At 33.1% G+C, this 130,536-nt stretch overlaps 1 protein-coding gene across 2 annotated transcripts; it reads left to right on the top strand.

Moving 5' to 3' along the window:
• The first annotated feature begins 24,805 nt into the window (after positions 1–24,805).
• On the top strand, positions 24,806–124,311 carry LOC126743627 (uncharacterized). Of its 2 annotated transcripts, XM_050450811.1 has the most exons (13): positions 24,806–25,050; positions 67,983–68,147; positions 107,543–107,659; positions 119,698–119,785; positions 119,845–119,997; positions 120,048–120,176; positions 120,246–120,286; positions 120,343–120,448; positions 120,545–120,631; positions 120,691–120,790; positions 120,850–121,011; positions 121,062–123,217; positions 123,278–124,311. In XM_050450811.1, exons 1-13 carry the CDS (start codon positions 24,911–24,913, stop codon positions 124,229–124,231), a joined length of 4,398 nt encoding a protein of 1,465 aa, XP_050306768.1. In that variant the 5' UTR covers positions 24,806–24,910; the 3' UTR covers positions 124,232–124,311. The 2 variants fall into 2 exon arrangements, with proteins under 2 accessions (XP_050306768.1, XP_050306769.1); XM_050450812.1 differs by lacking the exon at positions 67,983–68,147.
• The last annotated feature ends 6,225 nt before the right edge of the window (positions 124,312–130,536 follow it).

Raw genomic sequence — 130,536 nt, 5'->3', positions numbered from 1 at the left:
ACAATTGTCTGCCCAAAAGATTATATCTGTAGCATCTCTAAATAAATCTAAAAACCTAACAAAGACACTGGCTACATCTTCACCTCTTCTTCCAGCAATCGCCTCGTGCCACAAAATGGCAAAATGTTTGTCATAATTTTTCTTTAATGAAGCAAAAGTCTCGGTAAAAATAATAAGTCTTGATGTAAAAAACGAGTCTTTTAGTTTGGGCATTCTTGACAGTAAAAACACTTTCTGCATATCCACGGCATAAACCTTGACGGCTGAATTTTCTAGGAACTGCTTGGCATCTTTCTGTTATAAGGAGCGACGTAGGTGATACTAAAGAAAAATAACCATAACAGTTGTTGCTCGTTAATATTATGTTATTAAAATAATTATTTTATAGTTAAAATCTGACGCATTAAATTTTATTGAAATAAGTCAAAAGGCGGAAATATTATAGGTAGAAATTTCTACGGCTCTCTCGAACCTGTCGTTTAGCCTTTTTTCTACATAGTTTGGCAATTTCTTCTCAAGTAATCAGAAGTGGTCGTGAATATTTTTCCTTTTATGTTCATTAAACAAATTTGTACACCGTTTAAATTCGCAAACTGGATTTCTAAGAGGATGGATATTTTTGTTTCTACATATCCTTTGATCTAAAGTTTATGCACGCTTCATTTTTTTTAACTCATTTTTTTCCTCCATTATGACTTTATTTTCTTCATCAACTGTATCATCCTGTTCAAGTTCAATTTCTTCAATGTTATTTTCTTTATCAACTATATCATTCTCTTCAATGTTTCTTTTGGTCGCATTAATGTTGGGTATGTAATCTGGATCCTGTAGATCGTCGTCTTGATCGTCCGGATCGAAAAGGATCGTATCTTGATCCACTACTTTTTGCAAAGCATATTTTTCACTTGTCTGCATTTCCAAACATTGATCAACACTGCTTCTTGAATTGACATTTTCAGAAAAAATCAATTGTTTAGGTAAGTCCATTTATCTTATTTCTTAACAATTCTACCATTCTCCGTGTCCTATTTGAATACATTTTGATGTTACTAACGTCACACAGCACGAATTACGACAACGAAGACTGAGTCGACCGTACTTGGCAGAGGATTACGAAATACTAAATTAAAACAATGGCAAAGCAGGGTATATGAAACGCATGCCTTATTCTGCCTTAATTCCGTTGATAAATATTGTAAAGTGTTGCCAAGGCAAAGTAATGTATGAGCACATACATTATTTTGCCTTGGTACGACAAAAAAAAATTAATTTACAATATTTTGTAACGTAAGAGCATATACATTATTTTGCATTGGTACAAATCCCAAAAAATGTCGAGTACATTCTTTTGCCTTGGGACACTACCAAAAAAGTGCATATACATTAATTTGACAGGGCCATTATCTCCCTTATTTTTTAAGCCATAAAAATTCTAAAAATATTCACTTATGCAGGAAAAAAAACCGATTCCAAATATCCAAAAAACTCATTTTTGCATTTTTTGCGAGTACATCCTTTTGCCTTGGCACATAATAAAAATCTCAATGTCACCATGCCATGTCGGTGCGAATAAAGAAATTGTCAATCACTCACCTAGCTAAGTTTCCTAATAAATCTCGAGCATCCTTTTATGGAATTACCAAATTAATGCTTTATAAGTGAAAAAAGGTTCCAAGAAAGAAATGGCAAGCCATATTTTAGTGACCTGCACCATTTTCTGGCTATTCTGTAAACGCGTGAAACAACATTCACACGAGAAGTGGGCGGAGCTCACTCGAAAATTACTAAAAGTTTATTCTGTAAACAAGAGAGCGCTCTCATCGTGCGAAAAATGCATGATCACACTTCTACTGCTAAATTTTGAGGGAGAAGGGTATCCTAACCTAACTTCCGAGACAGGTGACAGAAAGACGCGTGGGCGATGAAAATCCAAAAAAAATAGCGTTGTTTTGTTTAGTTTGTTGGTTCTGATTATAAAAAAATCCCTCCGATTATTATTATTGTGTATAATAATAACCATAATATGGATTTTGCTGAGCTGCTAATCGCTAATGAGGTAGGTATTAATAATAGGTAACATTATTGTTTATTAATTTGCAGAAAATCACTATTCTGACTATTCTTATGGAACTTTTCTGTAACTAAATTTAAGGTATTGGGGAACCTCCGTGATGCTGAAGAAGATTTGTAAGGAGAAAGGCAAGTTTTCCAAAGGATTGATCCCTTTGCATCATTACCTGACCAAGCTTTTATGAAAAGATTCAGGGTAAACAAAGAACTTGCCCGTGATATAATTGAAGTGGTAACTCCATATATGCAAGCTTTTTACCCTAATGTTTTACCTACTTTTCGCCATTGCTTCCAAGTTTTACAGGATGCCCCAGGGAATGCATTTAGCGTTACAGTGATGTTTTCCCACAAGTTTTGGGCGTCTTTCTTCATAAAACTATTTGAAAATAGTCCACTTTGTAGCTGGGGGTGTTTTTTCATCCACTCAGTTAGAATTTTTTTTTCTCCATTGGTCATGGGGGTCGATCGATTACACTCTGCCATTTTAATACCACAGACTACTTCTATCTAATTTCTAATTTATTAAAGTGGTAACACTAACACAGACAATTATTAATGTCTTTTAATCCGTTGTACAAAAAAATAAATAATAAATACCCGGCATCCGGTACGTCAAATGTCAAAATCCTTGTCAGGTCAGCGGCGCGCCCAACGTAAGAGCGCGCGTATTCTATTGGTCGAGAATCTGGCAACGCTGTAAGAATTACATGATCGTGATGATCGTTCACCACACGGTCACTGCTATTACAAAATACTAATTTTTATACCTAGGTAGAGGAACGTGATGTGAGATCCCTTCTCTCAGGAGGAAGTGTCACTTCCTCCAAAATTACAGAATAGCCGCCCAGAAGTCGGCACTAGGGCCTCTCTTGGTTTTGATTTACATTACTGGTTCTAGATATACGCTGGTAAAACAGGGTTCTTATCCTAAGGAATTAATGGTATCAGTGCAGAGGGAGGCTGGTCGGCTGGCGGAGTGGTTCAAGAATAATAGAAAGATAACAAATAGGGGAAGTCTTTATCTCCAAGAAAAATGCATGTGGGACACTTAGGTAAATGTATTATGCATTTCGGCTGTGTAAACAGCCATCATCAGATACAGAACATTACAAAAAAAAATATACGTTCACCAAATAAACCAAAAAATTACAACGGGTAATTTTTTGGTTTATTTGGTTCTGTATCTGATGATGGCTGTTTACACAGCCGAAATGCATAATACATTTACCTAAGTGTCCCACATGCATTTTTCTTGGAGATAAAGACTTCCCCTATTTGTTATCTTTATATACGCATTCTCCTACAAAATATGGACTTCTATTCAACCAAGAATAATAGGTTGGCATTAAACTAAAATAAAACAGTCGGTATGACTTTTAGATTAAGAGCTATTCCAGAGGGTAATCAGGATTCAACAAAGTTACGAGGAATGTGCCTGAATCCCGTGCTGTGTTTGATAAACATGTTTACTATATGTTACCCTAACGCAATATTTTTTATGTAGCCTAGTTAAAGCTCTTCCTACTTCTGCTTTGCTCCAGAGCTTTTATACTCGCTACCAGTCAGTTACCATGTATGATACTCTTGCATGGAGACATTCCAGCCAATCGATTCGTGTTTTTGCTTTCAAAAAATGCACTCGTTGGATTGTTGCAAGGTTGGGATACCGTGGATGCTAAGAGGAGTTTTTCTGAGCTTGGGGTACTCACAGTCCAGTCGAGGTATATCTTTGAGTGCCTGTTGCTCTTTGCCAACAGGAATGTTGCTCGGTTTACTACAAACATTTATTACCATATAATTTAATCATCTCCTATTTTTTAATTCATAATTAGATAATATATAATTTAGTTTTTGCTCCCTAGGATGATAACCTGAAAAGCTGGCGCACTTTCTAGCAAATTAGGTTACTCTTATAAATAAATCTCTTTTGCAAAAAATAAAAAAGATCCCTTATATATTGTAGCCAACGGCTTAAATATCAAATTTTCACCTAAATTAAAAGATTTTTCCCATGGCCTGGCAACTTGAGTATTAAATATAAAATCATCCTATTTAAAACCAAAACTAATCTTTTCTTGGCTACCTCAAATTCAGAAATAATGGTGAATTATCCCCGAGGATCTCTTTAGCGAAAACCGCATCCTAAGTCTTCCAATTACGGAATCCGTCTTTGAAGTTTCTGGATTTTAAAGTGTACGGCGCTTTTTACAAGACGAGAACGAAATTAAAATAGAAGCAAACAAGACAACTAAAAAGGAAAATAATTTTGTCGGCGACAGACAGATATTACACTTTTTTTGGGAAAATAGGGGCACTAAAAAAGGTAATTTTCGTTTTGTCTTTAAAAAAGTTTTATCTTTAATTACATGTTGACTTCAAGGATATTAAAAGGCTACAAAACAAGTCTGAAAGCGCTTAACTGAAATAAAGTTATTTGCTCTCAATAAACAGACGCCCTCGATTTCAATTCCCCAAACGTTATCCGTTCTTCAAAGTAAATATGAACTTCTGGTTTCTATTAAATTTCCTGCGGATAAGACAAACATTAGATCTGGCTTCGCTATAACAAGGTATATGCCTGCGGAGCTATAGAAAAAACCATCTGAATTTTGCAGTGTCTTGAGTTAGGATAGACACATTCCAGAAATGTTTGTTTTCTCGGGATCGACAAACAAGAAATATTTTCTTTTTAGTTCATTATCTTTGGGCATATTTTATTTCAATATAAAAATACAAGGGACTTTCCAAAATACAGCAGAGATGTAATAGGGATATACACAGGGATATAGAAATATCCTATAAAGTCATAAGTCATTCGTGGATTTCTAGAAAAATATTTACCATTAAATAGAAGCTACCAACTGTTGTGTAGTCTACCTAAAAATTTCCAAAATATCTTTAAAGATTCTTTTGTACAAGGGGTCACAAAGATACCATTAAAAAAACTTTCCTAGCTAACTTTGTTCTTGATATACGAGGCGGTTTCAAAATTTAATTGATGCTGGACGTCGTAGCTTGAAAATGGATAGTGATATTACAGAGGTTTTCTGTTTCAACCAAAAGTTGGCTATTGCTTTTATTTGTATTAAAGTCACAAAAAAAGGTAAAATGATTAAAAATAGAACATCGCGTTTTTTAACAACTACTCATTTTTGCTTATTTTTGAACTATCTTAATTTAAAAAAAACAATTTAAGGTCATAGCATAGAAAAGAATGCAGTAGATTAAATCTGATTTCCTCGGCAAAATAGGTGGTATACTATGCAAAAATTCTGTCAAAAGATTGAGAGAATTTCAAGATATTGGCAATGAAAAATCTGATTTCCTACTGCAAAGGAACTGAAATAATGAACTAGAAGAAATCAAAAATCATACCAATGGTATGAAAAATAGGAAGATTTTAGAACCGGGGTATATCCCCATAGCACTGCTTAGAAATGACCCTGACAAACTATTTCAGCTATTGGCATTCCTTTAATTTATTGTTGAGAGGCAAACTACATATATAGGGTGGGCCATCTATTGGTCCTATTTTAATTGGATTATTAAATAGACAAAAGTTGATTTTTTTTCTACGAGTTTCGCTTTATTTGATACAGTGTTTCTTCCGATTAACTATGGAAAATAATTTCATTTAAATGTTGGCTACGGCTGGTACGGTAGTAGGTCATCCTGGAACACTAATTTTCAAGCACTTTGTCCACTGTTTTCCGGTCAATTTGGGCAATTGCGGCACGAATGTTCTGTTTCAAGTGATCAATTGTTTGGGGATTGTTGGCATAAACTGCACTCCTCAATACACCCCACAGAAAAAAGTCTAGCGGCGTCAAATCGCAGCTGCGAGTAGGCCAATGGTTGTTGAGTCTTGTGCGCAGAAGGTTGATGCTACGCCTGGCGGTATGACAAGTTGCGCCATCTTGTTGAAACCATAATGCGTCGAGGTCGATATCTTCCAATTCTTGCCACAAGAAGTCAGTTATGATGTTGCGATAACGTTCACCATCGACTGTCACGGCGCGACCTTCCGCATTTTCGAAAAAGAAAGGACCAATCACGCCACCACTCCAAAATACACACCACACAGTGACTCGGGCTGGATGCATTGGCTTCTGTAGGACGACGTATGCATTTTCCGTTCCCCAAATTCTACAATTTTGTTTGTTAACGTATCCGCCGAGGTGAAAATGCGCTTCGTCAGAAAAGATGATTTTTCGTGCGAAATTTGGGTCATCGTTCAACTTATTTAAATTAACTTATTTATTCGCTTTCAATTCCTGAATGTGTTGGATTTTGTACGCAAATATACCGAAGTCTTTGTAAAATCCTCCTCAGAGTGGTTCGTGAAATGGCCAATTGTTGACTTCTGCGCCGGGTCGATGTTCTGGGGTTTTGACGAACACTTTCGGTCACTGCAACTGTATGCGGCATCGACCAGCATCCCAGTTTCACGAACTTTACGCACCAATTTTCCAATAGCACGCGCGGTGGGAGCTACATTTCTTCCAAATTTTGTAGATACGCAATTTTCGCACTGTTTCACTCATGAGAGACCGACATTCAAAATAAGTTTTCAGTATTTCAAAGCGTTGTTCTAAAAAAAAAACGATTCATGATTGTTCAGCGGAAGGTTAGAACTAACCTATAATCAACAACATATGATGCTAAAGTTAACAGCGCCACTATCGACAGGCTGTCAAAATCGGACCAATAGATGGCCCACCACTATTGGTTAGTGTAACCAACTTGTGATTTGTGGATTGTACGGAAAGATTATTAAAAGCCGAATTGAAGATTGTTGGGAAGACGCTGAAGATCAGAGTGGCTTTCGTACTAATCGTACTTGTATATTTGAATTTTTGGTGTTTAATATTTTAGGAATAATAAACACATTATATATAAAAAGCTGTTATATAGCATTTACAGTAAGGACGCGCACGTTGGAACAAATTCATGCGATTTTTTGATATTGAGTTATGTACAGGGTGGACCAAAAATGAGCTACGACTATCTTAATTACGACTTAATTTTCTTGAATAGAAACCCCAATTTATTATTCGATTTTCGATTATTGTTTAAGGCCGGATTTATTGTATTTCGGCTCTAATTCTATTTTTTAATTCTTCTAAACTTTCAGGTTTATCAAAATAAAGTTTAGATTTTAGATAACCATATAGATAAAAATCCAATGGGGTTAAATCTGGCGACCTTGCTGGCCATTCAATAAAACCCGCCCTCCAATTCATCTATTTGGGAAAATGTTGGTACGGTAATCTCGTACTGTTCGCAATTAGTGTGGAGGGGTGCCATCCTGTTGAAACCATATGGAATCTGCCGGTCTATGCCGGTTTTCACCATTTAGATAAAGTGCAATTAAACTAGGTACTATCTGATTAAAATAGGGACTCGCAATTGACGTGCCCACAATTCCTGCCCATACGTTTAACTTCTTGGTAAATTGTGTGTGACGTTCCGTACTCCAGTGTGGATTTTCTGGTGCCCAATAACGAAAATGTTGCCTATTTACAGAACCATTAAAAAAAAAAACTTGCCTCGTCAAAAAAAACAATCTTACTTAAAACTTTGGGTTTGCATTACATTTATTCATCATTAAAAATTCATTATCAAAAAATTGATATCAGTATTTATTGTTTATTATTGTTTGTATAGCTTCCTTTTGACTTTTACATTTGAGTTATATTTATAGCGGTCTCGGGAGACCGCGAACAACGGTGACGTTATGACTTGATCGTTCGAATGAGAATGAGAATCTTAAAGACGCTTATAGCCGCTTACTAGCTAAAATATGGCTTAAATTTGTTTTATTTTCAAATATCTATTGACAGCTGTCAGATTTTAGCAATACCATATTGGCTTGGAATCGTATTTACAAAACCGCATATCTCAAAGAAACTCTTATTTTATCTCTATTTTTATTAGAAGGCGCTGCCGCCTTAAATGATTTCTTCGTTTTGGAGAAATTCATGATATTCCTGTTAAGCCGGGCTCAAACGACTCGTATACTTGACGAATATGCAAATAATTGAATATTTGGCAAGTATACGAGTAAGCAGGTAATTATAATTCACACGACTTGGTAATTGAAGAAATATCAGAGCCAAGGTTACTTGTCAATTTTCAGTTAAAAGTACAAAACGAGCGGGTTTAATTCGTCTGCAGTCATCATGGAAAGTGATACTGACAAAGTTGTTGCTTGTGCTGCGTATGTGGTAATAGGTGGTGCTTATTTAAAATTACAACCAAAAATAAGACAAAAATTTTAAATTTTTTAGGATGTCCGCAGATGACTTCAACTTTTTTTTGAATAAAATTGGTCCACTGATAGTAAAAAAAAGATACGAATATGAGGAAAGCAATCCCCGTCCAAGAAAGATTTGCTGTTGCTCTTAGGTTTCTAGCTTCTGGAGAAAGTTTCAAAAGCCTTTCCTATCTCTTCAAGTTCTCAGCACAAACAGTTTCAACGTGCGTATTTGACGTATGTAATGCTTTGATAACTGTTCTACAGGATGAGATAAAGGTAAAGGATGAGAATAAAAGGATGAGATAAGTAATTTTTTTTCGTAATAATTATAAACTATTTTTTTACAAAAAAAAACTATATGAATATTTAAATCTTTAATGTCAAACGACAGAGAAAATCTTTAATTTAAATTAAATAAGTAAGATTATTAGGGTTATCGTTATCATACTGAGCCTCATAAGATTGTGTCGGAGCTGGTAACAACCCTGTTGATTGTGTGGTACACTGTTTGGTTTCTGTATGTATTCCTCCTAGTGGAGATGGCTGAGGATCATAAGACATTGCCGGTGAAGTTGAAGGTTGTGAGAATGAAGTTGACTGTAAACCAGAATTCAGTCTGGTCACTGACATAAGCATTTGATTCTGAAGTGGCTGAGAATAGGTGGTTGGTGAAGGTGATTGTGAAGTATAACTTAAAGGGGATGATTGTGGAGGGGATATCATGTAATTTTCTTGAGTCTCTGAATGAACTTGACTTTGTTTATTAGAAGATTCAGCTTCTTCATAATCATTCGTTGAGTTTTCTCCATCTTCAGTAGTAATAACAATCGCCTCTATTTCCTGAAAAAAAAAATATATATTTAAAATTGATATGTTTTTTTTTTAAGTTTTACTATTAATGTAATTTTTTTAGATGCCTAAAACATCGCAAGAATGGAAAGCAATAGCTCTCGAGTTTAATAAAAAATGGAACTTTCCCCAATGCTTGGGCGCCTTGGATGGGAAACATATAGTTATCCAGTGTCCTATGAATAGTGCATATGAATTTTATAATTATAAACACAATTTTAGTATAGTTTCAATGGCCTTAGTAGATGCTAATTACTGCTTTACATTTGCTGACATCGGGTGCCAAGGACGAATTAGTGACAGCAGTGTTTTCAGAAATACTATTTTATTTAAGAAATTAGACGCAGGAAACCTAATGATTCCCGAAGATGAGCCACTGCCTATGACAGATATACCTATTCCATATGTATTTGTGGCAGATGATGCGTTTGCGTTAGGACCTCATTTAATGAAACCATTTGCAGGAATTTATGAAAAAGGCACCAAAGAAAGAATTTTCAATTATCGTTTGTCACGAGCTAGGCGAATAGTTGAAAACATTTTTGAATAATGTAAATAATGGCAGCGATATTTAGAGTTTTTAGAGAACCAATGCAACTCGAACCCGAAAAAGCTTCAAAAATAGTTTTGACTTGTGTTTTGTTACATAATTTTTTAAGAAGAAGCAGATCCTCCACACACGTATATACTCCACCAGGAACTTTTGATACGGAAAAGGATGGATATACTGTTCCAGGATCATGGAGGCAAGACCAAAGGCTGGATTCATCTTTTTTGTCACTTAAAAAAATAACAAGAAAAGCTGGCCGCTAAGCGCAAGACATACGAAATTCATTTTCTGATTACTTTATAAGTGTTGGAAAAATACCATGACAAGACAATCAGTTATAAATATGAATAAAAAAATCTACTTCCCTCTGTATTTTCTGTAGTCCTAGGCTTATAAATTCCATGTAAAAAACTTTCCATTTTTTCATAGGCAAACCATACTGGCTTAAAAACTTGAGAAGCTCCACTACCCGTTCCTTAAGTAGCTCTTACTTTACTGAATAAGGGCCGAAACGTGGCCATTAGTGAATCTTTTTTTTTTAAATCTTTTACTGAACACTCAATACTAATTTTTTCCTCAATTCTTTTCCATGCGTCCTGTACTTCGTTGCGATTTTTATAATGTGGGTGTTTGGAAGACCATATAACTGGTTCTTGCTCATAAAGATCAAGAAATTCCATTATTACTTTGTTTGGCCACTCTATTACTGAATTCGTATCTATTCGTATCCGCAAAGAGACTAAATAGTAAATAATACCAAAACTAACGTAACCACTTGTCGAAGCGTGCAAAATTATACGGCTTAACTCCTAAGTCCGGATTCGTCAAAAGCCGAAAAAATACTAAATAGTAAATAATACCAAAACTAACGTAGCCACTTGTCGAAGCCTCTGAGTGCTTAACTAGTCCGGACTCGTCAAATAAGCAATTAATCGCGTTTCTTTTGACTCGTAGTATTTTTACCGATAGGCAGTGGGAAAAACACGAGTGCCGAATAATTGTCCACGTAAACTACTCACACGACTTGGCAAGTATTCGCAAGTGACAAATAATTGCCAAATACGCGAGTCGTTTGAGCCCGGCTTTAAGATCTAAGCTCCAACTAATTTGGTGTTTTCCAATTAAACTTATTTGGTGTTTTTTAGTATTAATAAAGGGATGTAAGAAAGTTTAAGCCGGTAAGAGGTTGAGGTATCATTTGCTCAAACTATTTGACAAATCCAGGTTGCATTTTTTTAAATGTTTAAAGAGAAAAAATATTGACTTTATAACAACATTAGATATTTAAGTACAACCACAACAACAAAAAATGGAAAACACCAAATTTATTAGACTTTAAAGAATTTTCTATGAAATATCAAAAAGTTTAAAATAATACTAATGTATACATGTATGTACATAGCACTAAGCCAACAAGTATTGATCTAATGCTCGTAATTTAAACATAACCTCCGAAGCGTGGAAATTGTGACCGCACAATTGTCCCTTATTCATAAATTTCAAACGTCAAGCCATTCATCAAGTCGAGTTTTATGGGAAGTGGCTGGGGACTCGTTGTTAACCCCTTTCTATATTTTATGGATTCTATAGCTGAGAGCCAGATATAAGAGCCGTTTTGGCCAAACTGATCCCAAAACCGCTGGGTAATAAAATCGTGACGATACCGTTCGTAAAAATACATATATATGGGCTGAAATCGGTGTGATTTTGGTTATTTTTCGTAAAATATACATAGTAATAAATTATATTTTGTAGTTTATTGGTTAAATACAACATTGGGGATTCCTGCTTATTACAATTTTTTTATAAGTAGAGTTGTTTTATTATATAATAATATAATATAATATAATAACTTATATAATAAATGAAATATGCAAATGTAGTATGTTAAAATCAAAATAAAATTTTCTTAAACCTTTTTTATATATATATTTCTTCCAAAAGATCCTGTCCGTGTGAAAGATAAAAAAATAAAACATCTGGGTAAGTGGAGATTAGCGGAGCTAAGAAATATTTAACCTTAAATTGTGTTAACGGCGTCTTTAATTTTAAACCTAATCTCTTTTTCAATAATCTCTAATAATTGTTTTTTAAAGATCTCATGTCATTAATTTTGGATGTTGGCAATCATTTGCAAGTTAAATTTAAGGGAAAGTGTGCTAACAGCCTGCTAGTATTAGTGACCATATGCTGAAAATTTACTTTGGTTCACTCAAAACTCCCGGTCTCTGAGTGATATAATTTCATATAGTGATACGAATTCATAGCAATGGTCACATTTGCCGACAGCTCAGAATTTTACACACGTGTTACATATAAGATTTTTTCTACTACCTACCAAAGAAAACATTTAAAAATTAAAAAAGACCAAATAACTTTACGCAGTAGTGCGTAAAGAAATTATTGTAAATGTCAACAAATACGGTAAAATGTCAAAACATTTTAAGCGCTCCAATAAGGCCTTTTAATATGTCGGTTAACGGCACATTTAGGTATGTTTCAAATATGGTTCCTATAATAAAAATATATTAGGTGCACTAATTATTAAAAAAGGATTATTTTTATTAATTACATTAATAATATTGAAATAACTATATTTAGTGAATTATAATAAAGTAATAAAATCATCCGTAATTAATGAATAACAATTTGTCATTAGTATTTCTATGCAGTTACATTTTGACAAATATATTTATTAATTTATGGGAAATATTAAAATTAAAAGAACTATTGTTTAATGTACAATTATTTAATAGTTGATCATGACTATAGGAAAGGAGAATTATGTACAAAACAGTTTTAGCTTTTTTACCAATAAACGGGATATTTCTGGTTTAGGCACTTTGTATTGACTATAAAGTTGATAGATGTTCTGAAGCTGATAGGTGTGAAATTGCAAATAGTCTAGAAAAAATAAAAATTCCAATAAAATCTTCAAAATTTATAAAACGTTTGTTCTGTTTCTATCTATTTCTTTTCGTCTTAGTACAATGGTGTAAATACGTATGTCTTAGATTACATGGCTAAATGATACTAAATACTTTGCTAAAAAACGCGATTGCCATGTCTGTTTTGGAACTTTTAAGAATATTTTCTCTGGGTATGCAAATAGAGTGGAGCTGACTGTGATCACATTAGACAAAAAGACAATTTAAAAAAAACTCAAAATAGCAAAAAAACTATCTTAAGGTGTATGTATTTACTAAATATGCAAAATATTTCCTTTACCAAGTTTCTGAATACCTTTTTCGAATAACTGGAATTAAATCACTAATGTGTACTTTGGAAAGAATCAGATTTGTCTTAATTGCTTCCTTGGCCACTTTATCTACCAATTCTTTTTCTAGCAAGCCTGTGTTATTTTAACCAAATGAATGCTACCTAAGTATTATGTTTATCAAGATTACTGATAGCCTCTCGAATTTTAAAAATAACTGGATGTTTAAAATTTTGTACGTTTTTCAGTGATTTCAAAACGAAGATTTGATTGTAAATCAGAAAGTGTTAAAAAGTTTGAAATTATAAAATATAAAGTAATTTTTACATTTTATATGCAAGACTGTTAAATGTAGTAAAATCCATTATAGTGATGATCTCTGCAAGATAAAATGACGTTTCATCAATTTTGAGTTACTATCAGGGACATTAAAAGGGGTCATACGAAATTGTGCTTCCTTTTTTGCTGTGTAGCTTTGAATATCATCAAGAAAAAATTAAAAAGATTTGTTGAATTAAAAATAATATGCGTGGTATTCAGTTATAAAAAATGGGCGACGTCCAATTTTTTACTTAAACAACCTACATACATAATTTTTATGTTCGAATCTGCCCGAGGTATAATATTTATTTAAAATTAAAAATCTACATTTTTAAATGAACAAATATGATATAACTAGTAATATACCATTAAAAATATACATCTATAAAGAGGAGACAAACAATCTACGTCACTATATAAAGAAAAAATTCATTGATAGAAGCTCTTTTTCTCTTCAACTTTGAAAATTTTAACAAACGTTAGGGGCTTAATTAAAAACCTTTAATCTAATCGAACATAAAAACTAAATTAAAGTCAACGTAACAGTGTCGAAATGAATTATCAAATACCAGTCAATTTTCCGTGTTGAACCAAAACAAATTAAATACAGCCAATTAAGCGCATTTGCAACAACTTCAATATCAAAAGCCGTCCGGAGAGCGTAGTTTTCATGTAGTTGTTTCACATCTATCACTCATGTTAATTAAACTATTATTCCGGAATAATTGAATGTTGCATTTTGGAACAGCCTTTGACGTCAGTTTCATAAAACGGCAAATATTTGGAACGCGGAATTCTTCAGGAGCAATGAAAAGAAATATTAATGGCCGCTGTGCGAGATTGTCCTCATGCATTTTTTTTAGTGTCAGGTTTTGTTGTTTTTAATGCGAGATAATAAAGGAAGAGCTTGTTAAAAGATAATGAACGTTATATTTTATTTTCTGTTTGAGATATTACATTTGTTGTCCAAAAAATGTACTTAAATAAGTCATGTAAAGTTTTTTTTTGTTAATTTATGTTAAAATATAATTTGGAAATCCAAAATATGAACCCTATAGCTTATATTGGCTATTAGCTGAATTGTGTCTAATAGAATAATATACAATTAAATTATAATTATTTGTATCCCTCAATTCGTATTAACAGAGGGTATAATACCATCTGTAAGAGAGCACTTTTCTCAGAAAATTATATTGCATTAATAAATTGGAAATTGCATCTCGAAAACAGAAACTATTAGCGACTTTTATAAATTAAGGGTATTTGAAATAAAAAAGTTCATACAAAAAAGTTATAACTTTTTGAAGTAGGGTAAACACATACCGGGTGACGCATCGAAAACGAAACAGAGCCAATTACGGGCAGTCCATTACATACCAGGACCCGTCGATTTTATTTTCGAAGGGGACACTTAATAATCACAAAATCACTTTCCCACCTACAACCCCCTAAGCGGGGGTGGCACTACCCTTAAAATCTTAAATGAGAAGGGAGGTCGAGTGATACCTCATTGGAAAGGTCTTTTAATTCTCTTTACAAAGGTACTTGGTTTGACGCAATTTAAGTAAGTACTTTTTAAAATTTTCGCAAATAAAACCCTAAAAGGTAATTTTCAATATTTTTACTTTATCATAGATCCTTTAGTAGTAATACTTCATCATTACTACTAAAGGTACTTTTAAGAAAAACATGCCAGGCAGGACAAAACCATCAAGTATTATTAAATTATGAGACAAAAAATAAGATAGCTCTATCATATTACAGAATATTTTGACTTTAAGTCTAGTCATTCAAAAAATTATCGCAAAAATAGATTTAAAAAGAATTTGCTTAAGTGTTAGCTTATGATGAACTTATAATAAATGTTCAAAATGGCCACCTCCATTCTCCATACAATAAAAAAAGATTTTGCTTAAAGCGTTGTCGCACGTTCTGCAATACTTCAAGCGTGATTTGAAGAAAGTTTTAGAAAGTTTTAAACTTTAAGTGACCCCAAAGAAAAAAGTCTAGAGGTGATAAATCCGGCGATCGTGGAGGCCATTCAATAGTACCTCTTCTTCCAATCCATCGTCCTGGAAACGTCCGATCCAAATATTCTCGCACGAATAATGTATAATGTGGTGGGGCACCATCCTGTTGAAACATCAATCTATCCTCATCGTATCTGTCATTTTGAGTTTCAATTATAGCTGTCAATGCTGGATTAATGGCCTGTTGAAATAGCTCTAAGTACATTTCACCTGTCAGATTTCCAGGTAAAAAAAATGGACCAACTAAATTATCACCAAAGATAGCAGCCCAGACATTTACCTTTTGTGGGTATTGGGTGTGTACCTCACGATACACTCGTTATGACGATTGACCAGGCCATTCAGGAAAAAAGAGCTTTCATCAGAGAAACACGTATTAAACAAAAAATTTGGGTCATTAATAATTCTTTCACTCATAATTTCACTAAATTGTGATCGCCGATCGAAATCATCTTCATTCAGCTCTTGCACAAGATGTATTTTGTACGGATTAAACTTATGAGCCCGTTCTCCGTATTATTCTAATGATATTTATTACCTATCGTAAATAAATTAATATTAATACCAATGTGGTCTGTGATTGAGATAGTGAACTAAAGCAAATTCTTTTTAAATGTATTTTTGCGATAATTTTTTAAATGTCTAGACTTAAGGTCAAAATATTCTGTAATATGATAGAGCTATCTCATTTTTGTCTCATAATTTCATAATACTTGATGGTTTTGTCCTACTGCCTGGCATTGTTTTTCTTAAAAGTACCTTTTAGTAGTCTATGATAAAGTAAAAATATTGAAAATTACCTTTTAAGGTTTAAATGCGAAAATTTTAAAAAGTACTTACTTAAATTGCATCAAACCAAGTACCCTTGTAGAGAGAATTAAAAGACCTTTCCAATGAGGTATCACTCGACCCCCCTTCCCATTTAAGATTTTAGGGGTAGTGCCACCCCCGCTTAGGGGGTTGTAGGTGGGAAAGTGATTTTGTGATTATTAAGTGCCCCCCTCGAAAATAAAATCGACGGGTCCGAGCGTTTTTTTTAAAAGTTAATGGACTGCCCGTAATTGGCTCTGTTTCATTTTCGATGCGCCACCCGGTATACATATGTAGTGGTCTCTATAAGTTATAATGGAACTTATAGAGAAATATTGTACTAAATTTTATTATTAATTTTAAAAGTACTTCAAGAACGTGAAAATTAATTTTTGACACCCCCTGTATCTCAATTATTAGGAGTTTTATAAAAACATAAATTGAGATCTATGGCAATATTTGAATTGTATTTTGCAAAAATACTAAAGAGAAACTGTAGAATGGTAAAAATTAAATACATCCTCCATAATAACTCATCATGGTGAAAATTTTTAGATAATATTGTTTATTCTATACAAATTATAGCATGGACTTACATAAGTGGTTTTAGAGTTTATTTAGACAAAATGATGATATACACAATTACTTATACGAATAGTAGGGAATATATTTTAGTAGAGATTATACGATTTACGTATTATTGAAACCCTCACCAAATTATATGTTACAAATTCCTAGTAATAGCCATATTCGTAATATTCACTCATATTTCTTTAGATATATGAGATATGACTGTCTCAACGGTGATGTACCAGCTGTCCAAATAAGAAAGGATGCCGGCTATATCTCGGAAACTATTCATCGCACAGCGCTGATAAAAAAAATTTATTGAGAAAAGTGGCCAAAAAAAAATGGCTGGAAAATATTTACAAGTTCCTAAGACTACCACAAGAGGGCGGAACTGCACAGTAATTTCAAAAAATTCAAATTTTGTCTAATATAGCCAGTATTAGATACCATTTTGAAAACATCAGAATAATCTTTATTAATTTTGCCTTAATTTGGCAAAAAAATTTTCTTCTCTAAAAATTTATCTCCAATGAGAAGGGTGGGGGAATATCATAAATAATGCAACTTTTTAATCCCCCTGTACTCAGATTCTTTATTAAAAGTAATTCAAGTGGGTACTCGTTTAAAAGGAAATTCAAAGGGCTTTCAAAATATGCACCTGTCAATGTTACTTTGTTTTCAGTGAAGTCGTCAGAGGGCGTTGTTTAACAAAGACTGGGTTTTTAGAGATTTTCTCTAAAAAGTTAAATACAATGATATGATTTTTTTACTGCGGTTTCAAAGACTTAAAACATACTAACAAACCAGTGAAAACCGCGTTTCGATATCTCCATTTGTTTTCGAGTAATTTTAAAATAACCTATTTTTCAAATTTTAAATATAAGTACCTATAATTAATTTAACAAATGATTCAGAATTAGCAGGAATTGACAGATTAGATAAGTCGGAATAAGTTTGTCTCAGCGTTTTTACATATATTGAGTCGCATTAATATACAGGGTGATTCACGGTAGATGGCCTATTAGACGTTTTAGGAAAATGGCAACGCCGATCAATCTGAAAAAAAAAACGTTACAAAAATTAAACTCCCCCGACTTGATAACAATTTATTTCAAATGCAATCAGAACTCAACGGATGCCTCTAGAATAATATATATGCTATGCGGTATCCAGAACAGAGACATTATACGAAAAGGACATTTGCAAGATTAGCTACTCGGTTAGCAGAAAATGCCAGTATCCGTTTACCTCTTATTCAATCTTCAAAATCGTTCTGACTAAACAATTATAACAAATAGCGCAAATTAATACTAAATATAAAACAAATAAAAATAAAACATATAACTAAATCAATTTCTTTCAAGATGTTCGAAGTGTCCGCCATCGTTACTAATACAGTCGCGTACTTTTCGATAAGTAACGTGAACTGCAGCCTCCACTTCGGCAACTGATATGCTTGTTACCGCATTTCTGATCCTGGCTATCATATCATCTCGTGTTGTAGGTCTGGTTTGGTAAACGATATCCTTTAGTCTGCCCCACAAATAAAAATCTAGGCAAGTCAGATCAGGAGATCGCGGGGGCCAAGAAAATATACTTCCTCGACCAATCCACCTATGAGGAAACCTTAAATTTAAAAAATTTCTCACACTTATCGCAAAATGCGCGGGACATCCATCGTGCTGTAAAAACATCCTTGCACGGGTTTGAATTGGGATGTCTTCAAGCAGTACAGGCAAGTAACTCAAAAGTTCTCATAAGTTCTTCAAAAATGTATGGACCAATAATTCTTCTATATCCCACACCAGACATTAACAGACTACCGACCCTGATACTGCACTTCTCTCATCCAGTGGTGATTTGTGGGAGCCCAATGGTGCATATTGTGTAAATTTACACTACCAACACTGGTGAAAGTTGCCTCGTCTGTCCATAGAATGTTTGAGACAAACTGGGGATCTTCATCCATCATATTGCTAAATCAGTTACAATAATCAAGTCGTCTATCAAAATCGGTTCCTGTTAATTCCTGATGCAGCACCATATGATATGGATGCAACCTAAAATAACATTCAAATTAGGTAAAAAATAAAAATAATATATATTTTTTAGTATTCGATTCTAGTAATAGTCAAATTTAATTATCAACTTTTTAACAAACCTGTGGTCTCTTAAAATGTTATGCACAGTTGATTACGTAATGCCCAAATCCAATGAAATTTGCCTGATTCCTATGTGAGGGTATAATCCAATATAAGCAAGCACATTAACAATATTTTCTTCAGATCGTCCAGAGCGACGTCTGTTAAGAGGTAAATGGCTACTGCCATTTTCTCGCAACCGAGTAGCTAATCTTGCAAATATCCTTTTCGTATAATGTCTCTGTTCTGGATACAGCATAGCATATATTCGAGAGGCAACCGTTGAGTTATGATTGCATTCGAAATAAACTGCTAGCATATTATAGGCTACTTAATTTGGAATTTTCATTTTTAAAACTATTAATTTGTAGTAAAAAAATACTTACACATAAGAAATAACTTAAAACTGACAACTGTCAATTTAAGTAACTTTAAATGACATTTTCCAATCCTTAGTTTCTATTTATATTTCTATAGGCCTTTTGATATAATAGTAATATTCAAATAGAATTAATAAATAATGCTCTAATAAATCATATTCGGAGATTCTCGATTGCCAATTAAATTTTCAAGTGGAAATATGATTATGAGCTTTCAAATAATTTTCAGCAATTTTTGATAATATTCTGTCACAAAGACCGCCCTAATATTGCTAATAATATTTAAAATTTGAAAAATAGGTTATTTTAAAATTACTCGAAAACAAATGGTGATATCGAAACACGGTTTTTAATGGTTTGTTAGTATGTTTTAAGTCTTCGAAACCCAAGTGAAAAAATCATATCATTGCATTTAACTTTTAAGAGAAAATCTCTAAAAACCCAGTCTCTGTTAAATAACCCCCTCTGACGACTTCACTGAAAACAAAGTGACATTGACAGGTGCATATTTTGAAAGCCCTTTGAATTTGCTTTTAAACGAGTACCCACTTGAATTACTTTTAATAAAGAATCTGAGTACAGGGCGATTAAAAAGTTGCATTATTTATGATCTTCCTCCACCCTTCTCATTCGAGATATGAAGAAAATTCTTTAGCCAAATTAAGGCAAAATTAATAAAGATTATGCTGATGTTTTCAAAATGGTTATATCAATACTGGCTACTGACGAAATTTTAATTTTTTGAAATTACTGTGCAGTTACGCCCTCTTGTGGTAGTCTTAGGAACTTGTAAATATTTTCCAGCCATTTTTTTTGGCCACTTTTCTTAAGAAATTTTTTTTTCAGCGCTGTGCGATGTATAGTTTCCGAGATACAGCCGGCGTCCTTTCTTATTTGGACACCCGGTACAAATATGAACCTAAACAGGTTGAGAAATCAATCGTTACGCATAAAGAAGTGCTTGCACATAGAATCGTAACCTCATAAGCTTTTTTATGTTATGTTATGTATATTAAAAATTAAAGCGGTCTTCAAATAAAAATAAAATTTAAATTCTGATAAAACTAGAAAAATTTAAACAATATTATATAATTGAATTATCTTTACCGATGCTTTTTCCAAATACCGGTAACAGTTTTATGGTCCATACTGGATCATGTTGAATCCACTTCTAGGGCAAAAAAAACCATTTCCTCTAGTCGTTCTTGGTTCTGAAATCTTTCGATAAAAGGTTCTTGCATGTTTAGTGTGGCAGACATAAAAGGTCGAGAAAAATGTTATAGCATTAATAATTGGTTACAAACTTTTTATTCACTCTAAGTGCATTAGAAACTTTTTGATAAAAATTAATAAATATAGAGCAAAATATATCCAACGATCCAACGATATTTTCTGTTTTTGGTAAATACATAATATACGCTTCGACATTTCTTGTTTATACTAGTATTATATGCTGTTGTTCAGCTGCTATGTCAAACTTAAAACTTTTACATTTCTATTTTTCGTCCCTTTAATTTAGAAAATGATAATATAATTGCTATTAAATCTCTTTTTCGTGCAATTTCTTGTTCAATGAAAAGAATTTATAAACTTACAAGACGATCTTGAGTCTTAGTTAAGGGCAGGTAGGTTTTAGGAACAGCTGATTCGTAACTGACGGAAGTTCGTTCTTTCTAACGGCTGATAAGTGAACCAGCTCTAGTACAATAGATTATGTCGTATCTTACTTTGAGCTAGATTTCGTCGATTGTACTGTCTTAAGCTCAGGTTTCTCAGACCATGAAGCAGTGTTAACAAAGTTTTCCATAACTAAATCTAAAAGTAAAAATGTTCCACGCAAATTAGGCCGTATTTTCTCGGATAAAATTTTTTTACATTTTAGGCACCTTTGTCAATCAAGTGACTGGAATATTCTCTCTGACGACGTTGATTCAGAATTCTCTAGATTTGTAAAAACGCTATCTAGTCTTTCTCACAAATCCTTTCCTTTGAGACCTCTTAAACAGAAGCAACATAACCCCTGGTCTACCCAAGGCTTGCGTACATCTGCTAAGAACATGCGCTTATTATATCATCTTAAGAAATTTTCAGACAGCGCTTTTTTCATGAATACGTAAGACTTTACAAAAAGATTTTATCAGAGAACTTTAAAAGCCGCCAAGGATATTTACTATAATAGGAGACTGGCTAAATCTAAAAATGTGGCTAAGGAAACATTGTCGATTGTTAATGCTTTGAGAAATAAGCCTTCTTTGTCGAATACTATCTTCACTTCATCTGAGAACCTTAATGATTATTTTGTAAATGTAGAAACGTATCATCCATTTTTTCTCTAAGAGACCAAACGAAAACAAAAACAAAGGTAAGGACACAAAGTCACGGTCTCATCCAATCCGTATAATTTTAAAGCTACACGTGTTTCGCTCCTATCGGATCTGATGATGCTCCGAAAGCAGCGAAACACGTGTAGCTTTTAAAAAATTATATGGATTTGATGAGACCGTGACTTTGTGTTTTTACCTTTGTTTTGATTTTGTAAATGTGGCAAATAATTTAATGAGTACCATAACTCCTTCCCATGATCCACTTTTATATCTTCCCATTGCAAATGAGAATTTCCACAGTTTTTTCTTTACGCCCGTAGTGTTACCAAAGCTTTGCAGTTTAATTAGGGAAATCAAAAACAAAGGCTCTTCTGGAATTGATGGACTTACTCTCAAAATGTTTTCAAATCTGCCCGAATGTACATTATGTCATCTTATTACTCTAATTAATTAGTCTTTTCAAAAAGGTCTTTTTCCTAACTGCCTTAAGGTGGCGATAATAATTCCACTACATAAAGGAGGAGACAAAGATCAGTCTTCCAACTATCGCCCTATCGCTCTTCTGCCCACACTTTCAAAAATTATTGAAAGATTGGTTAAAAAAAGACCTATCATTTTTGCTAAAATATAAAATACTTACTTCCCATCAATTTGGATTTTTAAATAACAAATGCACAAATGATGCTATGTTTTCTCTTTTTAATAATGTATACTCTAGCTTAAACAACCAACACCCTACAGCAACAATTTTCTGTGATTTTTCTAAAGCCTTTGATTGTGTTAATCATGACATCTTATTAAAAAAGTTGCCATATTACGGGTTCAGAGCGCCTTTTGAATGGTTTAAGTCGTATCTCAATAACAGAAGTCAAGCTGTGAGAATTGATTCGACTATGTCTTCTTGCAAGCCAATACAAAGTGAAGTGCCTCAAGGTTCCGTACTTGGCCCTATTTTGTTTCTTATCTTCATCAATGACATTGCTAATCTAAATATTAATGGTAAAGTCTGTCTATTTGCTGATGATACTAGTTTTACCTGGCGTAATCCGGATATTTCTACACTTCATAGAACCGTATCAAGTGATTTAACTACTATCAAATCATGGTACGACTCATTTCTCCTTTGTCTCAACATTTCCAAAACTAAAATGTTGTCCTATAAAAATACCTTGCAATCTTTTGTACTTAATAACGCAACAATTGACGAAGTTGATTCTGTAAAGTTCTTAGGGCTAACTGTTGACAACTCCTTAAAATGGGACACACATATTGATTCTATCAAGAAAATTAAGTTCCGCTTGTTTTGCGTTAAGATCAATTTCTAAGGAGATTAGCCTGTCTACTTCTAGAACAGTTTATTTTGCCCTTTTTGAATCGCACCTTCGATACGCCCTTCCATTCTGGGGTACATGTAGTGTAACTCAATTTGACCGTATTTTTAAACTACAAAAGAGAGCTTTACGTTATACACTGAGACTTAAATACAGAAGTCATTGCCAGCATTTCTTCAACGAATTTCAAATATTAACTCTTCCATCTTTATTCATATTTAAGTCCGTTTGTCTAATACGCAAACACGGTTCAGCATCTGATAGGCCTTCTCATAGTTATTCACATTAGTCATTCGCACTAGCTGATTATATATTTTTACTATCTGTACATGTTTAGGTATACTGCTTTGTGTAGCTATTTTAGGATTTTTTTATAATTTTTTACTTTGTTAAACATTTTTTACATTTTTTTTTAACATAGAGAGATTTTTTTATGATTTTTTTTGACATTGTATACATTAAATTGTATATTTTATAATAATATTTTTGACTACTTACAATTTTTAAATTGTATTAATCTGTATATATTGTAGATATTCTATTCTATTTATTTATTTATTTACTTTTAATTTTGTTTTGTTTTTCTTTTCTTTAATTGTGTTTTGATTGTATTTTTTTTTTGTTTTACCGCTTTGTCTACAAATTGTAACAATTTCTTGACAATAAAGCATTGATTGATTGATTGATTGAACTCTCATCATTATTCCAAATTACCCATGGACTTTCATCTAATATATTTAAATGCATTTTACTATGTGACTGTCATTGATATTCCCGTTTATTTAGTTACCAAAAGATGCAGCACTTTAAAATGAAAAATTTGTATAAAAATCAATTTGTGAAAAATAAACTTTTATCGCTTTTCTCGTGTACTACTCATTTACAAAAACTGTATTTCCACTTCCTACTGCAGATTTACCACGATGAATGTAATTCTCAAATTGGGTTTTGAAAATATATATGAAAATAATGCAAACTTCATTCGGTCAATACTTTTTACTGATGAAGCTGAATTTTCAAAAAACGACATTATTAACTCTCACATGGGTCTATTGTAGGAACGACCCGAACTTTGACTTCCTCAATCACCTGATCTAAATCCCTTAGACTTTTTTTATGGGAATGGCTTAAATACTCAGTATATGTTAATGCAGTTGACAGTAGAAAAAAATTATTAGAATGAATTAGTTCTCATTGCAAATAAATGAGAACCAAAATTCAACAATTGTGGAAGATTTTTCCATATTTATTGTTCAAAGAATAAAAGAATTCATACGTTCTGAAGGCAGATATCTTAAACATAAATACAAAAATAATTTTTATTAAATAGTCACATTTAAAAATGTTTCTATTTAACGTTTAAGTTTTTTATTTTTTTTTGTTAACATTAAACGTTACGATTAAAAGTTGAATAAAGATCGTTCATTTTATTGATATTGGCTAACAGTATCTTTTCATTCAGTAAGTAAAATTCGTAGTTTTAAAAAAATGTTTCATCATACTTAGATTTAATGATGTTATAGAAAGTTACTTAAAACATATATTTTTTAGAGGCATCTTTCTATATAACTTTCCTATTTTTCTTACAAGCTATCTAAATCTGGGAGATTACCTACATATTCTAAGAGACCCTTTATACAATGAAGGTCAAATGATATTTGAATTTAATGTTAATAATCATAGTTCCAAGGATTTGATGGAGAAATATTTATTAAGCAACTTTAAGCAGTAACATTTTATTTACATAAAATAAATCCATCAACCTTGTCCCTAAATAAATAAATTCAAAAGCCACTTTTATACGAGTCAAAATGCAATTAATTACCAGTGAAATTCAAAACAAACCGTTTGGTTTTTTGCAAACTAACCACCATCAGTTTTACAAACACGCATCGTAATTTCCAAACATTCCTCGCCCTAATTCGACGATTTAAATCAAAAATAAAAAAATCGCTGACCATTCGTAAACCAAAATCGTCATTGCGAATTTTACCTGTTACACATTTCGCGCTACGAAACCCGGTTGAACATAAAATGTGCTGATTTTTTTCCGTAAAAATGCGTTACGGAAATTCGGTCGGTTTTCCTTTTTTGGTATTTTTGTTGTTAATTGCCGTATGCCGCTGTGGCCTTTTAAATTTGTTTGATGAGTGGGCCAACGCCATTCAACCAAAGAGATTTGAGGGCGTTAATCCAGTGTAAGTACTATTAAAAATTGTTTTTAAAAAAAATTCCATTTATATAATTTTTATTATATTTTTATACTTAATAACCTAATATTAGGTAATATTCTAAATAACGTTTCGATTTTTACTCATCTATAGATGTTGCGTGGGTCTACAGTGACTCACTTAAAATAAATTTAAGGCATCATCATCATCTGGCGTTTATTGCAATATGGTAAAAACACAAAAAATTTTCTTAACATAATTTTTAACTTTACAATAAACACAAAGTATACCAACTAGAAAAAACTCTCGCGTGGAAGAATAAACAAATTGCCCTTATTGGAAACTTGTTAGTGATGTTTTTTTTTTTGTTTTTGCATACTGTACTGTACTATACTAAAGTTAAATAACTATAAATAACATTTGGACATTGAGCATGATATATTTACGGCCAGGTTTAAATCTACAAATAAAAAAAAACTAAATTACAAATTTGGGAAAAGGTCGCAATTCAACAAGGTTCATAGACGTCGAGTTTAATGTATTTTAATCTAATTTTGATTTTTATAATAGAATCCATTTTTTTTTAAATTAATTTCAGTATATTTTTTTAATGTTTTTATTATTTTTTATTGTTAACTAAATTGTGTAAAATTTGATGATTTGTTTTCTGATTCCATTCTTGTAGTTTTGATTTAAAGCATTTTTCTCCAATTACATTTTGGACATCATATGGAATTGTGTTAAACGCCTTACGACCAATAAATGTCATCTTTGTCCAATATGTTTTTACTTTTTTGGAACTTTAACTTTTTTTACGGGATTTCTTGTAGCATGGGGATGAATTAATGACTCAAAACATAGTTTATTTTTAGAAATGCTTAAAATTAGTAAATTTTGTATATTTTATTGTCTTACGTCGAATAATTTGGCTACTAAATAATAAATCAGTTAGAAACAATTGTCATTCAAATATTATTTTAACTAGCCGTTTTTGTACGATGTTTGGCAGCTTAGTATGAGAATCTCCAGCTGATTTTTCCGTAAGGAAGTTGAGATTGTACTAGCAAATAATAGATTACCATCAGGAGTATAGATAGAGAGATAGGAGATAAGACTTTAGGTACTTTAATTTGTATACCAGGCCTCCTAGTGTTTAATGTAAATTATGTGTTTAATGTAAAAAATTCCATTTATGATCTACAATATGTCCTAGATATTTAATGGTTCCTGTTTCAGAAACTGAGATTTTCAGATTAACCACTAACGGTCCCAATCTTATCATTATAAGATGTAAAACTCTTATATTTTGTTTTTTTACATTAAGTGAAAGCCAGCTATTTTGGAACCAATTTGAAATATTTCAAAAATCTCTTTCATCAATGCATTTTAATTCTTGCCACGTATTTGCCGTATACAAAATTTCAATATCATCACAATAACTTAAAATATTCCCATTAGATTTATTTTTATCAAACTGTACAGTGGTGGCCAAAAGTATGAAAACTTTTTTAATTTGTATTTTTTTAAAGAAACCAGGAACTATAATAAAGTTACTCATATTGTGATAAAGTATATATAATATATTACCTAACTTAACATATTAATTTGAAATTAAACGTATTATAAAAAGAAAATGAAATAAAATTAATATTTTCTTGGCCAAAAGTTTGGAAACTGAAGAAAGTTATTTATATAAATTAATATTTTATGGCATGTCCCTCCCAATTTATTACTTCTCTACATCTTCGTGGCATAGAATCCACAAGCCTTGCACAGTCTTCCCTGGAAATGGCGGCCCACTCAGTTTGCAGTATTTCCCACAGTTGAGCCTTGTTTGAAATCCAATGGTTTCGAATCTTCCTGTCCAAATGATCCCATAAATTCTCTATGAGATTCAGATCTGGGGACTGTGAAGGCCAATCCATTACAGCAATGCTCTGTTCATTTAACCAGTTTTTCACAAATTGGGACTTGTGTTTAGGGTCGTTGTCTTGCTGAAACAACCATCTCAATGGCATTTCCTCCTCAGCATAAAGCAATATGTTGTTCTCCAATATGTCTTTGTATAGAAAACGGTCCATTATTCCATCAATTTTAACCAGGGGGCCAACACCTGATCGGGAGAAACAACCCCACACCATTACGCTTCCACCACCATGTTTTACCATAGGCATTTGGTATTTGTAGCTGTAACTTGTACCTTTTGGTCGGCGGACATATCGTCTCCCGTCACTCCCAAATAATTGAAACTTACTTTCGTCACTAAACAATACAGTATTCCAATTTTGATGAGACCAGGTAAAATGATCTCGTGCAAATTTCAAGCGATCTTTTCTATTTTTCTTTCATATTAGTGGTTTCTTTCCAGTAACTTTTCCCAAAAGTCCCCACTTCATTTAGCCTTCTTCTTACCGTGCGAGCAGACCCTCAGAAATCCTCATTTCACTCATTTCTCCAGGAATATCTATAGAAGTTTTCTTTGGGTCGTTCATCGATATTCTTTTCATTACCTTCATAGCCCTTTTGGACAACTTTCTTGGTCTTCCTTGCTTGTGGGCTACCGAAACATTTCCTCTCTCTTCAGATTTTTTAATTATTTTTGAAACAGTGCTTTTTAAAATGTTTAAATTTTTACTTATTTCAATTTATTTATCACACTTCTGGTATAGTTCAACTATTTTACTTTTTAAATTGATTAACTTAATTGCTGATAAGCTGTTTATTTATATTTTTGAGAGTTTTCGCATTGCGATATTTTCTGCATTCTTTGAAAAAGTTTAAAGTTTCCATACTTTTGGCCACCACTGTATATTATGACTAGTTCATGACTATTGCCTTGAATTACCAATTGTGGTGGTGAGGTAATTTTCTATTAATCTTTTACAAGTTCCCCTTATACATAAGCCTCAAGCTTATTTAATAGGATATTATGGCTTACAGTTTCAAATGCTGTCCATAGGTCTATAAAGATGCAGTGGGCAAGTTTATTTTTATTTAGAGTATTATTATAACCTAAATTGTTATTCTTTTTGGTCGAAAACCAAACTGGTTCAATCAGAAATTATATTAATTTTTTTCAAAAATTTAATAAAAACCAATCGAGATTTTAAAATCTTTTCTATGATTTTGGACAGATTAGAAATCAAAAAAACAGGTCGAAAATTAGCATCAGTTATATTGTTTTCGTAAATATTTCACAATTTCTTCAGGTTTTTGCTTTTGAACCTGCTTGTTAACATCTACAATTATCATCCTTTGAGGCTTTTCATTAATATTCTCGATAGAACATTAACTTGATAGTTTGTTTAAATTAGCCTTTTGTAGCTTTTCACTGTCCTCCTTAGAAGGACATTTGACTATATCATCTCCTGCCTTTGTTTTTCTGATTTTCTTTACGCTAATGTTGAGCTCGCATGGGTTAAGATTTTTCTGCAGTGGCTTCTCTGTCTTGTTGGTATCTTCCTTATGTTTGGCTATAATTATGATAGTATTGGCTTGGCGTCTTTATTGACCAGACGGAGCAAGGACATCTGCATAATTCTTTCCTGGAACATTTAATCCAGAATGTGTTGTTTCACAACTGTGTAGAGATTTAAGATCTAATACATCTTTTCTGATCTGGTCATGCATTTGTATCATATATGGCATTTAGGCAATAAGGGATTTACATGGGTTACAAATGAATAACAAACATCTTTTTTGCAGTGGCATACATCTAATTGCAGATGCTGTCAGTTCAGTGCAATTCTTGCAAAATTTTCTGAAACACGAATCGCATGAATAATAATGACTATTGTCATTCACTTTTTCCTTGCACTTAATGCAATATTTATCTTTTAATTCCATATTAGTTCAAAAGTCCCGAATCAACTTTAACGTCTGTATATGCAACATATAACGTGTATCGTGCGAAAACTCTCAATGTGCGACAACTATTTATTGCTATTGAGATCTAATTATTATCATTTCATTGTCATTACATTTTCATTTGAAAATCAGATATTGAACGATTTTATCGGAAACGATTAATTATATCGAAAAAATACAAGAGATAAAAATTTTGGATTTTTTTAAGACTAACTAGATGGTGTTGCTAGATTTTTAATTTTTTTAATTAAAAACATTAGATAGGTGCCATCAGGAGGGTAAGACGCCCTGAATATACCCCTAAAATTGGGATTACACTATTCTTGGTACGGAAAATGTTAAAAGCACCCAAAAAAATGGAAAATGGTAATTTTCAGAAGATTTGACGCATAACTGTAGCCACTGTTACAAAGTAATCCATTTCCTTTAAGCAATTTGCGCAGGCTGTATAGGAAAATAGAGTCTTATTTTGACTTCAACAATATGCTCTTAAAATATTTGCACCAAATTTTGTATAGTTAGCTACGGTGCAACTATCACCCGCCTCAAACAATATTTTACTACTGCGTCCTTTAAATTATTAGGGTAAATACCTTCCTGCATAGAGTTATTTGTAAGATATGTCAAAGGTCTTACAACTTATTGACTTATAGCTATCAATATCTCTAATGAAAAGTAAAAAGATGATTTCCAGGCGATTTATTTGTTTTAAGTGATTTAATTGCCTTAAGGACTTTTTCTTCTATACATTTTTTAAAAACAACTTTAGTTTCTTTAGAAGTTATTATTCTATCATTATGTATGTTTTTTATTAAATGAGCAGCAGCGCTACCAAAATAATTATTAAAGCCATTAGTAATTGTTTTCTTATTATTTGTTAAGTTTTCGATACATGATTACGTTTCTAACGGATCACCTTCTATCCAGTCTGGTAGAGGTTTTGTATTTTTATATACAACGTATGGCGGTAAACAAGTCTATACGCTGTATTGTGTCAATTTTGAAAAATAAAGATTTGAATTGGAACAAGTACCATCTCTAGCCGCAGCAAACATAACAGACGTTGACATTTTGGAAAAATCCATTATCCTTTGCGCATACTTCTCTCTGCGAGGAATAAAAACTAGTTTTTTAACGGGATCAGCTAATATTTTTGTTTGGTAACCGAACAATAACCGATATAACCCCGGCTGGCGGTACCATCTAATTAGCGTTATAAACACATTTCCAAAATTTTCGATCGAACAATTTTTGATTACGAAAATTTTCATAATCAAAATCGAAATTCCCCAGGATATTGTTCTTGGGCCATTTCTCTTCATATCATTTGTCACTGTATTGATTGTACTTGCTTATCAGGCAAGAATAAATGTAAATAGAAACATTGGTTACACCTGCGGCTTCTACTACAAAATAATGAATATAATTTTCTTTCTTGCGCTGGATATCCAGGAACTCTACCGACAAACTTTACAGGGTAATATTTCAACAAAAAATTTAAAAAATATTTATTTTTTCACAAAACAAGCAAATAAAGGGTATTAAATATTTAAAAAAAAATAATAACTTCACTACCAATTTATACATTTCATGAAACATTTGCAGATGTAAATTTTAAATATTTACACTTGTATATATTTTTTAGTTCTGAGCATATTTGTATTCTTGAGTTTATTTTTGTTTGAGGCACTGTTTTTGCATAGATAAATAAAAACGATTTTTGGTAAGTCAATAGTCAAATTGATATTATTTAGGCAACAATTATTAAAATTATTTTTCTTAAGTTTATTATTTTAACCCTTAACCCACCATGTGAGAATTTTTTGCATAAATAGCCATGTGTCGTCTGACAGACTACTTATCAAAAATAAACAAAATGACGCTCGTTTTTTTTTTTTACTTTATTTTTGGAATTTTGACAAATGAGCTTACTTCTACTAAAAATAATGATATTTAATGCAATTATAGTAATAGTAATAAATTTAAACACAATATTTACTCTAAAGAAAATTTAAATTCGGCTTATACAAAAAAAGTGAAAATATTGTAATATTTTTGGACAACTTTGTTGAAAAAGTAGTATATTATATAATCGAACTTAAAAATCAATTAAACCTAACCAAGTTGCCTTGTAGTAAGAGCTAAATATTTCGTTTGTTTATACACATATCACATAATGGTTTCGAGCATTGTAAACAAATTGCACGTTTACACTGCACACATAAATATTTTGTCATACGGTGTTTTGCTCGTGGACATAAGTAACATCCCTTGCGTTTTTGAAGCACTAGATCCTCTTCTGCTTGTAGTTCATCTACTTCCGGTATTCCCAAGATCCTAATAATAGTGCTGCGTATATCGCGAGGTACTCGAGGATTTTTCTGGCGCCTCTCCATGTTTTCACGAACTAAGTCAGCTGCTAGTTTTTTTGCAAACACTGATTTTTCCCGAACTGCTACGTTGTTCTTAAAACATTGATGTAAAATATACGAATTTATTACAAAAATGTCAAGTATACGGAAGAATATCGCAAGCGGCCATCTACGGGTGCGTCGACTTGAAGAACTTTTAGAACACTTTTCGTCAATTGTATCTACACCTCCCTTGTTCCGATTATAATAGGCAATGATTTCTGGCTTTTGTGTTTCCGGATCAGTAAATTCCTTATCATGCATAGAAGAAACTAAGACTACCGATTTTCCAGGCTTACTCACATGGGAAACCATGGTGACCTCTTCTCGAAATCCGTATAATGATGATCCTAATTTTCTCTTTTAATTTGGCAAGAACTCCGTTGGAATTTCTCTTTTATTTTTCCTAACTATTCCGACGTAGGTAAGTTTATTTTTGAGCAAAACATCTACAAGTTCCATGGAGGTAAACCAATTATCAGCTGTTATATTCCGATTGCTCCCAAAAAAAGGTTTAGCGAGACGTATAACAGCCTGGGTCGGGTTAGAAAACTTCTGTTCTTCTGCACTTAATCCAAATCCATCGGATCCTTTCCCACAGTAAATATAAGCATTACAAAGATAACTCGTCCTAGCATCAGTGAGACACATAAGCTTTATGCCATATTTATAGGGTTTGGCAGGCATGTACATTTTGAAATGAGTTCTCCCCCTAAAACTAACGAGCATCTCATCAATTCTCATTGATCCTCCCATACCATAAAAGTCTTGACAGTTTTTAAAATTAATTAACTTTATCCTTTTGGAAAATCAATGCAATTTTTCAGTGTTTTATATAACTAGTGAGAAAAAGCAAATCGCACGTGATTCCTTAGTGATAATTCCTAATAAATTAAAAATGTTTGGAAATTTTCTGCTTTCTACTGGAAAATTATTAAAAAAAATTAGAACCTTTGGTGTGACACTCAAATTACGAGACAGGTTTACCACTAATTAAGACTCTGATCGACACGTGTTTCACTAACGACTTCGGGAGAAGATTAAAACTAAACTAAAACTAATTACAAATGGCCTTATATACTAATTATGTAACTAATAGAGCAGAAAATGCAATAAAGCATAGCCGAACAATCTTAAACAATTATATAATTAACTAAAAGGGATTGGACCTTTACCCCTGTTAAGAATGTTTTTTTGCTACCTTACACTTACTATCCCTACAAAGTGCCAGTATTTAAAAGATGTTCAGCCAAACTTGACTTCTGGTTTGTCTTATGTACTTTTTATCGCAATCATTGCAATTAATCTATAGATCCCAGACTTTTCAATTGCCTTTATTTTATCTTTTGGGTTTCCTTTAAAAATTTCATAACTTGGCCGAACTTTGATAGACCATTCTTCGATCTAAGTTTATGAAAACCCTATCAACGCCTCTCGTCATGATAGGATCATATGGTATTGCACCGAAAGTTTGCTTATTTTCATCTTTTTGAAATATGGTAGAGTTTCTAAGATTAACTTCAAACCTATGTTTTCTAATCAGCTAATCAAGAATCTTTTCTTTATTCTTAAATGAAATGAGACCAAACGACGTACAAAGAAGTCACTAGTCATGTATCGAAAAGTATTTGTTTCTTTTCTGTAAATATCAAATTCTAACTTATTATTATTTTTGATGACAAGAGTATCTAAGAATAGAAGTTGGTTATTTGTTCCTTATTCGAAGGTAAATTTAATAGATGGAAAACAGTCCTCTCAGTCTTTTAATGGGAAAGAACTTGATATCCTTAGTAAGAATTTTAATTTTGCACCAGTTTCAAATGGTAATTCTCCAAATCACCCTGTGAAGTTTGTCAATAGAGTTTCTGGACACCCTTTAAAATCTGCTACCACCTCGCATACGACAAATAAATAAATTAGATAAGTTTAGTACTGAATGCAGAAATTATATATATGAAAATTTAAATTAATTTTTAAATATTTGAGTGGGTTAAGTTTTCCTTGAATTGTAAAATTCGTCTAAGTTTTGGGTTATTATTATTTGAAAAATATGTCAAAGGACTAAATTGTAAGGAAAAAAAAATTTAATTGAGCTACTCCACTTTTAGAGTACAAAATGAAAACTGAATTGAAAAACGGTGCTTTAATTATAATCCACTTAAAACTTTTATTATTCTGTGTAACTCAATATATTAAGAGTCAAAGCTTTGAAAGTACTAAATACACACTGCTGACCTACATTATTTATTGTCTGATAAATATTTTTAGGGCCAGGCGGTAAATAGCATACTTTTACAAATATTTTTAATTTACCTACAGGAAGGTGCAGCTTAAACTTTCCATTTTCCACATTTCTACAGTATTTCGTGATAAAATAAAAAAAACCCTCACATCCGTGGATTTTTGATTTTAGGAGGACAAAATAGTCATTTATAAATCTATAAATTAAACTTCTATGCAGAAATAATACTACTCTTACAAATTTATATTAGAGTAGAGGTCATGGGATGTGTCTCTAAAGGTTCTTTCATCCTGATTATAATGCCTGACGTTACATTTAAATCTTTTAATGTGATTGCTTGTCAGAAGTATTAAAAGGTTTTGTTTTTATTAATTAATTTATAATCCCTTTTTAAACTTGTGCGATAATACTGCTAAGACCTTCTAAATAAATGAACGTTTTATTTTTGTTTTAAAATACCAGTTTACCCCGGTATATGAATAAATAAGGACCTACAGTGGATATTTTTTTCGTACTTGACTAAATAAAAATAGTTTTAAAGATTTAACACTATTTATTTTAACAGAAAAATCTCCATGCTACTGTCCACTGTTCCATATTCTATATGTAATATATAGCATTTCAGGTGTAATTTTCTGGAGCTCATGCACCATTCGCAGCCGTAAATCTTTGATATCATAATTTGGATTGTGTAATATAAATTTTGAAAAATTTATAATCCCGGAAAATTTTACTGCAAAAATTAGTTTACTAATGTCAATTAGCAATACAAAGAAAAAAAAGAATACGCTCTGCCAATGGAAAAATTAAAACACAAAATCGTCTAGTGGAAATATATATTGAAAGACAATTGAAGAAAAATTTGTAGACTTGTTTGGAAAATATTTAAATTAAACATTTAGTCATTTGGAAACACTACTAAACATTAATTTATCTTATGCACAAAAATATATGCTTGCTTGCCGGGGGAATAATATTGTATGAAAATTTAAACATGTAAAATAACAAAAGTTCGAAATTCAAACTCAAAATAAATTAATTTATCATTAAAATAAAACACATAATTAACAATTTTCAATAAGTAAGCCATTATGATAAATAGGACTATGCCTCGATTACAATACCATTAGCACAGGTGCAAACCTGTGTGGCAAGGCCCTTTTAAAAACGAATAATAATGAAAAACAATATAGAATAGTACTAACTATTAACCTGACCAATATAAACTACTTTTTACAACACGAATTTATATTATTACAGTTTTTTTAACAGAGAAAGAAAATTTAGAGAGAGGTGGTTTGATAGACGTGCAAGGGTGCAAAGAAAAAATTTGGTATGGAAACAAATGCTACTTTTAAACAACAAGTTTTAGATGGAGGCCAGAGGATACCTCTGATGTTAATTGTATATATTTAAAATTGAATTAAGGATTCCATTGCTATTTTTCAAGTAGATAATTTTGAATATATTTTTCAAATTGTCCTATTGAAAATTGTTTAACATCCGTAGGTAAAATATTTCAAAGTTCAGAGGCGACAAGAACATCAATTGTGTTTCTCAGCTGTGGGGTTCCAAATAAGTTTATAAATCTAGTCATCCATATGAAGATGATTTTAAAATTATTCACTAAATATAAAGGCTAAAATATAACATGCACTAAATATACAGGGTGATTCAAAAGTAAGCGGCATCCTTTCAGAGGCGTAATCCTTGTATGAAAATAAGGCAAAAAGTTCATATTAATATGGGTCCGAAATTGCTTCCTAAGGGAGCTACGCCCCTTTGAATAGGACCCCTTGAAGACAATTTTTTCTCTATAACTTTAAAACCCTTTAGAATTAAATTTTGAAAATTGGTGTACTGCATAAACATTTCGTTGTGAATAAGATTCTAAATTCAAATTTTTTAAATTTTATTCAGATGCGTCACATGCGGGGGTTGGTAAGGGTAAAAACATCCCTTTTTTTTACTCTTTAGGTTATTGTGATTTTGTTTGAAAATTATAAAATTTTAGAGTCTTATACGTAAAAAAGGTACCTTAGTTCAATTCGATAGAGCGTACCATTTACGAGAAAAGCGACTTTGAAAATGTTCTGATTGCGTATGTTTAATACATAATAAAATTACTGGATACGCATTTAAAACGAAGTTGGCGGTTGTTTTTTGGTTTTTGGTATTTAAATGACTGATAAATGTCATTGTAAAATACAATTTACTTTGTCAAAGTAAAATTTGTTTCATAGAGTGTTTTACAAATTACTATTTATTATTAATAAGAAGGGCATTGCCTTTGTTGAGTTTGGTACTTCTCAACACTCGATCTAAAGAGTGGATACTGGCAGGTAAAGATGCACCCAGAAGATAACGAAAAGACCGCATTCTCGACTGGAACAGGACTTTGGCAGTTTACAGTCATGCCCTTTGGACTCTGCAATGTTCCAGCTACCTTTGAGAGACTTATGGAAACAGTTTTACGTGGAATGACTTGGTAATCATGTTTAGTTTATTTGGATGACGTCATCATACTGGGAAAAACATTTGAAGATCATTTAAAGAATATTCAAAAGGTATTTGTTAAACTGCGAGAGGCCAACCTGAAGCTAAGTCCTAAAAAATGTTGCGTATTTCAAAAAGAAGTTCGATACCTTGGCCATGTAATATCAGAAAAAGGTATCAAGACTTATCCAGATAAAGTAGAGGCAATCGAAAATTGGCCACGACCCACTGACAAACACCAGTTAAGAAGCTTTCTGGGCCTTTGTACCTATTACAGAAGATTTGTAAGAAATTTCGCTAATCTTGCAAAGCCTCTACATAACCTCACGGAGGACAAAATGGTATTTAGTTGGTCAACAGACTGTGAAGAAGCATTTCAACGGTTAAAAAGAGCACTATGCACATCTCCAATTTTAACATATCCGATTCCTGGACAAACTTTTATTTTGGATACCGATGCAAGTAATGTTGGAATTGGGGCCGTTCTATCACAAAAATATGAAGATGGCGAGCAAGTGATATGTAGTTTCAGTAAAACGTTATCAAAACCAGAAAGAAACTATTGTGTCACCAGACAAGAGCTATTGGCAGCAGTAAAAGCTATTGAATATTTCTATTAATATTTGTATGGTCAACGATTTATCCTTGAAGAACTGACCATGCTTCGTTGAAATGGCTGTTTCAGTTTAAAAACCCCGAAGGACAAATAGCAAGGTGGCTTCAACGATTACAAGAGTATGACTTTACAATAGAACATAGGAAAGGCGAATATCACCAAAATGCCGATGCTTTATCGAGAAGACCCTGTATTGAAACATGTCAACATTGTTTTAAAAAGGAATCAAAACAGCATCCAGAGATATTTACTTGTAATCGTATTGGGCTTCACAGTTCTAAAGAGTGAGATGTAGCTAGTTTAATCCAAGATCAGTATGATGACCCAGTATTTGGTCTTATTTACGAACTGAAATGTCGAGAAATTTCAAAAACCAGAATGGAAAGATATTTCTGACAAATCTCCAGATCTAAAAGCTTATTGGTCTCAATGGAATTCATTCGTTATAAAAGATGGGTTATTAAAAAGGATCTGGGAGAGCGTAGATGGAAAAGAAAAGACATATCTGACAGTCCTTCCTTGAAAACGGATTTCGAAAGGTCTTGAAGCTATTCATGGTGGTGTCGGCGGAGGACATTTTGGAGTTAGTAAGACCTTGGCAAAAGTTAGAGAACGGTTTTACTGGCTGAACAGTCATCAAGATGTTGAACGCTGGTACCGACAGTGTGAGCAGTGTTCGTCGAGCAATGGCCCAAGAACCCGGACAAGAGAAAAGATGATGCAGTATCTTGTTGGTGCACCCTTTGAACGAATTGCCATAGACGTAGCAGGACCCTTTTCTACTAGTAGCTCCGGAAACCGATATGCTCTTTTTGCTATGGATTACTTTAGTAAATGGCCCGAGGTCTATCCGATTCCAAACCAAGAAGCAACGACAGTAGCTGAAGTGCTGTTCCAGAACTGGATTTGTCGATTTGGTGTACCCAGAGAGATACATTCAGACCAAGGAAGAAACTTTGAGTCACAAATATTCCAACAAGTATGCCAATTGCTGGGAATCAATAAGACCCGTACAACCCCACTACACCCTCAGTCTGATGGAATGGTTGAAAGATTTAACCGCATATTTAAAACCTATTTGAGGATGGTGGTAAACTCTAAGCAAACCGACTGGGATACCTGTATACAACCATTTCTATTGGCATATCGCTGTTCTATCCACAAGTCAACTGGAAAAAGCCCGGCAAAAGCTGTATGGTGATGAACTTCGTTTACCTTTGGACATTATTACTGGAAGACCCCATAAGTCTGAAACCCTTGAGGAGTACGTCGACCATTTACAAGAGCGTTTACAAATTGTTCACGAACAAGCACGGGATAAACTTCATCTAGAAAGTAACAGAATGAAATCACGTTATGACATAAAGGCAAATTCTACCGGTTTTAATCCTAGGGATAAAGTCTGGTTATACAATCCACGGAGAACGAAGGGCAAGTCACCAAAGCTCCAGAAGGTTTAGGAAGGTGCATTCAATGTGGTCACCAGAATCAACGACGTGGTGTACCGTATCCAGCGACATCCGACAACGAAGATGAAAATTGTAAACATCGTCCGATTAGCGCCCTATCATGACTCAGGTGGTTCCATATTTGATCGGGACGATCAAACTTGAGACGAGAGCAGTATTATGAAAATGTAAAAACGTTAATTATTCTCCTAGGTTTTGTACAATTTTATTAGTATTCTGTAGTTAAAGTTGATTCGTAGGGTTTCTTTAGGGTTCTACTTACGTTTGGTTTATTATTTTTATCTGTAGTGTTTAGTTTTTAAGTAGCTCATCTTGTTCGAGAGCCCCATTTAGGCCCCAATTTAGGTTATTTAGGTTATTTTATTGTAAATCCCTGTAGTTCTAATTTTTTTTCTCTAGGTCATCTTTCATGGTTCTTATCAGGTCTTCATTTTCCTTCTTCAGGTCAAATTTAATTCTCATTAGTAAATCTTACTGTCTTTTGTCAGTTTTTACCTTGGAAACAATTAAACGACAGTCAAGGCGAGTTAGGTTAGTGTTTTTGACGTTGACAATAAAAGTGTGTTCCTGAATTTCGTTACAATATGTTGCAGATTTACGAGATACAGGCCATTTAAAGTTGGACTTTTAATTTGAAATTTCTTAATAATTTAGCATTATATACACAGGCCGTTCCTGTGTATATAATGCTAAATTCACCATAAAATTCGTAATTTTCATGTCAAAACACATAAAGTCGCCAATTTTTAAGACGATACTGCTTAAAATGACATAATTATTAAGAAATTTCAAATTAAAAGTTAAACTTTAAATGGCCTGTATCTCGTAAATCTGCAACATATGTATAAGACATGTTAAGCTCAATCTCCATATTTTGGTATATAGTATATCCGGTTTAGAGATTGCCCATTCTTAATGAATCACCCTGTAGAAGCTATACGTAAAATGAGCAGCTTAAAAAAATTAAAATAAACAAATATAAAATAATATTGCGAAAGTTTATATGCCCCCGGCAAAAATGTTATGAATGCGCATAATGATATTTGAAAAGCAATTTTCCCTTATAATATAAACTGGTCCGGGATTAGGCCTGGAGTAATTTATTCTGCAAATATATCGGTTTCCCGAAAAGAGCCCTGTAATATGAAAAAGGGATCAAATTAAAATTCCAATGCTTTATTCATATTTTAAAGCAAACAGTGTTTTTTAAACATTATGCGGAATTATATTTCTTTCGTTACACAGAAGGTAAAAAAAGTGTTTTTATATTAGTTATGGCCGCAATATTGGCCGCAATATATGACTCTGTATATATATTTGCTTACTGTAATGTTAACGTTGCTTTATATTATCTTTCGCTGTATTTGTTAATTTAATCTCTATATTATTATGTAACAGCCTTATGCCTTAATCTTCGTTGTACCTTCGCTGCTTGTACTAATTGTCAAATAAAAATTGTTTTTTTAAAACTTGCTTCGCACGATAAGAAACATAACTTATTAAGTATAACTATTTTCATAACATTTATCTAAAAAAATTAAATATTTGATTAAATTTAAAATTTACAAGAAAAACAAATTTGGCATAATAACATTTTAAGGAAGAATGTTTAGAGCCAAGAACTTAATTAATAAAGTATTCACTATTCACAATTATTATTAATATCAAAAAGGGCATAATCCAAAAAAGTTGGTAAAATTTCGAAAAACAAAACACCGGGTATTCAAATTCAAATATACATATATTCAAAAATTCTTTACCATAAAAATTCCTATACAAGTGAAGCACTTTAGTAACTTAACACACATGTGTTCTTGTAATACGTTTTTTTTTTCAATAAAATAATTTTTATGCTACTTGTTCTCGATTTTTTTTAACAATCCGCATTTACAAACAACAAATCTTTAATAAGACGATACTTCGTAATACAACTTAAGATTAAGACCTTTATTACTTGCTATCCTCAAAACTACATGCATATACCCCAAGAATCAATACATTAATCTCTTAAACCTGTCGATTTTTCTTAAAATATAAATGTTTTTGGATGTCCCCAATTTCTAAAAGAGATTGTAAAATTTCACTTAAATTAAAGGTACGACCCTAATTGTTTAAACATTTTTAGATATTTAGGAAAAGTGTATATTAAACTTTCTTATAGTGAAAATATTATACTGAATATCAATTTTATTAAATAACATTCAAAAATAATTGTCTTATAATTTAGTTAAAACAAGATTTATTAATCATAAGTATAAATGATAAAACTGTTGTTATAAAATGTTGTTAAGCAATGGATCAACAAAAAGAAGTTTTAAAAACCCTTAAATCCGATAACATTATTAAAATTCTTTAAGCAGATAAAGGTAATGCTGCTATTTTATTAAATAATAACAGTACTTAAACTACGTTAAATTTAATAATTCATCATAATAATTATTCTAAATTACCTAAAGATTTTACTGAAAAAATCGAAACGCAAATTTATAACTTCGTCATCATGTCTGACTCCAAAATCAGTTAACAGGATGCCAAACTCCAGCCACATTGTTTATCAGGTTCGTAAAGACCATTTTGTTGGGGCGCTATTTTGGTTTATTTTTTCGTAATAAAAAACCAAGATTTGTTCCCACTGCACATTTAATATTTTGTGTATTTACACTTAAAATTAATATAATTTAATAGCTAAACCAACATAGCTACTTCTTAAGGCGCGTTTCCACCGGAATCGGGGCCGATCGCCAAAGCTGATCTGCAAAGCCTACCACCCTCTTTACTGTTTCCATCAAATTGACATTATTCAGCCATTCGACATCAAAATGTTCGATGACGACGACGCGATTCTTGCCTCATTCATAATTATTGCAGCTCAAAAAAAGCGTCGTCGACGACCAAGATATTGGGTTAGACCAAGTCTTCAAAGCAGAAAAAAATACAGTGCAAGTGATTTAATAAAGGACTTAATACTTAACGATACAAATGTGTTAAATTTAGAATACAGAAGTAACGGTGGTTTCAAAAACTTTTTCCAAACGTCTAGCAGTGCCTTTGAACACCTACTTCAAATGATAGGACCTATGATTAGTAAGCAGGACACAAATAATCGAACAGCCATCTCTGCTCAAGATCGTCTAGCTATAACTTTGCAAATAGCGATTTTTTTTCTCAATTTCGGTCTTATCTGCATTCAACTCCTGAGCAATTTTCATGAAGGCGTCATGTCTCTTATTTTTATCTTTGTAAAATGGGCTTTTGGAATCCCACAGTACATTTTGAGAACGATAAAGCTCTATCAAGGCCAAAACTTGTTCGTTACTCAAGTTCATTATTCAAAAATTACCTATTTTCGCAGCGCAGTACATACATCCGTGACTTCCGCCAGAGAACTGGAAAATAATAATTTGACAACGCACCAAAATATCTGTGCCGATGAGCTTCGCGTTTCCACAAATTCGGCTTTGCGGATCGGCCCTGCCGATCAGCTATGCCGATTCCGGTGGAAACGCGCCTTTAAGCCGCGTCCACACCGAAGCCGGTTTCAGAAGTTTCTGCCGCTCGGGTTTTGGATGGCTCTTGCCGAATACCACGACACGTCTACATTAAAATGACAAACAGTGGCATCAACATGAATAGTCTCGTAAATTCAGTCGTGTAAAAAATGTTTACCGAAGAAGACGCTTTGATAGTTGCGCCTGCTTAAAATGGCTTTGCAAGTTTTTATTTTTCGTAATATTTCATCCTTTGGTACATCCATGGCAAAACTTATTTCTGTCAGAGCATCATTGCGTCTGTTTCCAGCATCCCATAAAACAGCACGCTCACGGTACAACTCAATTAACGTCAAAACTTTTTTCTGGGACCATTCCATACTGACGCCAATAATCGCTTCAAGATTCAACTACTACCCCGACACGACTGAACAAAAAATACCAACAAATTTAACTGAACTAAAAACTATGCCAGGCGGCACAGCTACACTGCACAAATCGGCTTCGGCCTCTTTGATTTTACCGACTAGCGTCGGTAAATGAATCGGCTTCGGCTTCGGCAAATTTTGTTGCGCCGTATAAGTTATCTGGCACGTCCACACCTACCGAAAGAAGCCATTCGGCTTTGCCGACCGACTTTGGTGTGGACGCGGCTTTACTAACTACATAGTCATTTTTCGACTGCACAGTGTAGCCGCCACTAAATAAGTATGACAAGCAAGAAACGCGCTATTGCCGATGTGACATATTTATACTTAGAACTTAACATGATCATTGAAGGTATTTAAAAAATTTAACACATCAGAATTTATAGAATTTACAAATAGCTCAGCCTCTTTTAAAGGTGAGATTTGTAATTTTTATTACATGATGAAAGAAAGGTATAAATGATATAAAGCCTACTTGCGGTTCACCATAAGTAATCAGACTGGATTCAGAATAATGATTATTATACATTATTTTCTGTATCCTATTTGTTAAAAACGATTTAATGAAACAACAAGCATTTATATAACCCTATAATGTAAGATTCAGATTAAAAGTTTATGATTTACAGATCAAACGTCTTAAAACTAGAGCAGTTATTTTACTCTTATCAATGGCCTTAAGGATATCACCTGTTATGTGCGCTAAAGCCGTTACAGCTATAACCAGCTCTAAGTCTGATTGATGTTTCGGTAAAATATCATACTGTTATAAAAATTATCTAATTGTCCACCATAAAGTGTCCCCACCCCTATAAAATGAATAATTATAGGTCTTCAAAGAGGGTAAAATTTCAAAAAAACATATAGGGGCATTTTTTAGAAAGAACAGTGGCAAAGGAACTTAATCAACATCATTGAAAACCCCCTGTATAGATTTATACTCCGCTAATATACAGGGTGCTCGAATAAAATGGTATAAATTTTAATAAAAATCGTTGATTATATCTATTTGTCGGGCCTTACATCGTTGATTTTTTTTGTTGAAGTCATACGATTGGTAGGAGACGGCAATTTAATCGTCGACATCCTGAAGCACAAATCAACAATAAAACAGCTGCTAAAATTAAAAGACATTTTGATCAACATAGAAGCATTACGACTACAAACCAATCCACTCGTTAATGTCGTCGACTAAGAAGTAAGTATAATAGTATATAAGAAGTAAGACCAGTAAGTAAGTAGACCTCAAACCCGAGAAGAACATCGCGATACCATGACTGCAGCTTGCAGAAGCATAACGCAAGAAGAGTTGCGAAAAGTTGTAGGCAATAATCGTCGTAGCATTGAAAAGTGCATTCGAGAATTCGGAATATCGAAATGAGCCTTATTGAAGTTTAAGACTAAATAACGCTTAAAACTAATTAATTTGGTATTACTGAGCTGTTATTGAGCTTTCATGTACGTTTAAATTTACAATAAAGATGTTAATAAATTTCTAAATAGGTGTTTTAAACAAAATAATCAACTAGTCAACTACGTCCTAATACTGGATGGCCTGACACATGGGTCTAATTAACGATTTTTATTAAAATTAATACCAGTTTCTTCAGGCACCCTATACCCTCTACCCTCTGTATGTCGAGCCCTATCAAACAATTTTTTTTTGAAAATCGGTTAAAAAACCAAAATTTTATAGCTACGATATATTTGACAATATATCGTAGAGATAATTTAAAAATCGATTATAGTTTGACTTTGGGGGTCAACACCTAGTACAATATTTTTATAAATAATTGAAAATGTTAGCCAGATGCATTCAATATAGTCCCGAAATTCATTAAATAAAGGAAAGCATTAATAAGTAAATTCCTATACCCCCTCCTCGAGCGTATTGGCGACTTTGAACTTATTGAATTTTCTCTATATATCACCATAACGAAATACATCTTAATGATTTCTTAAATTACATTTACTTCAAAGAGTAGACTATAAAATTTACTCTTGAAAAAGAAATCAATAATATACTTACTTCTTGTCTTGATATAACCATAAAAAAAAATAATTTTAATACTTGAATTTACTGCATGCCAACTCAGACCAATAGATATCTTAATTTTACTTCTACTTATCCAATAATAATAAAAAAGAAGTGGTAAATCAGGGTGGTAAAAAAAGGAGTGGTAAAAACGAAAAGAAAGTTCAAATTTAACAACTAAAGAGTTTGATATCTGAATATAAAATGAAGTCAACCGCTTTTTTCCACAAATGTTGTTTTACCAAATATACCTGGTTTTCTAATAAAATTAAAAGAATTGGTACAAAATTTCATATAAGAACTACTTTTAAATTGCAAAATACGTTACGATATCTATTAACAAAAACTAAATGTTTGTATTAATTAAAAAAATCATCTATTTTTTATGAAGACACTGACTTACTGACACTGGAAATTATTGCAATATAAAACAATTATTACAGTATAATAAAGGCAAGATCTACAGTAACATAGGTATAGTAATGTAAAACAAAAAGCTTATATGTTTCGCCCGGCTAGGGCAGCTTCAGATGACGTCTTGTAGTATTCAATCTACATTTCAATTAATTATATTTACCTCGACGATAGTAGATTTAACTAGCCAAATCAAAGATTTGTTGTTGAACATTGGTTTTTCTTTGTTCTTATATTTAAAAAAAATAAATATTTTAATTTTAATAATTGAGCATATGAGTATTTTTTAAATGAATATTTAGTTAAATAGTGACATAATACTGAGCAAAATAGGTAACTAATGATGAATTCGTCACAAATATAAAGGGTGATTGACGGCCGATGGTACGTTAGCCGTATATGGAAAACGGAACGTAGCATTTTTCTAAAAATTTGGCAGCCATAGTAACAGACAATGCGCTATCGGCCTAAAATATTTTTAGCACTGCAGTGTTGCCGCTTATATAGAACAATAGCAACATCTTTGATTTTTCAAATAGAATACCCTATATATTTTTAGATCTTCTGATTCTCTTTTTTCTGGCTTTAACGAAAATAAAAACGAAAAAATAATTTATTTTCGTCTTTTTATTCTAAAATCAAAAGAAATAATTCGAAATTAGTAGCCAATCTAAGCCTAAGATAAGAAAACAATTTTAAGTTCATGTTAAGGATGAGAGTACCTACCATATCTTAAAAAAAATACTTGGAATTGTTAAAATGGGAAATATTAGATATTGCCTTGATCATCGCAAAACTTATAAGTATATTATACCAAAACGATTATTTTGTTTGACTGTTTTGTCTTAACACCCTGTATAAGTATTATATAGGCTGTTTACTAAACATGCGGCAAAAATATAAACGATCATTCCTTATATTCTAAGGATATTTTGTCCTTTTATGATTACATGTATCTTTTCCTCAATAACTCCCGAGCTCTTTCAAAAACACCAGGATCGTTTGTGATTGCGTTACATCCAGTAACTATCCGATTTCTCAAATCTTCTACATCTTCCACTGGAGTAGTATAAACTAATGCCTTTATGTGTCCCCACAGGAAATAATCCAGGTAGTTTAAGTCCAAGGATCTCCGTGAGGTCCACCTCGACCAATTCATCGATCTCCATATGTTACTGTTAAAAACTGTGGAGCCAAAATGCTAAAATATGCTGGTGCACCCTCAGACATAAACATCCTCCAGAAACTAAGGTAGCGTTTGTTCCAAGAGGTTGCGATATACTTCGCCGGTAAGTCTTCCTGGCACAAATACCGGTCCAATTAGGAAGTCACCCATAATTCTCACCCAAACGTTTAACGAGAACTGACGTTAAAAGCGATCTTCAAGCACCATGTGGATTTTCTTCTACCAAACAAGGTTATTATGAAAATTTCTTATTGCATTTCTTGGGAAACTGGCTTCATCGATAAAAAGAATAGGGGTCAGTAGTTGAGGGATTTAACCAATGTGTGCAAAATCCATTAACAGAATGCAATACGTGGAAGAAAATCTGCAGGAAAAAGTGCCTAAATGCGTTGTATGTGGTATAGGGACAACATATATTCTCTAAAAATCTTCCAGATTGTCCTGTTACTTACATTTAAAGTGTTTGCAATATTTCGAGTAGAGGTATCTGGATCTTCTTCTACCATGGCCAGCACATTCTCTTCTAGTTCTACCGTTCTTAGCATCATTGGCCTTCTTGGTCCTCCACTTCGTTTCAATGCTCCTGTTTCACGAAATCGTTGATGTATACTTTGGAAGGTTTTTCTATTAGGCACATTACGATTAGAAAATCATTCACAGTACAACCGACTAGCTTCTGATAAATTGCCATTAGCAAGTCCTAAAGTGTAATGCATGTCAGCCATCTGGGCGTTCGCCTAGCCATTCATAATAGACAATTTCACTAACAAGACTTTGATTATTAAACACAGAAAATACACATCTAATTTTTTCTAAAATTTTGATACTGACAATTTCACATTTTTTCGGGTATGGTGATCGGAATGTTTTTAAAAGATACCAACGGAATTGTTAGATTTTTTATTATTTGGTACATCCAGTGTAGTACGCTATACTTTTATTTCGGCTACGTTAATAATTTCAAAACTACCAAAATGGGATGGTTGAAATTTTTTTTCGCCTTGTATCTTCGAAACAAGGCGTCCTATCAAAATTCATAAAAGGAGCAAATATCCTTAGAATAGTCAAAGAAATCATTCCTTAAATTTTTACCGCATGTTGAGTAAACATCCTGTAAAATGTATAAAGGCGACCCTTTATTCCGTCAGGTTTAATTACAATACGAAGCAGAAGGAACAATATATTTTTACTCTTTTTGGTATGTACCTCATTGATTTTTCGCCAAAATTAATTTACCATGAAACATATACATATCTCCTAAATGTACAAATAATATGCCTTTTTGAATACAAATTTAAAAAATTAATAAGCGAGCTGCACATTCGTAGGCGTACTGCTAATAAAACTGGCTCATTTTATTTTCATTTTATTCTTCTTTCTTATTCTCGAATTCTTTTTCCTAAAAATTTAATAACGTTAATAAGTCGGATGCTTCATATAGAAAAAAATAAGAGAAATACAGTCAAGACGCCTAAGTGCTTTTTGTGTTATAAATTGATAATAAGATCGCTGTCAGTTGCAACGCTTCCTTGAATATTTTTTAAAGAAAGAGAGTTTTCGCTGAGAGATAGCATTAGATATTATAGCATGTCCTTCGGGAATAATTATGCTAATAACTGAACGAGGAGCGCACTTTGAGACTAATTTTTATGATTTTTTTTAGTAAGAAGGCATAATATAGTGACTTTTCTGTCCTAATGAACATTTTACATTCTTTTTAAATATTTTATTATTATTTTAGGGCTATAAAAATTTATTTATTTTATAAAACTGTATTATTAATAATAAAAGGTTTATTTCTTATGTCATTAAAGAAAAATTATTTCAAATATTAAAATAAACAAAACTAATGTAGCCTTTTTACCGTTAAGGTGTGAATTAAAATACTTTGTGCAAATGTCCGATTAAATATCCACTGGCTTCGCACCAGCGCGGCGACGTGTCTCCTTCTATACCCTCCTGACCATGGTTACAGAAGATTCGCTAACCTTCAACGCATGTAAAAAAATAACAAGAAAAAGAGCATCAGAAATGAAGAAACGAAGGAAGGAAGAGAGGCATAAGTATATAATATAAATGGTCATGCTCAGTATTGGTCATGCAGATGCTCAGAGTAACAGTTTAGGAACAATATTTCTTTAATTTTCTTATTGAAACAAGGTAGTGATAAAAAGAAGTTTATGACTATATTTGTTTAAATGATAGTCTACTTGATAACGTGGCTGTCCATTAATGGATAGTATAAATGATTAATAAAATTAATATGAGGAAGTTCTAAAGCGTCACCAAAGCATGGCCTTAGTTTCCTGTGACAATGGTGTCTATGCGAGTAAATGAGCTTAATTATTGAATACGCTTTCTTGAAAGAATGAGTAATATAATTCTTAAAGTTTAACTTATAATCCAGAACAAGACCTAGATTAGTCATAACTAGATTTTCGGACTTGCCATGCATTTATTTAACACGACGTTTCGGTTGGTCGTTCGGTGCTATTGTGATACGAATGTTCCAGTAAAAATAAATGTTTAAACATTATTAAAACCATTCAAAAACTTAACTAATAATCTGAACGGTACGTGAAAAATTAATTAGTGCAATTGGCAGTCATGCATTAAATAAATCATGCTCCTCTAACTATTCGAAAATTTAATTTCAGAAACAAATCAAAATATGTATAGTGAGGTGCCATATGAATATATTTTAAATATCAGTGCAAAGGACACAAAGCAGCAAACTGAAGCAGAAATTATATAGTATTTCCTTTATGTAAAAAGCAGCATAAAAATAATTACTTTAAATCTGATATATTGGATATATCGTCAAATTACAGGTTTGCAACGGGATATTTAAAGGATTTCTGACATTGGTATCAATCGTTCTGTTTTTCATAAGGGTTATATAATATGTTATAAGAGAAGGTTATAAAAGGCTAAAATCCTAGTTCATCAGATATAGCAAATACTTTGAGGGAAGAGAATCGTTTGCTGCATATACTGCATTACTGCATTGCTACTGAATTCAGGGTTTATTAGGACACATGAAAAAATTGCAACATAATAAATAAAAACGATGCATTAGTTATATGTATGAGTGAAACTCATATTACAAATGATATTGAAAATAGTGAATGTGTACAAATTTGCATACACAAGTAATAAGAAAAAAATTAATAATGTGTTTGGCGATCGATGTCTGGTTCTGGCACCTCATTCCAAGCAACTCGAACTTCGTGGATTAGCGGTACCAGAGTCTGTGGTGGATGGTGCAAAGTAGTTAGCCTTCTCCTTCTCATATTCCACACATATTTAATGGAATTTAAATCCGGTGAATGGAGGACCACGGCAAAATAGTAACGTCTGCTTCTTGAAGAACATCCGTAGTATAACGAGCAATATGGAAACGTGCGTACATCATCAACAAAGCGCGCAGAAGTCATATTGCCTCGAGCAAGGGGTGATCGTCTATCATAGGCAATATCCCTCCAAATAATTACTTCAACAGTCCTCTGTGCATGCCTCTCAATCGTATATAGAGAAAGGGTAGAATGGGCCAAGATCTATGATGATTATCTAACGACCATAGCGACCATTTGTATGGTCTTCTTCTTTTATGATAATATCCCATGTGTTTTTCGTTTCTGCATATTTGTTTCTAAGGGGTTTACTTTCGTAAAATCGTACAGAATTTATTAAAGCTTTTCCAGAAAATTGGATAAAATAAAAGTAATAAGAGCATATTATAGGACATTATCAATAATATGTAAAGCCTATACCTCATGACTATCTTAGACAATCATAAATAAAGTGAATTTTAAAATTACATACACATTAATTTTAGAGTTGCCCTGCATTTTTTGAAAATTTTTAATGTCAGAGCTTAATAAACTGAAAAAATTCTTTTAGCAAAAAAGTTTCCACTCGTATAAAGTTTTTATTTTTTAAAAATTTAATTTTAGCAACATTTTTTATTTGTTAACTTAAATTTGACAAAAGTTCAACCTTATTACTTGGTTTTGACAAAAAATACACATTGTTGTTTTTTTTTATTTTTTGATCTTAATGTTTTTATAAAAATGTGTTCCATAAAAATCAAAATCGAAACTACTTCTTGAGGATGCAACAAAAATGGAATAAAAATATTTAGTATTCTTGATGCATATCATATGCTTAAATTATTAAAAAATAACCTGGCACATTTGGGAATAATCAAAAATGCAAATAGAAATTATATTAAATGGTGTTGTATCACTAAACTCCACAAAATTCTTAAAAACCAAACCAAACCTTAAAATTTGGTAGCAAATTATCCAAAAGACATGTTGATTTTTTCGACCAAACTTTAAAGGTAAGTTTATCTGCCCATGTTTCTATAATGCGGCGTTTGTTTGTTTTAAGAAGTACTGATATTTCAGTCAGACCCCTTTATATGACTTCACAAAAATACCTTGTATAGGCTTTGTCCTCACAATAAGATTTGTGTGTGGGTTTTTTCAAGAATTTATTAAATCAGGCAAACTTAAGTACCTTCTCACTTACAAGTTATTACAAGACCATCTTGAAACTTTTTTTGAACCTTTTATATTTTAGGCAATCTGAATTATGATTATCTTGTATCAACCTTATATTAATTTTCTTAACATCAGATTCATATTATTAGATGTAGAAATATATAAAATAATAATCCCTTGCAATTTAGCTCAAATATGCCAATTTGATCCTGGCAAGCAATTTTATATCACTATAATAAGTACTGATACCTTAACTACTATATCATCAGTTAGTAAAAAATTAATTTAGTTAAACATTACCTCTGAATTTAATGAAGTGTTACCCTTAAAATAGATTTTGAATGTTGATGATAAACACTTGTACAGCACAGCAGAAGTTTTGTTTAATGACAAATTAATGTATGTTTCGAGCATTTACGTTAGTGTAATCTGTAAAAATGAGTAGAGGTAACGTTATTGATGGGAAGGTTCCATTAATCATAATTAACCTATTCAAAAATTATAAAAAGTGCACAAAACCACATAATTTGCCTTTTTTTGGTAATTACAGCAATTAATAAGAATTTTTTCTATTGGGCTAACTAAAAAAGGACGGGGCTCATCGATCAAATAAATATATCTGCCACTATCTTCTAGTTTTTCCAAATTTAGACACGACAGTTTTTCCTAAAAAAAAAACATTTTAAAACTTAACACGTTGACAGCCAGGGTTGATTTTTCGATCGACATCCCGCGCCCAGTCGCCTAACGTGGAATACTCACTTTGACGATACAATATAATATACAATACAATACAATATATTACTGAAATTTTCACAAATACACAATTCATTTTATAGACACAATTTAAAAGTTATAATATAATTCGTAGTACCAACTATAGATATTTTAACAAAAATTAATGTGATCCTTATTTTTCATATTATGTCAATTAAATAATGAATCCAGTAGAATAAAACCAAAAATTTTACTAGACCACAAATTAGGGCTGTGTTCAAAATTTTTCATTTCCTACATTGATACAAAGACAAAAATTTTTTGTTTCCTTTGTAAATAAATAAATATGTTATTCTAAGGTACGTGCGCCAAATATTGCCATTGTTCCTAATATCGCCACCCCTCCTTACTCAGCCAGTATCGAGACTAAAATTTAGATGGCAGCACCAAAAGTTAGTTTGATTTGTCGGCCTTTTGTTTTACCATCGAAAGGTTTAGTATATGTCTTTCGTCAGACGTAGGAGCACGCTATTTGTTTTTCTTTTCCGCGTTATAAACAAGTTCACATTTTACGTTGATTGTAATACAATCTAACCTAATATTTTCTGGATTTTTTTCAATAAGCACATGTAAGTACATCCAATGGTTCTTGAATTATAAATTGCTTCAATTATTTTATATGTGTTTCTAGATTATGTATTTTTTTTCTTTACGTCATTTGTTCCTAATATTGCCATCACTAAGTATTCCTAATATTGTCAGTGGTAATATTAGGAAGCTATGGCAATATTAGGAACAAAATATAATTTTTTTTGTAGAATGCTAAGAAAAAGAGCTCAGTGGTCAGAAGAAGACCTACGCTCAGCGTTGCAAGCCATAGGGAATGGAATGTCCATCAAAGCTGCTGCCAAGTAATACAGTATACCTCGTACAACACTAGGCCTTCATCATAGAACCCAAAATTCTAAAAAAAAGCTCGGAAGGTCACCAGTATTATCTACAGAACAAGAAAATGAGTTAGTGCAAAGAATCCACAGACTAGCTGAGGTAGGAATGCCTATAACAAGCAAGATTTTAATGAAAATTGTATTTTCTTATGCAACAGCAAAAAACATTTCAAATCCGTTTTCTAAAATCTCGAATAGGGCTGGTAGAAAATGGCTCAAGTTATTCTTAACTAGGCATCCGGACGTATCGAAACGAAGACCTCAACAAATGAATATGGCGCGAGCCCAAAAAATGAATAGGCCAATCGTTGATGACTACTTTCATAAGCTAAGAGAAACCATCGAAAAGCTAAAGTTATTTGACAAACCAGGTAACATTTATAATATGGGCAAAAAAGGGTGCAGATTGACAATTCATAAGCAACCAATTGTTTTAGCTAGAAAAGGGGCAAAGCGACAACATTTAACCGCACCCGAGCATGGGGAAAATGTGTCAATTGTAGGTTGTAGAAATGCACTGGGTCAATCAGTACCACCTTTTGTGCTTTTTAAAGGACAAAGTTTAAAACCGGAATGGTCTGATCCCTTGCCACCTGGCTCAAAAGCAATTGTCACAAATAAAGGAAGCATGACATGTGAAGTCTTTATTGTATGGCTTACTCATTTTTCCTCATTCAAAAATTCTGGCCCAACACTACTAATATTCGATGGGGCTAAAAGTCACCTTGATATTTCTATAGTTGATGCAGCAGACCGCATGGGCATGACTTTATTTTGTCTTCCAAGCAACACTTCACATGAGTTGCAACCCATGGACAAGTCTGTATTTAAAAGTTTTGAGACGTTTTGGGATCAAGAAGTTTTGGAGTTTTTAATGATAAACCCTGGAAAAGCAATTACGAAAATGAGGTTTGGAGAAATGTTTACTCCCGTTTGGTTCAAAGTGATAATTCCATCAAACATTATTTCTGGTTTTAAAGCCACCGGTATATATCCATTTAGATCAGAGACTATACCTGAAGAGGCTTATGCACCAAGTTTGATCACCCACAGAGAAGAAAACGACGTAGTAAATAATTCTCAAGGTGTATCAGATGTCGTGGAAAGTTCTTGCAGGTGAATTGAGTCTGCAGACAAAAACAAAGCAAGTACAAGCGGGTATCAAGTGCCAAAGAAACCTGTTGCGGTTCAGTTCGCAAACGCGAGTACAAGCGAATATCAACTACTAAAAAAACCGCTTCAAAAAAGAAAGAAGAGTCCCGTTTCTAGCACAGATACCGAATCACTATCGGATTTTAGTCTTGACGATGATTCACTTGACGATATATCCGATAAAAATGAACCTTTGGTAAATTTGAAAAAAAAAAGTTTAGAAGATAAGTTTAGTCGAAACAAAAAACAGACTACACAGACTAAGAAACTTAACACCAGGGCTATTGGGAACTATGAAAGCAGCGATGACGATGAAATACCATTAAATAAACTAATACAAAAACAAAAAGTTGTAAAGAGACTAACTAAACTGCCACAAAATAAAAAAGATGATAGCATCACAGAGGAAACCATAAACTCTAATCAAAATATGGACTCAACACCCGACTCTAAATGCTTAGATACTTCGTTTAAAGATATTGGATTGCCCATTACCCCCGAAATCAAAGTACCTACAGTAAAAAGGAAGCCGGCTTTAAACAGTAAAGCCCAGCAAGTTACCAAAAATCTTTTCGCGCCAAAACCAAAATTGGATTCAACCAAAGTTGTCAGAGAAGCAAAGAGTGGTACCAAAAAGAAATCGAAGGAAAAATCGGAAGAACCGAAAAAATCGTGGTTTTGTTTTCTTTGTAACACCTGCCGGGAAGAAGATATGCGCTTGTGCATAGTTTGTTATAAATATGTTCATGAAGCCTGTGTAGGCCTAACTAAAAATGACAAAGAAAGGTTTATTTGTCCTTACTGTTCTTAATTTTTTTTAACTGTTTGTTCTATCTTTAATCTGTAGTTCCATAATGACTGAAGATCGCAATAAGAAAGTTTACTTATCTTTTAAGTTATCAATTTTTGTTGTCTTAGAATAATTTGTTACTTTTTCTGTAGTTCCTAATATTGACATATAATATTGGGTGGCAATAATAGGAGGTCTGGTGATCCCAATATTGCCATTGTCGACCCCAATAAAAACTTACATTAATTAAGTTTCTATTTAGTTTTTGGATTTAAATAAAAAATAATGTTAAAAACAATGCATTTTTATAACCGTGCGTAAAATTGTACTCACCTATTAATAACAGTTTAAGAATTACTTATAACTAAGCGTTAAGGTGGCAATATTTGGCACACTTACCTTACTATAAGAAGCAGAGGAGCGGAAAAGGCACAGGTAGTAACTAGGAGGAAATTAAAAATTGAAACGAAATTGAAAAACAAGTAAATCGACTTTCAGGGGATTATAATTTTATGACAAATGGCAACTACGTAAACTGATAATCAAAAATAATTAACAAATGCACTTTAAATAACTTTATCAGTAACTTTTTAAAACTATTATAATTTCGTGTAATAAACTGTGTTAGTTCAATATTTAAATTTTTTTGGTCATGAGTCTCCTCAATTTTTGTTTTTAAATTTTGCGGTAAAATCTTAAGAATTTTCGGAAGCAAAAATAATACATGTCTTTGCAAATGAGATTTGTTAAAAATATATGATTGTATTTCATTATTTCTTTTAGAACAGGTGCTATAATGACGATCAAGCTCAGTGAAAATATGTTTAATTTTTTTGTAGAAATACAGACTTGTACTTAAAACATTATAAACAATAATTATTGTAGGATACTGGCTATTTTTATATAGAATAGAAACCCCTTTTTCGAGTTCACTCGGTAATATGACACAATCTTCATTTAAGTCTACATTGCAGTATTTAATAATTTCGCACCTGGCGAGAATTTTTGTATAATTATATTTTTTGGATTCAATAGGTACAATAACTTTGTTGTCACCTATCCACAGAGAAAACAAAAACTTTCCATAATTTATAGTTCCTGCAAATTTTTCAAAAAAATCAGACCTCAATAATTCGTGAATACCTTTTTGAAATTCGTCAACTACTAAAAATTCATGGCACAGCTCATTATTATTTACATGTAAGGTTATATTTGCAGAGCCATGTGCGACTATTGACTTTGAAATACCATTTATTTTTGTTTTCTTTGTTAGGTCAACACTTGGGTCACTGGAATAAAATTATGAAAAATTACGCTAATGCACCTGTATCTAGTAAAAATAAGAATGTTTTTTCGCTGTATAATAGTTGAACGAACGAATTGTGCCATTTGATCCTAAAATAAACCGTTTTTTAGGAACGAAAAAAACGATTTTCGGATGTATTTACATCTAAAAAATTTTCTGTTTCTTGATGTACTTCTGAATCTTGCATTATATATGCCCTATTAGCACCGCGACGAAAATTACGCCTATTATTAAAATTTCCTCGGTGTGAGTTATGTCCTGATCTATTTGTAGAATGTTGTCCTCTAAAGGTATTATTATAGCGTCCTCTAAGGGATTATATCGAAAATTTGGTCGACTAAAATTTTGAGTGGTAGAGCGAGAAGTGGAAAAATCTCTACCCCGACTACTATTTTGAAAATAATTTCCTCGACTTTAAAGAAGAAAGACCTGATGAGAATCAGTTTTGGACGTGAGTTCCTCATTTTTAGCACTTCTAATGGTCTCACCAAGCTTGGAATAGTTGTGCGCTTTTATAATCGTTCTTAAATCACGATTTTGCAACCCATTAGCAAAAGCAGCTATTGCCAACTTTTCATTTACTCTAGTCAAAACAGATAAACTATCTTCATCACCATCCGCCTGAGTAATAGTAAGATTTAAAAACAGTTTCTCTATGTTTTTTCCAAAATCTTCAATAGATTTTCCACCTTGCCTACTATTATTCAGTTGGGATGATAATGCTGATGCTGACCTTTTTGTGAGAAAGTGGTCTTTTAAATCCCTAATAACATGTGGTATAGCTCTTTTTTAACCTAAGTTTTGCATTTTTGGGAAAGAAGGGTCTTCAACACGTAATTAATAAGCAACTTTTTACCGTCGTAGTCTAATAAATCGCGATATAATTCAATGGTATCAATAAGCTGTTTTGTTGTGGATTCAGTTCCATCCATAACAGGCAGCAGGCTTGCTGCTGTTTTTAGATCAAATTTTTCCGTCATTTTTTTCTCTTCCGAATAATCAGAATCAACAATAATTATTGTAATTGGGTCAGAGTTACTTTGTTTACTACAAGATGCTGTTTGTTCAGTTCGAGATGAACATAGCCTATCTTCTAAAACACTACCTATCTGCTTAAAATACTGATCTATATTTTTTACATACTCTTTAGTTTCACGAATAACTTTTTCCTCAAAAGAGCCACTATTAAATTTTAATTTTAAAGCCTCTAATTCATTTTTAATTCTATCTAACTTACTTATATAACGTGTAGTAGTCTTATTATGTTTTGCTTTCTATCTTCTAGATCCTTTCTTAAATTTCTGTGGAAAACTCTGAGCTCCTCCCAAATATACCTAAACTCCTTCGGGACTTGCATAGAACACACATATCACTGGTCACGGGAGATGAAATAAGAGGAAACAGAAACTGTGTACATTTTGATTCTTCATTTACTTCTTATACTATTTGTTCTCTACTTCTTATTACCTCCTGACGTATTTGTCGTTTTAATCTTTTTTCATATCGCGACCAACGACACAATATAATATACAGGCACACTATTATCACGAGCACAACTGTTAGAATATCAGCAATACGCCACTCGGCGTTACTAGCCGTAGCTGTTGTGCCACCACTATTGCCACTTTGTACAATTACAGTTTCTTCTTTCGATTGATTTTTCCCCATTTTCACGAACTATGTATGTAACAATTTTTTTTCCGATAAAACTATTATATACAACTTTTTATTGGTTCCTATTTTCCCAAGAACATGTTGGCATGCTTATGCCACTGGCAGGGTCGCCATGTAATATGTCAAGTGGATCATCCTAAAAGGACCAATAAAACAACCATGTCTTTGTGAAATGTGAAAAGCTGAACTGATTTATTAAAAGTAATTATTATATCGATTTCACCATATTTTAATAGTACCTACGTTAGCAAAATTTGCCTAAAAACCAATGAACTACTAGTTATTACTGACTACAGCTAAAATACTAATTTCCACATTAACCAATACATTAATTACCAAATATCCTTATTTATATATTACATATCTTTAAGATTTTGTTTTGGCACACCTTTAAAATCTGCAATGCAGTTTCGCGAAGACCACCCCAAATCGGTAAACAGTATCTTAAAATAAACTCTACAAGAGAACTATAAACTATTTTTATTGTTTTCCATATAGAATGTTTGGAAGCTTGTAAAATTTGTAGTACCGTTTTCGAAGTTTTTTCGCCGAAGTTTTTTTTGACGTAAATAAACGTTATGGGCTACAAGTAAAATATAACGCTACTTCAATAACCAAACGAATATTAGAATTGTTCAAGATCCTTGTGAGACACCCAGAGACTAACTTCAATACCAATGAGTAAAATGCATATTTAAGTTTCATGCGTAATTGACTTATATGTACGTCATGGGCGTACAGTGACAAACTAGCATGCGCGCTCAACGTGTTACATAAAAAAACTGTTATTTTTAGATCCATGCTAGTTTTAAGAATTAAATCCATAATAATTTACATGACAATATATATAAAACCTCACCTGAAGTATAAATTCTGTCTCATATAAATATAAAAAAACTAACATGCACTAAATAGAGAACAAATATTGAAAACAAAATAAATAACCTGCTTTAATTCAAAACAAAATTAATTGCCAAAAACAGCTGATCAGCTGTAATAGAAAGACACCATACAAGTGGCGACGCCCTATGTATTCGCCTAAAATTGGATGCGCAGTGGTCTATGCACATTCTACTTTAATCATATTTTTATTATGGTGGTTCAGTATCCGGTAGGCCACCATAAGTAAGTAAACCCAATGGGGGAAAAAAATAAGGAAAATCCGCAACAAGTCTTGCACGAAATTCTACCAAAAAACCTTGTGATTGTTAACTATAGTGTAACCCGGGAAATATGGCGACAAATGTCAATCGCTCTACGCTACTATCGGACCTACTCGCAATACGAACACTTTCTTTAAGCAAATTCGGATAATGGCGTACATTCTTCGCAAAATCTGTCAGATCTCGTACATATCTCATGGATCCATTTCATACATGTCACGCACTGAAGCCAGTCGCATTTGGGACCTTTTTTGTCGTAAAATGATCCATGACATATTGCGCAAAATTCTGATTCATTAATATCGACTTCGGATTCGTCGCTTTCCTGCGTTAGTACTTCTGTTTCGGTATCTGACGAAGAAGGGCTTGGTAGTTCTTTGGTTTTCTTCTTTGGTATACCGGTTTTCTTCGTTTTCTTAATATTTTGTATTTTTTTTCGTTCTTCTTTTTGTTTTAATTTTCTGTTCTCTTCTTCTTTCTTTGCCCGTTTTGCAAAAATTGTTTCTGGTGAAGTTAGTATCTCGGCATGTTGTTTCCGTTTATAGCCACTTGGTCCTGGTTCGACGCGTGAAACCGGTAAAATTGCTTCAAAGGGATTCGTATCTTCAGGTACTCGCAATACGAACACTTTCTTTAAGCAAATTCGGATAATGGCGTACATTCTTCGCAAAATCTGTCAGATCTCGTACATATCTCATGGATCCATTTCATACATGTCACGCACTGAAGCCAGTCGCATTTGGGACCTTTTTTGTCGTAAAATGATATATGACATATTGCGCAAAATTCTGATTCATTAATATCGACTTCGGATTCGTCGCTTTCCTGCGTTAGTACTTCTGTTTCGGTATCTGACGAAGAAGGGCTTGGTAGTTCTTTGGTTTTCTTCTTTGGTATACCGGTTTTCTTCGTTTTCTTAATATTTTGTATTTTTTTTCGTTCTTCTTTTTGTTTTAATTTTCTGTTCTTTTCTTCTTTCTTTGCCCGTTTTGCAAAAATTGTTTCTGGTGAAGTTAGTATCTCGGCATGTTGTTTCCGTTTATAGCCACTTGGTCCTGGTTCGACGCGTGAAACCGGTAAAATTGCTTCAAAGGGATTCGTATCTTCAGGTTCCTCAACTTTAGTGACATTACCTGGTCTGGGATCATTCTCCTCCTCACTGGAAATCTCTTCTGGGTTAAGACTATCTTCAACCGATGGTTCGTCGTTGACCATAAAAGGATAATCAGGAATTTTTTCGGGATTAAAAGGGTAAATCCCACAGGCTCTAAAACCGGAAGTCCCGTTTTGAATTGTTGCAGCCTTACATTAGGCAATATTTAATAGTTGGGCAAATTGCAATCGGCTTAGTTTTCGACCAGGATTGTTATGTACCCAGTTTTGATAAGTTTGAGCCCAATAAGCTTTCAAGGGCTTAAATAATGAGCGATTAAGCGGTTGGAGCCAATGAGTGGTGTGGCTGGGCAAACAAAACAGGATCACGTCATTCGCTACAGTAAAATCTAAGAGTTCGACATTGGAACAGTGCGAGGAATGTCCATCCATAATTAATAGAACCTTACCGGTACCTTTCCGTGGACTAAAAAAGTCTTTAAACCATTTCAGATGTGACATAAGCTGACTTTTCGCCCATAACAACCTTGCCGCCAGGTGGTAGAAGCGCTTATGATACAATTTACCATTTTAGCGCCTTTTGTTACCACAACTTTGCCTGGATTGTTATTCAATTTCAATCCTGTTTCATCGAGATTAAAAATCTCTTGTGGGGTATTCAATAAATGATTTTCTCTAAGAACGTTTCCCAGTAATTCAAAATATTGTGTAAATTCTTGTTTTGTCATGCCCTTGGCCCTGGCAGTAGACATACCTTGAGCCTTACGAGGTGTCTTCTCAAAAAGGCTAGAAACCAGTCTTGTCCTGTCATTTTCCGTTCAGTATTGAATTTATGTGGAATATTTTGTTGGACCACAAAAGAATAAGCAAGCTTTCTTATATCATGAGCAGTTAAAGCAAAGCCGTGAAATGCCATGTTTTGTATATATTTGGCTAAACTTGCTTCTTGTTCTATAGTAAGTGAGCCTTTGCGACCTAATGCCATCTTATCCAAATTTCCGGAACGCATTCTTCTCATTAAGGTTCTAACTGGAACATTATAAGTACGACTTATTTCCCGAACCGACCCTTTGCCTGCACGAATATCACTTACTGCATTTCGAAGATCTACTTCTGACCATTGGGCTCTTCTATTTTTCCGAATATAAGAACGTGGCATTGTGTTTATCTGGAATGTTAAAAAAATACGAATCACCATGAGCTATACCTATCAAAAAAGTACTTGGGGTAATATGCCGCACTTGCATTTTCATGCGGCATATTACCCCACGGTGCAACACCAACGTTTCAACTGAAAAGCAAAAACCCGGTGTAAATACAGTCAGCGGCGAAAGTGTTAATGATCACAAAAACTTTTAAAAACTCCTGCCATATATCGTATAAAAATAATTTTGGGTGAGTACTTACCAGTTTTTGGGGTTTATCGTTCACTAAATGATGAAAATTATAGGAAATCAGTAAACAGGTGGTTGACTACGTTAATGTCGACAGGTTACTATGGTAGTGCGATGGCGTAACCAGAGTGAGCTATGAGCGAACTGAGGCATATTACCCGATGCGGCATATTCCCCCGCTTTACTCTAAATTAAACTAACCTTAAGTTACTAAGAAAAATACGATAACTTTCTCTTTGAAATATCTGCACTACTTATTTGATATTTATATACTATAATACTGAACGTCGAAACGTTTTTCAATTACACCGCATCAAAGGCTATTTATTTATTGGATGAATCTATATGCATGGCTCGGTTTCCCTTAGAAATTTCGTTTTATAATTTGCATAGATATTGGGTGTGCCTGGAATTCTATACCCGTTCAAGGGTGCTTAAATTACTTAAAATACATTTTCCTTTATATTAAAAGCTGACATTGATGCCCAAGAATGCGAGTTGAATAAATGTGATCCGAACTATATTTGGATGGATGGGAAAATGGATCGTTTATAAACGGATATTAATTTTACGGATTTTGTGATTCTCGTATCTTAAGCTGGTATTATTCCTTAAACTATTGTAGTCACTATGGTACCATATATTTTTCATAGTAAGGGCCGGAGGAATGTTCTGTTTTTCTGTTTTGGTATCAAGTTGCATATTTATACCAATTACACCAATATACAATCAAGACCTATCATGGTGTTTCAATATAAATTGGATTCAATAAATTGGACACATAAAAGTATAAATGACAAATGGAGGAAGCTTAAAAAATCTACTTCTTCTCTGGATGAGAAAACGACCAATAAACTAAATTAAAATGCTAATGGGCGTCGAGATGGTGCGCAAAACTGAGAGTTGATAACTCGTTAGATGATGGAGTCGGACTCCAAGACCGGATAGTCATTCTAGCTAAGAAATATACCACTGTTTTAAAGCAGAAGTGTTTGCTCTATTAGAAGTTTCACATAATAATAAAGAATGAGAACAAGAATTATTCTGATAGCCCGATCTTATGAGAATCTTAATACCTAGATCTAAAATAAAGATCTAGATAGAAAATAAAGATTATCTCTAATCATAATGTTCATTAATGTTAAATGAGCGGACAAAACTCGGGAAAGGCTCTGCAAATCGCATCGTAGGTCCAGAACCATATTTGATCTCAATAAACTCTGAGCAACGAATTAGTTGGGTTAGGTTGATTGTGTCTTAGTCAAAACTAGAAAACTCGGACTTTTAGCTTATGAAAAGCTAATTACCTACCTGACGCCTGCCAGGTACCCTTGCTCTTAATACTATGACTACTAGTTATTTTATAATTACAATAGAAAACATATAAAGTATAAAACAGCAAAATGGTTTTTCATGTTACCTAAAAAGCAATTAAAAAAATATAAAAAATACATAATAATAAAACTACAACAAACAATATAATAAAACTATAGTGAGGACAATATATTTTGTTGTAGAATCCCTGAGTAAAGGCTTTTACACTGAGATTGATTATGTTTAATAATCAATAAATAATTGGTATTAAGAAAAACAACTACTCTATATACAAAACAAACATCTTGGTAAGAAGGAATGCGGAATGCAGATTTACGTATCACCACATTAAAATAAAAATTCTGGACGATTCTTCAGTGTGAGTCCACATAGGATCGAATACATATAAGCGCGTGAAGCCACAGTGGTCTCCTATCTGCATTAAAATTACATTGTGTTGATTAGCAGAAATGATTCCGTAAAAACTGTTGGTCTGTATTTATTTGTGGTGCCTAACAACAACTAGTAAATATATATCAAGCCTAACAAATAACTAATAGCAAGTTTTCGGTACCATTTTAAACTTTTTAACGCAGGGACGTGTTATAGTTTTTCAATTCGTCACTTGTATCTATGTATGATTTATTCTCTGGCTTTTTGAATTAATTAGTGTTTCGTCTTTTACACAACCATTTCATGCTTGTGTTGAGTGCTAAGGACTAGTACATCTCTGCGATCTTTTCATTTTACTTTATATATCCCATGTTTACATTCTTCTGCTGCATATTTACCCACATTTTTTTCTATTACAATTCTAAGAATAAATTTTCGATTTGATCTCAAAGTATCCATGAAATGGTTTTTTTGTTGCAAAAGAGCGATTGCAAAAAAAATAGACGTATAATTGTTTTTCGTACACAAAGTACGTCCATCATCCAGTAGGTGTTCCATCAAGTCCATAACAATTTTCGTGTGAACGGAAGTCTCTTTTGTTCTTTCCTTTCAAGAATAAACATTGAATTCATGTGTGGAGCGTCCATATATAGTTTGAACATCTTGATTTTAAACTTATGACGCTTGGTGAAAATATATTGTTTAAATTTAAACCTTCCACGAAAAGGCACCAGAGTCTCATCAATACAAATGAACCCTGCCGCAATATACACCTTGAAAAGACTTTTGAAGCATATCAGTGCGAGGTGTAGTTTTTTGCAGTCTGTCTTTCGAATCTAAATCATTATTAGAAAAGTACCACATTTTAAGCAATAACTGAAGGCGTTTTTCAGAGATTATACGTTTTGTGTAATTTTTATGTATTTTTATTATACCAGTAATTTTCTAATACTGTGAAATTAAATGACATAAACCCATCCACATTATAATCGCAATGAATGTTTGCATTTCATCTACGCCAGTATTACGTCAAGAATTGAAAAGAAAGAAAGGAAATTTAGATATACATTTTTTCAAAGTTTTATCATAGTATGCTTCATAACATTCACCAGAGAATCCCAATGTCATCAATGTACATATTATGTTCCCGTTGATGGTCCCCATTTTGGCTCAGTAGTGGATAATTTTCGATTCAGCTGAGTTTGGTCATTGGTATCATACCATCATCATTACGTAGCATTTTTCTTATATCTTCAATTGTTGGTTGTATACTGGCACTACTGGTAGCACCAACGATTTGCACAACAGCTCCCGATGCTGAAGGTTGATTTTCATCAACAAACTCAGATGTTTTTGAAGTAGATGGTTAGTTTTTATCGTAACCGAATATTGGATTTCCTGATTTTTTGCTTATTCACCTTTTTTTTAGGTTCACAACTCCTGAATCCGAATCGGAGTCAGATGTATCGTTGGATGGTTAGATCCCCAAATAAATATTATTCTTCCAATCCATCTTCATCCGATAAAGCCTCTTGAAGTAGGTTTAGGAGACGACATTGTTCGGCTTCGTATGACATATTATAGGTATAACTACACGTCTGTGCATTACATATATAAAACTACGAAATTGACACTAATAAAATTTCGATTACAACTTAAAACTATGAAAATCACGCTAATAAACACAAAATGCAACCTATAAATGTAACAAACTATTGACACTATTACCAAAAAACAACTGATGGGATTGAATGATTTGCTACATAGCGGACCGAGGATATACTTGTCAGAATATTCAAAATACGACGTTGACACATTGTTATCACATGGCAAATCGGGATAGCGTGGTTATAAGCAGCCGCGTGATATAAATACGTCACCACAAAAAAGTGTCAAAATTGCGTTTTTTATGCTTATTTTACTTTTATTTTTATATTGTTTGTATTTGGGATTATTTTTAATATTATGGTATATAGGTACTTTTTTTCCAGTCTACGGTGGCAGTAAACGTGCTAAGAATGGCTCTTCCCCCTATTTGATAAACCGCCTCGTATCAAGAAGTAAACTTCCTTAAACTAAAATGTGCCAAAAATCACCTACAGACATGAGCAGAGAACTCAAAATAATGCAGCTTATCCAACAGCATCTCATGATTCATAAGAATAATAGACTTGTTGTAGTCCAGCAATACAAGTCAGGAGATAAGTAAGGAATTCATGTTCTTACAGATGTCACTGGTAACCTTGCTAAGTACTGTTGATGTACTATGACAAGCCCTGAACCCCGACTGAATTATAGACAAACTTTCTAGGTGCAACAACGTTATTGATCATGTCCGACATCGACAACTTTACCACTCTACTGCCTAAGCAAGTTTGCGCTTGTATTTATTAAACGATTTATTTTAAATTTTATAGTATCAGTTATATAGAGTTTGCACAGTATACGAGATCTAATTATTTTTAAAGGCGTAAATTGGTCAAATAGCTGAGTCAGTTCAAAATTAAGCTTATCAATGGGCTCTTTAATAAATTCCTGTTCTAATACTCAGTTGAAGTCTCATAACTTATAGAAGAAACAAAGAGCACACTATTGAAGTTCTATGAAATCTCTATAAGTAAAAAGAGTGAGTTTAGTTTGTTCAAATATAATATTTAAATTTAAATAAGAGTAAATAACATCCGTGAGACCCCATTGAATCAACTCCAAACTATGATCCACATGACGTCAATCAAGCTTAATTTCCGAGTCACTTGAGTTGATTCATTAATTACCTGGCATAGATTGTGCATCTGTAAAATCGAAGCAAAAACCGCATCTCTCCACTACGATCCACTACTCCACTACGATCTGCCAATAAATTCACATTTATATCTACCTATCAAAAAAAAACAATGTCATCATACATAGGAGACAGTGCTATAAGAAATGTATCAGTGATAACCAGCTGCTTAACACTACAAGAATGGGCCTATACCCAATTCTTAGAAAACAACGGACTGACTTAATTTCAGCATATAACTAATAATGTTATAGGTATGCTGAAATTAAGTCATGGTCCCACTTAGTAAGTGGAACTATTAAAAAATATTATATCTACAGCACTTTTAAGAGAAATCACTAGCTACATAAGTACACAATCCGCCACCTCTTGTCAAGCGATCACTACGAAATAGTTAATAACTAGGGATACTAACCATATGATTAGGATAATGGTCACTTAAACATGTCTTAGTTAAAGCAAACGAGTGGTATTTTTCCCTAATTACTAGTTCTTTTATATTATTAAAAGAAGCAATTGAAGATCTTATGTTAACATGTGAACTGTACAAATTTTGTAAATTATGTCTATCTGATTAATATTATTCTATTTTAAGTGGTTCATGTATCTTGCTTTAGAGATACCGAAAAGCCAAAAGGAAAATTTTGTACGTGAAGTTTGTATATACAGGGTTGCTCGAAAATAAATTACGACCATCAACTTAATTTTTTCAAAGAAAAGCACCTTTTTTTTATTTCATCTTTCAATTTCGCGTGGAATTCTACGTATGTTTCATGCATTCATGTCCTATACCTAAAGTCAACAGTTATCGAAAAAAAGACGATTCATGTAACAAATAAAAAAAGAACAAAAATTAAGTTAAATGTTCAAAATGGTTGCCATTCACGGCTTGACAATATCCAAGGCGATCAATAAAGTCTCGTTGCATATTTTCAATCATTTCCGGAGTTATGGCGTGCACTTCTCTGCGAATTCTCTCTTTCAAGTCGTCTAGATTATTTGGCCTATTAACAAATACCTTCGACTTGAGGTATCCTTACAAAAAAAAGTCCATTGGTGTTAGGTCAGGCGACATAGCAGGCCATCGATTGGACCATCGTCAGGACCAGGACGATCGTCAGGATAGTCTGGGTCCAACCGATTTGGAAATAAAGCTAGTAATGCTGGAACTAATTAAAATTGAAGAAAATCGAGATACACTTGTCCCGTTAAAGTCTGTTTAAAGAAAAAGGGACCTATTACTCTTCCGCGCACTATTCCACAACACACATTTAGTTTTTTAATGGTACTGGGTGTTTATCTCCATCATTCAATGCAGATTTTCTGTTGCCCAATATCGACAATTTTGTCTGTTCACACTACCATTCAAACAGAACGTGGCTTCATCGGAAAAAATAATATTTATTACTAAATTATTATTTAGATTGCACATGTTTTGTAAGCGTTCACAAAACTCATCTCGCTTATCGAAATCGTCATCAAATAACTCTTGCACAATAATAATTTTGTAGGGGTGATATTTGTGCTTTTTAACTATTCGGTGAACTATAGATTTCGCCATGTGTAAATTTGCCCCAATCTGCGACAGAGGAGTGCATGGATTTTCTTCCAAAGAAAGCAAGACGTCAAGTTGTTCATTTTCATCTTGAGCAGGACGACCAGATTTCGGCAGATCTCTAACATGACCGAATTCTCTAAATTTAGCCTCTATTCTACTCACTACCTTTTGACATATCGGAGGACGATCAGGATGGATTTCATTGAATAATTGAGCAGCTTCTCTTTGAGTACGTGTTCTATCACCAAACTCAACCATGCAAAGAATTTCTATTTTTTCTCGTTCCGTTAACTTTACCATTGTGAAAACCGCAACTTTGCTCGTACACTTCATACTTGACCATATCTGTTTGGCGTGCAACTGTCATACAGTTTCTATGAAAATACACGGTCACCAGCCAACAATAAAAAAACACGAATGAATGGAATTTTGATCTGTATAAAAATTTTCAGAGATAAGGTGACTCGTAAGGTGAACTTATAACGTGAATAATAATGTTTGGTCGTCTTTTTTTCGATAACTGTTGACTTTAGATATAAGACATGATGCATGAAACATACGTAGAATTCCACGCGAAATTCAAAAATGAAATAAAAAAGGTGCTTTCATTTGAAAAAATTAAGTTGATGGTCGTAATTTATTTTTGAGCAACCCTGTATATACAAACTTCACGTACAAAAATGCGCAACTTGAAATAAAAATCGACGGGTCCGAGGGTTTTTTGTTCGAAGACACCCCTGAATTTTAAATGAATTTAGACATAACTTTTGGGATGCACTGTATATCAAATTTTTATTACTAAAACTGTCATCTACGTACTCCCTTTTACATTTATTAATACCTCTATTATGTTTTAAAAAAGGCACATACACTAACATGATGGTTGTATGTAGGGATTAAGTCCTAAGTCCTAAGATTCAGCCAACACATAAAATTAAAATATCATTTAGGGTTAGTTTTTCTGTCAAACAGCAGAAGCCTTTTGTGATATGTTTGATTAATAAAGCTTTAATTTTATCTTAGTTATTCTACCTCTTTTGGCCTTTCAAGATACTCACTAGAATAAAATAAATTGGAACACACAGAATTTTCTAGTAGATTAAGCTTTGTCATGTGATTATTAAAGAATCAGTATTGTGAATTAACTTTGTAAAAAGTGTTTGATAAGTTTTTCTCTACTTGTAACATATGCTTATTTATTATTAGATCTGTTTCTTTAGAGCTAATTATTTATCAAATCAAAGACTATTTAAAAGTATTTGAAATGATATAAATCTTATCGAGCAAATTTCTGATTATAATAATGAATAAAAAATTATCTTAATATTTATTTTATTTTTCTTTATTTAATTAGATATCTGAGTAATAAGCATTTGGGATAAATACTAGCCGCATTAATAAATGTTAAATTATTTAGTAAGTATCCCAATAATCTGTTTTTATCACCTTAAGATTTCCCCCATGTAGTATCAATTTCCACCTGCCAATATTTTCAGGAAATGTAGAGAAAAGCGAGAAGTGACGGTAGAAAATGAGATTACGCCGGAAATAAGGAGTCCCGACCAGACACTGTCCCTTATTGACATAGAGGAAGGAAAACTCATTCCAAACGACCAGGAAAAACATGTCGAGGGAAAAGCGAAAAGCAAAAGGTGCCCCAAGTAAGTAGATATACCACAAATATTAAAGTGATAGCGCCAGTTTCTGCTAAGCGAAAGAGTGCCGTAAATCCTTATTTGGTATAATGGATAAAGTTTGTTAAAAGATTTCCGCATAAAAGGGGAGTAGGATGATCTGTTTTCTTAAAACTTATATATAGCGATATAATTTTAATATATTAAATGTTAAATAATAAAAATAATAGTAATTAACTTATTTATGTTGGATTATGACTGTTTTTTTTTTGCTGCGTATGGTTTATAAAGTATGGTTCTGTTTTTTGTTGTGTGTATGGAGTCATTTATTTTCGTGCGCGCGCACTTAACTTACACATAATTATACACGTTAATAATTTTCCGTAAAGCTGAAATTCAGGACTGTAGTAGAATTATTGGTTAATTCCATTTTTTTGTTTGAATTTTGTAGATTTTGATTTAATAAAGTTTACACATATAAAAGGTTTTGGTTATTACTGGTTTCTTACGGTGGGCTTGAACCAATTTTAATGCATAATCCTTAAAATAGTTGAAGTTATAATCAAGAAGGGATATCACCAATAGTTTTTCTAAATCTTCATTAAATATTCTAACAATACTGGCAACGCCGCGAACATTCAGCTGTACTTCATCGTTCCGGAATTATCGCGGTGACACAAGCGAGCACACCGCACGATATTTCTAGAGATGCGTGGAAGGTTAGCGAATCTTCCGGAACCATGATCTGCCGAGTATATAGGAAGCCCACGCTGACGGGAGGCCAGTTCAAGTCGGAATATTGGCGCGACTTTTAAATCGGACATAAAGAATAGTACATAAATACGGTGTAAATGAATATTTCTTGTAGTTTTAAGTGATCGTGTTTAGTATAGTGAGTACGTATATACTAAAAACTAGTTGACTATTTTTATGCCTCGAGTGTTTAAATTCTCATCCAACGAATGGGTAAAAACGCTACTTTCATATGCTCGAATATACGAGCATATGAAATTGTATTTATATTAAAAAATTTTCCAGTGTATATGCTACTTTATTAATTAGGAGAGACCGGGGCTGGATATTACACGGGGCAGATTATTATTTTTAATTAAAGGCAGCAGTCTTAGATGGTAACACCTGTTAGCAGTCCTATTATATACACCGTGAGCACATCAACTCTCAGTCTTTGTTTAAACGATTTCGAGAGAACATTATGTCGTTAATGTAATATTTTTCAATTTTCGTACTAAAAGTAATTTCTTTAGTGCTCCATTAAACGTTAGTAACTCAGTGATTATAAAATTTAGTGACGTGATAATTGGTTTATGACTCTTCAGAGATATGTAAATAAAGTATAAGAAAGCCGATCCGGTATATTTGTCTAAAATAATTTTGTACAAAAATAGCTGATTTTAAATATCCCCTGTTTAGGATACCAAAAACATAAACAGATACTCATAGCATTTTAGGAGAATGAGTTAGCTGCCAATGTATTGGAATATTCCAGAATATGTCATGGCCTCTAACCTAAAGACCTAAAGCAACTTGCATTTGAGTTTAAAAAAAATAATAATGTAGCCGTACCAGATAATTGGAATAAATTTGAATTTGCATACTCTGATTGGTTTACGGGATTTCTAAAGCGACATAGGAAATTATCAATATGCACACCCCAGGCCACTAGTTTGGGACGTGCTACGAGTTTTAACAAGCACAATGTAAGATTGTTTTTCACAAACTTTCTAATGATTTAGATATAGATACAATTTTGGTGTCAACAACATTTTTTATTTGGACGAGACAGGTGTAACAACCGTTCAACAACCAAGAAAAATTTTAGCTTCTAAATGAACAAAGCAAGTGGAAACAGTTACATCGGGGAAAAGAGGGACTTTGGTGACAATGTGCATAGCGATAAACGCAGGTGGTAACACAGTTCCACCCATATTTATATTCCCATGAAAAAATTATAGAAATTATCTTATTTTCGATGGATCCCCAGGATGCATAGGAACAAATAATCGATTAGGATGGATGACCAAAAATGAGTTTTTGGTGTATATGAAGTACGTGAGATGTTCAAAAGAAAAACCAGTGTTGCTCATATTAGATAATAATGAGTCACACATATCTCTTAATGTTGTTGACTTTTATAAAGACAATGGAGTTGTTTTTTTAACGTTACCTCCTTTGCTCCCATCGTTTTCAACCTTTAGATAGGAGCGTATTTGGGTCCCTCCGAAAATTCGTAAGTAGTCAGATGGATTCCTGGATGAAATCACACCCTGAAGTGACTATGGCGATTTACAATATTCCATCAGTAGTCAGGAAAGTACTTCCGTTAGCTATAACGCCAAAAAATATAATATCTGGATTTAGGGCTGCAGGAATTTCCTTTTAACCAGAACATTTTTGCAGATGAGAATTTCCTACCATTATCAGTGACTGGCAGACCAGATCCGTACATAGAATAAGAATCTTTACTAGATAGAGCTTTAACAAACCAACTACAAGTGAAAATACTACTAACTCTCAAAAGGTACCTCTTCTACAATCACCTAGCTTGCGAATTAATTAGAGCGTGGATGATCAGCAACTATCTACATCAGGCGGCATCTCTAATTCGATCATCTCTAAGTAGCCCAAATTGTGAGCCCAAAAGAATACCTTGAACTGAACCACAAAAAAAGATTCAACAAAATAGAAAAAGATATACTGCGATCTTGGCAGATACACCAGAAAAACGGGAGTTAAAAAAGCGAAAAAAACTACGACAACAAAAAGGGAAAAAAGAAAGCAAAATGGCAAGTATTTAAAGAAAGTGATGAGGAAAACAAAGACTGTTTTCGTCTTATTTGCTGCGTGGCATGCAGTGTAAAGGGTGGGCACATGAGCTCTGCAGCGATGGATCTTCGTTGCTTACGTGTGTTCACTGCGTTCTAATTAATACGGTTTTAAAATATACATATAATAATCAGAACTGCACTAAACTGATAATTAATTGAGTATTTACTTCAGCATTATTAAATATATGTTTTAGTTTATAAGGATTTTTTTTATTACTAAACTTAATAAACAATTTCTAAAGTGTCTTTTGTTTGATGGTTTAAAAAGATAAAATATATAAATAAATTACAAGTTTATGGATAAAGTAACAACCTGCCCCAATCATGTAACATTTTGCCCTGGAGTGGGGTAAGTTATCAAGTAAATTGTAATGTCAGATGTTCTATCACTGTTGCCTCTCCTACGTCAAGATCCAAGACCTGAATTGATTGATGATGGTAAAAGGATTGATTGAAAAAATTTGTCAAATTACCATGTCAGAAAAAACATAAAATTTGATTTAAAATTAAGGTGCTTTTCAGTGCACCACTTACTCAATATACCCAACATACTACATAACTAAAAAACGTATTACAATTAATTTCGTAATTTATAGTGTAAATGTATATTATCAATTCCATGAAATAAAAAATTGTTAGATTTCTCCAAAAACCTAATTTCTGTGTGAACCAAATATATATTTTTCTTTTTATACTTCTTATACTTACATCTAAAATATAAATAATCACATTACTGATAATCACACTCCGTTATCAAACAAAAAACAAAATAAACGAAAAGAAAACTGAAAGGAAACAGATAAAAGCCAAGGAAAACAATTAAAAATAAAAATGAAAAGCTATTACATATCTGTACAAAAAGTCTCTTACTTACTATTATTCTCGTTGCTAGTGGCAAAATGTTGTAAGTTTTAACACCAAGACATTTAATTGATCTGAGATTAAAAGTTGTGGTACTACTAGGAATCTGCAAGTTTCTTTCAACATTAAACCCTACTAGGTTTATGTTGAAAAAAACACACATTTGTTTTCAATGCATACTGGTCGCGAGTTATATGTTAACATTTGGATTAGTATCACTTCACCAATGGCAATTTTGGAAAGAGATTCTTTTATTTTATGAAAATGTTGTTTCATCCAAAAAAGTATATGTCTTCTCATAAATGGGTTATCTTCTAATACTCCTTGAATATCACAGCAGAATTCAAAGCGTCTATCACGATTTCCTGGTGTTAACGTATAAATAAATTGCGGCTTGATTTTTAATGATATTATTTAAATAATTTCAATAATTTATATAATTAACATTTTGCCGGGTTTTTTAATCGCTGTGATAAGACCCATTGCAAATTATGATTTAAGTTTTCTGTGGCCTATACAGTAAACTGTTTAAGGATCTGCAGCTTTTTCTACGAACATGCTAACCTTTTTAGTGAGAATCTGTGAAACACTTTTCAAAACACTTACTTCCATTCTATAACCTCCCTTTGTTTTTTGCCCTAATTAGGCTTTTAAATAATGGATCATTAAAAGTTGAGAATATCTTAGAGACTTGGCTAATTTTGGCTATTTTTCTGGCTCGTTTTCATGTGAGAAAATAAACATATCCTAAAATTATTTCCTAGAAAAATATGATCCACACATGAACCATTGGTTGATGTCCCTCGAGTTGAGCCATTGATGGTGCTGCCAAATCCATAAAATGTAAGAGGGAAGCATATTGTTTAACCTCCATATCTTTCACATCATTAGTAGGAGGTGTTCTATAGCCACATATATTAAAATTAAATTTTTTGGTACATGGTAACCCTTGATATTATAAAATTTGTGTGTGACATCATTCTTATTGAAGTTTGCATGGTTATAGTAAATAATAGAGTTATTTATAAAGATTATTACTTTCAATGGCCCAACTCTTGGTCAGTATAATATCACGGTTTTTAGAATTATATGCTTTAAGAAATACAGGCAAGTTATTGAAGTTTTTGTGTATACTACGTATTTTAGGTAAAGAATACTAAATATCTTCATGATTAACTTCCAGTTTTTGGTTGTGTTTCGTATTTGCTTGAATGCAATTAATACATTTCTTATCTCTATTCTTCGAGCAGCTGAGGATCCTATGGTTCTCTGCACTACATCCTCATATTTCTGTTTGCTTCTTACATTAAGTATGTTTGTGATATAGATCCTGCCTTTTAAAGCATCCTTGTAAATATGTATCTTTAAAGATAAGGGAACTATTCCATTCAATAAACAAACTTTTGTTGCTAATCATCCTGTGGAACAGATTTAGTAAAGTTTCTTTATATAAAGTATACGTATAATTAGGTATACTTATCTTCTTTTATATATGTGATATTAAATCTCATTGTCACTAACACAATAATTTTGTTCCCAAATGCAGGTTTCCAAATCGCTAGTACTTAACCCACCAATATATCTACTAATTTCAAATTTCAGCTGGGTCATTTTGGTATTTTGGATACTATTATGAAGATGTAAATACGTTGATTATTCTTCTAGTTTTTGTACAATTTTATTCGTATTTTGTAGTTAAAGTTGAGTCGTAGGGTTTATTTAGGGTTCTACTCACGAGTGGTTTAATATTTTCATCTATAGTATCTAGTTTTCAAGTAGTTCATCTTGTTTGAGGGCCCCATTTTGGTCCCAAAAGTCACCAAAAGTGTGTTCCTGAATTTCGTTACAATATTATAGTCAGGTAAGCTTTTCTCAGCTTCTAAACTTTTTAATCCTGAGCAAATATAAACTTGTTGATATGGTAATAGCGTTTTAGAATTAAACTTTTAAAGACCACCGGGTAGCAAAAAAAATCTCATAAATTCAATATCTTCCTTTTTTTCGTTATGCTTTTCCAGTAATTTTAAGATAATGTCCAATTTTCTTAATTTATATTCTGAATCTTAAACTATGTATTAATTAACTAAAATATTCCTAATCTATTCAAACTATATCACATTTTCTAAATATTCAGTACAATGGTAGAGCTTTTCCAATACTTAACTTTGAGAGTGTTGCCATTTATTTTTCATCTTTTACGTATATCACTTATCCACCATGCGTATCCACTCTAACCTGAAAAATATAAATTCTGATTTTCTGGTACATTTGATATTCACCTTTTACAAAAAAATTTAATAATATTAAGCTGATTTAATATTACATAACATATCCAAGTTTATCTAATTATATCACAATCTAAATATAACCGTGGCATACGAAGTTAGGGCAGGGGCTTAAACTTGTAGGACAGGAACCAGAACATAATGGAAATGAACGTTAATAACTTAGAAGCTTTCATTCTATTAATTTCTCTGCTGGCATATATTATAGCCCTGTTCGGTTCCCACTTGGGAACTGCGAAACATATATTGTAACTTTTAATAGTACGAAGCGAACAGGAAGTCAGTTTTATCTTATTGTTTTAGTATATTATGAGAAACCTTTTTAGAGAAAATGCCTAATTGGATGTGCTTGTAAAATATGAAAGCTAGTATAAAAAATCGAACAAATTTTGAAGTTATAAATATAAAGTATACATGTTATTGGGACATAACTGCCCTAAATGACAATTTGAAGATACGGGCTGTTAATTTTTTTTTTACAAACTGAGGATTTATTTATTGCTCTAAAACAGTTTGAGATATACAAATGAAATTTGGTGGGTTTTAAGAGGTAGTAATATTTTTACAAGAATTTTATATTCATCCATTTCCAATGACAATTTTCATATCTTATTATAAAACAATTTAATGATTTTCCTATAGTTGTACTTGCTAGTTAATTTTAAAAAACCTAACGTTTTTTGCCTCCAAGAATAGAAATAATGAAATGGAATTTTGTTGATTTTTTTTCAATATTTTTGGTCTTCCACGTTATGTATTCGGTTTTCATTTGAGTAACTATTTATTTATATTGTCCACAATTTTAAAATAAAAGTAATTTTTCATTGTGATCCTAACATTAAAAAAAAAATGTTTCACATTTTCTAAGCTTTCAAGCAATTTCAATTTTTTAAGCAATTTATTTCAGATATATAACCTTGATTTCTGGTGTCTTTCAAGAACATGAAATATTTGTTGCTTTCTAGGCATTTAAAATATTTTTTCGAATTATTTCAGGCATTTGCGCCGTTTTTAATGTCGTTTATTTTTAACTTTAAATATTTTTTCATCATTTCTAGGTTTTCGAAGAAGTTTTATATTTTACCTCCAAGATCTGCATTAGTAGAAAAGCTGAAAACACTAAATTCCTTAACCCTCCGTTAGTAAGGTGGGGTATATCATACCCCAACCTACTTAATATCTCTATAATTTTGTCCGTTGCAAAATACGTAGCGCCATCTCGTAAGTACTTTTAAAGATAATGTCAAGTGATCGAAAGCACGTGTTTTGGAGCGCGTCAGTCGCGTGTGAGCTTTGATCGACGCAAGTAAAGTGATTTAGGGTATATCATACCTCAGCTTACTATTCTCGTAATTTTTTTTCTTTAATTCTTTGATTCTTTTAGAGGTAAGTACGACATATTATATATAAATTATTATTATTATTTTTATATAATATTATAATAATATTTACGTATAATATTAATATGTTATAAACCTATAATAATTATTATTATTACTCTATTGATATTTTTTGTTTACCTTGAATTTCATTTGTAGATATTATGTCTGCTCGATGGTCATATGAAAAAGAGCAAGAAAAGTTTTTGAGGCTTTGGGAAATTTCGGATAATTCATCAGAGGTACCGGAAATACTTGATGAGGAGCCCATTGAATCCGGCTCTGAGGGCGAGTTTGACGACCACCACGTTAGCCAGCGTTCTGAGGAGTCTGATTCTGAACAAGAAATATTAGAAGATGACATTGTCGAGGAGTTTCCGCCTGAAGTAAAGTCAAGGTATTGATGGGGAGTTGACAAAAAAACTAAATGGGTAGCTAATCCAGGAAATAAGGCTGTGCGTACACGTCAGGAAAATATTATTATCCATCTTCCGGGACCAAAAGGTGTTGCTAAAGAGGCCAAAACCCCTTTTGATTGTTGCAATATTTTTATAGACGAACTTATTATTGACTCTATAGTTGAATGTACTAATCGGTTAATTCAAACGAAATCTGAAAACTATAATGACAAATCGATCGTACAACAAACAACAGCTTTAGAAATGGAAGCTCTTATTGGACTACTATATATGTGTGGTCGTCTTAGGGCTAGTAGGTTAAATTTAGATGAGCTTTGGGCTAGCGATGGATCCGGTATAGACATGTTTAGAGCAACGATGCCCCTAAAGCGTTTTAGATTCCTACTAAGCTGCCTGAGGTTCGATAATAAAGATTCTCGGGAGGAAAGACTTAAAATTGATAATCAAGCTCCATTTCGGGCAATATTTGATCGGTTTGTGAAAAACTTTCAAGCAGCTTATGTACCTTCGGAATATTTAATAATAGACGAAAAACTTGAGTCTTTTCGCGGTAGGTGCGGATTTCAGCAGTACATACCAAACAAGCCAGCTAAATATGGTCTCAAGGTATTTGCACTTGTAGACTCAAAAACATTTTATGTACTAAACTTAGAAACATATGTAGGCCAGCAGCCCGAAGGTCCGTACGCCCTTAGCAACAAACCTGCTGACATAGTTCTGCGATTGGTAGAACCAATTAGGGGAACAAGGCGAAACATAACGTTTGATAATTGGTTTACAAGTTATGACTTGGTAATAAAGTTACTAAAAGTATATAAACTTACTTCAGTAGGGATGCTGAGAAAAAATAAAAGAGAAATTCCTGGCGACTTACTCAAAACAAAGCGAGAAGAAAGAAGTTCCAAATTTGCATTTCAATCAGACGTAACATTGGTCTCTTATATTCCAAAAAAAAATAGAAATGTTCTCCTTTTATCAATTCTGCATCATGACAACACAATTGATCCCGATTCTAGGGACCAAAATAAACCAGAAATAATAATGTTTTACAACATGACAAAAGGAGGAGTAGATACGGTCGATCAATTGTCTGCCACTTATAGTGTATCAAGGAATAGCCGCAGGTGGCCACTAACTCTATTCTTTTTTTTACTAAACTCAGCTGCTATAAACGCTTTTGTAATTTTTAATTGCAATACGAATGAAAATCTAAAACGGCGCTTTTTTCTAAAAGATTTATCTTTGAGTTTAGTAAAACCGTTCCAGATGAGTAGACTGCAAAATCCGCGAATAAGTCTAGCAGTGCGACGTACGATTTCCGATATACAGGGGGAAATTGTCCCAACAGTTGGAGAAGACACAAAAAGGCAAAGATTTTCCAGAAGGTGTTATATATGTCCAAGAAATAAAGATCTGTAGCTCTGTAGCTCTGACAACTGTAGCTCTATAGATAATATATAAAACATAAAGCAATGTATAAGTTTATATTTTTCTTTAGTTATTTGTAGTTTATGCTTAATCAAAAATTAATTTTTAAGTAAATATTTTCAAAATAATAATATATTTTTAATACCTGGTTGCGTCTTGTTCAAATTTTTGTAAAAATTTAGGTCTTTTGAAAATAAACGTTTAATTTTTTTTTGATTGGTTATTTGTCATGTGTTTTATTTTTATTTACTTTCAGACCAATACAAAAACTTTATTTATTGATAATATTTCAAAAATATTTAGTTTATATTCGAAACATGTTTGTTTTTTTATTGGGGTATGCTATACCCCAGCTTACCAATCTTGTGACAATTACCAACCTTCCCAACGGAGGGTTAATGAATTTTCGGCTCTTACTTGATTTTACTATATTAGAAAAGGCTTATTATAGTATAAAAGGATTCTACCAGGATGCACTTTAAAATTTGACTATATTTTGCTTTTATTGTGATATTTATATGCTACTGTAAGCTTATGTATCTATATCAATCTTTCAAGCCTTATATCAATGTTTGTATTTTTTAATTTTTTATATATAATTGTTTTATTTAATTTTTGCACTAATAAATCAATTGTGAATTTGAAATCGAATTTCAAGCATTTTAAATCATTTTACATGTTTTCCAGGCTTTTTGAGGTAATTTTTCTTTTTGATCCTTGAAAATATATTTTTAATATTTTCCAAACTTCTCGAATTGACTGGATAATTTTTTTATGTAAAAGTTTTTAGAGGTTTAAAATAATTTTTGATGCCTTCCAAGTTTTCAATTTTATTCCAGGCTTTTACAAATTTTTGTTGTTGGTTTTTTCCAAAAATTTGTAATTTTTTTTTGTATAATGTTTTTTCATGTCTTAACGTAATTTTTAGTTTATTCCAGATGTAGAACGTAATTTTCGGTGTCTGTTTTCACGTTTTTATTTCTATTAATTTAAAATATGTTTTTCATGTTTTCCAGGCAAACATTTATGGTGATTTTTTATTATATTCCAAGCATTTGAGGTGGTTTTTTTTATATTTTCCAGAAATTTTAAATATTATTCCAATTCTTCTAGGCTTTTGGGTCATTTTCATTGCAAGATTGTTTTTTTTTCCGGACAATAATCAAAAACCCGGAATAAATATTTGAAATACCAGGATTCCAATAATAATTTATTTCAAATGTCCCATTTTGATAACCAGCATTCTGATGGAGTAAGATAAAAAATTGTCCGCAATAAAATGGAATATTATTTCGAAGACTTCATTTTTTAGGCTCAAGTGCCTAAAATAAGGCCTGGAATAAAATAAAAAATATTTCAGTTGTTTCTTTCTTATTCCCAGATGCCTGGAATTCATTTTTAATGCATCTGAGAATTGATTTTGTTTTGTCATTTCCAGAAATCATATAAATAAAAATAATTTTCCAGGTTTTTCAGGCAAATCTTCGAGGTAATTTGTCATTATTAGAGAAATTTTTAAAAATGGTTCGATTCTTCCAAACTCTTGGGTGATTTTTCATCACAGATTTGTAATATTCTTTGTTTCCTGGACAATAACTTTTTGATTTTATTCCATTGACATATATCCTATTGGCAATAATTTTAATATTTTCCAAGGATCTGAATGCCGAGGAAAAATATGTAATTAACCATTGACCGGAAGTTGTATCGATAACTTTCCTGAAAGATTACTATAATTAAAATTTATAAATACCAATCTTAAGTCCTAAAACTTTGAAATGTTAAATTGACAAACTAAATCTTGTCTTTTTAAATACTCACTTGTTTTTTTTTTATAATTCGGTTAAAAATCTGTTAGCTGAAATGCGAGTTATTATTATTATCGTCTTAGGCTACCCTTGGCCATTCTCACTCCATTTTATTCACTCATCCCAGACATTCTAGATGTCAGAAGAATTGAGCTCGGTGGCTGACCTTCTATATTCTTTCCTCTGCTGCTGGTTGTTGTAAGAGTTACCCAGGAACTTTCTAATGGTACTCGATATTACTAAAATAATAAACTTTTGTATTGTTTTGTATAAATTTTTGATTAAAACGATTTCTCTCAATTTTTTCAACAGATTCCTTCTTTTAATTCCCGTTGTTGAATTTATAGTTAGTATCGTACAAATTGCATGCATTTGCAGTTGTCTTATAACTCGGCCTTCAAGGTCTCAACATGCCTTTTCACCACATTATTACTGTTGGGAATGTTTACATCTATAAGCGTCGTTTTCTTGTTCTCCTTGTCTGCGAGAAAAATGTCTGGTCGATTATGCTTTACTATTTGATCTGTAAGCAGTATGTGGTACCAAAAGAGCTTACACTAGTCATTTTCTAAGGTGAAGCTAGGAGTGAATGTATATGCCACTTTCTTCATTTCCATTAAATGTAGTTGAATTGATAGTTCTATGGGCAAATTTTGCTACTGCCTGTAACTTTCTTTGTAGTCAGTGACGACAAAGATTTGACACCGACGTACGTATGTACGACATATTTTGTACGTACTCCACGACATAATGTAGGATACAGTACGTATCCCAAAAGACTTATAACGTACTATGGACGTATATAGGACGTCCACTTTCCGCAGGATTCTACGTCATGTATTGGACATAATATGACGTATCTACGAGTTTTACACGACTTCTATTTTTGTGTGATAAAATCTATTTGAGCGAAAAAATAACTCATTTATAAAAACGGAAAATATATTGATTATAAAAATATATAAAACAAAACATGTATATGTCTAAAAAACAAAACAAAAAATGCACGTTTAAGCAAGTACATAAAACAAATGTCATTTGTTCTTCGCAACTATTGTGGAATAGTCTTTAATTTTCTTTGTACTTTCAATCCCTGCTTGTGGTGCTGAACCTTAAAATTATATTTTAAAATAAGCAAATTATCAAATAAGTAATATAAATTCGTTACCACTAAAATGAGTAGATATGCTCTTACCATGAATTGGGCTACATCGTAGTGGATAGATCCTTCCTGCCACTGAGTGAACAGTAAAACTAAACTCAAATGTAATAAGAAAGTATTAATATAAGCCGAATTTTGATAAATCCTAAATTCACAGGAGTTTAAACGTTTATTACAAAGGACAACTCACGCAATGACGCCAATATTGCCAAGCGACGAACTTATAAATATACCTGGACTGCTAATGCATATGGCCACAATACCCAAAAATGACCACTGCATGGTGGCCGCCATTTTTATAGTGATTGTGTCCTTTTGATGTTGGTCACTCTGAAAATTTTTAGTGTTGCCAACAAAAAATATATTAAATAACGGCAATGAAGTTGACGATGCTGACGTGTGAGTGAGTATAGCAGATTGCCTAGTTTTTGGCGATTTGTAAACGACGCTTGGGTATACCGCCTGGAACAGGCGATGTCTCTTTCTCCTTATTTAATACGTGAATAATGTATCACAATCTTTATTTAAAGCTATTTGGTTCAGTTTCTCAAAACCGAATTATTGTGAATTGTCCGTCTGTGTTGTTTATAATAGAATAATATATTGAGTTGTTGACAGAATAATATATTTTTACTATATAAACCCTCTATAATTACAAACCCTCATAAAATCAACTATATTTTGATTTTTATAGATGGTTGTACCTATTAATGTGGAAACACTGTACATTGAAGGAAAGTAAAACTCGTAATAGTAAAAATAGAAAGAAAATAAGTGTTTTTAACTGAATTTAAATTTATAGAATAAGTAAATACAAGCAAAAATTTAAATGAATATCATGATTTTCATGGTATTAGGATTTATAAGATTCAAGATTATCAGAATAATAAAACAAATATTTTAAAGTGCATGCATCTATTCCAAGTTGATTGAAACTTTGTCTCATTTTAGGTGAGGATCACTTTCTTTCATAAATTTTAACGAAATTCTTAAAGAAGTACTAGAAAAATCACAGATCTAACGCAACTATCTTAAATTCTTACCTATATGTAACTTTCTATTTTGTATTTTTGTAAACATAACCTCTCAAAAACTTTAATTGTTTTGTTTCCCTACAGTTGGCACAACTAAAATTTGTCAGAGTGACCAACATCGAAAGGACACAATCACGCAAAATGGCGGCCCCCCAGTAGTGGTCATCTACTTTTCATTGAATTAGCAGTCCAGGTATACTTATAAGTTCGTGTGCCAAGCCGACTGAAAGAAGGGCGTTCGTTCTCGCATCTGTCACTTGTCTTAAACACTGTCAATAGCGTCAACTCTCTAATGTTGCCAATTACTTATTTGACAGTCAGTGGGGGCAACAAATATACTGGGTTGCTTTTGCAACCGATCTTGATAATTTTGATATTATTATGACAAATACTCCAAAATCTATAATTTTTAGATGTTTTGAAAATCCTATACCAAATTACTTTTCGACCAGATCAAAGTGTAAATTAACTAAATTAGGGTATGTTAGTCCTTTGGAAAAAAGGAATCTCGATTTGACAGTTGTTGTCTAATTTATACCGAATTCGCTGACTTTTTCTATCAAAGCAAAGAAGCATGCAAATGCTGCTTTTTCTGTTTACCTTACCGAAATTATAAATATTGAAAATAAGACTGAGAAGTCTTAAAAAAACGTATAGTTGAAAAAAATATTTCCTGGCATATAGTTTTCTGTATTAACAAAAATTTATGTTTTTTTTTTATTCTTGTGTAATCCATTGGAACTAAAATATTTTTAAAGTATTTATATGTACATGTATGAACGTCCGAAAAGAGGACGTATGGATATAAATATGACCAAAATTACGTACCCAGGACGTATGATGCTTTTTGGATGGTATGCTAGATAGCTTCTGATGTTCGACAGCCATTTCTGCATTTATCGTGGTTTATGGTTTCATCATTTGCTATATATTTAAGGTACTTTCTTGTTGCAATTGTTTGGTCTTGAATTTTTAAGAAGAAATCTTCCGTTCCCGGAAATAAGTTGTAATATTCGCGAAGGACGTGCTTTAAGAGTTGATTCCACAGACTTGCACATCTACTAGTTGCCCGATATGGCGACGTTTTAGATGTCTGCAGCTGCACTCAATGTTCATGAGTTGCATCCGCCTGTCAAGTAAATCTTGCGTGTATAACTCTCGGTGGCATGATATGGGCCAGTTTGGAAGAGCATTCACCGTGATGGTATCGATAAAACAGACAGCCCACCACATAAAACTTCAAAATATTCAAGCTTAAAAGATTTATGGAAACGGTATCTCCAATCATATAAATCAGATATGGGGGAAGCTTAGGTAAAATAAAATAAACTTGGTAAGCTTTAAATTAAATTCTAAAAGGAAATTTAAAAAATCTTTACCTATTTGCTTTTACAAGATTTCGTTACGGTCGTCGCGTTTTACATAGTTTTTTTTATCATAACATTTTTGAAGATTTTATCTAAGCCTCTTCTAAATATTTATCTGATAATCAATAGAGTGAGAAGATAAAAAACATGCTCCTCGGACAGTTCTGGAGTTTTTTCTCTAATTTGTTACATACATTTTGCTTTGCAAACTGTTCCCCACCCATTCATGTTATTTTCAGGAGTTTCCGTCTCTAATCGCATCATGTATAGTCAAGCGTTCTTAGTTACTTCATGTGACAAGTAAGGCTAGTTCCGAATACAGTAAGCTTAAGAGTAACATATTGGAACGAATTTGTGAATAGGAGTTCAAATGAATCAATCGTCTTTTTATTTCAATGTCGACTTTTCGACTTTAGAAAAGTTATCCTCAGGACACTACAAGAGAATTATATATTTCGTTTGAACTTTTTGTTCATCTATAGAATATGAAATATTTTTAAATGTTAAAGAATCGTAATTTTGAATAAGTTATAGTATCTCTGCTAAATTAATTTTCTTTGTTTAAAACTAATTAGTACTACTAATTTGCAACTGATTTAAAATACAGTGCTTTCATTTCAAAACGATCCACCCTTAATAACTTTAGATATACAGGGGGACGTTTAGTTATGTATTTACTGAAGTTCTGCCAATCACCTCCTCACCTCCAGCTAACCTCACTTTAATATGTCAAATGGGAACCCTCATCATGTGATACATCATAGTAAGGAGCGTAAAATTCTCTATTTAACGGTCCGAAAAAAAATGAAATCGGTAAATGTGTAAGCAAATAGTTAGCGAAAATGTCTAGAAATAATGAATATTCAATTTACGCCAAACTTTGGTATGTCAAATGGCTACCCCATGGTATGATACATTATTTTATAGGGCATTCATTATGCTATCAATGGTTGTAAAAAAAAATAAAATTGATTGACCAAGAAGCAATTAAAGTGTAAATCGGTAGGGTAGAAAAACAAATTTAATTAGTTTAACAAATTTATTTTATTAAATGTTCAAAATGCGCGCCGTTATTAGCAAGGCAATAAAAAAGCCTATTTTCAAACTCCTTACGAACATTGGCAATGGTCTGCCCGCTAATTTCTCTGCATTCTTGAAATATTCTATTTTTTAAATTCTCAATACTCTCAGGTGAGGTTTTATAAACTTTACTTTTTAAGTAGCCCCAAAGAAAAAAGTCTAGTGGGGTTAGGTTCAGAGACCGCGCAGGCCATTCGATTGCACCACGTCTGCCAATCCACTTTTCTCGAAAATTTTCATCAAGCCACTCTCGAACTACCAAAGTGTAGTGCGCGAGAGCTCCGTCCTGCTGAAAATGTATATTATTTTTATTTAATAATATAGCTGATCTACTTGATTTTCCATAGATTGGATGATGGAAGGGTATATTGCATTTTCTAAAAGGTTTAAATAAATTTCGCCAGTCAAATTTTCTTCCAAAAAAAATGACCCGATTATTTCATTCCCATAAATTCCTGCCCAAACATTAATTTTTTGGGGATATTGGGTATGGCCTTCCCGAAAACATGCGGATTTTTATTATCCCAGTATCTATAGTTTCTGTGATGTCTGTGATGTTTTTCTATAATGTCTGTTCACCAGGCCATTTAAAAAAAAGGTCGATTCGTCACTGAAGCAAATATTTTTCAATAAATGGGGATCGTCGTCAATTCGCTGGCACATCACTTCACAAAATTGAATTCTCCTATCAAAATCATCTTCTCCGAGTTCATGAAGAATATGAAATTTATAAGGAAAGAACTTTCTTTTTTTTAAACTTTATGTACGGAACCAGTTGAAATATTTGTTAGTTTTGCGGCCTTTGGTATAGACAAAGTTGGATCCATAGCAAATTGTCCTAGTACTTCAACTTGGCATGCTTCATCGACAACTCTATTTTCATATTTTTTCTTATTGCAAATCGATCCCGTCTCTTCAAATTTTCGTATTAATTCTAATACGTATTTATGGCTCACGTTTTTATCTTGATACCTTTCATTAAATGCTCTCGCGGTTCTGCGAGCACACCGATCTTGAGCTCCATAAAGGAAAATTATTTCTATTCTTTCGGTTAGCGTATTATACACCATTTTATTAACTCACTGTTTTAACTAAAATTGAAAAATTGCACGCGTCAAACTGACAGTTTTAATAATAATAAATCGCCTGCTTTTTAAACTCCTTAAAAATGTAAGGTATTGCAGTGTTTTTTTTGTACCTATTAGGTAGGTTTCGCAAAAAATATAAGTGAAATAAATACACATACAAAGTTATAAGACTGCAAAGATTTTTGCAAAAAATTTGAAGACACTCTTTTTTCTCGCAGATGACGGTACACATTCTTTACTTAAAAAATAAATAATTTGCTTGAACTAAATGTACTGTTTGTTACCACACATTTTAACTTCTAAATTGCTTGTATTTTTTTTTGATGATCTATCATAAAAAATGTAAGAATTTTAAAATGATGTAGGTACCACACTAAAAGTATTCATTTAAAATACCAAAGTTTGGCGTAAATAAAATATTCATCATTTCTAGACATGTTCGCTAACTATTTGCTTACACATTTACCGATTTCATTTTTTTTTGAGACCGTTGAATAAAGAATTTTACGCTCCTTACTATGATGTATCACATGATGGGGGTTCCCATTTGACATATTAAAGTGAGGTTAGCTGGAGGTGAGGAGGTGATTGACAGAACTTCAGTAAATGCATAATTAAACGTCCCCCTGTATATCTAATTTGACGTGTTTTTTTTTTTTTTTTTTTTTTTTTTTTAAGAAAGTTATTAAGGGTGGATTGTTTTGAAATGCATTAAGCACTGTATATTGTAAACTATATGAAGTTTTAGCTAAAAAAGCCACTATTTGGGTTAGGGAGTCTTATTTATTAATATTCATTTATTACTTACGTACTGTTTATTTAAATTAATTCTAAATGTTTTGCAGACCGAATGCTAACATATTTTATTTTGCATATATATTGTCTATGCCCAATTTTATAGGTATGATTAAAAATGCAATAAGTTTAGTTGTTTTTTTTTTGTTATTATTTATATAAGTATTTAAAATTCCATATACAAAATTTAAAAAAAAATTATTTTAATATTTTGTGAAATCTTGAAGTTGACTTTATAAAGGTCGAAACATAATAAAATAAAATAAAATAAAAATCGACAACAGTTTTTCCTATTCAAAAATTCTTTTCATAAATCTAATATTAAGTCGCAAAAAATATACCAAAAAAAAAAAAACACAACGTGGAAAACTTTTGCCCTATATCATTATACCACTCTTCTTGACGATGTCAAAGTTTTTTGATTTGATAATATTACACAACATTTTGACAGATCATCATCAATATAGACTTCAATCCAAAAAATTTACTGAATTAGCATTTTTTGCTGCAATTTGATAAAATTCCGGGTGTCTCATTATTATTGCAAAAAATCCAGAACTGGTTTTCTCATTTAAATCTTAAGAAAAGAATAAGGTTTTAAAGTTTTATTTTTATTTTTGTTGTTTCTGAATAATTTGCTTAAACCTGTCGATATTTGAATCAAAATTGGTATTGAAAGGTTTTGTGACGTACGAAATTTGAATTTAATGTTACTAGAGCTCCCACTTATAGATTACCTCCAAAATTATTGGTCGTAAAACTCTATATTGTTGCTTTGAGTAAAAAATTTTTTGAATGAATGTTAAATTTATTTTGTAATAATGAAGAGCATTGAAAAGTAAAATAAACAATTCAAGTCTATATTTAAATTTAGAAAGCTGATTTCGAAACGTTAAAAGCTAATTTACTGATTGATTTAAATCTAAATTTCTCAAAACTGGAGGCTGGTAGCGACTTGTACCTAGACATTTTTGATTTTTTTAACCTGAATATGATGAAGAACTCTTATTTTGCTTAAAGATGTAATTCAATCTAGCATAAAAAAGTTATAGCACATATAGCAGCCTACCAGTATTTGATGAGTTGATAACAATAATTGCAAACCTCTAGACAGGATGTTCTTGATAGATCTGCATTTCAATGGATTCTGCCTGCTCGTTGTTTATTATCAAAGTCAAACTGCTGTATTCTTGCCCTCTATTTTGCTAATAGACCTAGATTTTTGTTTGATTTTGTGAGAAAGTGCAGGACTTGTAGAAGTGCTCCATGCTTTTATAACAACTAGCAAGTCTCAGAGAGTGACACAATAGTCACGCTCTGGTTTGGACAAAGTCTTTCTAAAATATAGGTGAATAATAAAATATAAATGACTATAAATAATAAATAAATAAATTATTAATGATTTCTTCTACTTGGCTATTTTGGCTTTGAGCTAGCAAGGGTTCTGTGCCCACATTGCTAGTGTCGGTGTATAGTATTTTAATTAGTCTGGAGGTAAGGGATAATTTAGGATAAGTGCGCTTGTCACAACCTTATTTAGATGATCGAAAGCTTCTTGCCCATCTTGAGACTATTGGAATTTTCTTTCTCGGTAGTAAGTGCATAATTCCACGAAGTTACGTACGCTTTAAGTTACTTAAGTTACCTCTTTCCAGTAAGGGTCTTTCCGACTGCAATTCCTCGACCCACGATCTCTTTTTGTTCTGGTAGTTTTCTCAAATTTTCCTCCGGAGGTAGGACTCGAACACTGTAATTACTCTCACGGTGTAAAAGAATTACTCTATCAACTTATCGACTATCTTTAGGATATCAGCCACTATTACAGGATATACAAATGTGGTTTTTCCTGTAGTAAATCTGACATTTGTTTTACCATGGATGTTTGCTTGATGACCCCTCGATGTTCGTCGACGCCATTTTGATATCCGAACCTTAACTGCAGGTTTTACTATCTATGTCGGGTCTTTGTCACACCTGTCTCCAGCAGCATATTGCGAAAGCTTCCAACCACACACGCGTCGACAAAGACACTTGAATGTGGTGTTGCATACAGCGAGGAGATCTGAACGGTATTTACTTAAAGGCTTAAATTTATAATGTAGACACCAATAAATGTATTTCCTTTCTTAATGTTATGGTAAAACGTAATATCGATGGGATATTTTCAACAAATTGATATACCAAGCCAACATCTTCAGAGAGAGTGGAAAATTACCTTTCTTCACACGCGATATCCCAACAATAGCCACCATTAAAAGCTTATTTTTCTAAAATTGTAAATAAGGTAGCCTCAAGTATCAATGGTCAAATCTTAATAAGATTAGAGAAACGTTAAGGAAGAATAAGTGTCCAACAACTTTGGTTAACAGAATAATCAATAACTTTAAAATTAATGCAGAGTCAATATACGTCGAAACATTGTCTAATTTCTAAACTGAGGTTTTATCTCTATTCCCAACCCGCTAGTTCACTTGATCGATAACTCGATCTTTAATATTTTCGAGATATTTGCCATTTAAGCAAATCAGGTAGGAATCTGACTATCAATTCCTGCATGTTATCTTTAATTAGCTACATAAAATACCTTCTAGATGGCAGTTAAAGTAATAATAAAGATTCTATTTAAGATTCTATTTAATCAGGATTAATTAAATCATTGAAAATCATTAACTACCTAAAATACTACTAAATCATTAACAACTTTTAAAAAAATCTAGTTTTTAGATTTACATTTGAAAGATTTGGAACCTTCAATGAACCTTACATCATCTGTGAGCATGTTATAAAGGGTGGTTCAATAAAACATGGTCTTCTGTAGCAAAGTATTGAAATATTAATTTAGAAAATATACATTTGGAAATTATGTATGTAACAAAATATCTTGTAAATGGCCGCCACGGCTTTGCAGGCATATGCGTGATTTGACAACATTTTTAATAACGTTATTGTATACATGTAGTGGTATTTCATTGATACGGCGTCTAGTTTCGGCGTTCAAGGCTTCGATGGTTGCAGGCTTATTGGCATCAACCTGTGACTTCGGGTAAGCCCACAGCCAGAAGTCTAAAGACGTTAAGTCGCGATGTTTGATGAAAATGAAACTCGTCAATGTTTCATGGGCGGTAGAAGATGTGGCATCATTCTGCTAAAACCACATGTCATCAAGATCAATAGCTTCCAAATGAGGGACAAAAAACTGTATTATCATAGCATGATAACGTTTGGCATTCTTTGTTTTCGAAGAAAAACGGTCCAGTTATTCCTCCAGATCATAATGCCTAACATACAGAGACACTTTGTGGATGTATTGCGTTCTGATGAATCATTGTATATTTTCTAAGCCCCAAGTGTGACAGTTTTACCTATTAATGAAGCCATCGAAGTAAAAATGGGATTCATCACTGAACTGATTTTGTTTGCAAAATCAGCAGGTTGCTCAAGGATTCAATTGCTGAATTTTCTTTGCTGTTCATGATCTGCTGGCAGAAGTTTTTAAGTCAGTTTAATTTTGTAGGCTTGCAGCTGTAAATCTTTAGTGAGTATTCGCTGAAAAGTGCTTATTAAAATATTCAATTCTTGTACCTGATGACGAAATGACCTTTCTGGCCGTTCTGTCACACTCTCGCCAACTTCCGTGATGTTTTATTCTGATCGACCTCTACGAGCTCATATCGAGTGTTCCACATCACTAACCGAACCAGTACTTTCGATTTTTTTTATTTTTCTATTCACAGTAGATATATTAGGAATATTATTTCTTATTATTTATAAATTAAATTTTTAGTTGTTCGGTAGTTAGAAATCCTCGGTAGCTTAAAAGTTTGAGAGAAGTCCCTTTAACTTTTGAACTACTTCATCAACATATACGAACTTCATACCCATCTAAATAATTTATCAGTTTTTATACCAAGACATTTAAAAGATATCTTGGTATAAAAATTGATGATTTTTAGTGTTTCATTATCCGAAATCTTAATATTTCCATGCTTCGGAAGCAAATTTCTGTATGTTGAAAAAGACGTGTAATTGGTTGTTTGTATATTTAAGGTTATTTTATTGTGTTTTTTAAAAGTCCACAAAATCCTTTTCAATTTGGGTTGTTAAAGTTTGCCAAAACTTTGCTCTACAGAGTACAACAGTTTCTTCATGAAAAACTAACAAGCACTTCTTTTAGCTTAAGATTTAACACCTAACATCTCTATCTTACTGTTAAAAGTACTATTGACGTCATCACGTGCTATTGACGCAACAAAAAAACGTTCTATTTATCAATAGCTTTTAACCAAATCTAAGTTGAGCAAGCTGCACTATTATCTAGTGCACCAGATATTTGTGATGTTAAAAATGTCATCGCATCCTGCGTAAATCTTCCCTCCCTGAAGCTAAATTGCAAGTAAGATATTTAAATTGAGTTTAGAAATGTATCACTCTTTTTTTAATTAATTATTCGAAATTTTTTGAAAATGTTAACAAAAGTGATGCAGGTGTATAATTTGATTTTTCTCCTTTATAACCACTCTTATTAAATGGTTTTATAAATCCGATCTTAAGACAGTCTGAAAAACAGCGTGTGTTCAATTAATTTTTTTCTATTTTGAGAGGTAACTTAATGTTGAAAATATTCAAAACAACTTCTACCAAGGATCTAACTGCAGATTCTACAGTTCCAAATATCAAAAAATTTCTTCTTTTGGATAATTCTTCTTCAGTATTGAAAAATTTGTCCCTAAGCACTCAATTTTCTGATTCCAAGATTTCCACGGCATTTTTTAGGGTATACATTTTTTCCCTATAGCTTGCGAAATATTATTTTAGAATCATTCACAACCTGTTTCGTTTATTGCGACAGCTTAAAAATGGTATTTGATTTGTTGCCCATTTAATTGAAATATACGTTTAAGTCAAAGATACGTACCTACAAAATCCGACCGCGCCGCAATATATAACCCAGCTCTGTAAGCACCTTATCTGTTTAATAGTTTCTCTGTGGTTTGAGTTTCGTTGGGTTTTCGATGAAAACAAACATTCACTTGTTTTATGGGACTTGGGTGATATTTTCGATAGGCAGTAGTGTTATGTTTTCTAAGGAATAACACTATGCCACTTATTATGATTTTACCTGGCATATTATCGAATTTTCGCCATTAAACATTTTTTCATTTTGCTAATTTAAATTTGACAAAAAATATATCCAATTTAATTCACCACAATAACATGATTACCAAAGGAAGTTCCTATGATTACCAACGGAAGTTGTTAAGGAAGTGGTTGGATGTTGCAGTTACATTTCAAAATATATTTTTTAAATATTGATATTTTTAATCGGGTTTTTATTTCTCTTTTAGCTTTTAACGACCCAAATGAACAAAAACTGTTTATATTACCTTTTTTAGAGTAGGACTTCTAAAAGTAGTACACTATCTAAAAAACATATATTTTTACTTTTATTATGCAGGGTGTAAAAAAATAAGATATGTCTTTATGTTTTATTTAAAAAAGGTTCATTTTAAGTTTACGGTGTTTAGTCAGTACAACTTCTAATGCAGATCAGATAGTTAAGATACAAAAATGAGGAAAACAAGAGGCGCTTTTTAGGCGTTTAACTTCGTGGCAAGTTTTATTACCATTTTCCTTTAATTCTTTTACAAGCTTCCGGAAAATTGCCCACACGTTCTGAGACAACCTGTAAGTATTATTTAGCACGTTTACGTTTGTTTAATAATAGTAATAATAATTGCATGACGACACAGTATAGTGTCCCTCGATTATATGATTAAAATATAAAAAGTGTGATTAAGGACAACAAATCAAACCTCCAGTTTTTAATTCGCCGACGTTTCGACTTTGTTTATTTTTCGTCTAAAAGTGTAATTTTTTTTTACTTTTTTGGTTTCATTAACAATAAATTATTTTACAGATATGGAGTTAGTAAAACATTTCGTACTTTATGAACATTATTTATCAGAAAAAGAGAACAAATACATAATAACTAAATAGATGGGAGGCTCAGAGTAATTTTTAATCATGTTTTAGTTTAATTTAATTGAAATAAATAGAATACATATATATACCCATATAAAAAAGCAGATACAAAATAATACAATATTTAACACATAAGAACCTATGAGCATACGAGAAAAACACAAATCAGCATAAATAGCCACACATGACCACAATATAGGGCAAAATGCGATCTTTTTTTTTTTCGAATACAATTATAAAATTCTACACGCAGACCGGAATACATGGTGACGACTAATTTGGGTCTTATCAATAAAAAAACTAGTTCAAATTCCAAATAACCTGGTATCATTGTCTTTGTATATCTTTGTATGTAAATATAGTTATATTGTATACTCAGTGCTTATCTATCCTGTCTATGATTAATTGTGTCATTTAAATAAACGTGAATCATCTCACTGATATTACATTTAAAAAAATGCTGTTCATTGTTCAAAAGGGCGGCTTCAAAATTAAAACTGTTGCCAGTGAAAAAATTGTGTTCTGCTAATGCCGTTTTTTCCTTCTTGTTAATTTTGATTATCCTATAATCATACTCATATTGATAAAGTCTGCTTTTTAAATACTGCTTGGTAATTCCCATATAACATTCTGGGCAACTACAATAAAATAATAATAATAATAATAATAATAATAATAATAATAATAATAATAATAATAATAATAATAATAATAATAATAATAATAATAATAATAATAATAATAATAATAATAAAAGCGCAGTAAGTACAAACAACATTCCAATTCAAACAGGAATCTTCCAAGGGGACTTACTGAGCCCATTATGGTTCTGCCTTGCCATGAACTCTCTTTCGAACCGTCTTAACTCTACCAAGTATGGGTTTAGCATCCGAGATAATAACACCGAGATTGCAAAGTTTAAATCACTTACTGTATATGGATGATTTAAAAATAATGGCTGCAACTAGGAACCAGCTAAACCAAATGCTGCATATAGTAGAAGAGTTCTCCAATGACATCGGCATGCAATTTGGACTAGATAAATGCCGTACTCTCAATATAATCCGAGGAAAAATTCAGCCAGGAGAATATCAGATGCAGAATTTCCAGACCATCGAGGCCATGGGCGAACACGAACTTTACAAATACTTGGGGATGAAACAATCACAAACGATTGAACAACAAACAATGAAATGCGAACTGACTAACGAGTTTGTGAAAAGGGTAAGACAAGTTTTGAGAACCAATCTTAACAGCAAAAATATGTTTAAGGCACTTAACTCCTACGCATGTTCAGCTCTTAATTATTCTTTTGGGGTAATTAATTGGAGTAGGACAGACATAGAAAGGCTACAAAGAAAAGTGAGGACCCTACTTACTAAAACGCACAACCACCACCCTCGAAGTGCCACTGAAAGAACAATGCTTCCCCGCCACCTTGGAGGAAGAGGATTAATAGATCTGGATAAACAACTTGAAAAACAAATCACTAACTTAAGATCCTATTTTTACAGGCAAGGAGAAAATTCCACGCTGCTTCGCGCAATAAATCAAATAGACGATTCCACTCCTCTACAACGTAAGAGCGAGGAAGCGCGCAGCTACTATCATACGGACCAGGAAAAACTCCGCATCTGGATGGAGAAGCCCCTTCATGGGCGGCATCCTAATGAGATCAGCCAAAGTCATGTCGACACTGCTTCGTCGAACTATTGGTTGGTATCAGGCAGGATGTTTCCAGAAACCGAGGGCTTTCTACTCGCCATCCAAGATCAGGTTAGTTCATCCAACACATAACAGGAGGATGTCAGGCCTTTGCAGCGACAGAATACAACGAACGGCACGACTCAGCTGGGCAAATTTTACATCAAGAGCTGGCAATGAAGTTGGAACTTATTACAACAGAGAAGGTTCCGTATTATAAATATACTCCAGAACCCGTAGTGGAAAATAACCGATATAAGTTATATTGGGACCGCAGTGTACTTACCGATCAACATGTAAAGAATATATACATAATAGACCAGATCTTATTTTAATAGATAAAATTTCCATGAACACAACTCTGATTGACGTAGCCATACCGAACAACAATAATCTGCAAGAGAAACACACTGAGAAAATCGCCAAATACAGAGATCTAGAAATTCAAATCGGAAGGCAATGGAGAATGGATAATGTTTAGACCATCCCAATTGTTATATCGACAACGGGTGTAATACCAAAGAATCTACTGGAATACATTAAACAACTAGGAACTGGCGAACATCTATATAAGCACATGCAAAAGGCAGTACTACTGGCAACTGCTCGCAGCACCCGAAAATTCCTAGGAGATAACTCTACATTTCAGGCCACTTAAGGGCACCAAAAAGGCCCCCCACAGACCACAGAGCTTAATCCTTTTGATATCGGAGGTATCTGGGATAAGTAAATGATCCCCCCTCCCCCTTAGAGGGAGTGCGAGCCTTAACTGGCTGTAAATATAATAATAATAATAATAATAATAATAATATTAATAATAATAATAATAATAATAATAATAAGTCTGTTATATGTATGTATATCATAATATATAGTCTATTACATTAATTGTTTTTGTTATAATCATGGGAATAGAGAAAATAAAGTAAAAAGAAACGAAACAACCACTAAATTATGATTTATTGTTCCTGTAGTAATTTCTTAAAAATGTATTTCCTTAAAGAATATAAGCTAAAAATGTTCGGTATTAGTTTGGCAGCTATTTATAATTTTGGAGATTTAATAAGAAAATTATATTTTATAAGTTTCGGACAGAAGCGGAGGTGTTAGCCTTCCTTTATACCGAGTATTAATATTGTGAACATCTGTGCGAAATTTTCTTATATAAGTAAGGTGGAGATCTTAAATTAATTATCTTAAAAAACATTGAAGATGCTTAAAAAGTGAAAAATCCTTCTATTGTGTCATAGTCAACCACCTGGTTTCCTTAAGCTTGTGTTTTATGGGGTGGCGCTTTCTTATGCCATATATTAACCTAAGGCACGCATTTTGGAATTTCTAAATTCTACTCTCTTCATCAGTTCTCAAGCATGGACCATACACTGCATCGCAATGATTAAGCTGTGATAGGACCAGCGAATCACACATTTTTGTTTGTCTGTTTAAAACGTAACGATGTGGATAAATATTTTTAAGGTTTAAAAATCCTTTTTGAATACATGAATTTACGTGCTGCGTAAATCGCAGGTCACTATCCAGAATCAAACCCAAGCTCTTGCAGTGCTCGACTTGTTTTATAGGCTCGTTATTGATATGAATTAAGTCCCTGCTGTAAAAAAAATCTACGGCTACCCTTGCGCCCAAACAGCATAAATGCTGATTTCATAGAATTTAATTGTAAGCAATGATTTTTAGAAAACTCGTAAACGTTAGCAAGGTCATAATTAATGGAAACCACTGCCTGGGAACTTTCGCCTAGTTCAAATGAGAGATATATTTGAGTATCATCAGCATAATAGTGCTGCTTAGATGATACGAATATTTTTGCCATGTTTGATATATAAATTGAGAAAAGGATTGGCCCAAGGATAGAGCCCTGGGGCGCGCCAGAAGAAATCTCTAAAAAACCAGAATCTACCCCGTTATAAGAAACAGCTTGATACATAACTCTAAGATAATTAGCAATCAACGCGCATGCCCCCTCCCATAAACCAACAAATGACAAAATATTTATTAAGAGTTCATGGCTGAGAGTATCAAAGGCCTTGCTATAGTCAAGCATTATCAGCAATGTTAGTTTATTGGAATCAAATGCTGATAAAATATCATCAGTTATAGAGGCCAATGCCGTACAACAGCTGTGGTTCGATCTAAACCCTGATTGTGTCACTGGTAAAATTGAGTTATCTTTAATATATTTCTGAAGCTGCATTTTCTTTACTTTTTCTAATATTTTTGATAGCATATGGTAGCATATGAAATCTTATATACCAAATTTGACCTTAATTCCAATGGGGTTGGATTCTGAAGTCGGGGAAACACACAATTGGAAGTTTTTGAATTGTAAAACGCTAGTTTGCATTGTTGATCTTTTGCCCGTACATTCCTTTGAATTTGTTCTCAAAATAATTTTATCTAAGGAAACTTGAAATATCTATAAATGGTCTCATTATTCTCCCTAACCTGCACATTCCCATAAGTTATTAATAATTACTCTATTTACCAAGGCTGTTGGGTAATTATTATTCTTTAAGATGCTTTTAATCTTTATTACGTTCGCCGTATGATACTGGGAACTACTTAAGTTATAGCACCTATATAATAAGTTTTTAATAAAAATTCAGAAATTAGAGGGACACAAAGTCAATGGTCTCAGAAAAGACCTCTTTTGAGACCACTGACTTTGTGTCCTTCTAATCTCTGAATTTTTATTATCAAGAGGTCTCTTTGAGAAAAATGGACTATTTTTTTAAAGTGTTTAATGATTGCTATTTTGTAAGTCATAGTATGCCATGATAAATAGTTAATCACTCTACCCGAAGAAGTTGGATTTACATACCAATCAGTTAGTAATGTCCCATCCAAATTACGTTTAACTAGCACATCAAGAAATGGTAAACATTGATTAGATTTCACTTCCATGGTAAATTTCCGTTTAGTATAATAATTATTAAAGTGGTTTAAAAAAATATATCTTTTACTTGGAAAGCATGCTAGAAAAGTATCATCTGCATACAATTTTAAAATTTGCAAGCTAAAGGGGAGATTATATGCTACATTTTTCATAAGTGCATTCATTCACGAAGTTCACTAATATTGGACTAACGGGGTTGCCCATTGCATATTAAGAAACACACTTTGTGGAATATCAGTGTATCCAGAAATATAGCCCCATGTTCCCTTTAAAATATTTAAAACCATATCTTTCGGTATATTTGTAAACAGCGATGTAACATCTAACGAAATTAAAATGTAATCGGGTGGTAAAGTTTTTATGAATGCTAAATCTAATATGCTAATTCTAAAATAGAAATATAGAGTCCCAATGGTATAGTCTAGCTTAAATAGCTACTCCACTGAACCATTAAAGCCCTCCATTTCATTACTAAAAAATAATTTGTAAACAACATCATAAATCAGACACAGTGTCCAATATGTGAAATAAAAAATTAAAGCGTGTATCTGCTATTATAATAGTAATACTAACATTACAAACTACACTGTCTTTGAATTAATAATCGTTTAAGGTAAGTTGGTGTATGATCGGACAAGGGGCAAGTCCGAACGCAGCCTCTAAAAGTCATATTGTTGTGGCAACAGCGCGGGAATCATTCTCCGCGTGAAACAAACAGTAGCACGCAGCTCGACAAGACAACGTTTTGTTTAAAGGTGTTTCGTGTAAACTACATACAGTTTTGTGTTTTTTTGGTTTATTTTGTGTATTCGAACTTACCCCTTTTGCCAAACTTTGCTTCAAAAGGTAAGTTATTAACATTATATAGGTAATCTCTGTTGTAAATGGTCTATCTTTATAAACTGTTTGGATTAGTAAATCATAACCTCAATTAGGAGTGTTATTATGAGTTAATTCGATCTTTCCCTATATGTAGAAGTAAAGGGGCAAGTTCGAATAACTTTTTCCGATCTTGCCCCAATACATCTACAGCATTGATTTTTTGTTACAGGTCTGACGATGGTTCAAAAATATGTGAGAAAATCTGACAGGGGGAAAAAGTACATCAAGTAGGACCTGCGACAGCCATTAATGAATTAGAAGGGGGATTAATAACCCTCCACGGTACATCAAAAAAATATCACATCCCAAAATCAACACTGCATGATCATTCTAAAGGAACCCATGGGTTAAAAAGCCAAACGCTGGGAAGGGACTTGGCAATTTCCTTAGAACATGAAAGGATTTTGACAAATGGTCTTAAAACACTTGAGAAATGGGGGTTTGGTCTCTTAAAAAAGGAACTTTTGTTTATTGTAGCTGAGTACGTAACAAAAAATAACATTAAGACTCCTTTTAAAAATAATATGCCAGGTGCCGACTGGTTTATTAATTTTAAACAACGACATAAACTTTCAATTAAAAAGCCCCCGGCGGTGGAATATTTGAGAAAGAAAAGGACCGATCCTTTTATAATCAACGAGTATTTTAGCCTATTAGAGACAGTTTTAAATGACTTAAAATTAAATGATCTTCCACAGCAAATTTGGAATTTAGATGAGACGAGCTTGTCTATAGATCCATCTGAAACAAAGGTAGTTGGTGCAAGAGGTGTAGCTTGTTCCCGTGTTACCAGTGGTCCCAGAAGAGAGAACGTTACAATTTTGTCTGCTGTGAATGCTGTTGGTAACAAAGCGCCCCCTTTAATTGTCTTTAAGGGCAAGAATGTATGGGACCAGTGGATGGCAGATCGAGACGGCGAAACAGATGTAGCATACGCTGCTAGCAGTAATGGTTGGATGGAGACTGACATTTTTGTCAACTTCATTAAGAAAACGTTAATTCCTGCACTGGGTGGGCTACGACCGATTTTACTTATATATGATGGACACAGTACGCACGTAGACAATAGGGTAGTAACTCTTGCACAGGAAAATGCTATAACTATTTTAAAGCTTTTGCCGCATACCTCCCACCTTTTGCAGCCCCTTGACCTTGCTGTATTTAGGTCATTTAAAACATCTTGGGACCAAGAATTAGTTACTTGGCAAAGACAGAATCAAGGCGTTAAATTGCCAAAGAAAATATTTTCCGAAAAAGTGCGGAAAATATGGAATAACATAAGCCCAATTGTTATTCAAAATGGATTTAAGAAAAGTGGAATATATCCTTTTAATCTGACAGTTATTCCAAAAGAAAAATACCATCCTGAAGCATTAAAAAAGTTTAAAAATATAAAGAATGCCGGTGTAGGCGTAACTGACAAAGCGAATGGTAATAATGACATTCTGGGCAGGGATATATTAGATGCAGGGCCAAGCAGTGCTTCACCTAAAATCACGACTGACGGGGAAATATCTGAGGGACAGTCTGGACCAACAAATGTTTTTTTGAAGACCTCCTACTTGCAACCGTGAAACAGAATCCCATAAATTCTAAAATCAGAAAAAAAGACGTGTTGCAACTGGTGCTGAAGTTATCATGCATATAGATGTAGATCAGATGTTAGAATGCAGCACGAAGTGCCCAACACAAAGAACTAAGAAGCCTAGAAACCAAAAGTGTGGAAGATCAGAAAGCACTAGCAGCGAAAGTAGTATAGAACCATCGTACAAAGAGTCTGATAACGATTTAGATTTCCTTGACGAAGAACAGAGAGATGAATTGGAAAACTTTAAATTAAATGCTTGGATATTAGTCAAATACTGTAGCAAGAAGACTGTAAAATATTATGCGGGAAAAATCGTAGAAATAAACAAAGTTCAGCGCGAATGTGTTGTGAAGTTTTTAAGATTTAAAAAAGAACTTAAAAAATTTGTTTGGCCTAAAACTGACGATATTGACACTATAATCTATGAAAACATAGAAATGTTCTTACCGGACCCTATACAGAATGAGGAAAATCATTTCGAATTTAACGTAGATTTTAGAGGATTAAATATTGCTTAACATTTTAACTTTGCATTTTTTCTAAAAATAAAGATTGCTACTGTATTCTAGTTTTATAAGGCTGTTTTTATTTAAATACGGGGTAAGATCGAACACATACAAAAATTATACGACTATAAATGTACGGTTTAATAGGAAGAAATTTGCCAGGGGCTTGTTCGGAATTCGATGTTACCCCGAGGGTGTTCTTTACAGAATTATATTATAACTTAACAAGTTGTCCGATCTTTCCCCTTCCCCCCGGGGCAAGTTCGAACTACTGTTTTTTTTATTCTATTTTTTTATAATTTTTCCTATTAACAAGTATTAAGTTCCACCCAGCGAACTCTTTGCTTACCTATTAAAGTTGAAACCTGTAGATCGTGACTTATTTTTAAAATCATTTTACGATACTATGATAAGGTAAATTTTAACTAATCTATATTTCGTGCGATCTTGCCCCAACTTACCTTATACAATAATATACAGGGTGTCTCACGACGAATAGACGCGATCGATATTTCGGAAACTAATTTTTCAAAAATTTTGAAAATTTGGCAACATGGCACTGTCGAGGGGGGCTACACAACTAAAATATTTTGACAGTTGTGACGTTTCCGGTTATACCGGAAGTAGGTGTCAACTTCGTTATTTTAAATAGAACACCCTGTATATTTTTACTTTTTTGGCTTTTACGTGAAATTCTAAGTATATTTTGTGTATAATGTCCTATACCTAAGTGTAACCGTTTTTGACATATTTTTAATTTCATGTGAAAAACTATGTTTATAAGCTCTAACATAATTACCGATTACTCCCTTTTAGTAGCCTTTATTTATTGGTTAGTTTTGGTTTTATTTTAGAGGAAGGACCACTTTAAAAGACTATTTTAAAATTTGGCTAAAAAAAAGATACAGGGTGGTCAAAAACTAGCATTAAAAATTAAAATGAAAAAATCATTAAAAGTCAATTTTTTTAAATGGAAACCCCCTATTTTTATAATTTTTTCATAAAGATAATTAAAAATAAGGTTAACTTTGTATAAGGTTATCTAGTCCAAAAATTGATAGTTTCCGAAATATTGGCAGTTTAAATTTGGCCTAATATTAAAAGCCGTATAATAACACGGCTCAAGGATTGTTGATTAGTTGGGCATGACGGTTGTCATAGTAACCGCTAGAAGCGGCAGTAAGACAATGGATTATATGCATTAAATTTATAAGTTACTTGCTATTTAAGTTTTCTTCGTAAAAGTGTAATTTAATTAAAAAGTGTACATTTCTGTTATAATCCATTATCTTACTGCCGCTTCTAGCGGTTACTATGACAACCGTCATGCCCAACTAATCAACAATCCTTGAGCCGTGTTATTATACGGCTTTTAATATTAGGCCAAATTTAAACTGCCAATATTTCGGAAACTATCAATTTTTGGACTAGATAACCTTATACAAAGTTAACCTTATTTTTAATTATCTTTATGAAAAAATTATAAAAATAGGGGGTTTCCATTTAAAAAAATTGACTTTTAATGATTTTTTCATTTTAATTTTTAATGCTAGTTTTTGACCACCCTGTATCTTTTTTTTAGCCAAATTTTAAAATAGTCTTTTAAAGTGGTCCTTCCTCTAAAATAAAACCAAAACTAACCAATAAATAAAAGCTACTAAAAGGGAGTAATCGGTAATTATGTTAGGGCTTATAAACATAGTTTTTCACATGAAATTAAAAATATGTCAAAAACGGTTACACTTAGGTATAGGACATTATACACAAAATATACTTAGAATTTCACGTAAAAGCCAAAAAAGTAAAAATATACAGGATGTTCCATTTAAAATAACGAAGTTGACACCTACTTCCGGTATAACCGGAAACGTCACAACTGTCAAAATATTTTAGTTGTGTAGCCCCCATCGACTGTGCCATGTTGCCAAATTTTCAAAATTTTTGAAAAATTAGTTTCCGAAATATCGATCGCGTCTATTCGTCGTGAGACACCCTGTATACTTAATACTTAATTTTTCTCTCTTAAAGTTTCCAAATTCAGTTGGCTATAAATTAAAACTTTTATTAGCAATAAACGTAAAAGATTGTTGAAATTGAGCTGGGTGATGGTGAGGGATTTTCAACATGGTTGCAAATCTGATAAAAACAGGGTGAACCCGGACATAGGTGATTCTTCATTATGCAATATTTCACTAACAAATATATTATAGTTGTCGCCTAGACTCCATATTAAGCCCATTTTGTTCCAGAAAATAACTAGCAATATGGTCGTACTTTCTAAGGCTATATATTATTCGTATACAAACATTTTGCACTCTCTGATTGCGACATCCTCATGATCAATAAAAAATCCATATAGGGGAGACCGTTGTCGATTGTAACAGGTGTCGAAAATAACACGACCGACAACAGCGCCATCTTTTTCAATTTTATGGAAACACGCGTAAGGGCCAAAGCAAAATGCAGTTCTGCTGACCCGTAATTAGATTAGTTTGAATATATCTTTCGTGCTGTAGGCAAATTTTAATAAACTGCCGAAAAAGTAAATAAACGTGTCACATTTTTGTTTGTGAATCCCAAAGTGTTAAGATTGACAATATTTTAAGGTAAGGGTAGGCTTTGATAAAGCTTTTGCTTTATTTTTTAGTGGATAGCGGTTGGCTGTTTTTTCTTAAGTAAACAGAAATGTACACTTTACTTTTGAAGGGTATCAGGTGTCGATTGTAACACGTACTACGGTGTCATATACTACGGTGGTGTAACATGTTACAATAGTACGTGTTAAAATCAAAGTTGTTTTTTAACTTTATGCCGGTTTTATTTATTTATTTGTTGACTCCTTATATGGCAAAATTATTTGTTGTCTTATTGTTATAAGCCAATACGATAACAAATAATTATCAAGTCTCTTTTAGAATATTTAACGATTTCTTTAAAAAATATTTTCTTCTTTATAGTCATAAAAATAGTGAAACCGAGACCAAGAAAGACCGACAGGGGACTGATACCTAAAGTTATTTATGAAGAAGCAGCAAGAAAGGTTATTGATAATGAGCAGTCTGTTAGAAAAGTGGCTAAAAGTTATGGAATGTGCCATATTTCATTAAATCGCTTTGTAAACGCTCTACGTAATAATTTACAGCCTAAGGTGGGGTACAATCCTTACAACAGGGTATTTACTGTTGAGCAAGAGTCACAGCTAGTCAAATACTGTGAAAAAACTGTCGATTTATACTTTGGCCTCACTACACGCGATCTTCGTAAACTAGCCTTTCAGTTTGCATCTGCCAATCGGCTTAACTATCCTCAAAAATGGAATGAAGTAGAACAGGCTAGTGAAGATTGGCTTGTAGCTTTCCTGAGAAGAAATCCTCATTTAACACTTTGCACACCCCAAGCAACAAGTCTTGCGCGAGCCATGAATTTCAACAAAGAAAATGTCTCCAACTTTTTTGATAAACTGTCAACTGTCTTGGAAAGACACAATTGAGCCACAAAATATTTACAATATTGACGAGACTGGTGTATCCACGGTGCAAAAGCTCACCAAGGTCATTGCAAAAAAAAGGAACTAAGCAAGTAGGATCAGTAGCAAGTCAGGAGCGTGAAAGACTTGTTACGCTGTGTGTGGCTGTAAACGCTGTTGGTAACGCAATTCCGCCAATGTTTGTATTTCCCCGGTTGCATTTCAGGGATCATTTTATTAGAGATGGACTTGTTGGATGCGTAGGAAAAGGAAATAAGTCCGGGTGGATGCAAGAAAATGAGTTTCTTGACTTTATAAAACACTTTGTGAAACACGCTAAACCCAGCGAGAATAAATAAAGCGAACTAATAAAGTTTTGGTTTTATTAGACAATCACTCTTCACATGTATCTATTTCATTAATAGATTATTGCAGAGCAAATTTCATAACATTGTTGTCTTTTCCACCACACACTTTCCACCGTCTCCAACCACTGGATCGTGGTGTATATGGTCCTTTTAAAAAGTATTTCAACAACTACGCCGATCAATGGATGAAGAACAATCCATATTTTATCAGGATTTTCTTGCACCAGCATTTATCCTTTTAACCGTGGAATTTTTCAAGATTCAGATTTTTTACCATCAACGGTATCTGATAGACCACTAGATGAAACCCTATAGCAAACTCAATTTACAACAAAATCACCTACAGCTAAACCTGCTGAAATAGCTGAAAGTCAATTGGAACAATCAACGACAAGAGACACTAATTCTTCACCTCAGCCAGGACCATCAACTGTCAGGGACACCACTCCTTCGCCTCAACTACAACCGGTAGCATTTATTACACCTGATGTTCTAAAACCTTTGCCCAAAGCCGATCTTTCTAAAGCGAAAAAATGGGGTCGAATGAAAAGAAAAACTGCTATACTAACTGACACACCAGAAAAAAGCTCTATTGAAGAACAAACTTTAAAGAAGAAAGTTTCAGTAAAACGGCAAATTGGCAAGATGACGCCACCAAAACAAATAAAAATAAGAGCAAGCAAGTGAATAAAACAGTTAAGAAAAATCCGGTGGAAAATTACTCTTCAGATTCTTCTAATGATGACACTTTCTGTTTAGTGTGTTCTGGATCATATTCCTTAAGCTCAGAAGAATGGATACAATGTAGAACTTGCAGAGAATGGGTGCATTTAACCTGCACAGATAAAAACCCATTTTATGTTTGCGTAAACTGTAATTCTAATGATGAATTATAAGATTAATATTTTTATATTTCCTATTTTACGTAAAAAATAAACTTATTTTAAGGTGAAGTATTTTATTATAACCCCTTCTTTACTTTTTGCGTCGGTATAGATGGTTGTTACAATTAACACCATGCTTGTTACTATTGACACCAGATAGGTGCCAATTATAACAGTTGTCATAGCCTCCTAAAAAGTGGTATAGTTTTATTTTAATATAAATTTTATGAGTTTAAATTCCGACAAGTTTTATCGAACGTAGAACATATCCTTAGCAAAATAAATTTAGTTTTTTAGAGCGCAAGATTAACCGCAAGAAAAATAAAAAAGCATATTTTGTTATAATTGACACCGGTCTCCCCTACAACATTGCAGTAATTGAAAGTAGAAAAGACTAGAGATTCACATAAATGTTTCCTTAGGTAGAGATTTAGTATATGTCGATTACTGTAAAAAAATTTAAGAGAAAAATAAGATTTTTTAAATAAGGTTTTTAAATGGTCACAAAATCTCAAATTAATTAAACTCACAGCTATAGTTTTATCTTGTATATTAAAACTAAAATAAATCTACGTATCATCTGTGTAAGTCTCAATCATATGTCGATTACTGTAAAGAATTTCAAGAGAAAAATAAGATTTTTTAAATAATGTTTTTAAATGGTCACATAATCTCAAATTAATTAAATTCACTGCTATGGGTTTATCTTGTAAATCGAAACTGAAATAAATCTACGTGTCATCTGTGTATGTCTCAATATAGAGCCCTGAGGTACTCCAGAATTAATCTTCAATATATTAGAAATGTATTATCAGAAAATATTGTTTGATAAATCTATAAAAAGAAATGATTTTATTAATCGATAACACCCCAAGTAATATTAACCACAAAATGTGAGTTTGCACAACAGCAGTTCGTGGTTTAACATGTCAAGAACCTTTGAAACATCATGGTGTATAAAACAACTTTTTTATCGCTAGCAAGAACAATATCATCTTTGACGTTAACTAAAGCAAATTCTGTACTTATTTTTTTTTAAACCATACTGGCTTTCAGGAATAATTACATTAGGAATAAAAAAAGTATACAACATACTAATTACTCTAGGATCATTGAAAGAAGTAGCAGGGCTAATTACTTTTGGTTTGCCAATATATACTTTCCATAAGTCTGGAAAATACTTCTTCTCAATATAGCAGTTACTATACTATAAAACTTAAATATGTATGAACTTTCACATAACAAAAAATAAATTGGTAGTAACATTCATATACCCCTTATAATTTTTATACGAATAACTTAGAAACAGGAAAAATAAAACAAATTAAATCTAATCAGATACGTGATTAACAAACCTAATACTTTTAGTTTTCTTTGTTTAATTTTGTATTAATTTTTTTTATAAATGATCTTATATTTTTTAAATTATTATATGGATTAATGCATTATTTTAAAAATTATCTTCGTTCTTGCGCATTCGTGCGCTCTGCTACTCGCCTGCTATGTCGATGTTTTTCAGTAAGGTAAGTAAGCGCTTGACTTTGATGAGAGTATTACTTTAACCTCTCGTAAAAACCATGAATTGTCGAAACAGTGGGCTGCCAAGGCAGTTATGCATATAAGTCTCCTAATGGATCCGTCATGCCCCACTGGGGGTTACCAGAGCCCAACGGCCTTAAAGAAACCGGTCTGAAGGACTTAAAGTCACTCGGTACACTGAAAGTATTACCCAAGTATTTGAACCTGGCACGCGTGCCGTCTACATGACCAACTCATGGTCTCCGACTACATGGTCAACGGTTTCATCCTCCTCACAGCACCATCGGCATTCCGGGTTGTTCGCAATACCGATAGTATGGAGATGGCTTCTTAAGTGCCAGTGACCGGTTAAAAGACCTGTCACTAGCCGAATTTCGCGTCCTTTTAGGCATAGTAGATTTTTGGTGAGACAGGCAGAGGACCCACCTATGTGCGCTTTGGCCTGTCTCATACCAGGGGACTCAGTCCATCTTCGGTGGGTCCACTTGTCCAGCAGACCCTTCATTGATGCGACCGCAACGCATTTGGCGATACCAACTATGGGTTCCGGCCCCATCGGCACATTCGCGGATCCCAGTCTGGCAAGAGAGTCCGCTTCCTCATTACCTGCATGGCCAGGTATCCAGACGAGCTGGACCCTGTAGCCAACCTGCACCAGTTTTTTCAGGACTTTTATGCACTCTAGTACAAGCTTGAAGCTTACCTTTGCGGCCGTGATATCCTGATAGATAATGGCAGCTCTGCTGTCCGAGCATATTGATACGACTGTATTGCGGTGTCCGCAGCTTAGGATTTCCTGTCCGCATTTTAATACAGCGAATAATTCGGCCTGGAAGACAGTGGCATGCTCCCCCAGCGATCGTAAAAGCCATTTCGTACTTCCAAAAGGGTTTCTGGTGAAATCTAATTAGCACATTCAACAATTTTCGCTCGCAACTCCTCTAAATTTGTGGCCTACCAAATTCGTGTTTTTAAATGGATAACCCGAAAGATAAAAGTCATTTGGGAACAAATCTAAATACGTAGAAGGTCATTTAATATCGCCAGTCCCACTAATAAGGCGGTTAGGAAATTTATTTGTTAAAAATCAAGGCAGCTGCCTTGATAGCTGTCAAAGGCAAAATAGATCCATCTTAAGTATCAGGGAGGATCATTCTGAATGATGTGTTTTGCAGCAACTCAAGGTAATTTTGGTCATTTAAAGTACCATTAATAAATAATGGCCCTATAATATGGTCGACCAAAATACCAGCCCAAACATTTAGTTTTTTAGCTCATTTTTCCGAGACCAACATGGACCAACGGAAGAATGGGGTTCTTTATGTAATGGAAGTGAAGATTCATCTGAAAATAGAATATTTCGTAAAAAGATATTCTTCATTCTTCGCCACAAGTCTTCGGAAAATATCACCTGAGCTTTGGAATATTTGAAACATGTATACCCATATTTTTTCCAGATACTGCTTTCTAAAAACAGTTTTATAGTCTATACTCACTTCCTCTTCCAGACTTTTACTTGATCGAGTTGAATATACTTCTAGGGTACTACAAACCATTTCTTTCAGTCTTGCTCCTGGATTCTTTCGACGAAAGGCTCTTGCACTTTAGGGTTGCATTTTGACAATCTTCAAACAAAAGAATGACTTGGGATTGAATTAGATTCGAAACCACATTTAAAGTTGTTTTTTCGTCAGGAATCGGTCTAGTTTCAAAGGTAACTGAAAACAAATCCCTACATTGTACTGCCGGCATGCCAAAATCAGGCGTTCGGATATTATTATTGTTATTCTGTCAAAAAAAAAGCAAATACTAATCAGACCACCGGAGGCGTCCGCTCATCGACGAAAAAAAAGCGCCGTTTCCATTATTTTGGATAATTCGTAATCTTCAATTCCCCAACCTGTATACTCTTTATATACTATTCTCAAAATTGCTGCTATTATGCGTATATCCTAGTTATATTTATAGAATCTATTGAATTCGAGATTTTTCTGTTATTAGAGTAATATTTATATGCTAAAAATTATTTTGTTTTAGGGAATATGTTGGAAAATCAAATCCTTTATTTTTGGACTCACCCTTGATGGCGGCATCTAGATTTAGCTCATTGGAAAAAAGAAAATCTATAAACCATGATGAAATATCTTGTGACAAGTAAGTATAATAAATTCATCAAAAAATCCTATATTCTCCGGTTAAATAGAACATCCAACTTTTGAATAATCTTCTACTAAGCACCGGAAGTATATTAGGAAATGCAAAACAAGGAAGGTGGAAATACTAATTCTCTTAATGGAACCGTAAACTTATTATCCTAAACTTCCCACTTACTTAGAAACTTAAGTAAACGGGAAGCAACTGTACCGTTAAATTTATTACTCCTAAAATAGGGAGTATATCCAAGTTTAAAGCTCTTAAGCCGATAGGTCTTACACATGTCTTCGGTTAAAATAAAACGCATCCATAACAAAATGAGCTTATCTTATCATTTATCTTAAAATGAAACTTTTCTGTAAATAATATAGAGCAAAATGAAAACAGACTGCTCAAACTTAACTTCGCGACCTCAGGTTTCTCGGTAAATTTAAACTCCGTTATGAACTTTCGAAGTTTTCGGGGAAAAGTTAGCTAGAAGGGATGTAAATTCATAATAAGAATAAGTGGCTAAACTTGGCAGATGCATTCTGAAATACAGAAATAATGAAAGGCTTAATTCTATGAAAAATTAAATGTCTTGTTTATATTCTTATTTTTCCAGGATATAACAAGTTTTAGTTTTTTAAGATAAAGTTTTATGAGTTTGTTGTTTTAGATTCGTAATTTCTATGATTTATTTATTTATTTCACAATATTAATAATAATTATTATTTATATTATAAGTATATAATAATTATAATTATAATAACCTTAAATTCTATTAACTGCAGAGGCTCAATCTGGTTGGTTATCCTGTGAGAAAGAGTTCCAGTTATCTTCCCATTTCTTAGGTGGTCTTCCTTGCGGTCGTTCGCCTGCCGCTTCTCCCCTTCTATCTTTAGCTAGTCTCTCTTTGTCCATTCTGTCTACGTGGTCACGCCAATATCTTCTTCTTTTCCTTCCCCATCTCACTATGTAATTCACCTTGTGACCAAATGTCTCGCTTATACCGCTGTTTCTCGCCCTGCCTCTAAGTGTTTTTCCTGCGATGGTTCTTAAGGTTTTCTCCATTGTTCTGAGGATGCTCTTTGTCTTATAGTCTTAATGCCATAGGTTAGCACTGGTCTAACACAGGACTTATATATCCGCACTTTACTATCAAAGTGCATGTAGTTCTTTTCCAGAATATGATATCTCTCAGATATCTTGACATTTTTGGGACTTCGCCATTCATTGTTGTCACACTGTGTATAATCTCGTTTATAACGAGGTTAAAAAAATGGACTGAGACCATGACCCTGTCTTATTCAGACTTCTGATTATGTTTATGATTGATATTGAGATTTGTTTCTTTTTAAATATGCCCAGTTTATCGAGCAGCTGTAACTTGTCTAACGCTTTTGTAAGGTCAATAAAAGACACATAAGCAGCGTAGATGAACTCGATCGCCTTCTCTCACAATAAACAGGGCGCATCAGTTGTCGATCTGTTCTTCAAAGCAGGGTTATGCCTCTGTAGTTCTCCGGATTAATTCAAAATAATTAAAAATCAATCTATTTATTGATCCATAAAATTACAAACATAATTATCAATTTACAATAAATAAACCATTATGATAAACAGCACTATCCCTTGATTATGAAACCGTTAGCGAAGGTGCAAACCTGTGTAGCGGATTAGTTTTTTATTCTCTTTTAAAAATTGGTGGGTGATACTTTTGTGCCACTCGCTTGGAATGCTGGATGTGGTTATTATTTTGTTAAACACTTTCGTTAATTTTCTCTCTAGCTCTTTGCCTCTACATTTTATGAGTTCATTGGAGATGTCATTCGTTCCCGGAGCTTTTCTGTTTTTCTGATTTTTCATCTTGATACTAACTTCGTCCTCTGTAACTATCATTAATCTATGTGTGATCTCTTTTCCTGTTTCCTGTGATTAAGATTCTACCCTATTGGCAGGGTTTTCATAAAGGTTTCTAAAATATGTTTATTTCCTACTTGTTTAGAGAACTTCTTCCAGTATTCTCTTTTGATTCTTTTGATTGCCGCATGGACTTTATTTCTTGTTTCTTTTTTTTCTCAGATAGCCTTTTAACCTCCTCCGTAAACAAGGCTTAGTTTTATTTTGCAAGTTTAAGTTTATTGTTAGCTGCTTTTTTTATGTATCTCTTAATTGTATTCCAGCTGTCTTCGACATTCTTGTCTGTTATATTTGCTGATATAAGTTTGCCACTTATCTACTTTAATATAGATTTTTGAATGTTTTTATGTTGTAATTTTCAATCATTATTCGTCTTTGCGTTATTTTTCGATGCCTCTCTATGGCGAACTTTCCGAGAACTAAGTTGCAATCTACGTCGGTGTTGGCAGAGGTTAGTACTCTAGTGTTTTCTATTTCATTCGATGTGGTATATTTATTTGTTATTAAATATACCACAATCGATGGTTGATTTCTGGCCTCTGGTGGTGCACAAAGTGTATTTAAGTTGTTTTCGTGAGAAAAATTGTGTTGGTTATCCGCAGTTGGTTTCTTGAGCAAAAGTTGTTCAGTTTGTCTCCGTTTTCATTTAATATGTGTTCGTTAAATCTTTGCTAAACTCCGGCTATTTTGCCTGAGTCAATTCTAGCATTAAAGTCTCCAAACCTTTCCATTGTTGTTATTTATGTCCGGTGAGTAGATACTTATAAGATGCAGTGGGTTTTTGGGGAAAGTAAGTGAGACTTTCAATTCTTTGTCACTTACGTAGTCGACATTTTCTATTATGTAAGTGTACCTTTTGTGTAGAAGAATGTCGACTTCCGAATGGCCCCGTTCTTCTACGGTTGGGCACTATAAAGTCGAATATAGTTTTCATACTTTGTCGTGCCCTGACCTTTACGTTTTGTCATGGATAGTCCGCATATATCTATTTTGTGCTTGTTTATCTCCAAGAGTATTTCCTGATCTCTTCCGTTCCATGTGGTAACATTCCACCAGGCTAGTCTAGAAGTTATTTAAATAGTTCAAATCAATTACCTAATTTTCAAATAAATATCATATAGCAGATGTCAAAGCAGCAGATATCATGAAAACATATATCAAATAGCAACCGATGAGCAAAAACCAAATGGACATTACCTCATGCTTTAGAATAATACAATGTCTGACATTACACAATTGAAATTTTAAGAAATGTAAATCAAATTTTAAAAAAACGAGTAATAAATTTAATGTAATATCTGTGGTACTCATCTCGCCTATGGTTGGCCTCTTCTCAATTTAAAAAGAAACTCAAAAAATATGGGCCTGCACAATATATGGGTTAAGCCAACTAGTTCGGTAGGCTGTTCAGATCAGAAAAAGCCAAACGTGTTCTCTTCAATAAAGGAGCCCACACGTAGATTCACTGGAACTCAAAAAATTATGGTTTAAATAGGTAAAAATTATTTTAATATAAAAAAATAAAGGATTGCCCGGAAGCCTCCACCAATCCAGACAATCAAATGACTTTTGCAGAGATGAAATTGTAATTGTTGAATTTAAGGAAAAATATTCATACTGGAAAATCATAAAATAATTAAATAAGTACAGCGAATTGCTGCCAAAACAAACCTTATTAAAAATACAGTAATTCCATCTGATCTGAATACCTGCCCTCAATCCGTCAACCTGTCATGCCGACCGAGAAGATGCCACCATAATAAGGTCACAGGCAATGAGCACCACTGACATTAAATATAAACGTACAGTGATATTTTCAGACATATATTTCGAAGCATGAGCAACCTGCACTCTACCAAGTTAAAGAGAGAACACTGAATTTAGTTACTTACAAAATTACAAATAATATTGTTAACGAAAAGTATGAAATAACTGTGAATGGCACAGGATTCCAAGTAAGTTCCTGTAAATAGTGGATAAAAAAATGTCTACAACATTGTATTATCATAAGGTCATACAATTCAGGTGATACATAATATAAATGATAAATCAATTCTTATCAAAAATACACTCATCTTAATAATTGCCACATTACAATATGGTGAGTGAAGATCTTAAACACTATGCGTAGATGGTTGCTAAAACCATTATTAAATAGCCGGTAGCCAATGCCATCTATGCACACTCTCAGCAAGGGAATGGTACTATCGCTTTTTAAGTTTCGCCATTTTATGCGTAAAAGGAAATATTGAGATTGTTTACAGGGTGTTTCGAAACTATTGTATTAAAATGTAAGGGTGGTAGATCTCGCCAAGATAAACGTTTTTTACTTATTAACCCATAGACACATGAGCCTTATTTCGGTATTAATAGGTATCACAAGGAGAAAGTTTAACATATTTATGTGCATGCACAAATAATATCGATATTCAGTACCCACTACATCTACCGATTTGAACATTCGACACCAAGCGCCGGACATTCGCATTGCGTAGACTACTTATTTATTATTGAGTCGTGGCAATGTGTAAAACCTGACTTAATTTAAATTGTAGTATGACCATTTAAAAGTTTAAAAATGCGAATTTTACATTCGCTGAATTAGCAAACCTACACTTGGGTTAAGGCGCTGCTGATGGTCATGAAAGACGCGCGTTGTAGATTTACCACGAACGCTTTCCGAAGCGGCGTTTACCAAGGGACAATTTGCACGTTTGCATTCAAGATTGCGAGAGACCGGATCATTAAGGGTAAGATTTGTTAATAAAGTGTTATTCATCCGGAGTGTTTATGGCAACGAAGCATTTAATTTGCAGAAGCCTCATAATGTAGGTGAACATAAATAGAGAACTTTACTTGACATTTCTGCTAGAAACGATTTCCGAATTGTTAGAAAATGTTCCCCTGAATATCAGACAAAACATGTGATACCAACACGACGGAGCTTCAGCACATTACCGGTTAGCCGTAAGGAAACATCTGAACCAAGCATATCAGGGAAGAGTAATTGACAGCGGCGCACCAAATACATGGCCTCCACGTTAACCAGACACATCAGCATACATTGAAATCAAACAAACTCAAATGATGTTCTCAGTCAATCAGATCAGTCAATGTCAACGTCATTTCTGTCAGCTCCTGTGATTCTGATTTTCACCATACAAACTTCATACACGTGTTATTTGTCCACAAAACACAAAAATAATCAACACTGGGATTCTAAAATTACGATTCGACACGATTACTCGATATGACTGATTCTAAATAAAATTTTCAATCGTGAGTGTCTTGCGGATTGCCTAGTTTTTAACAATTTGTCGACGACACGCTTGGGTATATCGTATGCACCAGTCGATATAGCCTCTTCCTTATTTAATACGTGCATAATGTGCCAGCATCCTTTTTTAAACGTATTTGTTGCATTGATTGTTTACCAATAGTCATACCAAGTTTTCATTAGTGTATTATCAAGAAGTGTCTTAAAAATGACAACTAATAGATCTAATTCGACCCTATTTTCCACAACCTTCTGTTAATAATAGAGGCAGAGGAAGTAAAATTACCATTGAATAGGCAGTTTTAGTATGCCAAGATTTTATGCCACAGATTGTTACCAAAGAAGCATTGGACAAAATTTTAAAATTGGAATTAGCGAACCTACTGCAAGTCGTTGAATCCATAAAATTACTGAAATTATTCACATCACCTTGCTGATCGATTTATTAATTTTCCAAATATAAGAGATGAGAGACAAATTAATAAATTAACATTTATGGAGATCCAATTTTCCTGGTGTTATAGGTCCTATTGATTGCACCCATGTTGCCATATTAAAACCAAAAATAGATGAACATAACAAGTTTTTGTGACTTTTCATGAATTCAATTATTATTTTCCAATGGGTAGTGGTGGTTTTAAATGACGTTTTTTTTATTTTAAAGAAATAATATAGGCACATATTTAAATAAAAAAATCACGGAGGCGGAAAAAAACTAACAAAATAAATGAAAATTCTTGGTGTTTATTAATAGAAAAGACAATTGACGGTTCCACCTGTCAAATATTAGGGAAAATAATAAATATATACCAAGAAACCTAAATCAAATCAAATAAAATGAGTTTAGCCGACGATTAAAATTTAGAATCCCAGCCCTGCCCGCATGAGACTTCTTTATATGGCTTCTTTATAAACTTCGGTTGAAATAGAGGAAGGGTTAGTAGGAAGGATTGTTGCGGCTGCTGCTGAAAATGAAGAAATTCCGAAAGTTTTTCGCAGTGTGCAGGAGGAAATGGTACGACGCTGTCACGCTTGCATTAAAGCGGGTCGTCATAATTTTAAACATGTTTGAAATGCAAAGATTTTTTTTTAATAAACTCCCCCAAATATTCCTTGTGTTTTTATGTCATTTACTAACACGGTTCCCGGTACAAACATGTTTCGCCGTGTCCGGATACCACTGTGCGGACCTTAATGCGCTATTATCACTGAACGCATACGCCTATGGGTTAATAAGTAAAAAACGTTTGTTTTGGCGAGATCTATCCATTCTTAGATTCGGGCACAATAGTTTCGAAATACCCTGGACGTTAATTGATTCTAACGTAACATTAACATGTTACATGCTTAATTCTTTTCCGCGCTTTGGTTATTTCCAAATACATTCCAGTTCATTTTCCGAGGCTAGGCCTTCTTCTTTGTAAGCCGTAGGTGTTGTTTTTTACCCTAGGCAGATAGCTAACTTAGCCTAAGAACCTCTGTATTCTTAGTCTCAGGAAAACAAAAAAGGGAGGGATATACCGGCCCCCAGCACTAAAACAGTATGCCACACTGACATTTGTGCCCTTTTTAGCATAAGATACTTTTATAACTCTAGGAAAATCCAAATCATTTCCCGCCTTCTTGGTTTCATTATCACAGGGGTGAGGAACGTTTTAGCATAGTTATAATAATAACTTGCAGACGGTTCTCGAGTTAAATCAAATACCGGCTTATTTACATCCTCTACATATTTCTTTAGGTTTCTTATTTGCTTAATAGTAAATGTGTTTCCGTATCATCATGCATAATCAGCAAAGTCTAAATAAAACGCACTTGATATGATTTATTTATTAGTAAAAAAATAAACAGTACACATGCAAAATAATAATTATAAAACACATCATTTTTGTGATAAAGCAAATATCTACACTTGGTGGTATTACTACATTACATTTTTAAGGTTAACAGCATTCTGATATAAGATTATCTGTTTAATGCTTTTGGTAAAGATTCATAAGTTGATACTGTATATACGGATTTTTTGAAGGCATTGACTGGCAAAGCACCAAGCTTTGGGTTTTGGATCAAATGTTATTTGTTGGCTAAGAGACTATTTACTGGATCCATCGCAATGTATACGGCTTAATAACTTCTCTGGCGTTTCTCAAGGGTCGCATGTGGGTCCGTTGCTTTTTACAATTTTCACAATTATGATGATGATATAGGATTATTTGTAAGAAATTGTGATTTTTTATTATTTGCTGACGATTTAAAATTGTTTTTGTCTATTGATTCAAATGTCCAATGTCAATTAATACAAGATGATTTGCTTAGTGTTGTGTAAATTGTGCAATCTTAATGGTTTAGATTTAAATGTCGTGAAGTGTTATTCAATAACTTTTGGAAGGATTGGCAGTCTTACATTGTTTGATTATGCTCTAGGTTGCACTATTTTACAAAGGGTAGCGAAAGTTAGGGATTTCGGAGAAATTTTCGATTTTTAATTGACATTTGTGTCTCATATTGAAGAGTTAGTTCAGAAAGCGTATAGAAATCTAGGATTTGTAGCTAGATGTAGTAAAGACTTCTCACGCTGTGTCTATAATAATAATAATAATAATAATAATAATAATAATAATAATAATAATAATAATAATAATAATAATAAATATTTTTTATTTGCAAACTCAACCTAACTACATAAAAAAAGAGAAAGAAATACACATTTATTATTTTATGCAAATAAAAGGCCGACAAATTCAGAATTCTGCCAAGGCAGATTCTGGTCTGGAAAAAAAATGAGAGAGAAAAAATGAAAAAAAATGTAGAAACGCTTGTAACAGACTAAGTTTAATTATACACCTACCCAAAAAATTTAGAACATTAACATTAACATAGTACCTCTCACAAAAAAAAAAGAAAAACATGCACATTAGTTACCCACACTAAACACAAATTTTCAGTCTCCACCCATACCCAAACTAACAATATTGACCCTTCAATATTTTACGCAGACAGCTGCTGACTCATCAGACGCACCATCATTCCCCTGCGAAAAGTTTGAACAGACACCAAACCCAACTCAAAATTTATGCCCAAAGCGTTCATCTGATATGCAAAATTATAGGAAAAGGACCTTTTAAATAATTGAGTTTTATGTTTTGGAATATGAATTGTGTTTCTTCTTAAGCCCAAATGGTGAATATCATTTCTAAAAGTAATCTTAAAGTATAGGTAAGGTGGACTGCGGTATTTAAGAATTTTATAAAAAAAAGTAAGTGAATGAGCAACCCTACGATTTTGCATATTTAACCACCCCAGCTCGAAAAGTCTATGGGAAACGCGATTATGTCTGCGTATGCCAAAAATTAGGCGAATACATGAGTTCTGAAGCTTTTGCAATCGGCACCTGTCATTATAGTCTAAGCACCAACCGTAAACAACATCGCAATAATTGCATTGTGACAGCACTAAAGAGTCACCCAACATTTTTTTAATATCTTCACTTAGATAATGCCTATGCAAGTAAATTAATTTTAAAGCAAAATACCCTTTTTTTAGAACATTAGAAACGTGTTGATGAAATCGCAAATCACTATCCACTATTAAGCCCAAACTTTTGCAATTATCTACAACAGGCATATTAGCATCACCCATCTTAATATTAATAGTGTTGCTGTTTAAAATATGGTTAATTTTTTGCTTATTACCAATAAACATTACAGACGACTTAGAAGGATTTAATTTTAGAAAATGCTTTGAAGAAATATCACATATGGCTTGTAAGTCTTGATTAATTTTTGCTTCCGCATTTTTAGCATCTTCTGGCAGAAAAGAGTAATACAACTGAGCATCGTCGGCATAAAAATGGTAAAGGCAGTTTTTTAAATAAAAATAAAATCTAAAAGTATAAATAATAAAAAATAAGGGTCCTAAAATACCACCCTGAGGCACGCCATTATCAACTTCCAAGGGTTCAGATACATTTTCCTCTATCTTGACTCGCTGCACCCTACCGCTTAACAAAGAATTAATGAAATTAATAGCTTTATCAGAAAAACCTATATAGTGAAATATAGACTTTACAATTTCGTGATTAACAAAATCAAATGCTTTCGTATAGTCCAATAAAACAAGGGCAGAAATCATACCATCATCCCTAGATCTTATGATGTCATCAATAACATCCGCCATTGCTGAAGCACAACTGAAGTTCTTTCTAAACCCAGACTGTTTAGGGGGCAAGATATCATTGGCATTTAAAAAATTTCGAATTTGAGTGTCTAAGATTCTTTCAAGAATTTTTGAAAATGTAGGCAGAATACTAATGGATCTAAACTGATTAAAATTTGTTGGATTATTTACCTTTGGCAATGGCATCACAAAGGCCTCTTTCCAACATTTGGGAAAATAGCTGCTTTCAATGCATTTATTAATTATATGCAATATAAAAGGTATTATAAAAGGGCAGCACATATGAATTAATGTTATATTAAGATTGTCGGTACCAAATGCTTTGGATTTAATGCTAAATAAAATAGAACATATATCATTATAACTCACTGTGCGAAATAAAAATAAATTTGAAACGGGCAAGGAATTATTTTTATAAAAATTAATTATTTCCTGACTATTATCGCTGGTAGGTACCTTACTGCTGTCAACAAAATAATTGTTGAAATTATCGGGATTCTTAAAAGCTCCAGGAGTCTGTTTTTGCTTACAAGGTAATATTTTTCTTAATTCACTCCATTTTTCCCCATATGTACAGTTCCTAAATTTATTTCTATAAAAAGCTTTTTTTTCTGCTCTAACGGCTGTGGTGGTATAGTTCCTAAGTTGCTTGTAATACTCCCACTTTGCAGGCAATTTACTTGTTTTGAAATCTTTTAGCGCGTTATCTCTTAGTTTTTGAAGAAGCTTTATATTGTCTGTCAACCAAGGAGAGTTTCTCTTTTTTCGCACTGTAAATGTTTTAACAGGAGCATGGGTATCAAACAATTTTATTAGGTTGGTATTTAAAAATCTTACTTTGTAGTCAATAGATTGATAATCATATATAAGATGAAATGGAATGGCCTCTAGATCGGCCTGGAAGTTATCTAAGTTTATATTTTTTAGGGGTCTATAGGTCACGACTTTAGGAAGCACTTCCGGCACCATACCACCAAATTCAAAGAAAATGCCAAAGTGATCGGAAAACGTAGAGTTAATAATGCCACTCTCTAAAATATTTAGCTGATTAGTAAAAATAAGGTCGATAATAGAGCTGGTGCCATTAAAAATACGAGTCGGCTCAGCAATAACCTGCTTTAGATTAAAAGTCTCACACAAAAAATATTAATTGGCGTGCATGGTTGTCATAAGCTTTTGAAACATCAATATTAAAGTCCCCGAGGCAGGTTATATAGTTAAAACTAGAAAACATATCAATTAGTGTTTCCTCTAATGTTAAGAAAAAACTTTGAATATTAGAATTTGGAGGTCTATAAATTATTCCAAAAATATGCGGTTCACCATCAATATTAATTTTTAACCAAAGGGTTTCTAAAAATTCATACATTTCATAGAATTTCATAAGTTAATCTGCTCTGAACAAAGGCAACAATACCGCCACCTCTATAATTTTGTCGATCATTTCTTATTAGTTGGTAATTAGGGATGCGTACAGCATCACTATCAATATCGCGAGTCAGCCATGACTCTGTAATTGCAATAAGCTTAAAATCCCCTGAACAGTATTCCGCAGAAAAATCATCAAAATGAACCAACAGCGACCTACAGTTTATAGTTGAAACCTTTACCAAGGACATAAATTAATGTATATATTAGAACCTGTGTAAATAAGTAAAAACAAAAATAAAAGAAAAAAAACTTAAATAGTGCGTTTGAGGAGATGTTATGGAGAAAAAAAAACTATATGTAACAAAGATTATAAAAAAAAGAGTTAAAAGAAAAAAAAAAGGTAACTAAGAAATTTAGGAAGTTAGTTTGTCGCAAAGTTATCCAAGAACAAGAGTTTTGAGCAACCAAATAATTACATGTTCTGTAATGTTCGTTAGTCCGTTATAGTGTGGAGTATGCTAGTTCTGTATGGTCTCCATTTTACAAATCGCTTATGTGAGTTCTCTCTTTGAACCCACTTAAGTTAAGGCGTAATAATTCATACTTGTGTTTTATTTTGGAATTTTGGAGTGTTTTATCTGGCATGACTGATTGTGTTTATCTTTTAAATAGGCTGAATTTTCGGGCGCAAAAATTGACTAAACTAAAAAACTCTTCTTAATCTTCTATCTAGATTTTAATAGTAATTCTTATGGACAGCACAATCCTATAACTAGAATGCAACGTTCTTTCGATAGGTATAGTCTTAACTTGCACGTTTCTTTTAGCAGTTTTAAGAGTTCTTTCAAATTCATTAGTGACTCGGGATTTTAACAGGTTTCTTTAAATCAATTTGTAACATTGATTGATGTGTTAGTATGATCTAGCTTAAGTTGTATAAATATTAGTATCTTTTGTATTATTTTATTATTGTAAAATTGGTGGATAGCGTTAATTAATAAAAAAAAAATAGCATATTGGATTTTCAACTCTTTATCCCATAGCATAGATACAATAATAACCTCATATCTTGATTCTAATTCACCATAAGGTGTTTGGTTTATTATTATAAAGATCAGCGTGGCTGTAACATTAATCTCCCCTATTTTATAATTTAAATGAGAAATTTATATATTATATTTATTCATAATCATTTAAGATATTAAGTCAGCTCTATAATAAACACTTATTTATTACACCTACAAAATAACTGTTGGTTTTCTTTGTTTTTAATAGAAAAAATATAAATTTTTACTTAAAAAAACTTTTTTAGAAATGATATGGCTTGCATAAATAATCTAAAATGCATGGAGTGTCAGAAATTTTGCCAAGCTTCTGAACCAAAGCCAGATGACAACCAGGTATTAAACCTAAAATATTGAATCTATAAAAAATTCATCCAAAAAAACTGAAATTTTAGATTCTTGATCGATCACCTAGATTTGCCACAACAAACAAAAAAGATGAGATATTTTCAAAAATAATGCATCCGGTTGCAACCTACAAAGAAGGAGAGACGAAAGAGATAATTTCCAGAATTGCCGGTATTAAGAATCTGGCAGATGTAGAGAGCGTAAGAGATATTATATTTCCTTGATAAGAAATTGTTTATAATAATTTTAGGTTATTGTATGGGTAACGACTTACTCTAACAAACCTCCCAAAATTCTGGGAGGTATTCTTCCAGAAAATACCAATAACGAACTTTCTCCAGTCGATGAAAAGCTCATCACAACTACACAAAAAGAAAACGTATGGACTTTTAATTGTTTTTTTTTCAGTTTTTACCCAATTAGTTATTAAAATATTTTAATATTTTAGCTTAACTTAAGGCCAGAAATGAAGCTCAGATCAAGCGACTAGTAGGTTTTTATCTATCTTACCTCAAATTACAATTTTTTTAAATTTTCATTTTTAGCGACGATACAAACGATCTTGGATTTGTTGAAAAAAGTTCCATTTCCAACCCTAATGTTATTGAAGGTCCACCACCATTTATGAGAAGCAGTAGTGACATAAATAATGTAAGAATTAAGTAATCCAATTATAGGATTTTATAATGAAAAATATAACAATTATTGAATGAAAAAAAAATAAGATTTTTATCTTTATTTTAACAGGCACCACTTGGGCAATCTGCTCCAAAAGAAGCTGAAAACATAAAAGATGAAAAGGGAAGTAAACTCGATTCTCCTACGAGTGGTCAAGTAATTTACCTTCTTTCCTTTTTTGTCGTACCAAATTAATATATATCTATATATTTTAGATCATGGTTCAACCGAAAGAATTTCAGCCTGATGAAGCTAATGAAGATGATCTAGTCGAAAAACAAAATGCCCTCAAAAATAAACTCAATGACTTAAAAAGTGAGTACCATGATAAAGAAAAAAAAATACACATTGTATAATTATTATGCATTTTTCAGATTTTAGAAGCCCCTTAAAAACATTAAAATCAAATACTAGACCCTCAAAAGGAGGTTTCTTCCAAAATCTCTTTCTGCCTCGAAACGCGGAAATTATTTCTTCAAAATCTTTAAAAAAGCCTACTGTACCAGTTGTGGTGTCTAGAAATTCCCTAAAAAATAGTGAGTGTATCTTTTTAACCCATACTCAATTCAAATACATGTTTTTTTAGATACACCGGGAAAGTCTGACTTCAACGACGCTTTAAAAGATGTAAAAAATATGCTTAAATCAATGCAAGAAGATGCTAAAAAATCTACAGAGGAGCGCTTACTAGGAGCAACACATCCGCCTGAACATCTTATACATAAAGCATTTCCACCTCATGTAGTAGCAAATGTAAAAGATGTTAACAAATACTTAATAGATCGAGCCCAAGATGCCTTGGATACCATTGGAACATCCGATAATGATATAAATTCCAATACTGGAAAGCATGAACATTCACAAGTGACCAAAGATATTATTACAAACTTCAAAAGGATGCCTCAGTATCTGCTTGGGAAGCTAAAAGATACTTTTGATGGACTGGAAAAGGTATCGAAACCGATTATTGAGAATCAGAAGCTTGGAATATCCGGAAGAACTGCTGAAGATGCAAATAATCTGAATGATAATGACAATGATTTAATTGGAGCGCCAGCACAAATTGTTCAAACTACTACAGCCATTCCAGCAAAAAGTAAATGGGAAATTTACCAAGAAAAGTTAAAAGAGCGGCGTCAAAAAATGTATTCTCCTGAAAAATATCTAAATAGGTTAAATGATAAACCAAGTCTCTTTAAAGCAACTGAAGAAAGTAAGAGAAAAGGAGAAAATTTAACAAATAAAAATTTGTTTCAACCTTTTCCAGTGAACACACGGAATGCAGCAACAAGTGCGACTGATCTTACACTTGGAGAGGCATTAACTACGAAATCACCCAATAAATCTATATTGTTACCTACCATCCCTACAAAGGACAAGCTAATAAATTACCTAAACAATGTTAAAAGTAAGTCTCAATCTACAACAAATAACTCAGTTTTAGATCCACTTGAATTAAAAAATAATAAAGACTTCGGTCAGTCCTTACTCGGGGTAATAGATCCTGTTAAAGAAGAAGCAAAACCAGCTTTAAAAGATAAACTGAAGAATTTGGTGGAAGACATGGCAGCAAAAACAAATTTGATGGAAGAGAAAGTTAAACAGCGCCTAGCCAATATTAAAAAGCCTTTGGCCTCTCAAAAGATTGACGCTTCTGAAATAAGAGCAGAAGAGCATAGCAGTTTATTAAATAAGAGTGAAAAGCCTGTAACTATAAAGCCAGATGAACCAAATAATTTTGTTGAAGAGACTAGAAACTCGGAAGGCTTAGCAAAACCTTTAGACTCTCAAGAGCTTCAAACTTCAGGATCACTAGTAGGAGCAGATGAACCTCCGAAGTTTATTGAAACGACTGTCCAAGATGATTTGTCTAAAGGGGAAATTTTAAAGGATAATTTAAAAAATTATTTCGAAGATATGAGAACAAAAACAACAGCAAAAATAGATGAAGCTAATGCTAAGATTGAAGATAATGTTAGGCAATACATGGAGAACCTTAAAAAGCCAATACCAAAGCAGGAAATTCAACCCTTTGTATCAGCCACCGAGCCTGTTACTAGAGATAATATTTTAAAATTAATTGAAAACACAAAATTAGAAAATAAACGAAAGGATCTTAAATCGCCATTTATAAACCAGCCCTCGGTACATAATGAAATATTGAAACCCAACAATTTTAATAAAGGTAAGTTCGAGTCTATAGGAGCTGAACCGGATAAAAAGTCTCTTCTAAGAAATAGGCTAAGGAATTTTGTGGATGATCTTAAATCTCGATCATCATTACTATCAAATAGGTTTGGCGAGTTATCAAAGGATCGGCCAAATAAGAACCTTTTAGCAGATAAACTTAAGGATCTTACGGAAGGGCTTAAGAAACCGTTAGATGTTTACAACATGCCTAGACTTGGAGCAGCAAAATCTGAAAATATTATAGCTGACTCCAATCTGAAAGAGTCAGAACCTAAAAAAGCTTCTCTACGTGAAAAAATGAAAGCATATGTAGATTCCCTAGGTAATATACCACGAAGGATGCCTGATGTTCAAAGACCTAATACCGCTGCCGAGTTTATTAGACCCTCTATGGAAAAATCCGATGATGAAAAATCTGCTGTAAAAAATTCTTTAGATACTGTCAAAAAATTACCTGATGATAAAAATTTGGAAACTAGTGTATCAAGTCCCTTAGACAATGAAAAGCGAGATAACGATAATATAGTGTTAGGAAGTCGAAGCGATTTTAAGGTGAACTATTTTACATAGCTTTTCTCATTTACCTCATTAAAACCCTTTTTTTCATTTTAGGAAGAAGATGCAGTTAAAGAGTGGGCCAACAGTCTAGGTCAAATTGTACAATATCCATCCAATCCAAAAGACATTTTTTTCCTGGGAAACGGCGTTAAACTTCCATTAAAAATCAGCCATGGAACGAATGGTTCAATGGATCTTTCAGTGGATTTGGAAAAACTTTGTTCGTGTCACAACTCAACCACTTGTCCAGCTAATCAAACTTCCATTGATGAGACCGTTGGGACAATTTTAGAAAAAGAAGCTGAACTGAAAGAAAAACTTGGTAATGAAAATGTTGAAAAAGTAAAAAAGTCTAATGGACTTTTAAATAAAATGTTCAAAAGGTCAGTGTCTGAAGATATTCTAAAAACCACGTATGACAAGACAGTCGAGCAACTTCAGAAGGGGGCAAAAAGTGTAGGAGATGAGATTGCAAAAAACATAATTCTTAAAAATCCAACTTCAAATTTAGCAAGTTTTGTTCACAAAACTGATAACCTTGGCAGTAAATTTTTAAAAGAACCACTTCTCAATAAAATAGATAATTCCAATAACATTCCCGATATTAATGAAATGATAAAAAAATATGAAAAAGACCGAATAATGAAGAAAATGTTGACTCAAATGGGTACTATACAAAAGAACCTGGATCCTCAAGAAGATTTGAAGAAGTTAACCAAGGAACTTGAACAAACTCAAACAGATATATCTAATAAAATTGAAGAAAATCTGGAAAACTTACAAAACCAAGTTAAAATGCCTGATTGGTATCAGAATAGCAAAATTAATTTATTAAAAAATAAATTGAAACAATTGGATGAGAAAGTATCTCAATACAACACGGAAAATGCAGATGTACTTACTAAAAGAATATTATGGCAACGGCCAAATAAGGTAGTAGAAAAGGAACTTAACATTATAAGGAACATATTCGACTGGATATCTGGTTTTGGAAAAAGCGACAAATAAATTTTGAACTAATTTTACTTTTATAATTTTATACTTTTATATTTATGTTGGGATATAGCTAATTAAATATTTTAAAATAATTGTTGTTTTATTTTTATAGCAGATAAGATAACTGTAACGAATTGTTGCTTGAACTTAGAAGAAATCTATCGAATTTAAATGCCTGGAAACCTAAAGACCACCTCTAACATACTGTGAATGATCCTCCAGTCCAAGACACGAATCGACATGCGAGTTTGGAAATTGCTAGGCTTCTTAGATCCTCGACAAGCAACTCCTCCATTAAAAAACGCAAGAAGTCCGAAATGTGCTTATAGGTTGGCTTTTGAGGTGACGCCTTTTTGGTAACCAAGTAAATATATTTCTACCAGTTTCTTCATCAGTTATCTTGAGTGCTTGCCCGACTCAGGGGTTAGACCAACGCAGATTTTCAATTTTTCTTACGGAAAACATCAGCTAGTCCTCTAGACATTTGTAAAGCCTTAGCCATACAATATGCCAAAGCATACTCAGCTGGAGCAGTAAACAGGTCTTGCTGCACTTCACAGGTCACGCCGTACCGATGACTCTTGCCATGAATTCACCGAAAATCAAATCCAACTCTAGTTTGACTTACCGGAGCTCAGCGTCATCGTGGTTTTCATAATGAGGAGCCAGTCGATTAAAATTAATGTTTTCTGCTTTACCCCTTGGCTTTTGTGTTCTGTAAAGAAGATCGTTGATGGCTTCTAGAACTTTGTATAGCCCCAAGATGTCCCGGAATGGATTTTTGGGTGACCAGATGAGTCGGAAACGACGCTGATGTCATTCCCTTCTTTCCTTTTTGATCTATTAAGCTAGAGTTGTTGTTGTCTAAGTTAACAGGTGACTTGAATACAAACTACGAGGACAGTTTCTCAGACGAGACTAACATTCTTTCTATTATTATTATTTTCTTTTCATCCTTATATCTAATATATTCAATACATTTAATCTCACGATGCATGTAAGTAATCCAACCAGAGTTTCAAGTCACTTATCTACTATTAATTACGTTTGCTCCAATCTAATTGAAGCCGTTTCTTGTAGTATTATAGACTTAGAGATATCTGCTCATAATGCTGCTGTTGTTACCTATTCTTTCAGCTAATAAATCCAAACGACAACTAGAAAATGGTTATTCAATAGTCAAAGCTATGCAAAATTTTGGAAATGAATGTTACAAATAAACTGGAGATTATCAAACAAAATAAAGATAGCCTATCTAGTTTCCACTCAATATTATGTTGTATAGTTAATAAGTGCTTCCGTATTGTAAATGTAAAGTGCAAAAAACATAAAAAAGATTAAAGAGAATCTATATATCAACTGCAAAAACACTACCCAACAAATAACTTTTTAAAAAACTACCACTTGAGATATCGAAAGACTTATAGGCAAATTATTGGCAAAGCAAAACAAAACTAATACACTAATCGATTAGAAGCATCTAGAGACAAGTCCCAGGAATCGTGAAAAATAGTTAACGAATTAACCAACCCCAATAAGCAAAAGAACCATCCGGACTACCCCATACATCCAAATGACTAAAACATCTTCTATTGCTTCTAGAAAAAACCCATTAGAATATCTGTCACATGTCAACATCGCAAATTCATTTACTTTTGCATCAACCAACATACAAGAATTAAAGGAAACTCTTTAGTAACTGAAAAATAAAAGTTCTTCCGGAATAGATGGACTAACATTAAACATATCAAGCGAACTTCCCATTACTGCTCTGCAGCCACTAACTTATCTGTCAATACTTCTGTTTCTACCGGCAATTTTCCGGACTATCTGAAGCCTGCCCTTCTGGTTCCAATGTTCTCCTGGTGGTACTTAGGCAAATGTTCGCCCAATTTCAATGATCTCCACGTTCTCTAAATTGATAGAAGACTGGCAAATAAACGACTGACAGACTTCTTCGTGGAAAACAATATTTTAAGTAAAAATCACTTCGGTTTTCAGCAGGGCAAGAGTACTTCACGCGCTATTGAGTTTGATGAAGCACTTATTGACCTCTATTAATAGCCGCGAGTCCTCTGCAGCCGTTTTCTGGGACTTGTCCAAGGCGTTTGACTGCATGGACCACAACATTCTAATGAAAAAGATTTTAATTTATAATATCTGAGGTGTCGAAAATAAATGGTTCAGCTCATATCTAACCAAACGATACAGTCACATGCAACGGTAAGACATCAGTTCATTGAAAGTGGTGTTTCTCAGAGGTCTGTCATGGGCCCAACACTCTTTCTGGCATACATAAATGATATATTATAGGTCTAGACATCTCTGCGGAGCTTGCAGCGTTTGCAGATGATTGTACAGCTCTATAGTCTCATGCCAATTCCACTGCCCTAAATGATATTATTGCTGCTGATGCCGGAAAAATAAAAGAATGGAGGGATACAAATAAATTAATATTACACACTGTTACGCACACACTGTAAGCCACTGTTCATCGAAAATAATATATTAACTTTGCCATGTCTTTTAATATTGGAAACAGTGTGTCTTATCCATAAACATCCAAGACAATAACAGAACTCGACTAACATGGCAAATGTTTGATCTTCGCTTGTCTATTCCACACTTGGAAGTCGTTAAAAAATCATTCATATACAAGGACATTAAAATGTTTGATAAAAAATATTGAGAATATATTATAATAGTTTTTTAGAAAAAAACTTTCGTAATAGCTGTAAAAAAGTTCTACTTAAAGAAGCTTTTTACTCTATTGGATCATTTTTTGAACACGATTTCAACAATTAGCTGAAATAGTTCCTAGTTTGTTTGTGAGCGTGTGTTACGTACATTGTGTCGTTCAAAATTTTTCTATTTTTAAATGTCTAATCGTTTTTAATTTCTTGTTTATAATTCAGTTTTATCTGTTTATTTTATTTTATTATTCCCAAATGAACTGTCCTGTGCTACATTTTTATTAACTATCTTTTTTGTCTATATATACACACCAAATTTTATTTTATTTTTGTAAGTTTTATTTTTTATTTTATCTGTATCTATTTCTAAATCTTGTGATACTAACTTTTAGTTATTATTGTACTTAATGTAGCTCAACTCCTGCTTTATTTCAGAAGCAGAAAAAAATATATATATATATATATTTCCTAAGAAGAAAAACCATTAAAACAGTATTTTGAAAGTAATCGGTAACTAGTAGTAAGGGTGGGGGAGCTAGAGTTCGGCAAGTAGGCCTGAGCAGTACCATTTCGCCAACCCCAGAATCACCCACCCCTACGCCTCCACTCCCAATGAGTCGGCCCGTCCTTTTAATAAAGGCTTGCACTTTGTTCCAGTCCAGATCTTTAAGATCTTCCCGCTGGAATGTCGTTGCTCCGAAAATTTTCCTTCTCAGGCGAGTCCACCTATCACAGATACCTAGTATGTTGTATGAAGTTCCTCCTCTGTACCGCAATTCGGACAGATTGGGCTTTCTCTTATACCAAGATGGTGTAGATGCCTGTTTAGACTATTGTGCCCGGTCAGGATTCCCAACAAGTCTTTGATACTTTGTCGGGTCTTTGTTAGCAGTCGCCTTGCTTTAGAACCGTCATGGTCTGGTATCATTTCCTTGGCCTGTCTACATGCTTCTGTCCTTCTCCAATTCTTCCTTGTTTTTTCCCAGGCCCAATTATTAAATGCCTGGGAGATTTGTTTTTTGCTAAGACCGAGACAAGGTTCGGGACCTACGAAGGGGTTAACGGAACCTTGTCTTGCCAGTTCGTCGGCCCGCTCATTGCCCTCAACACATTGGTGTCCTAGAACCCACCTCAGTCTCACTTGCTTGTGTGCTGCAAGCCTTTCCAATGCGTCTCTGCATTCCTGGAGTAGCGCCGAGCTAGCCCTGGGTTTCTGAATCGCCTTGAGGGCAGCTTGACTATCGGAGTAGATGCAAATCCCCCCGTTACCTTCCAATGCCTCTCGTTTGTTCGCTACTTCGAGTATAGCAAACACCTCCGCTTGGAAAACTGTGGTGTGTTTCTCTAGCGGGTATGTTCTTACACATCCTGAGAGTAATCGTCATATGGCCTTATCCTAAGTGAACATTGCACCGGTGCTGGGTGTCCCCTTTCCTGAGGGCCCGGCCTGGGCCTCCTGGGTGGGTAGTTCCCTGACAGAGGCGGGTGCCGTGGGCAGGATGATTGGCTTCAGCTTATCTGCCTTTCGCCTTACATCTCTTGCTTTTGGTCCACGCCCTTTTACTAGTTGGCGACTCCTCGGGTGTTGCCCGCTGTTCGAGGCTTTGATGGTGCCCTAAGAGCTGCCTCCTACAAGAGGATTTGTAGAAGCGGAAGCTGGTCCTGGAGGAACTGTTGATCCCTCCTGGTTGGCTTCTCGCTTCTCCTTCTTCCTCTGTCTTTCCTCTTTCCGCCTCTTTGTGCGGTTGCGGTTCCTTGCCTGCTTCTTTTTTTCCTTGAGTCGCAGCAATTTTTCGGCTTCGGTAGCGTTAACTCCCGCCTGGTCAAAACTTTTTGGTTCTGCCCTGGTCGAGGAGTTTTCGCTTACTTCAGCTTCTGAGTTGCTGGCGGCTGGTGACTTTAGCAGCTCCTCCTCCTGGATGGATTAAAAGTCCATCCTGGCTTCGGGGGATTTGGGGGTAGGATTCCCTGTCTTGTTTGTGGGCTCTTTTTCTCCGACGTCCCTTTCTTGTAAGTTCATGATACTTTTATTTTTTGGGTTGGTGATGTGTGTTGTCACTTTTGCACTTAGTGCGTGTGCTTATGTGTGTGAGTGTTGTGTTAGGGTGATGTATATAAGGAACTGAAGAAAAGCCGCACCGACAGTCGGCTCACCTACGAGTTGACGTGGTCAAGATCGTATCCCCACTGTATCCCCCCGATGGATGCAGCAGAGTCCTACCACAGGTGCCACCTGGCACTACTACATCCATCGAGATTTTTCGCCAGTTGAAAGGGCAGCCCCCTACGCTGGCTAGGCAAGGGTGGGCCCCTATACTAACTGATGGCCCAAGGAAGCCCTGAAAACCCTGGTTGTTACGTTGCTACCTCTCCGGATGGCTCTATCTCTCGGCCTTGTTTTCTCATAGGTTATGCCGAGCAGCGGTGCGACCCCTCCCAGCCCCTGCGTGTGTTCCCTCCTCCATCTATTGGCTTGGGACCATCTAGGCAATCGTTTTGAGCCTCATTAGCTTATGCTAAGTGGTTCTTTATCCAATCGGTACCTAGGTTTCAATTACTATTTTACTTACCAATTATGTTAGGTAAATTGAAAATCCTCATAAGATATTTTATATATTCTTATATAGATATTTAAAATTACTGTGGAACCCAAGGAGATATTTGGTAAATTTAACCCCATTTCTCTAAGACTTCAATTTATGCCTATTTGGGTATCAGATTATTATACTCCTATATCATTTGTATAAAAAAGGTGCTGTCCGTACCGTATATACCACTATACAGACCATACTTTTTGAGATTGAGGGTTTTATCTCTACCATCGTTATATTTTTTTGAATAAGGTCCTCTGCTTAGAACTATGAAAGCGTATCGCACTCTTCCAGTACGTGTTAGAGAAATAGACAGTATCAAAATATTTAGGAGAGAACCAATAAAATATCTTCATGAAAACTCTTTTTATGATTTTAACATGTGGTAGATTTTTTAAACACTCTACATCAATGTTTATTGTCTTATGTATATTATTTTATGTCTATATATCTTTTGATCAATTGATTACTTTATATGTGTTGTCCTATCTGATTATTTTACTTAGTAATTTTACTTGCAAATTTTAATTTTTTTATATTATGTGTAGGTACATACATTTTGTACATCTATTTTTTCTTTTTTCTCATAAGCATCAAAATGGTGCACTGTATTTGACGTTACTTTGTGATTGTAATATAATTTTGTTGGAAATAAAAGTTATTATTATATTATAACTTAAAAACTATACTCTGATTTCACTTCCACCCAGGGGAAAAATCAAAACATAGGCCAGAGCAGACCAACTAGCCGGTAATTCACAGTCCAATAAGTTGTAAAATAAAATGCTATTTATTTACACTACTTAACACGGTCGCATACGACTACCACAAATATTTATTTACTACTACGAATTAATATACGAAGTGCGCCAATCGCCAATATTCCGAACCGAATTGTCAACTGCCTCTGAGCGGCGACGCGCCTCTTATATACTCGGCTGACCATGGTTCCGGAAGATTCGCTGACCTTCCACGCGTTTCCAGAAACGTCGTGCGATGTACCCACTTATGTCATTCCGAATTGACCTACATG

The sequence above is a fragment of the Anthonomus grandis genome, chromosome 13 (genome assembly GCF_022605725.1).
Source record: "Anthonomus grandis grandis chromosome 13, icAntGran1.3, whole genome shotgun sequence".
Classification (NCBI taxonomy): Eukaryota; Metazoa; Arthropoda; class Insecta; order Coleoptera; family Curculionidae; genus Anthonomus; species Anthonomus grandis.
The sequence above is the reverse complement of the archived record's forward strand: the minus strand, read 5'-3'. Positions and strand labels throughout refer to the sequence as shown.

What these genes read in the sequence shown, in the direction of transcription:
- LOC126743627 (XM_050450811.1), top strand. Translation starts at nt 24,911, where the DNA reads ATGCGTTACGGAAATTCGGTCGGTTTTCCTTTTTTGGTATTTTTGTTG. An exon ending in GATGAAATATCTTGTGACAA is followed by an intron (nt 107,660 to 119,697) that starts GTAAGTATAATA and finishes AAACTTTTTTAG; the next exon opens with AAATGATATGGCTTGCATAA. An exon ending in GAAGTCGAAGCGATTTTAAG is followed by an intron (nt 123,218 to 123,277) that starts GTGAACTATTTT and finishes TTTTCATTTTAG; the next exon opens with GAAGAAGATGCAGTTAAAGA.